This window comes from Mobula birostris, chromosome 24, assembly GCF_030028105.1.
Source record: "Mobula birostris isolate sMobBir1 chromosome 24, sMobBir1.hap1, whole genome shotgun sequence".
Taxonomy (NCBI): Eukaryota; Metazoa; Chordata; class Chondrichthyes; order Myliobatiformes; family Myliobatidae; genus Mobula; species Mobula birostris.
Genome location: NC_092393.1, coordinates 16,784,085 through 16,928,263, shown reverse-complemented (window position 1 = coordinate 16,928,263; position 144,179 = coordinate 16,784,085).

Here is a 144,179-nt window from a genome sequence, read left to right as displayed (position 1 = left end):
CAAAAAGACGCAATGAGTAGTGAGAAGAGGCTGTTGATAGGGCAACGTAAATGGTGAACCAAATTGTAAAGGGCTTATACAGGACTGAAGGGGTTATATTTGAATGAGCACAGCCTTTGGTATAAGGTAAATGAACCTGTAGTGCAGTTGCAGGTTGGCAGGTATGACACTATAGTCATCATTGAAATCGGCTGAAAGAAGTATATAGTAGGGAACGTAATGTCCAAGGATAACACACTGTATTGAAAGGACAGGCAGGAAGGCAGAGGAGGCGGCGTTGCTCTGTTGGTTAAAAAATGTTGGGTTGGAAAATGTTGTGGATAGAGCTAAGCATCTGAAAGAGTAAAAAGACCCTGATGGGGGTTGTATACAGACCCCCAAACAGTAGTAAGGATGTGGTCCACAAATTACAGCGGGGGATAGAAAATGCATGCCAAATGGCAATGCTACAATAGTCATGAGGGATTCCAATATGCAGGTACATTGGGAAAATCAGGGTGGTGCTGGATTCCTGGACAGGGAATTTCTAGAGTACCTATGAGATGGCTTTTTGGAGCAGGTCATGGTTGAGCCCACTAGGAGATGAGCTGTTTTGGATTCAGTGTTATGCAATGAACCAGAATAGATTAGAGACCTTAAGAGAAAAGAACCCTTAGGGGAAAGTGATCATAATATGATCGAGTTCACTCTGAAACTTGAGAAGGAAAAGCTAAAGTCAGATGTATCGGTATTACAGAAGAGTAAAGGGTATCACAGAGGCATGAGAGAGGAGTGAGCCAGAATTGATTGGAAAAGAATACTGGCAGGGATGATGGCAGAAAAGCAATAGTTGGAATTTCTGGAAGGAATTTGGAAGGGACAGGATGTACTTTATGCATCCCAAAGAGGAAGAGATATTCTAAAGGAAACATGACACAACCATGGCTAATGAGAGAAGTCAAAGCTAACATAAAAGCCAAAGAGTGGGCATATAATAGAGCAAAAATTAGTTGGACGTTAGAGGATTGGGAAGTTTTTAAAAACCAACAGAAGCCAACTAAAAAAAGTCAGTAAGAAGACAAAGATGGAATACTAAGGTAAGCTAGCCGATATTATTAAAGAGGATACCAAATGTTTATGCATCTGAAGGAAGTGTAAAAGAGAGGTGAGAGTGTGTATGGGACCTTCAGAAAATGTTGCTGGAGAGGTAGTAATGGGGGACAAGGAAATGGTGGATGGACTGAATAAATATTTTGCATCAGTCTTCACTGCAGAAGTCAATGGTCAGACCACATGGAGTATGGTGAGCAGTTTCTTGTCCCTTATCTAAGAGAAGATGTCTTGGCATTGGAGAAGGTCCAGAGGAGTTTCACAAGAATGATCCCATGAATAAAAGTGTTGCATATGAGTGGTGTTTGATGGTTTTGGGCCTGTAATCACTGAAGTTTAGAGGAATGGGGGTGGATCTCATTGTAACCTATAAAATACTGAAAGGTCTGGAAAAATTAGATGTGGAGAGCATGTTTCCTATAGTGGAATAATCTAGGACCAGAGGCCACAGCCTCAAAATTAAGGTATGTCCATTTAGAACACAGATATGGAAAAATTTCTTTAGCCAAAGACTGGAGAATCTGTGGAATTCATCAGCATAGATGAGGGTGCAGACCAAACCATTGGGTATATTTAAGGTGGAGGTTGGTGGGCTCTTGATTAATCAGGGTGTCAAAGATTATGGGGAGAAGGCAGGAGAATGGAGTTGAGAGGCAGGAAACCAGGCATTGTGGAATGGAAAAGCAGAACTGATGGGCTGAATGGCCTGTTTCTGCTCCTGTGCCTTATGATGTTATCTAGACTTAGCAGTGTTTCAGGTCGTAGGTGACACAGAGTGCATCTGGTACAGCTGCTGTCTCATAGCTCCAGTGACCAGGTTTAATCCTTACTTGGGCACTCTGTGTGAAGCTGATATTTTCTCCAAATGATGACTCTAGTTTCATCTAGCTGCTCTAGTTTCCTCCCACATCACAGAAGTGAGCAGGTTAGTGTATTAATCTGACACAGTAATTTAATCCTGGTTTGTAGTTCAGTGGTAGAAACTGGGAGGGTAGAATTCTGAGGAGAATAAAGCAGGTTTGGTTCGAGTGTATAAAAATGGGTACTTTGTGGTCAGGGAGAATGCACTGGGCTGAAGGGCCAGTGTCTCTGTTGTATCTGCTACAATGGCTCCCAAAGTGGGCAATTTCGCTCCCCCTGGGGGTGGTGGGAATTTCTGAGGTGGTGATAAAAATAAAAGGGGGCAGTGGAGGGGCGCTCAGCAGCAAGGGGAACAGCTGAGAGATTACAGGTTTAATTTAGGAAATGAATTACTTCCTATAAGCTTTTGATCCTCAGTGTTCCATAACTGATTACAATAATCATGTCACCACCTCATCTTTTGCTATTCTCCTAGACTTTGCTCAAAGTGCATTATAAAGTGCATTGTTGAAAAGCAATGCAACACTTCCGTACTTAGAGTAACATGAGAAATCTAGACTGGAGAAATCATATCATTTCTGGGCCCAGCCCACACATTATTGTTGTTTACTTCTATAGTACAGTGTTGGCTGCTACGAATCCCATCCTCTAATCATGCACTGATGTAATTCCTCTGAATTAGGGCATGGCGTAAAACGAGTAAAATTCAGAATCTGCCAGTTTGTAAGGTCTTGACTGCATTTTCCTAGCATACAGCCCAACTGAGATATTGTTGTTCCACTTTATGTACCTTTCGACAGAGGGACAGTTTTGGCTGCGCTATGATATCAATAGATAATTAACCATGGTTGTTAAGCCATAATGAAAATGGCAGAAACAGACCAAATAAAAAAGAATTGTAGGCAATGTAGTGTGGAACATCTGAAATATGGATTTAAAGCCAGAACCCAGCAACCAGCAGCAGCCAGTGTGTCTTCTGTGGAAAAAAAGTTTTGTTTTCAAAGGAGACAATGAAATTGCCCAGGCGCCTTCAGCATTTCAAGAGAATACACACTTTGTGAAAACCTTTAGAAATGAAAAACACTTCAAAACATGTTTGCCAGCACTTCACAACAGAACAGTGATGGTATGCATGCTTCATACATTTCAGTGCTCATTGCTAAATTTGAAAAGTGCCATACAATTGGAGAAGAACTGATTATGCCAGCAGCAAGGAAGGTTTTGAGTACGATTTTGCATAAGTTATCAGAGCAAATAACTAAAGTGATTCCACTCCACAACAACTCATTTCAAATATGGATGGGTGAAATATCTGAGAATGTGGAAGAAATATTATGGAGCATACTTCAGACAACAGAATTTGCTCTGCAGTTGGATGAGTCAGCTTTGCCAGGCAAAGAATCGTTGCTTCTTAATACCATAAGATAGAGAAGCAGAAGTAAACCATTTGACAATTTTGCAATGTTTCAAAATTGCATGTTGCAATTTTTCAAAATAACTTGAGCACTAAGCCGCTAGTAATTCTTATATATGAATTGTAGATGTTCCACACTACATTGCCTACAATTTTTTTATATATCACAAAAAGAACCAGTCAAAGGAACCACGATGAAAGCATTTCTGAATACATTGCAGAACTGTGCAAACCTTTCCCATACTGTGACTAAAAGATGGACTTTTTGATGCATCAAGAGACAGGCTTGTACCTGGCATGCATAGCCAGAACACTCAAAAGAGGCTACTGTCCAAAAGAGACCTGACCTTAGAACAGGTACCGACCGTTGCAAAACAGTAAGAGACTGCAGCAAAGGATGCAGCAGAACTAAAGAAAAATAATTTAGAATGTGAAACACACAAAATGTCCCTGAATAGTGCAAAAAGCTAAAGTGGTATCAATGTAGTAAATCCTTGTATGATGCAAATGATTGTTGGTTCAAAGAAAAAGCTTGCAGAAAGTGTCACAAACAAGGCTTCATAGAGAGAGTATGCATCAGACAAAAAGGACAACCAAAGAGAAAAATCATACCAAGTGAAAAGTTGTAATATGCTGTAAGGTTTCACTGCTAAGGCTAATGTAGTGGCTTCTATGTAATGTTCCACTGCTAAGATAATAGTTTCTCACTAGCAGCAATGTTTGGGTTATGACTAGAGATAACAGGGCATGTTAGCCAATGAGGGGATGTGGTTCCTTCTTGTGTGTCTGGGAGCTGGGATTTTTTGGATTTTTCTGTCGGGAAGCGATGGAGAGAGATGACTCGAATGGAGAGTGTTGGTAGACCACCGGACGGAGTGGACTGAGGAGAAAGGGCCAGCTACGCTCGGTGGTCGACGGGAACAAATGAATGAACAGTGATCTCCATCGTTGCACAATAGACTGTTCCATGAGAATGGGCCCTTTTCTTTTTTTTTGTTTCTTTACTAACCATATAGTGAAACGGAGAATTATAAAGCGCAATCTTTTAATCCCATATTGTGTACTGTTTGATGTTTTGTGGTGTGGGTTTGTAACTGGGCAACACATCACACAGCATCCACACAAACGGGATTTCCCAGTTTGGTGGGGCCAGAGGCTATTTTTCCCTAGATGACCTGATTTCACACACAAAACCAGACAAATGCATAAAGTAACTGAATGTGAAATTGAATCAGACAACACAGAGCCTGACAAAGGTAAGCTGTCATGCCTAGAACTGCGCAGCCTTACTGAAGCAGATCACAATAGATATGTCCGATGCAAAACTGAAAATGCAGCTAGATATAGCAAAATAATTTATTATTTGTCTATAATTTCAAAGGTTGACCATAATAGACTGTTTTCTAAGCTACCTTTAGAGAAGACCTCAGTGGTGCTAAAGACCTATACAGGCGAAAAAGTGTCTTCCAAATGCAAACTGAAAAAAGAATCTGATGTAGAGAGGTAAAATACAGCAGTTTAAGATTTATGTATTGAAAAATGAAAGGGCTGGACATTTTAGATGTGAATGGTTCAAAACTCCAACTAGACTGGCACTCAGTCAAAGCTCTCAGTGTGTCATTAACAGACAACTGCAAACCAAATAGTTGCACTAGCCAGAGATGGTCACAGTTGCTTAACGCTAATGAGAAAATGTTTGAGAAGGGTATTGGTAAACTCAAGGTATGAAGGCCAGAATTGAACTGGATGATGCAGCAACACCAGGATTCCCTAAGCGCATCCAGTGCCTTATGCACTACATCCTAAAGTGGATGCTGAACTTCAGAGCTTGGGGGTGTCTGGCATTCTCTCCGAGGCTGAGTGGAGCTATTGGGCCACGTCCATTGTCCCAGTGATCAAGAAAGGGAAGGCTGGAGCTTTCTGCATATGTAGGGATTCAAAGTGAGCATCAAATCTGTGCTGCATATCGAATAGAAGACATCTTGCATCTTTGGTAGGCAGAGAGAAGTTTTCAAAGATTGACTTGTCACAAGCCTATTTGCAAATGGAGAGTGAGGAGTCAAGCAGGAAATTCTTCACAATGAGCATTCATAAGTGATTGTTCCAGTATATTCCTCTTATTTTTGGCATCAGCTCCGGCAATTTGGCAAAGAACAATGGACCAAGTGCTCTAAGTTATCCCAAGAACACAATGTACCTGGTAAGAATGATGAAGATTACCTCCACAACCTTGGTGAAGTGCTTACCAGGCTGAGTGAGAATGGTTTGCATGCAAGGAGAGTGAAGTATAAATGTTTCAAGAATGAAATCTCATATTGTGGACATGTCATTGACAAGCATGGCTTACATAAGTCACAAGAGGAGACTGAAGCAGTGCTGCAGGCACCCAAACAGGAAAGCAGCTCAGGTCATACTTTGACCTTGTTAACTATAACCACAGATTTCTCCCAAATCTTGCTACAGTGCTGCATCCATTGGATGCACTGCTGCAGACAGGAGCAAAGTGGGAATGGTCAGAAAGATGTGAAAGAGCATTCATGGAAACAAAGATTCATTGGATCAACTGCTCACTCATTATGACCCATCTCTGCCCATCAGACTGGAGTGTGATGTGTTCCCTTATGGTATTGGTGCCCTTTTGTCACACACTAAGAAAGATAGATCTGAATGTCCAATTGCATTGGCTTCAAGGTCACTGCTGAGCACAGAATGCGATTGTGTACAGATTGACTGAAGAGACCATTAGTCTAGTATGGGGACTAAAGAAGTTTCACCACTACCTCTACAGACAAAAGTTTCCTCTTATGACAGACACCAACCCCTTGTGTCCATGGGAGTCCAAATGATACCTGCTACTTGTTTACAACATTGGGCACTTTTCCTTGGGGCCCTATTTATGACATTGAGTTCAAGAGTACCAAACAACACAGCCAGGCTGATGACTTATCACATCTTCCACTGTTGGCAACGGAAGATGAAAATTCTTCATATTGTGATCCAGCAGAAGTGTTCCACACAGCATTGGTGGACCAGTTGCCGGTAGCAAATTCTGAAATACAAAGAGAAATAAAGAATAATGCAACATTGTCAGAAGTCTATGAAATCACCATGCAGGAATGGCCAGCTCATGGTAATCTTGTGTTTCCAGAGTTCTCAGTGAGACTAGCCTAACTGTCTATATGTCAAAGAACCCTGATATGTGGATCCCGTGTTGTGGTTCCCTCTAAACTGTGCACCAGAGTGTCCAACTGCATGAAGGGTACCTGGGTATAGTCAAGATGAAAAGTATTGCCCAGAACTGTGTGTGGTGGCCGGGGATAGATAAACAGATTGAAGACTTGACCAAAAGCTGTCTGGGATGCCTCAACATTCAAAATGCACTCCTGCAGGCACCATTACACCAGTGGGAGTGGGTGTCTTCAGCATGGCAGAGAGTGCAAATTCATTTTGCTGGGCCATTCATAAACTCCATGGTTCTGATTGCTGTGGATGTTCATTCGAAACGGCCTGATGTCATACCAATAAAATCAATTACATCAGAGAAGACTGCTTCTGCTCTGAAGCCTACCTTTTCCAGAAATGGCTTACCTGAACAATTGTGAGTGACAGCGGACCACAACACATGTCAAAAGGGTTTAAACTATTCCTGAAGAAAAATTACATCAAATATTTCAAGCCAGCTTCTCTCCATCCAGCAATGAATGGGTTAGCTGAAAGGTTTATCCAAACCTTTCAGAAGGCCATTAAAGGGATGGAGAAGGAGGACATTTCTCTACAGCACAAGGTGGACAACTTCCTTTTTGTGTATCAGAACTCTGTTCAAGCAATGACAAATCAAATACCTGCAATGCCGTTCATGAGCAGGAATCTGAGGTCTCACGTGGACTTCATGAAACCAGGTCTACAGAGGGAAGTGCAGAATAAACAGTTCAGCCAGTTGCCAAATAAATCAGCAAGGAGTTTCAAAGTTGGACAGGAAGTCATAGCATCTGATTACTGAGAAAACAAGTGGACACCTGGTAGGATACCGACAGGAACTGCACCACTGATGGACACAGTGGATGTTGGAGATCAGACATGGAGACGTCATGTGGACCAGATACTGGATATTCGATAGAAGAACACACCTGAGTCAGCCACATCCAACAAAATGGACTCACTACAGCCACTGGATTGCCTCTTAGTGATGATCATGTAACTGATAGTAAAGTAACACCTGCACTAGAGAAAGATGTCTTTGACAAGACACCAGCCAAACCTGATGCCACTCCACAGGTCCAAAGATGCTATCCTGAAAGAAACAGAGCGCCACCCTAGAGACACAACAGATACTTTCAAATTCTCATAGCTTCTAGCTTGTTGAAATGATGAAATCATTTAACTTTCACACAGCCCTGAATGCTTGAAACCTCAATGAGCAAAGCAGTTCAGAATTGTCTTACTGCTTATTTCTCGCCAACTGTCAGTGACAAAAATCACTGCTTTTGGAACACAAGCACACACAACTGATGCTCTTTAAAAACTGTTCACTCTATGCACAGTGTAGCATCTAGCGGCCACACAGGTGCCCATGACTGACAGTAGTTAGAACCTGTGCAGTAACAGTCTTTTGCCCCAATTAAGCAGCACAGTATCCCAAATAAACAAAGGAAATCCGGGCAATTTTTTCCAATTAGTTTCTGTTCTTTAAAAGTCCTCCCAAATAAGTGGTTGCCCCAAGTAACTAATGGCCCAATTAACCAGAAGCCTCTATATTTGTGCAACACACACAAAATGCTGAAGGAACTCAGCAGGCCATGCAGCATCTATGGAAAAAAAGTACAGTCGATGTTTCAGCCTGAAACCCTTTGGCAGGACTTGAGGAGAAAAAGCTGAGGAGTAGATTTAAAAGGTGGGGGAGGGGAGAGAGAACCACCAGGTGATAGGTGAATCTTGGAGGGGGAGGGATAAAGTAAAGAGCTGGGAAGTTGATTGGTGAGAGAGGGGAAAAGGGGATGGGAAATGGAGAATAGGCAACAGGCAATAGACAATAGGTACAGCAGTAGGCCATTCAGCCCTTCGAGCCAGCACCGCCATTCACTGTGATCATGGCTGATCATCCACAATTAATATCCAGTTCCTGCCTTATCCCCATAAACTTTGATTCCGCTATATTTTAAGAGCTCTATCCATCTCTTTCTTGAAAGCATCCAGAGACTTGGCCTCCACAGCCTTCTGGGGCAGAGCATTCCATACATCCACCACTCTCTGGGTGAAAAAGTTTTTCCTCAACTCCGTTCTAAATGGCCTACCCCTTATTCTTAAACTGTGGCCTCTGGTTCTGGACTCATCCATCAGCGGGAACATGCTTCCTGCCTCCAGCATGTCCAATCCCTTAATAATCTTATATGTTTCAATAAGATCCCCTCTCAGCCTTCTAAATTCCAGTGTATACAAGCCCAGTCGCTTCAATCTTTTGACATATGACAGTCCCACCATTCCGGGAATTAACCTTGTGAACCTATGCTGCACTCCCTCAATAGCAAGAATGTCCTTCCTCAAACTTGGAGACCAAAACTGCACACAGTACTCCAGATGTGGTCTCACCAGGGCCCTGTACAGCTGCAGAAGGACCTCTTTGCTCTTATACTCAATTCCCCTTGTTATGAAGGCCAGCATGCCATTAGCTTTCTTCACAGCCTGCTGTACTTGCATGCTTGCTTTCAGTGACTGATGTACAAGAACACCTAGATCTCATTGTACTTTCCCTTTTCCTAACTTGACTCCATTTAGATAATAATCTGCCTTCCTGTTCTTACCACCAAAGTGGATAGCGTCACATTTATCCACATTAAACTGCATCTGCCATGCATCTGCCCACTCACCCAGCCTGTTCAAGTCACCCTGCATTCTCATAACATCCTCCTCACACTTCACACTACCACGCAGCTTTGTGTCATCGGCAAATTTTCTAATGTTACTTTTAATTCCCTTATCTAAATCATTAATATATGTTGTAAGCAACTGCGGTCCCAGCACTGAACCCTGCGGTACCCCACTGGTCACTGCCTGCCATTCCGAAAGGGACCCATTAATCGCTACTCTTTGTTTCCTGTCAGTCAGCCAATTTTCAATCCATGTCAGTACTCTGCCCCCAATACCATGTGCCCTAATTTTGCCCACTGATCTCCTATGTGGGACTTTATCAAAGACTTTCTGAAAGTTCAGGTACACTACATCCACTGGCTCTCCCGTGTCCATTTTCATAGTTACATCCTCAAAAAATTCCAGAAGATTAGTCAAGAACGATTTCCCCTTCGTAAATCCATGCTGACTCGGACCAATCCTGTTACTGCTATCCAGATGCGTCGTAATTTCATCTTTTATAATTGACTCCAGCATCTTTCCCACCACCGACGTCAGGCTAACTGGTCTATAATTCCCTGTTTTCTCTCTTCCTCCCTTCTTGAAGAGAGAGACAACATTAGCCACCCTCCAATCTACAGGAACTGATCCTGAATCTATAGAACATTGGAAAATGATTACCAATGCGTCCACGATTTCTAAAGCCACCTCCTTAAGTACCCTGGGATGCAGACCATCAGGTCCCGGGGACTTATCAGCCTTCAGACCAAACAGTCTATCCAACACCCTTTCCTGCCTAATATAAATTTCCTTCAGTTCATCCATTACCCTAGGTCCTTTGGCCACTATTATATCTGGGAGATTGTTTGTGTCTTCCCTAGTGAAGAGAAATCCAAAGTACCTGTTCAACTCGTCTGCCATTTCCTTGTTCCCCATAATAAATTCACCCGTTTCTGTCTTCAAGGGCCCAATTTTGGTCTTAACTATTTTTTTCCTTTTCACATACCTAAAGAAGCTTTTACTATCTTCCTTTATATTCTTGGCTAGTTTACCTTCGTACCTCATTTTTTCTCTGTGTATTGCCTTTTTAGTTACCTTCTGTTGCTCTTTAAAAGTTTCCCAATCCTCCAGCTTCCCACTCGTCTTTGCTATGTTATACTTCTCTTTTATTTTTATACTGTCCATTACTTCCCTTGTCAGCCACGGCCTCCCCTTACTCCCCTTAGGATCTTTCTTCCTCTTTGAACTGATCCTACACCTTCCGCATTATTCCCCAAAACACTTGCCATTGCTGTTCCACTGTCATCCCTGCTAGGGTATTGTTGCATTGAACCTTGGCCAGCTCCTCCCTCATAGCACCATAGTTCCCTTTGTTCAACTGTAATACTGACACTTCCGAGTTTCCCTTCTCCCTCTCAAATTGTAGATTAAAACTTCTCGTATTATGGTCACTACCTCCTAATGGCTCCTTTATCTCGGGGTCCCTGATCAAATCCGGTTCATTGCACAACACTAAATCTAGAATTGCATTCTCTCTGGTAGGCTCCAGTACAAGCTGTTCTAAGAATCCATCTCGGAGGGACTCCACAAACTCCCTTTCTTGGGGTCCAGCATCAACCTGATTCCTCCAGTCTACCTGCATGTTGAAGTCCCCCATAACACCTGTAGCATTACCTTTGTGACATGCCAATTTTAACTCTTGATTCAACTTACACCCTACATCCAGACTGCTGTTTGGGGGCCTGTAGGTAACTCCCATTAGGGTCTTTCTACCCTTAGAATTTCTAAGTTCTATCCATACTGACTCTACGTCTCCTGATTCTATGTCCCCCCCTCGCAAGGGATTGAATATCATTCTTCACCAACAGAGCCACCCCACCCCCTCTGCCCATCAGTCTGTCCTTTCGATAGGACGTATATCCTTGAATATTCATTTCCCAGGCCCTGTCCACTTGAAGCCATGTCTCTGTTATTCCCACAACATTATACTTACCAATTTCCAACTGTGCCTCAAGCCCATCCACTTTATTTCTTATACTCTGTGTATTCATATACAATACTTTTAATTCATTACCCCCCTCACCTCCCATATCAGTTCCTATTTCACTTGGCCAAACTGTATGATCCCCTCTTGAGCTTTCTGCTCTGTTGATTCTGCTGTCTTTCTTAACTTTTCTTATTCTCACTTACCCTTTAACTCCATCCTTATGTTTCCAGTTCGTCCCCACCCCCCCACTACTTAGTTTAAACACACCCGTGTTGCAGAGGCAAACCTGCCTGCCAGAATGCTGGTGCCCCGCTTATTAAGGTGCAACCCATTCCGTTTGTACAATTCATCATTACGCCGAAACATACCCCAATGGTCCAAGAATGTAAATTCTTGCTTCCTGCACCAGTTCCTCGGCCACACACTCAGATCCATTATCTCCCTGTTCTTACCCACTCCAGCACGAGGAACTGGAAGCAAACCGGAGATAACCACCCTGGAAGTCCTGCTTTTCAGCCTTCTTCTAAGTTCTCTGAAGTCGCGCTGTAGAATGTCTTTCCTCTTCTTCCTCACGTCATTTATGCCGACATGCACCACCAGTTCCGGATGTTCACCTTCACTCTTGAGGATTCCCTGCAATCGGTCCGTGACATCCTGGATCCCGGCACCAGGGAGGCAACACACCATCCTTAAATTTCGCCTGTTGCCACAGAAACCTCTTTCTGTACCTTTCACTATGGAGTCCCCTACTACCACGGCTCTGCCTGATGTCTGTCTCCTCGGCTTTGCTTCAGTGCCAATTGTTGACTCGTAGACCCATCCACCTCTCAGGCTGGCATCATCTTCTGTTCCGACAGCTTCCAAGAGGGTGAACCTGTTTACGAGAGGCACATCCCCCGGGGTCGCCTGTACTTCAAGCATCCTTTCCTTGCTCATCGTCACCCCACTTCTCTCTTCCGGTATTCTCGGTGTAACGACCTCACTGTAGGTCCTGTCCAGAAAACTCTCGTTTTCCCGGATGAACCAAAGGTCTTCCAGTTGCCTCTCCAGAGCTGCAACACCGTCCTTCAGAAGCTGAAACTGGACACATTTTCCACAGGTGTAGGAAAGGAGGGTGGGTGGGTTGGTAAGAGTGGGCATTACTGGAAGTTTGAGAAATCAATATTCCTGCTATCAGGCTGGAGGCAACCCAGACAAGATATAAGGTGTTGTCCCTCCAACCTAAGTGTGGCCTCATCGCGGCAGTGGAGGAGGCCATGGATGGACATATGGGGATGGGAAGTGGAATTAAAATGGGTGATCTATTTGTTCTGGCAGGTAAAGCGTAGGTGCTCGGCGAAGCGATCTCCCAATCTATGTTGGGTCTCACTGATGTACAGGAGGCCACATTGGGAGCACTGAACACGGTAAAAGACCCCACAGACTCACAGGTGAAATGTCGCCTCACCTGGAAGGACTATTCATTCCTGAATGGTAGTGAGGGAGGAGGTGTAGGGGCAGGTCAACTGTACTCTTTTCCATAGATGCTGCCTGGCCTGCTTAGTTCCTCCAGCATTTTGTGTGTGTTGCTCGGATTTCCAGCATCTGCAAATTTTCTCTTGTTTGTGCCACTATATATGTAATTGATTTGAATTTGCAGTTCCTACTTTTTTTTTCACTGTGCACCGTAAATCAAAATACCTTATAGTTTTTATGTTATGGCTAGAAAGGGAGAGGGGGGTGCTTAGGGGGGTGGTAACCCAGAAATACTTGGGAAACACTGACCTGCTGTATTTCTGAGACTTTTTCTCACCCTAAGTGGAGGCTGTGAATTTTGAGTATTGAGTTCTTGATGGTCAGTTTTGATAATCTTTAAAATTTGCACAATTTCCACTAAAATCAAAAAGGAAATAGAATTTTGTTCCCTTTGGCAATGCAACAGACTGAATGGTTCAGTAGAGAACATAGTGCTTTCTGTGAGGCTTTGAGTTAGCTTTATTGAGTGCTTGCGCTTTTGCGGTTTTAACACTCTTAAATTTATAATAACTTCTAAAGCTTTGAAATCCATCTCGATGCAAATCCTTTGGCTCTTTGCACTGCCAACCAATTCTGCATCTGGGAATAAGATGAAGTGAATATTCTCGTATATCAATCATAATTAATTAATGATTCCTAGGCTGATCATTCAGTTCTGAACCATATAATTGCAGTTTAATTTTGGCTGCAATTTTACGGAATGAGCAGGCTGCTTGATAGCATGTAATAAACTAAGTTGATGCCTGCAAAATTATTTATTAGGTTTTGCTAGAGATTTTTTCCCAGATAGCGCACACAGTGAAAGAACTGTATAGGGCCTCCAAAGCAAGCCAGGTAACTCCTGAGACCTCCGTCAGTCAGGATCGACCATGGATGTTGTGCCTTCACTGTCTAGATGTGCAAGCCAGGGCACTACAATGTGGAGAGCAAGCTGTTGCCCATGTCACAAGCTCCCCCTCTCCATGCATCTGATGAACCCAAAGGAATGATAGAGACCGATACAGTTTAGCACCAGCAGTGTCACAGGGGTTGCCAGTCAGCATTGAGTTCAATGTAGGACTGCCTTAGGGACTCCAGCTCTGGATTTTTCCCTCAGAGTTTACTCCCAAAGCCTTCCCCATGAGTGGGTATAGTCACAAGGCAGTAGAGGTTTGAGATGAGCTGCCAACCACAGCTGATGAGCCGCATCTGCCCAAAGAAACTGGCTTTAAGGTGCCAGTAGCCCGCCTTTGCCCCTTTTCCTGTCAGTAAAAATGGTTTGGCCAGAGCTAGTATCTAAGCCACACGTGAAGGCCAGGAGCTGGATTTGGTTGTAACTCCACTCAAGCCACTTCCCACTCAGCCTGAATCAAGGGGTGAATCTAATCAAGAGGATTCATTAGTTTTGACTGAAATTGACATATCTATTCCAATCTCCACAAACCCTGGAGTCACAAGAGACTGCAAATGCAGTAATCTGGTACAAACAGCAAACTGCTGGGGGTAGTCTTTACACATCTCCATCCTCTATTAGATAGGTCAAGGAACCTTCCACTTGTTCCTGGAGCAAAGATTGATAATGCTCCAAACTCGCACTATCCACTACTACTGCTTACCCAAGATCCACAAATAGGGGTATCTATAAGGCCCATTGTTTCTGCCCGGTTTTGTCCCAGTGAACTTGTTTCCTTATACCTTGTCACTATCCTGTCTGCCCTTGTCCAGTCCCATCTCACCTACAATAAAGACATCTTGCATGTCCTCCAGCATATTGACTCCCACTTCCACAGCTTCACAACAAATGGCCAATGATAACATCACTTTGTTGGGACATTATTGTGAGCACAGTGCTTTTCCTCTCCCTGCATTACCAAAGTATTTTAGTGACTGTTCAATACTTTGAAACATATTTTGCTCACGAACACCACAATATAAATGCAGAACTTTCCCTTTGGAAACTAACTGTATAAAAAAATCTGAGAAGATATTCATTAAGTGATAGTGTACAGGTATTGACAGTGGGACTCCATCATGCAGGTGTGGGCAGTGTGACCCCATCATACTGGTATGGACAGTAGGAGGTGGATTTGCATTTTATGATTTATAGATTTGTGTGTTGTCACATCTCCTCATGTGCTGTCAAGTACCACATATGAAGGTCAATTTCTGACTCCCTACTTCAGTGAAGGATAAAGCAGCAGGGACAAAACCAAAGTATTAGAGAATAACGGAGAAGAAATTTGATGATACAAGTGCCTTTGATGCAGTGAATAAGTAGTTAAGGGATGACTCCTACAAGCTCCATAAAACATAATGTGGCATGGCTGAAGCAAAGCAGAATATCGCTTTAATATAACAAAGGTCAGTCAGCTAGAGGACGCTGAAAGAGCCATATTTTTTTATAGTATGGTCGGTCATGATTAACGTACTGTAAAAGAACAGCTGATTCAAAGAAAGTTTAAAAAAAAACTGCAATACTGAAAATACAAAAAAAAACAACAGAAAATACTGAAATACTCAGCAGTCAGCCAGTGTCTGAGGAAAGAGAAATGCATCATGTTTCAGGCCAGGCATCCTTTTTTAGATGTGATGAAGAGTCTCAGTAACTGTTTCTACTGTTTCTCTTCCCACAGAAGCTCTCTGATTTGCTGAGTGTTTCTAACATTTTGTATCTTTGCTTCAGTTGTTGAAAGAAGTTGTTGAAGATGGAAAATTAGTACAGAATATATTTTTCCCTTTAATCGCTGTTGACTTTTTATCTGTTTTATTACTTCTTCCATGATAGGCATGTGCATGTGTATAACGAGGATTTGGGGGATTGGTAGTGATTGAAGAGTACATGTTAAGCCAGTTAGGCAAGATAAATCTCTGGGCTGGGGACAGCTGTGGAGCTAACAAAAAAAAAAATGGGATACCAGCAACTTCCTTCACATCAACTGGAAGGGGCACAGGATCCCAGCGATCTTTAGAAAATGAGGCAATCCCCGAACCCTGAGGCAGCCCAGAATCCTATGTCTTATAAATACCCATAGTACAGTCCTCACAGACACCTTCTCTTGGTTTATTGCTGGATTCACAACAGGATCCCAGCACAATAGAACCACAAGGAATGTCCCATTTTGTCTGGAATGATGTCTACTAGATAGAAGGACAAGGGCAGCAAACACAACATTGGAACAGCAGCACCTGAAATTTGCCCTCTAATCCACACACCATCCTGACTTATAAATATATTGCTATTGCCCCACCATCATTGGGTCAAAGTCCTGGAGTACAGTCTCTAAGAGTTTTGTGGGTATACCCAAACTTCAGTGACTGTAGTGGCTCAGGAATCTCACTGCTATCTTCTGAAGGACATTAAGAATGGGCAATTAAACACTGGTTTAGCTTCTGAAGCCCACATCCCTTGAATTAATAAAATTAGAACTGACTCCACTGGAGATCTCATTCCTGAGAATGCAACCTGTAAAGAGAGAACATTGGAGAAATTAATAAGAACAAAAGCTTATAAATTCACAGTGACTGCATCCCAGAATACTAATAAAGGTTGCCATTGAAAGAGAGGAAATATCGATTGTTATCTTCCAACATTCTGTACATCAGGAAGCTGCTTCAGATTGCAGGATGTTAACTATAAAACCACTGTTTCAAAGGAGGGAGAGCTAAAAGACCACTTAGTTTACCATCAGTAGACTAGGCTAGAGTCTACTATAGAAGATGTAATTAGAAAATAACAACAGAATTAGACAAAGTCACCACAGGCAAATAATATTTGATAAACCTAATGAAGTTTTTGAAGATGTAATAGGTAGAAAAGATAAGGGAAAGCTAGTGGATATGTTGCAATTGGTTTACCAGAAGACCACTGAGAAAATCCCATAGAAAAGGTTAATATACAAAATTAAAGTGCATGAATTGTGAACTATATACTTCTGTGGATTGAAAATGGGTTGGTAGGCAAGAAGCAGAGAGTGAAAATAAATGGGTCTGTCTTGTGCATCAACAATGACTTGTGTGTCAGTGCCTAAGCTCCAGCTTTCCATTATTCCAGGTATTTGGATGAGGGGTCAAAACATAATATTTCCAATTGTTCTGAAGACATGGATCTCGGTGGGATTGTGAGTTGTGAGAAAGACTCAACGAGGTATCAAGGCAATTTAGATAGTTTGAATGAGTGGGTAAATGTAGTATGACATGGATAAATGTGAAATTTGCCAGTTTATCAGGAAAATTAGAAGGGCACAACACTACTTAGATGGTGATCCACTGGGAAATATTGATGTGGAAAATGATTAGGATATCCTTATATGCCAATCACTGAAAATAGACAATGTGCAGCAAGCAGGTATGAGGCAAGTGGTATATTGGTCTCTGTTGCAAGAGGTTCATCACAGGATCGGGGATTTATTACTATGATTATATCGTGCCTTGAAGGTTCCACATTTTGAGAATCATGTACAGTTTTGCTTCCTTTATCCAAGCAAAAGAATAAAGTTGCAATAATTGCTCATCAACCTGATTCCTGGATAGTGGAGCAGTCTTCTATAGAGAATGCATTTTACTAAACCTCTATTCACAGAAGTTTAGAAGAATGAAAGGAAATCACATTGAATCATATCGAATTCTATTAGAACTTGGGAGATTAGATAGAGAGAATGTTTCCTCTGGGTTGAAGGTGGAGTACAGGGGCGAGGGGAGAGGGGAGGGGAGGGAGGTTTGTGGAGAACTCAAGACGCAACAATCACGGTGAAAGCTTGAACATTATAGGCAAAAACAGACAGATCTGAAATTGGGAGATTGTTTTTTTTCAATTTATGGAACTCTCTACCATAGCAAATTGTGGAGGTCCAGTTGCTCAATACCCTTAAGAAGGAGACACGGACGGGGTGGGGGGGAGGGGTTGGTAGTGGAGGGAGAGGGAGAGGGAGAACAATAACAGACCCTGTGTTCAACTCTCAGAGCCCCTCACCTCCATGTACCTATCCAAATGCCTCTTACATGTCACCATTATACCTGCCTAGACCATCTTCTCTCTCAGCTCATTTCAGCTGCTAGCTACCCTCTGTGTAAAGAATTTACCTCTCCAATCTCCTTTTACATCCCATTCCTCTTATTTTGTATCTGTGCCCTCAACTATTGGACTCCCCAACCATGGAGAAAAGACTTTGGCCATGCACCTGATCCTTAGCCTTCATGACTCTATAAACTTTGATGAGATCATCACTCATTCTCCTGCACTCGAGCAAATTAAAGATCCAGCATGAACAACCTTTCCCCTAGAACTCAGCCCTCTAATCTAGGCAGTATCCTCATGATTCTCTTCAGAATCAGAGTCATTGAAATCATTTATTTGTGAATGAGTTGGTGTGAGTTACATCTATAGTGCAGTGGGCAGAGGTAAAATAGGAATCAGAATCACATTTATTATCAAGAACATGTCATGAGCCTAGTTATTTTGTAGCAGCTGTATAGTGGAAGACATGAAAATACTATAAGTAACGATAATAAATTGTACAAAATGGAATAATAAGGTAGTTTTCATGCACCACTCATAAATCTGAAGTCAAAGTTGAAGAAACTGTTCCAAAAATGTTGAGTGTGGGTGTTCTGGCTCCTGTACCTCCTCCTCGAAGGTAGTAATGTGAACAGGGCATGTCTTAGATGGCGAGGTTCTCTAATGGTGGATGTTGACTTTTTGAGGCACTGCCTCTTGACGATGCCCTCAGTGGTAGAGAAGGCCATGCACCTGATAGATCTAGCTGGGTCTGCAATCCTCTGCTGCCTTTTGTGATCCCCTGGCTGTGAGGCAATCTGTCAGGATGCTCGCCTCTGTACATCTATAGAAGTGTGCAGATGTAACATGCATGTGCTTGGAATCATCCTGTCACAAGAAGATTTAGTCATGGAAAGATTGTTCCTAACACAAGAGCATGGTTGGATACTCTCCAACAGAATGCCACATATTTCAGTGAAAACATTGGAAGACCTTTCCTGCAAGTGCATTGTTCATCAGGGAGGTCCAGGCAGGAGTTGAAACTAGGTTCTTTGCTGATTGGAATGTGCCTCTTGTATTGTAGTCCTATCCATCATTATCCTCCAGTAAAAGAGAGCTCACAGAGGTAACTTCTGCTGGGTTTCCCAAGGTATGAAATTCATAGGAACAATAAACACCTCCCATTAGTACGACTACACTCTGTGGACTCTGGAAGCTGGTTCAGCATCTGAAAGTAAATTTATTATTGGAGTACATACATGTCACCACTCACAACCCGAAATTCTTTTTCTGCGGGTATGCTTTGCAAATCTACAGAACAGTAACAGTAAACAGGATCAATGGACGACAACCTGTGCAAATTCAAATATAAATAAATAGCGAACATGAAATAAGAAGATAAATAGTCCTTAAAGTGAGACCATCGGTAGAGAGGGAACAGCAAAAGTAGGAGAGTGTAGTTATCCCCTTTTGTTCAAGAGCCTGATGGTTGAGTAGTAGTAACTGTTCTTGAACCTGGTGGGATGAGTCCTGAGGTTCTGGTACCTTCTGCCTCATGGTAGCAGTGAGAAAAGAGCATGGCCTGAGCGGTGAGCATCCTCCAGTATGTTCACAACAGCCCAGTTAAATTACCTAATCTCAGCAGTGTCTCATTAAATACTGAGAAAAGGGACAGATTGTTCCTCATTCTTGTGAAACTGTTCCATGATGGTCATAATTTGGGGCTTTATAACAACATGAGTAGAACTGGTCATGATGCAATTACTGATATTATTAGCCGGGGGAAGGTCAGTTATGTTAACACACAATACACATAAGACACTAAGTTTAATTTTATGATTGGCACAATTTTACACATCGGCATAATCTTTTAAATACAAAGTAAAACTTTAATATATTAGCACTCTGAATTGGGCACTACATCATCCAGTTTCTGTGTTATCTGCAAATGAGAGTCGAGCATCCAAATACCATGAAAAATGCCAATAGGTCATCAAAAAGCTGCATGGATTTATAATGAGTATGTCATGCATGGTGAACCTGACTGAATTTTGAAAGATATTAATAAATCAATGGTTAGGAGAAAATAGAAATATATTATTTATAATATTTCTGAAAACCATTGATAAAATTGCTCCAAAGAAACTTTTAGCAGAATTCGAAGTCCAGAGAAATGAAGGTAAATTTTAATCATGATTAAGAAGTTGGTTGAACAGCAGAAGGCACAGTGCAGAGATAACAGATAAGGATTCTAGATGACAGATGTGACTGGGAGACTTCCGTGATGGGCTTATACTGCATTTGTTATTCATTGAGGTTATAGGGTAGAGATCCAGGGACACAAAATAGGCTGAATTATAAGCCATGTGCAAAAGCAATTTGAGGAGATTAAGAGAGTAGGCAAAACCAATACAGAGTGGGTACTATTTGCAATGGTTCTGCCATTTCGGTTCTGCAAGGGAGAAGGCAGAGAATTTGCTGAATTATTAAACATTAGAAGCATAGGAAATCTAAAGATTTTAGGTTCATGAAAATGTCAATAAAATGTCATGAACAGATGCAAATTATAATTGGAATGGATAATGGAATACAGATCTTTATATCAGAGTGGAGACTAAGGGAAGACCTGATAGAAGTTTATAAGGTTAAGAGAAGCATAGATAGACAGCTGGTATCTTTTGAGCCAGGTTTGAAATGTCCAATACCAGAGGAGAGGCTTTTAAGGTGAGAGGAGGTACGATGTGTGCAGCTAGTTTTACACAGTGTGGTAGGTACCTGGAATGACTGCCTGGTGTGCTGGTGGAAGCAGGTATAATAGAAGTATTTAAGAGGCTCTTAGATAGACTCATGAATGTGCAGAGATCAGAGGGGAAAAGACCAAGGGTAGATGGAAGAGATTAGGTTAAATAGGTGTCTTTAGTTGAAATAGTTCAGCCAACACTGTGGGCCAAAGGGCCTGTTCTTGTACTGTTCTATGTTCTATACTTTAAGTTTGTATATTTAGAAGATTACTATGGAGGGAAAACTGTAGCTACACAAAGCCATTGACATGAAGAACTACATTCTCTTTCAGGCACCACATTTGCAAAGGGCGTGGCATTATAAACATATTAGATTTATAAATTGGTGATACCTTAGGACTATTTTTACAACTGGCTGTTGATTTTTGGCCAATTGTTAATTTTTCAATAGAAGATTTATCGATTCTGTCAACTAAAATTGAACAAGGTTTATATATGGATTCTTACAGAATGCTCTATAGGGTCTATCTATTACAGTCAAAATCATTATTTGCAGAATGGGGTTGCTTGGTGCTTATATGAGAGAAGGAAGCAGTGCACAGGCAGAAGGTTTTTGAACACAGTGCTAGAAACATGTGGATCATGATTTATAAAGGCATGTCTTTCATTCTGATAGTTAAATGGTGTTTGGTCTTCAAGAGATGTATTGGCTGTTTAATTTATAGAATAAAAGTTCCATGTACAGTTGACTTTTATTGCAAATATACCCATTGGGAACTGGCACAGTCAAAACTCTGCCGGGAAACTTGCAATGGAAAGGCCAATATCATTTTAATCAAACACATGAAAAGTGGATTTTAATCCAGCCTAACATTATCTGGTAATTCATTGCTACAGGGCTCTTGACACTAAACTTCATCTTCAGAGCTTGTAGGCTCAGATTCTTTATAACTTTTTGATAGAGGAAAAACTGGAGATATATTTATGCAGCTGAATTACTCTGTGATCCATTGGCATTTGACTGTGCAGTAATGTAAGCATTTACATTGTCAAGTTTGATTTAATAAAGTCTGAATATTCTGGAATAAACAAACATCACTTTTTTTACAATACAATTTTAGCCTGCATCAATGCATCATATTTTGAAAGCAATCATAAAAAAGGCAACACTGAACAATTGGCTCTTTGTCTTAGCATTTCTTCATTCTGTGTTTCAATTTCTTATATATCCGGAGGCACTGAATCAAGCAATAAAATATGTAACATGAGAAAATATGATGCTCCATGAGTACATTCAATCTGATCTATCTATCTATCTATCTATATATATAATGGCCTACTCCGCCATTCAATAAGATCATGGCTGATTTGGCCATGGACTCATCTCCACCTACCTGCCTTTTCCCCATAACCCTTCATTCCCCTACAATGCAAAAATCTATTCACCTTTATCTTAAATGTATTTACTGAGGAAACCTCCACTGCTTTATTGGGCAAAGGATGCCACCGATTCACCACTCTCTGAGAAAAGCAGTTCCTCCTCATCTCCATCCTAAATCTACTCTCCCGAATCTTGAGGCTATGTCCCCTAGTATTAGTCTCACCTACCAGTGGAAACAACTTTCCTGCTTCTATCTATCTATCCTTTTCATAATTCTATATGTTTCTATAAGATCTCCTTTCATTCTTCTGAATTCCGACAAGTGTGGTCCCAGGTGACACAATCTCTCCTCATAGTCTAAGCCGCTCATCTCTGGAATCAACCTTCTCTGCACCGCCTCCAAAGCCTCAAGTTAGGAGACCAGAACTCTTCACCAGTACCCTGTACAATTGCAGTATAACCTCCCTGCTCTTAAATTCAATTCCTCTAGCAATGAAGGCCAACATTCCTGCTGCACCTGCAAACCAACCTTTTGTGATTCATGCACAACCCCCAATTCCCTCTGCACAGCAGCATGCTGCAATTTTTTACCATTTAAATAATAATATGCTCTTTCATTTTTCCTTCCAAAATGGGTGACCTCGCATTTACCAACATTGTACTCCATCTGTCAGACCCTAGCCCATTCACTTAACCTATTTATACCTCTCTGGAGACTCTCCATATCTTCTGCAAAATTTGCTTTTCCACTCAATTTAGTGTCATCAGCAAAGTTTAATACACTACACTCTGTCCCTTCTTCCAAATTGTTAATGTATATCGTGAACAGTTGCGGACCCACCACTAACCCCTGCGGCACACCACTCACCACTGATTGCCAGCCACATTAACACGCATTAATCCCTACTTTCTGCTTTCTATTAGTTAACCAATCCACTATCCATGCTAATACATCACCCCTAACTCTATGCATCCTTATCTTATGGATAAGTCTTTTATGTGGCACCTTATCAAACGCCTTCTGGAAATCCAAGTAAATAACGTCCACCTGTTCCCTTCTTTCCACTGTGCTCATTAAATCCTCAAAGAACTCCAATAAGTTTGTCGAACGGGACCTGCCTTTGCTGAATCCATGCTGTGTCTGCCTGATGAATCCATTTCTTTCCAGATGCCTCGCGATTTCTTCTTTAATGATAGCTTCAAGCATTTTCCCAACTACAGATGTTAAACTAACTGGCTTATAGTTACCTGCCTTTGCCTACATCCTTTTTTAAACAGTTGCATGACATTCGCCATCTTCCAATATCCCTGGACCTGCCCAGAGTCCATAAAATTTTGGTAAATCATCACCAAAGCCTCTGCTATAACTTCTGCCATTTCTTTCAGTACCCTGGGATGCATTCCATCAGGACCAGGGGACTTAATCTAGCTTCAGGCTCACAAGTTTGCTCAGCACTAACTCTTTAGTGACAGCTACTGTATCAAGGTTCTCACCTTCCATCACATCCAAGTCTCTTTGGCATGTTAGACATGTCCTCCACTGTGAAGAGCAACATAAAATAGTCATTCAAAGCCTCTACTATTTCCTCATTACTCAATATCAATTTCCCCTTCTAGTCCTCCAAGGAACCTACACTCACTTTAGCCACCGTTTTCCGCTTTATATAATTATAGATGTAGTGTATATGGATTAAGAGTAGTAGATGTAGTGTACGTGGATTAACAGCAGTAGAAGTAGTGTTTATGGATTTCAGCAAGGCACTTGATAAGGTACCCCATGCAAGGCTTATTGAGAAAGTAAGGAGGCATGTGATCCAAGGGGACATTGCTTTATGGATCCAGAACTGGCTTGCCCACAGAAGGCAAAGAGTGGTTGTAGATGGGTCATTTTCTGCATGGAGGTCGGTGACCAGTGGTGTGCCTCAGGGATCTGTTCTGGGACCCTTACTCTTCATGATTTTTCTAAATGACTTGGATGAGGGAGTGGAGGGATGGGTTAGTAAGTCTGCTGATGACACAAAGGTTGGAGGTGTTGTGGACAGTGTGGATGGCTGCCAGAGGTTACAGCGAGACATTGATAGGATGCAAAACTGGGCTGAGAAGTGGCAGATGGAGTTCAACCCAGATAAGTGTGAAGAGGTTCACTTTGGCGGGGGAAATATGATGGAAGAATATAGTATTAATAGCAAGACTCTTGGCAGTGTGGAGGATCAGGAGGATCTTGGGGTCTGAATCCATAGGACGCTCAAAGCAGCTGAGCAGGTTCACTCTGTGGTTAAGAAGGTATACGGTGTATTGGCCTTCATCAATCGTAGAAATGAATTTAGGAGCCAAGAGGTAATATTGCAGCTATATAGGACCCTGGTCAGACCCCACTTGGAGTACTGTGCTCAGTTCTGGTCGCCTCACTACAGGAAGGATGTGGAAGCCATAGAAAGGGTGCAGAGAAGATTTACAAGGATGTTGCCTGGATTGAAGAGCATGCCTTATGAAAACAGGTTGAGTGAACTTGGCCTTCTCTCCTTGGAGCGACAGAGGATGAGAGGTGACCCGATAGAGGTGTGTAAGATGATGAGAGGCATTGATCGTATGGATAGTCAGAGGCCTTTTTCCCAAGGCCGAAATGGTTGCCACAAGAGGACACAGGTTTAAGGTGCTGGGGAGTAGGTACAGAGGAGATGTCAGGGGTAAGTTTTTTACTCAGAGAGTGGTGAGTGCATGGAATGGGCTGCTGGCAATGGTGGTGGAGGTGGATACGATAGGGTCATTTAAGAAACTTTTGGATAGGTACATGGAGCTTAGAAAAATAGAGTGCTATGGGTAAGCCTAGTGATTTCTAAGGTAGGGACATGTTCGGCACAACTTCGTGAGCTGAAAGGCCTGTATTGTGCTGTAAGTTTTCTATGTTTCTATGTTAAAAACTTTTACTATCCATTTTTATATTTCGTGCTAGTTTATTTACATAATCCAGCTTCCCTTTCTTTATTGCTTGCTTAGTGGTACCTTGTTGCTTTTTATAGTTTTCCCGATCTTCCAGTTTCTCACTACTCTTGGCGACTTTATATGCATGAGCTTTTAGTTTGATGCCTTCTTTTATTTCCTTAGTTATCCAAGGCTGGCTCTCCCCACCCTTACTGTCCTTGCTTTTAACAGGAAAATACTTTTGTTGAGCACCATGAAAAATCTCTGAAAGTCTTCCACTGTTCCTCAACCATCTCACCATATAGCCTGTGTTCCCACTCTACATTAGCCAAATCCTCCCTCATCCCATTGTCGTCTCCATTGTTTAGACATAATACACTGGTTTTAGATTGAACTATTGCATCTTCCATTTGTATGAAAAATTCAGTCATACTGCGATCACCCTTTCCAAGACGATCCCTGACTACAAGATCACTAACTCTGCTTGTCTCATTGCACAGGACCGGATCTACGACATCACGTTCAGTAACATGCTGTTCAAAAAAGCCATTACGGATACATTCTATGAAGTCCTCCTCACGACTGCCTTGACCAACCTGTTTCATCCAAACTATGTGCAAGTTAAATTCCCCCATGATGACTGCTGTTCCATTCTTACACGCCTCAGATATTTCTCTGTTTATTGCCTGTGTCACTGTAATGTTATTATTCGGTGCCTGATAGACATCTCCCACAAGTGATCTTTTTCCCTTTACTATGCCTAATCTCTACCAAGATGGATTCAACATTCTGCTCCTTAGGTCCTATATCATCTCTCACTATCACCCTGATCTCAACTTTAATTAAGGGTACTTCCCCACCTCCCTTACTTTCCTGCCTATCCTTCCATATTACCTGATATCCATGGATATTTAATTCTCAATCCTCTCCATCCTGCAATCACATTTCTGTAATGGCCACTAAATCATACCTCTTTGTATTGATTTGAGCCACAAGTTCACTGACCTTATTTCGAATACTACTGGCATTCAAACAAAGTGCTCTTCCACTCATTTGCTTTTATAATCTTGTAGCCTTTTACTCTTTTGCACTTGGCATAACTTCACTCCACTCTTCTCACTTTTTTATGCTTTGTTTTTTTCTTTATCTTTGTCCACAGTTTTTTACTTCATCCATATTTCTCCAATCTGTTGAACCCAACCCCTACGATTTAGTTTAAAGCCCTATCCTCGATCCTAGTAATGCGATTCGCTCGGATCCAGGTCCCATCACGGTTCAGGTGGAGCCCGTCCCATTGGACCAGCTCCCTCCTTCCCCAGACTGGTGCTGATTTCCTATGAATTGAAACTTTTTTTATCAATCCTTTACATTACCTGTGCAACAGTTATTAGTGTAGGTTTTGTAAACAGTTCAGTCATATATTTCATGACATTGTTGATAAACAGTAGAATTTGTGGCATCTCTCCCTAAGGACCCTTCTTCCCCTGATCAACTTTCAACCATCTGTGGCCCACATCTAACCCCATAGATTGTGACTTTTACACTAACACTGGCAATGATCAAGACCTCTTTTCATCTGCCTTTCACCTCCCCTTGGATCCCCTCCTCCTTCCATTTCTCCTAGAGTCCACTCTCCTCTCCTATCAGTTTCCTTCTTCTCCAGCCCTTTACCTTTCCCACCCACTTTGCTTCACTTATCACCTTCCTTCCCCTCTCTCCACCTTTTTATTCTGGAGTCTTCCTCTTTCCATTTCAATCCTGAAGAAGGGTCTCGGCCCAAAACATCGAACGTTTATTCATTTCTATGGATGCTGCCTTCCCTACTGAATTCCTCCAGCATTTTGTGTGTGGTACTTAGATACTTGATTAGTTAGGGCATAATGTGATACAGGGAGAAGGAAGAAATTGGGACTGAGAGGGAAAACGGATCACACATAATGATATGGCGGAGCAGACTCGATGACCAAATGGCCTAATTCTGCTCCTATATCTTGTGGTCTTCATGATCTATAAAGAAAATATGTTTCAGAGAATGGATGGGTAGAACAAAAGAGATATCTGTTGTAGGATAGATAATCTGAAATGGGTATTTGGGGCAGTTAGATTACGTTTCATTGTGAATGAGTTTAACATGCTGCCAATCGCAGGTTTGTGGGACTTAAACATCAGGTTAGGCTGTGCTAATAGAGAGTGAGAGAGAAAAAAATCATTGATTGATATCTTACAACAGAAATGGCTGTGATACAGACAGAAAGAGTGAATTATATAAAGTTGGAGAACTTGTTATTGATTCAGAAGGCTGCAACGTGCCAAGATGGAAGATTACATCGATAAAAAATGCTGGTGAACACAACAGGCCAGGCAGCATCTATAGGAAGAGGTACAGTCGATGTTTCGGGCCTAGGGAGAAAGAAAGTGGGGGGGGGGACCCAGAGGATGGGCAAGGAGTTATAGTAAGAGGGACAGAGGGAGAAAAAAGACACAGAAAAAAAAGGGGGAAAGAAAAAAATATAATAAATAAATAAACAAACAAACAAACAAACAAATAAATAAATAAGGGATGGGGTACGAAGGGGAGGTGGGGCATTAACGGAAGTTAGAGAAGTCAATGATCATGCCATCAGGTTGGAGGCTACCCAGACGGAATATAAGGTGTTGTTCCTCCATCTTGACAGTAGAGGAGGCCGTGGATAGACATGTCAGAATGGGAATGGGACGTGGAATTAAAGTGTGTGGCCACTAGCTGATCCTGCTTTTTCTGGCAGACAAAGCATAGGTGTTCAGCAAAAGAGTCTCCCGGCCTGCGTTGGGTCTCGCCAATATATAAAAGGCTGCACCTGGAGCACCGGACGCAGTATATCACCCCAGCCTACTCAGAGGTGAAGTGTCGCCTCACCTGGAAGGACTGTCTGGGGCCCTGTATGGTAGTGAGGGAGGAAGTGTAAGGGCATGTGTAGCACTTGTTCCGCTTACAAGGAAAAGTGCCAGGAGGGAGATCTGTGGGAAGGGACGGGGGGAGGGGGAACGAATGGACAAGGGATCCCTGCGGAACGCAGAAAGCGGGTGGGGGGGGTGAGGGAAAGATATGCTTAGTGTTGGGATCTCATTGGAGGTGGCGGAAGTTATGGAGAATTACATGTTGGACCTCACTCCTTCCGAACGCTCTACTCTCCACTCCCTCCGCACTAATCTTAAACTTACTATAAAACCCACCGATAAGGGGAGTGCTGATGTAGTCTGGCGTACTGACCTCGACCTTGCCAAGACACAGCAACAACTTGCGGATACCTCCTCTTATTTACCCCTCGATCGTGACCCCACTAAGGAGCACCAGGCCATTGTCTCCCACACCATCACCAACTTTATCAGCTCAGGGGATCTCCCATCCACTGCTACCACCCTTATAGTTTCCACACGCTGCACTTCCCGTTTCTACCTCCTATCCAAGATCCACAAACCTGCCTGTCCACGTAGACCCATTGTCTCAGCTTGCTCCTGCCCCATCGAACTCGTTTCTGCATACCTCGACACTGTTTTATCCCCCCTTGTTCAATCCCTTCCCACCTATGTTTGTGACACTTCTCACACTCTGAATTTTTTCGATGATTTTAAGTTCCTTGGACTCCACCACTTTATTTTCACCATGAATGTCCAGTCCCTATATACCTCCATCCCCCACCAGGAAGGTCCCAAAGCTCTCCACTTCTTTTTGGATTCCAGACCTAACCAGTTCCCCTGTACTACCACTCTCCTCCATCTAGAGGAATTAGTCCTGACTCTTAATAATTTCTCCTTTAGCTTCTCCCACTTCCTCCAAACTAAAGGTGTAGCCATGGGCACCCCTATGGGTCCCAGCTATGCCTGCCTTTTTGTTGGCTTTGTGGAATAACCCATGTTCCAAGCCTATACTGGTATCTGTCCCCCACTTTCCCTTCGCTGCATTGGCGCTGCGTCCAGCACGCATGCTGAGCTCATTGACTTCATTAACTTTGCCTCCAACTTTCACCCTGCCCTCAAGTTTATCTGATCCATTTCAAACACCTCCCTCCCTTTTCTTGATCTTTCTGTCTCTATCTCTGGAGACAGATTATCTACTGATGTCTACTATAAGCCGACAGACTCTCACAGCTACCTGGACTATTCCTCTTCCCACCCTGCCTTTTGCAAAAATGCCAACCCCTTCTCACAATTCCTCCATCTCCGCCGCATCTGCTCTCAGGATGAGGCTTTTCATTCCAAGATGAAGGAGATGTCCACCTTTTTTAAAGAAAGGGGCTTCCCTTCCTCCACCATCAACTCTGTTCTCACACATATCTCTCCCATTTCACACACATCTGCTCTCACCCCATCATCCCGCCACCCCACTAGGTATAGGGTTCCCCTGGTCCTCATCTACCACCCCACCAGCCTCCAGGTCCAGCATATAATTCTCCATAACTTCCACCACCTCCAATGTGATCCCACCGCTAAGCACATCTTTCCCTCCCCCCCCAACTTCCTGCTTTCCACAGGGATTACTCCCTACGCAACTCCCTTGTGCATTCGTTCCCCCCCATCCCTCCCCACCGATCTCCCTCCCGGCACTTATCCTTGTAAGCGGAACAAGTGCTACACATGCCCTTACACTTCCTCCCTTACCACCATTCAGAGCCCCAGACAGTCCTTCCACTTCATCTGTGAGTCGGCTGGGGTGATATACTATGTAAGGTGCTCCTGATGCAGTTTTCGATATATTGGTGAGACCCGACGCAGGCTGGGAGACCTTTTCGCTGAACACCTACGCTCTGTCTGCCAGAGAAAGCAGGATCTCCTAGCGGCCACACATTTTAATTCCACGTCCCATTCCCATTCTGATATGTCTATCCACGGCCTCCCCTACTGTCAAGATGAGGCCACACTCAGGTTGGAGGAACAACACCTTATATTCCGTCTGGGTAGCCTCCAACCTGTTGGCATGAACATTGACCTCAGACTTCCGTTAATGCCCCACCTCCCCTTCGTACCCCATCCCTTATTTATTTATTTATTTATTAATTTATTTATTATTATTATTTATTTATTTCTCTCTCTCTCTCTCTCTCTCTCTCTCTCTCTCTCTCTCTCTCTCTCTCTCTCTCTCTCTCTCTCTCTTTTTCTCCCCTGTCCCTCGCACTATAACTCTTTGCCCATCCTCTGGGCTCCCTTCCCCCTTTCTTTCTCCCTAGGTCTCCCGTCCCATGATCCTCTCCGTTCTCCAGCCTCGTATCCCTTTTGCCATTCAACTTTCCAGCTCTTGGCTCCATCCCTCTCCCTCCTGTCTTCTCCTGTCATTTTGGATGTCCCCCTCCCCCTCCCACTTTCAAATCTCTTACTGTCTCTTGTTTCAGTTAGTCCTGACAAAGGTTCTCAGCCCGAAATGTTGACTGTACCTCTTCCTATAGATGCTGCCTGGCCTGTTGCGTTCACCAACAATTTTTATGTGTGTTGCTTGAGTTTCCAGCATCTGCAGATTTCCTCATGTTTGAAGATTACATTGAGCTTTGTTTTAACAGATGAACAGAATGAGAATGAGATGGAGAATTAATATGGCAGTCAGTAAGAAGTTCAGCACTGCTCCAGGTGCACTCAAAAACAATCATCCAATCTGCATTTGTTTTTTCTAACATCAAAGAAACCAGATTGTGAATGCAGAATGTAACAGACTGGGTTGGAAGAAGTGTAAGTTATTCACTGCTTCACCTAGAAAAGACTATCTGCTTCCTGATTGCTGGGAAGGAAAGAGGTGAAAGAACTGGTATCACATCTCTTGCAATTTTTCAATTTTTACAAATGATGTCTGATTGAAAAGTTAACCCTGTTTTTTTTCTTTCCACAAATGCCACATATTGTGATAAGTGTTTGCATTATTTTCAGCTCTTGCTTCTCATTGGAACATTGTATAATGACTAGTTCATTTTTTCCAGTAAGCAAATAACTTTTATGCAATTACCTGTATATTTTCAATCTTGATGAGGTAAAATGATCCCAGCTGGCAGAGCATGTGGAATAGAAAATTGATTAACTGGTCAGGTTGTTTTGCATCTCACAAACCTTTTTGCCCTAGAGTAATCAGATCTACCTGTTCTCTTTATTTCCAGATGATCCCATCCATTTAAAGAATAATGAGAATTCTTATTACCACGTAGAGACCCACAGGAAAGGTGAAAGGTCGGGGATCAAGAGCTGGCACCGTTAATCGTGGATGAAAGAAAAACGAATTGTTATGGGCTGTGTAAAAGAGAAGGGTTAGATTGTTCATGGAGTATATTCATATAGGTCGGCTCCTATATGATATGCTGAAGGGCCAGGACTGTTCTGTTCTGTTGTGTGTTCAATGAATCAATATCCCTGCTCTGTCCCAGACCCTAGTTACATTCAATGCATTAATAAGCCCTTCATCGACTGACCAAAAGGGTATTTGAAAATCAGGACCTCATACCCAGCACAAGGCTCACTGTCTTTCAGGCAGAAGTGTTCCCTGGCTTTTGTATGTCTCCAAGAGCTGGAATCACCTACTGCAGGCATCATAAGGCACTCGATACCACCAAAGCTGCTTCTGCTTTGGCCCGCAATGTCGACTGTACTCTCTTCCTGGCCTGTTGAGTTCCTCCAGCATTTTGAGTGTGTTGCTCAGATTGCCAGCATCTGCAAATTTTCTCTTTTTTCTGCCGTGCCTTCTATTGTTTCTTCTTTTACTTACTTTTAATGTTTGCATGATTTATATTTTTTCTCCTTCTCTGTGCATTGGGTGTTGTTTTTTTAAAAATTGGGTTATTTTGGGTTTCTTGCTTGGCAGCTGACTGTAAACCAGCGAATTTCAAGGTTGCATACTGTGATAATAAATGTACTTTGAAACCTTGAAACTTTCTAAATTTACTGCAAAGACGAGTGAACCAACGTCTATGCCCTGCCCTAGACTCCAGTTATACTCTGTCAGGTACATTGGTAGGCTATTCTCTCTGTGTGACCGATGTAAGTATTGTGAAAAAATAAACATTATTTTATGCTCTGTCATAAGACAGAAGATTTAGAAATGTTCCCATAACCTTCTGGAAGAAATAGGTGAGGCATCAAAGGATATAGTTCAAAGGCAGACAAATGAGATTAGTGTAAATGGGCAAAAAAAAATGTTAGCATAGATGTGGTGGGACGAAAAGCCCACCTTTCTGCTTTATGTTTAATTCTATGTAATACAAGACAGCGGGGTGACCCATTGGGGCACCCTTTGAGAGAAGGGTAGTGCAGTCTGATCTGACTGGAATGAACGTTAAATTTTCCTGAATGCTATTTGTATCATTTTGCTTTGGAAGCTGAAGTAGAAAACCTCAGTTTATTGAAGAAGAACGACATGTAGGAAAACAAATATAGCTCCTCCTCATTTAACGAAGGACACTTTTGATGGCATCATTTCTGGTTTATCTGCCACCCTCATGCCTTTCGTCATTCTGGAGACATGCAGTCCTTTCATCCCTGTCTCTTCATCTCTTCTGCTGTTTGTTGTTTGTCTCTGATCCAGGGGACGTGCATGCCTCTCCTCCTCTGTCTCTTCATCTCTCATCTTTATTTGTCCTGACTGTTTGATCCTGGAATTGTGCGGCCCTGGCCTCATCCGATTCTTGTTCTCTCCCTCTCCTTGCCGCTTCCTGACGACGTTTGGCGTCATCTCTTGACCAGAATGTCCCCCTTCCCTTTCCACACGGCACAATTAGGCTGACCATTTTTTTTACCCTAATGCTGGATAGAAGATATGAAGCAGTAACACCAAAGGATGCTGATTATTCTTGATGATGTTATTGGCGCTCTCCTAAATGGAAGTGATATAGTCACCACTGTCCTTTGACTGCAGCAAAGGGTGTCTTGAAATACGTCATTACAATAAGATTTAATTATCTCTTATTGATGGGTGGCAGTTAGATCTGTCCCAATCCTGCACATGCTGATGGTGATTAGCAGAATGTGACCCCTCAAAATAGAGCTGCCCTGCCCTTTTGCTCTGGTAGGTGTTGCTGGCTAGGCTGGCTGTGCGCATGCGTCAGCCTGTTGCGTCCCGATTTCCATGATGGCGAATCGTCTCTTGTGTGAAGTGAGCCTGTTGATTTTTGCGAATGAGCAATGTTATACGAATATATAACCCTAAACTTTGTCTTCATTCTGTAAGTTAGCACATTTTAATTCGATTTAGCCAAATAAAGTGCCTCTGTAATGCGCCGTTTCTGCTAATTGGTGGTCATAAACAGACAAACAGACAGACAGAGCATGAGGGTTGTAATAGTATATAGATTTTCTTGAAGTAATACAACATCCACAGAAAGTCCAATTCAAAAGGATCAAAGTGGAGAAGGAGTATTCAGACTGGGATCAAGAAGGCGGGGCAACATTAAGATGGCACTAAACGGTGATTCCTTTGTTTGTATCTTCAGAAACAGCTTTATCTCTTTCTATCGTTGATATCACTTTTTTCCTTTTCAGGGGGTCGGGGGGGGGGTGTTCTTTTGAAGACACTGACCTGGTGTTACACTGTGACTTCGATTCTTTGCGGGAATGGGACCTGCACTCAGGGCCTCACAACTGGTCGCTTTTTGATATCCCAAAGACATGGCCTGGAAAATGAGCGCGCATCCAGTGCTCCGGGATTTTGTGGCTCTGGGGACATGCTGATTCTAGGCTGGTGCCCCTGACTGAAGCGTCGCGGGAGAGCACAGAACATCAGGCGAAGTGGGTTAGCTGCCAGGGGTTGTGTGCCTGGACAGCTGCGACTTTTTGGTGCTGACTCTCCGTGCACAGAGCTCAAAAAAAGCGACACAACAGACTTCTAACATGGTAAATCAGTGAGTTGTCTCCCCTCTTGCCGTGAAACGGGGGCACCTCTTTTTCCCTTATTAGGGAGAGAGAGGGAGAGAGAGAGCCTGTGGCATGTCCTATAGTTTTCGGGGGACTGCAAGTCTGTTTCTTTACTCATGTTTGGCTGCACGCTTGAATACCCGGTAGGGTTGCTGATGCTTTTTTGCTGGTGGGGGTCATTGCCCTACTGCTGCTTGTGCGTGGGTGGGGGAAATAGGGTGGGCTTTGGGATACTAATGTTTTTACTGTCATTCATTCTTTGGAGCACTCCTCTATTTTCATGATTGTCTCCGAAGAAAAAGAATTTCAGGATGTATATTGTATACATTTCTCTGACATTAAATGTACCTATTGAAACCTATTGAAGAAGCTCATGCTTATGTGTCAGGGTCACATAGAACCCAGTGTTAGTACACAAGGAAAAAGGCTCTGCCTCACATTCTACCCACCCACATACGCTCCCCATCTGCCATCGGTGGGAAAACACAGACTTCTGCTGCTCTTGTGTTGGAAGTATGAATTTGTGTAAAGATGAACCTCAGTCTCACCAGTCATCTCAGTACCTATAAAGCTGCAGTGGAAGTAAGTCATCCTTGATCCTGAAAAACTATTTAAGAAGAAGAGGAAGAATAGGAAGAAGAGAGTTGGCATCTGGGTTCTTGTTCAAGGAGATGAAAACACCTCAATAGAAAGTGTGCAAGTCAGTTTGTTAAATTCTCTTTTTAAAGGGATGAGATAAAGACAGATGAGGTGTGCCTTAATGACTAGAGCCCATTGGTTCTGACATCTACCATCAAGAAATAATTTGAAAGATTGATCATAGCACATACATTAATTCCAACTTTCCAGACAATCTTAACTCACTGCAATAAACTTATCTCTGGAGCATCTGGGCAGTAAAGACACCTATGTTATCGATGGATTGATTGATTGAGTGACTGATTTTTCTATTTACTTATTTATCTATCCATCCATCTATTTGGATATTTATGCATGTATTTATTCATTTTAGCTAGCTAAATAAACAAACAAATAAATAGATAAATAAATAAATAAATACATAGATAAATGAATGAATAAATAAATAATGATACACTGTGGAGTAGGCCGCGGGGCCCCCCCACCAAGCACTCAAGCATGCAGCAAAGCATCAATAAAGACACAAACTTGCAGAGATTCCTTAAAGAACAGCACCAAAATTGAACACTAAACTCCGGAATGCCCTGAGCTGCAATAGCATCATGCTAAACACTAAGTTCCTGGGCATCCTTACACTGCATTACATAGAGTGTATTGACAACAATTCTGCCTTCAGCACTATATTTCCAAGCAAGCTCATCACCAAGTTCTACACACTGGGAGTTAATGCCTCCCTCTGCAGCTGAATCCTTGACTTACTGACTAATAGACCCCAATCAGGCAGGATAGGCAAACATCTCTGCCATGTTTAGTCTAAACATTGGTGCTCCACAGGGTTGAAGAATCAGCTCCCTCTTCAACTCTTTGTAAGCCCACTACTGCATGGCCAGATGCATTCCTCATCCCTGTTGACAATTACAATTTTTTATTGACACGTTCTGTCTAATGCATCACAGCTTACTAAGGCAGCGGCTCCTCACATAACCACAAGGAACTGCAGAGCTATTGACACCACTCAACACATCAAAGAAAGCAGTCTTCCCTTCATGGACTCTGGAAGGGAAAACAACAACTTTCATGACATAGCCCAATGATACTAAACGTGATTCTGATTCTATACTTCTCACTACCTCAGTAAGGATGCCAGTGTAACAAAGTCCCCACCTATCTTGACATTCTCTCTTCTTCTCTCTTCCATCAGGCAGAAGATTCAAAAAGTCTGAAAGCACCTAACACCAGGCCCAAGGACAGTGTCTACCCACTATTACAAGAAAATTAAAAGGATCTTTAGTACAATAAGATGGACTCTTCACCTGACAGTCCACCTCATTATTATCTTGCACCTTATTGTTTACCTGAAGGGCACTTTCTCTGTAGCTGTTACAATTTATTCTGCATTGTTATTGGTTTACCTTGTTCTACTTCAGTGCACTGTGTAATGAATTGATCTGTATGCAAAACAAGCTTTTTATTGTATCTCTGTACATGTGACATTAATAAACCAATTCCAATTTCAATTCCAGATTGCCATGGTTATGAAAGAACCTATCAAGATAGTCTGTGAGATCCATTGTTCAGAAGAAAGTGTTAACTAATGGGAATGAGACTACATATCTATCTTATTGCTCTCTCTATAAATGGGTGAATAATTTGTGATGTGAGCTTACACATATTGGCAAAATAAAGCAGCTTATTGATTTGGTGCAGGCTCATTTCATTAAGGTCTCACTAGGAAGGAGAAGAGGCGGGGGTGTAGAGGACTCATCACAGTTTGAATGAGAAATAATGATGCAAACTTAAGACAAAGAAAGAAGAAGTGAGCTAATGCAATGAGAAACAGCAGCAACAAGTGGAAAATGAATACTGCCATGCTGTCAAATTAAGAGAGGGTTGATAAATTGGTTCACAAGATTTTGGGCTTGCCACTCTGTTAAGCTGATACTGATTTCATGTGCGGAATTTAGGTCATCAAGAATTTCATGTGTCAAATTTAAACTATTCAGTAGATGTGGCAATAATAAACCAATTTGAATTTTATTCATGACCAGGATACAGTAAGTCAATTAATTGGTCAAGCTATCTAGATGTCAAGTTGAAAAGAACTCTTTTCATATTAATGTTGTCAGCTGTTCAGACTACAGTACTGAAAGCCAATGCTTTCAATTCCATATGCAACCAAATTGAAATGAAACATGGATCGGATCAAATATTACAGAACTTGAAATCATGGCAAAATATTGTGAGTGAAAGATACAAAGATTTTTTTTTGCTGCTTATGATTTTATTAGTAGTTTAGGATGGTGTAATGGATTGGTTACTTCCTCAAAACTTGTGTGCTAGCAGCAAAGGTCTGCTCTTTTAGCCCCTCAGGAAATCTAGATCTATATCTCTGTTTCTTCAGCCTAGAGGCCATTCCAAATTGTGAACCTGTTAAACATTAGAGGTCTTTAACCATAGAAGACGTTATTGGGAAATGGACCGAGAGCATAATCAATAAGCACTTATGCCAGAGTCAGTAAGTTGTGAACCTTCTCCATATTAGTCCAAAGGACAGTTGTGGAGTCTCTCTCATCAAACATCAGAGACTCAAAATTGCATCTACATCATTCTTGATCTACTTGCCTTAGATTTACACTCAGGACTGTAGTTTTTCATTAAACCATGGGATTCATTTCAATATTTCTAATTACTGTTGTTTCAGGGAAGACAGAATTTGCAGAGTATTAAGGTTACCTGCAAGGGAATGTTAAGTTATAGGGCAGGCTGATTTTTGCAAACCATAATATGCACATTAGTTTTGTGCATTGTATCAGGAGGGAAGGAAATAAGAAGCAAGAAGCAACATACCATTTATCTCTTTCCACAAAAGTTTCAATGCCCAACACTTTTGTTGGTGTCAATTAAATTTCTTTTTTTTTCAAAGTTTCAAAGTGCAATTAAAAGTAGAGTATGTATACTGAAATTTGTTTTCTTCGCAGACATCCTCAAAACAAAGAAACCACATAGAATAAAAGAAACATCAAAGGTGTTAGTTTTTAGAAGAAAACTGTTTTTGACAGGTGTTGGTATTTATGTAGAAGATTCTCTTTACAGTTTATACCTAAAACATAAGAACAGCAGAAAGCCACTTTTTCTATTAATCTTTTTCTGCTATTCAGATCATTGTTGTTCTGTAACCTAACAGTACATCTGATTTCCCATCCTATCTCCCAATACCCAAGATTAACAAGTATCTGTGGTTCTCTGACATAAAGACAATAATTTGCTTAGCATAAATTATACTTTGTGAAAGAACAGTTTGACCCTCTATTGCCATTTGCATCTTAGAATGTCCACTAATTTCACTAGTGAGAAGTCTGGCCCTGTTTTTTGAAGTCCAGTCCTTTGGTCTTTGTTTGTTCAACCAACAGAAATAGTTTCCTGCATTTGATTCTCCTCAAAAGTATAAAAACATTCCTGAAGTTCTTAACATTCTTAATATTCTAAGTTTCTAACTGTGTCCAAACTAGTTTTATACAGTTACAGGTGACCTCCTTGCTCTTTGCCGCTATGCCTTGGCTATACGCTAATTGTCCCCATAATCATCTTTCATCAGTCTTGCCAACTTCAAGGTTATGTAAACCTACACCCTAAGCTCCTGCTCCTCTTATACACTCCCTACCATTAAGTCAAAGTCATTAAAAGATACTGTAAAAGCAAGGGTCCTAGTACTATGTACCACCAAAACACTCATTCAGCTTCCAATGCACATTGCTTTGGTCTACAGAGTCAATTTAGATCTTACTTTCTACTATGCCTTGGGGTGTTTCTCAGCAATCTCTCAAGTGGGTTTTTGGTCAAATGTCAAAAGCTCCATCAATCACATCCAAGATGCTACACCTATCAGTTTTAATGCTATCTCCTCAATCAGAGCCAACCTTCCTTACACAAGGCCTTGTTGCGTATTCTTAATTCACTTGCCCCTTGCTAGACACTTGTACATCACAAACGTTGGCATGACAGTAAGGTACTTTTTTCATCACCACACACAAGATGCTGAAGGACCTTAGCTAATCAGGCAGCATCTATGGAAGGGAATAAGCAGTCAACATTTTAGGCCGAGACCCTTCTTCAGGACTGGAAGAGAAGGGGGAAAAAGCCAGAATAAGAAGGTGGGGGAAGGAGAAGGAGTACAAGCTGGCAGATGATTGGTGGAACCAGGTAAGGAGGAAAGTGGATGGGTGGGGAGAGGGAGATGAAGTAAGAAGCAGGGAGGTAATAGGTGGAAAAGGTAAAGGGCTGCTAGCGTAGGCTTGGAACATGGAATGTTCCACATACCAGTGAAAAGGTAGACACAGCTATGGCCTGTTATGTTTTGTAACTCCAAAACATAAAACGAATTGAAAGCAAAAATATGGGAGCCCAGGAGAATGTTTCTTAGTTTCATTTTTACACTTAGTGAAACACGCACGTGTGACGTGGTGGTCCGATGATGTGTGCCATTCAAGTAATTTTACATATAAGACCATAAGACAATAAGATATAGGAGCAACATTAGGCCATTTGCACCTTTGAGTCTGGTCTGCCAGTTCACCACAGATGATCCGTTTTCCCCCTCAACCCCAATTTCCTGTTTTCTCCGCTGTATCCCTTCATGCCCTAACAAATCAAGAAATTATTAAACTCTGCCTTAAAAAAAGGTAAAGTCTTGGCCTCCACAGGAACGAATTCCACAGATTCTCCACTCTCTGGCTAAAGAAATTCCTCCTCATCTGCATTCTAAAAGGACACCCCTCTAGTCTGAGGCTGTGTCATCTGGTTCTAGACTCGCTCATTGTAGGAAACAATCTCTCCAGATCCCCTCTATTGAGGGCTTTCAACATTCGATAGCTTTCAATGAGGTTACCTCTCATTCTTCTGAATGCTAGTGAATACAGGCACATACACTCTTCAAATGACAAGTCATTCAATCCAGGAATCATTTTGTGAACCTCTTTTGAATTTCTCCAGTGTCAGTACATTCTTCTAAGATAAAGGGTCCAAAACTGCTCACAATACTCTAAGTGATGGCTCACCAGTGCTTTATAAAGTCTCAATATTCCATCTTTGCTTTGATATTCCAGTCCTCCTGAAATGAATGCTAACTAACATCGCATTTGCCTTCCTTACCACCAATTGAACCTGCAAATTAACCTTTAGGGAATCCAGCACAAGCACTCCCATGTACTCACTTTTCTCTGGCTTTTTCAGTTGCTTCAAAATACTGCTCAGTTAGCTCACTATACAATATCCAGTTATCATTTGTGCAATCAAACATGTCTATCTCTCTGATGTTGTCAGCCATTTCTGCCATTTTTAAATTTATGAATATAATAACCCTGTACCTACTATTTATGGAACCGAAAATTTGTCTGTTTTCTGCTCTTTTTTAACTTGACCATCTCTCTCTCTCTCTCTTTCTCCCTCCCTCCCTCCCTCCCCCTCTCTCCCTTCCAAAGAGACACCAGTTGCATTGCTTTTTTTGCTTTTTCTTAACTCAAATAGCTTGCTGCGCTTCAGCAGGTCAGCAGGGAGGTACTCATCTTGGGTTTGTTTTAAAAATACCTCATCACTGTTATGTTTTCTAATTCCAAAACATAAAACTACAGGTAATTGATAGCAAAAAGACGGAAGCCCAGGAAAATGCGTCTTAGTTTCATTTTTACTTTTAGTAAGATGAGCATGTATGGTGTGGTGGCGTGATGACATGTGCCATTCATGTATACTTTTACATACGTAACACTTAATGAATTATTTAAACATTTGGAGCATTGTATGTAATTCTGATCAACTGATTACAGGAAGAATCTGGAGGCTTTGGAAAGGGTACAGAAGAGGTTTATCAGGATTAGCCTATATTAGCTATAAAGAGAGGTTGGACAAACTTTGATTGTTTTCTCTGGGGTGCCAAAGGTTGAAGGGAGACCCTAGTAGAAGTTTATAAATTTATGAGAGGCACAGATGGGGTAGATAGTAATAGGCTGCTGGAGGGATTGGTGGAAGCAGATATGATAATAGTATTTAAGTGGCTGTTTGGTAGACAGATGGATATGCAGGAAATGACATGATATAGATTTTATGCAAGCAGAAGAGACTGTTTAATTCAGCATTATGTTCTGCACAGATATTCTGTCTATAGGGCTCTTCCTGTGCTGTTCTGATCTATATGTTCTATATTGTTGGTCTGCATTATATGACTTATGGTTTACTTAACACTTTTTAGTTCTTAACATGTTAATACCAATTAAGTTTTAAACCGGTGGCAAAATCTTAATACTTGCCTCTCAGGAAGTTTTGGAGAAGAAACACAACCACTGAATTCCCCATTCTCATCAAATGCTCAGTTCTAAGTATCAGGTCCAGAATATTCTGTGAAACTACTTGCTCTCTTTTCAAGTGAGAGTTTTCATCAAAATTTTGTCTTTTGGTTCATTCAGCAACAATAAAAATCTACATTAATTTGACAGACAGCACTATAAAAATCAGAAAACCATCTTGCTTGGAAAAAAAAATGATTCACTTGACAACCAAATATTTGTGATTCTTCTCAACTTGGGACCAATCTCACTCACATTGCTCTGATACACAACTGCAGAACTGCAATAGATTAATCCTCCCTGCACTTCAATGGAAATTATAGCATTACAAATCCTACTTTAAAATTGATTGTCTGCAGAGACGCCTCATAAAATGCCAATCAGTAATGTTTTTTTTATCAAGATTACAGAAAACAATCTCAAGTGGATACATGCACTACAAGCTTATTATCGAAAGTTGGGGATCAAAATAATGCCATGGTTATTGCTTGCTATGTGTTAAGTTAGGCAAACTCAACCAGGAAAGTAAAGGTAAATGTTAGGCTTTTTTTTAACTTATTCACTAGCAGTCTGTGGCTATGCTGACATTTATTGTTCAATCCTGATTCCCCCTGAATTGAGGAGGCAGCTAAGTGTGGGCCAAGATAATGGTGGCAGATTTTATTCTGTGAAGGACATTCAAAACCAGCTGGGGTTTAATGACAGTCTGCTAGTTTCAGGATTATTACTGAGACTAGTTTTTTATTATATTTCCAATTTAATTAATCACTCATATTTAAATTCCCCCAGCTGCCACCTCGAGACTCAATTCCATCTCCCTTGTTCAATGCTCCAGAACACTCGTGATTGATTCAATAATAAAGCTTGCTTCCATAACATTACTCATGATGTATGTATGTGAGTGATGGACAGTGGGCAAATTGCACGAAATAATACTAGAATTTTACCAACAGTTCTTGAACCTACCATTGCTGTTGCTTACTAAGCGGAGAAATGCATCTCACCATCTGTCTCTATTTCCTAAAGGATGAAAAGCCACAAATGGAAATCATTCAGGAATTTTGCAGAAAAATTTAACATGGTTTTCAAGAGCATTGCTTGATTACAAATGTTCTATGCTATATTGCAGTGATATGGAATTGCTTATTCTCCCATGAGAGATATTAAACCATTCATAGCAACACCTCATCTAGTGCCTGTCAGTTAATTTTCTCCCCGCAAATGTATCTTCTTGAAGTGTATTCTTCAGGGGAGGTAACATAGTGTCCACCTCAGTGACATCTCATTTGTTTTTCCCTCAGCATAGAACAAAAGAACTGAATGCTGTAAAGTACAATATAGACAACAATAACATCAGTTCTTTCAAAATGATTAAACATCAAGAAGTTCTTGGTTCTGGCATCAAATATATTAAGTCCAAATATCATAAAAAAACAAAATCTCATGTGAGATACGACCATGCATTCCTTTAAAAACAAACCAGTTGTAGGTTTTGGAATCATTCCATCATTGGTGTACTTCTGCAAGCAAGATTAAGAAACTAAGGGCTGTTGGCTCACACTGTTATCCAGATGATTATTATATGTGGTACTCGAGTTTCAGTGATGTGGATTCTGTCAGAGGTGCCAGTTCTCATTATTTTCTTCCATTTATCTCAAGAGGTGATGCTGTGGTTGTAAGGAGGGAAATTATTTTGTTTTCCATGCTCAGGTCAATTTGAAATAGGACGTAGGGTGGATATATTACATTGATCAAAATTACATCCAAAGAATAGAAAGAGAAGTGTGAATGAAATCTCAGTGGGTTGTCTGGAGAGGCTTAAAATGTTGGAGTGGTGGACGAAGAAGTACTTAATAAGCATTCATGTCCTGTTAAGTCTTCATCATTCTTTGAAACCCTAAAAGGGGCCTGAGTTCAATAAGAATCAAATTCCACTGCCAACATATTTTCAGATAGATCCCAAGCTCCGTGGCCTATAGATGAACCAAGGCAGAGTGGAGAGCTGCACAAAAGCTTTTCTAACAATGCTAACCCTCCAGTTGCACCAAGACTACCTTTCAGAAGCTCCTGGACTTTCAGGGGAAGCCTATCCATGAGGTAGGAATGGTCCAAGTTGTACCAGGTCTATTTTGCACATAATCACATATCTGATGAACTGAGGAATGAAGAGAAAAATAATGCCATCAGATTCAAAGTACAGCAAATATGGAAAAAGATAGGTCTGATCCGTAGGTTGAGATTCTAAATTGGAGAAAAGCCTATTTTGATGGGATTATGCCAGAAAGGATCTGGCAAGAGTGGATTGGAGCAGGTTTTTTATGGTAAAGGTATACTTGGTAAGTGGGAGGACTTCAGAAATGAAATTTTGAAAGTATAAAGTTTGAATGTGCTTGACAGAATAAAAGGTAAAAATAACAGGTTTAGGGAACCTTGGTTTTCAAGAGATACTGAGGCACTGGTTTAAAAAAAGGAGATGCATAGCAGGTATAGGCAAGTAGGAACAAATATGCTATGGAGTATAAGAAATGCAAAAAAAAAACACTTAAGGAAGAAATCAGGAGGGCGAAAAGAAGGCATGAGATCTTAAGTGGATTCTTTGCATCTATATTTACTCAGGATACATACACAATGTCTATAAAAGTGAGGCAAAGCAGCAGAGAGAGTTTGGACCCTATACAAATTACAGAGAAGGAGGTGTTCGGTAAATTGAGGCAAATTAGGGTGGATAAATTCCCAGGGCCTAACAAGGTGTTCCCTTAGATCCTGTGGGAGGCAAGTGCATAAATTCTAGGGGTACAGTAGAGATATTTAAACCACCCTTAGCGACAGGTGAGGTACCAGAGGACTGGAGGATAGCTGATGTTGTTCTACTGTTTAAGAAAGGCTCTAAAAATAAACCAGGAAACTATAGATCTGTAAGCCTGACATCAGTATTGGGAAAGTTATTGGAAGGTATTCAAATGGACTAGATATACAAGTATTTGAATAGACATGGACTGATAATGGATAGTCATCATGGCTTTGTGCATAGTAGGTCATGTCTAACCAATCTTACAGAGTTTTTCCAGGAAGTGACTACGAAAGTTGATGAAGGCAAGGAACTGGATGTTGTCTACATGGATTTTATCAAGGTATTTGACAAGGTCCCACATGGGAGGTTCAGTCACTTGACATTCAAGATGAGGTAGTAAATTGGATTAGACATTGGCTTTATAGGAGAAGCTAGAGAGAAGTATGAGATGGTGCTCTCTGACAGAAGGCCTATGGCCACAGAGAATGATGCTGGTTCTGTTGTTGTTCATCATCTATATCAATGAACTGGATGATAATGTGGTTAAGTGGATCAGCAAGTTTGCAGATGACACTAAGATTGGCAGATGGAACTTAATGTGGACAAGTGCGACGTGTTGCACTTTGGAGAGCCAAACAGGATAGGTGTTACATGGTGAACAGCAGGGCACTGAGGAGTGCAGTAGAACAAGGAGATTTGGGAATACAGGTTCATAATTCAATAAGACTGATGGCACAGGTAGATAGGGCTTTAAAGAAAGCTCTTGGCACATTGGCCTTCATAAATGAAAGTATTAAGTACAGGAGACGGGATGTTATCTTAAAGTTGTATAAGACATTGGTGAGGTCCAAGTTGGAGTATTGTGTGCTGTTGGTCACCTACAAGAAGATGTAAATAAGAGTGCGGAGAAAATTTACAAGGATGTTGCAGGGACTGGAGGACCAAAGTTATAGGGAAAGGTTGAATAGGTTAGGACTTTATTCTTTGGAACATAAAAGATTAAGAGAAGATTTGATAGAGTAAACAAAATTATGAGGGGTATAGATAAGGTAAATGCAGGCAGACTTTTCCCCACTGAGTTTGGGTGGGACTCCAACTGGATCTCATGGGTCAAGGGCAAAAGGTGAGAAGTTTAAGGGGAACATGAGGGGAAATTTCTTCACTCAGAGGGTCATGAGAATGTGGAACAAGCTGCCAGCACAAGTGGGAGATTGATTTCAATGTTTAAGAGAAGTTTTGATAGATACATGGGTGGCCGGGGTATGGAGGGCTATGGTGCCAGTGCAGGTTGTTGGGAGTAAGCAAGTTAAAGGGTTTAGCACTGACTAGATAGACCAAAGGGACTGTTTCTGTGTTGTACTTTTCTATGACTCTATTACATTGATAAGGAATTTAAATCATCTGAAGGGTACAATGATCAAAACAGCTTCAAAAAATACATTGAATAAGTAACTTAGAATCATAGACCAATAATCGCTTGTATTTAGAAGATCTGAAGACATTGCACAGAAGCGTAATCAAACCCCGTTGAACTCTGCCATTAAGACAGTTCAGCAAAGGTTCTCTGAAGAACCAATGTGCCAGGATAATCAGAGCCAGTGTTCATCTGAAAGAGTTGCCAATGAGCTGTGCATCATCATTCATTCCCCAAAGCACTGCAATCTTTTGTTTTCAGAATTAAGCATTTTAAACACATTCCCCCTTGATTTTGGCTTGTCTTTTTTTTTAACTAAAAAGAATTGCCGCAATTTTAGAACAATAAGCCTGTATTTCCCAAGTCACCTCCATATCATTACACTATTGTGAACGAGAGGGAGCATGACTGAATAGATGTTGCAAGGGGCCACGACCTATAAGTTTTGAGTACTTGCAGAACTTAGAACATAGTTCTGGGCACTAAACTGAAGAAGTACCTTCTGGAATTACACTGAGTGTCTGAGTTAAGATGCACTGGACTTTGTCAGTTGGGTTAGTTCTCATTAAGTTTTTTCATTTATCTTTGGATGAAATTACCATTTATCAAGGCAACGCATGTTCAACTTAAGTTGCCAAGTGACACCCTAGAGTTTGAAATATTATATTTCTACACGTTTTTTGCAGAAGAGTAAGCTGTAATTCACACTCTATCCCATAAATATCAGAGCAAATCTCAGTTTCTCTAGAGAGACCATGATTCAGAATTCTTCAGTTGTGACTCATGCTGTGTTGCTTTCATCAGATATTCTCCTCAGGCGTTATTTTGTTGCCAATTTGGAGTCCATTTCAGGTACACTTTGCAGTTTGAGCCATGTAAAGACTGCATTGGGAAGGAAGTCGATCCACAACTTTGCTCCCTCCTGCCAGAAATGTGAGGAACAGGCCAACTAATGACAAGTGTTCAGTACGTAGAATCTGACAACAGGGAGAAACCTCTTCTCCTTCAGTGTGGTTTTATGTAAAAGAATTCAGCAATTTCTTGTGAAGATTACCCGCTGATTATTTCTGCATTTTACTGGTTTGAGTAAGGTGGTGTTTGAGGTTTGTAAGGAGTACAAGAAATGCTGTGTCCGGAATTTGATTTGAGGTCAAGGCATCAACAGTCGTTGAGCAATTGCTCTTAGAGGTTGACACGGCAAGGTGAATGTAAAGCAGGAAGAGAAACAAGCATTGACAGCATACCAAACTAAGCCATCTAAAGCCTTTAGTAAATCTATGAATTTACAACTGCAAAAGAAAAGAGTGAATGCAGAAGGGATACTCAACAAGCAATTAGATTCATACCCTCCAATGAAAGCTGCTTACCTTAATGACGCAGCTATCCAGCAACATAAAAATACTATTGGTAACACACATAAAATGCTGGGGATCTCAGCAGGTCAAGCAGAATCAATGGAAATGAATAAATTGTTTGACATTTCGGGCCGAGACCCTTCTTCAGGACTAAGAAGGAAGGAGGAAGATGCCGGAATAGAAAGATGGGGGGAGGGGAAGGAGGCTAGCTGGAAGCTGATAGATGAAACTCGGTGGGTGGGAAAGATCAAAGGCTGGAAATGAATTACTCTGAGAGGAGAGGAGAATGGGCTGTAGGAGAAAGGGAAGGAGGAGTGGACCTGGGGGTGGGTGATAGAGAGGAGAGGAGATAAAAGGTCAGAGATTGAGCAATAGAGGAAGAGGAGAGGGAGAAATTATTATTGCCTAGCTGTTTATGATAGTCTGTAGCTTATAAGTTGGCTTCAGTTTTTTTCAACATTTCAGTATTTCTGATCAGCTTCATTGGTTATGAAGTTGTCTTCTTGAAGGGATTGATAAAGGTGCCACACACATCCAATTTATTCGCTTCCATAGATGCCGCCTGACCTGCTGAGTTCTTCTAGTATTTTGTGTGATTTGACCAATTTCTTTCAGTCAGTGAAGGAGTAGATGTGTAAACCAACAGGAGCAACATATCAGAATCCAGGAAAACATTACAACTGATAACTTAATCAGATGATTTGTTCTTCATGAATCATTCCATGAGGCCACTAGATAATGTTTGCAATTAGGTACACATGATTTCAAATCAAAATCTTACTGAATTGGGGTAGTTTCTGTGCTGCAAGTGTATAGTAGTTTGTTATTGTGGGCATTTGAGGATTAAGGAAACAAATGAAGCAAAGCACTCTTACCTTGAGTAAGTGAAAGCACGTTCTTTTGGATGACAGTAAAAGTTATTTTTTGTGAATGAAAATTCCAGTATGATAGACAGCTTTGTAAATAGAGTTGTAGATATTTAAATAAAGAAATAATTTTTGTGCTTCTCAAGTAAAACTTCCAGTACTTGACAGGTCAATTCTATTATTTTCAGCCGTGCCTTGTCTAATACAACAGATGATAGATGATCCAGACAGGCAGATGATAGGGAAAAGTTGCAGTCAGTGGGATGGGTTGCAGTGTAAAAGGGGGACAAAATTGGAAAGGTGACAAATACAGAACTGAAGGTGTTATACTTGAATGTACACAGTATATCAAATAATGTAGATGAGCTTATAGCGTATTTAGAGATTGGCAGGTATGATTTTCTGGGTATGGCAGAAAAACAATTGTGGTTGGGAGCTTAATATCCAAGGATACACAATCTACTGAAAGGACAGGTAGGCAGGCAGAGGAGGAGAGGCTCTGCTGCTAAAAAATCAAATCAAATCTTTAGAAAGAGGTGAGATAGGATCGAAAGATGTAGAATCCTTGTGGGCAGGGTTGAGAGACAGCAAGGGTAAGAACACCCTGATGGGAGTCATTTAAAGGCCTCCAAAAAGTAGCCAGAATGTAGTCTACGAATTACAGCAGGAGAGAGAAAAAGCATGTCAATAAAGTAATGTTGTGTTAGTCATGGGGGATTTCAATATGCAGATAGATGGTGAAAATTAAATATATTGGATCCCAAGGGACAAAATATGTGGAATGTTTTTTGGAGCAGCTTGTGGTTGAGCCCACAAGGGATCAAGAATTCTGAATTGAGTGTTGTGTAGTGGTTATGGAATGGTGATGGAACCCTTAGGTAACAGTGATCATAATATGATAGAATTCACAGTTTGAGAGGGAGAAGCTAAAGTCAGATGTATCAGTATTGCAGTGGAGTAAAGGCAATTACAGAGGCATGAAAGAGAAGCTGGCAAACGTTGACTGGAAAGGGATTTCAGCATGGATAATTGGGAAGGTACAAGATAGATACATCCCAGAGAAGAGGAAGTATTCTAAGCATAGGATGATACAACCATGGCTGACAAGGGAAGTCAAAACCAACATAAAGCAAAAGAGAGAGCACATAATAGACCAAAAAATAATTGGAAGTTAGAGGAATAGGAAATTTAAAAAAACAACAGAAGGTAACTAAAAAAAACATTAAGAGGGATAAAGATGAAATATGAAGGTAAGCTAGCCAATATTTGCAAATATCTTATAAAATAAGAAAATCTTACAAAAGGTAGCGGATTTGGCGCAGTACATCATGGGTAAAACCCTCCCAACCATTGAGCAGATCTACATGAAATGTTGCTGTAGAAAAGCAGCATCCATCATCAAAGAACCTCACCACCCAGGCCGTGCTCTTTTCTTGCTGCTGCCATCAGGTAAAATGATATCTGACACCTGATGCAAAACGGGGCTGAGAAGTGGCAGATGGAGTTCAACTCAGATAAGTGTGAGGTGCAACACACATAAAAATTGCTGGTGAACACAACAGGCCAGGCAGCATCTATAGGAAGAAGTACAGTCAACATTTCGGGCCGAGAGGTGGTTCATTTTGATAGATCAAATATGAAGGTAGACTATAGCATTAATGGCAAGGCTCTTGACAGTGTGGAGGATCAGAGGGATCTTAGGGTTCGAGTTCATAGGACACACAAAGCTGCTATGCAGGTTGACTCTGTGGTTAAGAAGGCATACGGTGTATTGGCCTTCATCAATCATAGAATTGAATTTAGGAGCCAAGAGGTAAAGTTGCAGCTATATAGGACCCTGGTCAGACCCCCTTGGAGTACTGTGCTCAGTTCTGGTCGTCTCACTACAGGAAGGATGTGGAAGCCATAGAAAGGGTGCAGAGGAGATTTACAATGATGTTGCCTGGATTGGGGAGCATGCCTAATGAAAACAGGTTGAACGAATTTGGCCTTTTCTCCTTGGAGCGACGGAGGATGAGAGGTGATCTGATAGAGGTGTACAAGATAATGAGAGGCATTGATTGTGTAGACAGTCAGAAGCTTTTTCCCAGGGCTGAAATGGCTAGCACAAGACAGCATATTTTTAAGGTGCTTGGAAGTGGGTACAGAGGAGATGTCAGGAGTAAGTTTTTTTACGCAGAGAGCTGTGAGTGTGTGGAATGGACTGCCTGCAGTGGTGGTGGAGATGGAAACAATAGGGTCTTTTAAAAGACTCCTGGATGGAGCTTAGAAAAATAGAGGGCTATGAGGAAGCCTAGGTAATTCTAAGGTAAGGGCATGTTCGACTCAGCTCTGTGGGCCGAAGGGCCTGTATTGTGCTGTGGGTTTTCTGTGTTTCTATGTTTGTAGAAGGTACAAGTGCCTCAGAACTTGCACAATCAGGTTCAAGAACAATTACCACCCATCAACCATCAGGCTCTTGAACAAAAAGGGGATAACTACACTCATTTAAGAACTATTTTATCTTGTTATTTCATTTGTTATTAATTGCTATATATTTATTTCTGCATTTGCACAGTTTGTTTAGTTTACAGTTGCTGATGTTTACAGTTTACAGATCTCGTTTACAAGTATGCCAGCAGAAAAAAGATCTCAGAGTTATATGTGGTGATATGTATGTACTCTGACAATAAATTTTACTTGGAACTTTGAAATGATACCAAAGGTCTTTTCAGATATATAAAATGTAAAAGAGAGGTGAGTGTAGATATTGTGCCTCTGGAAAATAACGTGAGAGATAGCGGGGGACAAAGAAATGGTGGACAAACTGAATAAGTATTTTGCATCAGGCTTCACCGTTATTAACATGCTGGAAGCTCATAAGTGTCAAGGGGCAGAAATGAGAGCAGTAGCTATTCCTAGGGAGATGGTGCTTGAGAAGCAGAAAAGTCTGAAGGTAGATAAACCACCTGGAACTGATGGACTACATCCCACTGTTCTGAAAGAAGTAGTTGAAGAGCTTGTGGAGTCATTTGTAATGATCTTTCAAGAATCAATAGAGTCTAGCATGGCTCCAGAAGACTGGAAACATTGCAAGTGTCGCTCCACACTTCAAGAAGAGATGAAGGCAGATGAAAGGACCAGTTGCTCTAACCTCAGTGGTTGGGAAGATGTTGGAGTTGATTGTTAAGGATGTGGCTTTGGGATAATTGGAGGTACATAACAATATAGGCTAAAACTTCTCACAATACTCCAAGTTGGTTTCCTTAAGGGAAAATCTTGCCTGACAAATCTTTTTGAAGTATTTGATGAAATAGTTAACAGCATAGACAAAGGAGAATAAATGGATGTTGTGTACTTGGATTTTCAAAAGGTCTTTGACAAGGTACTGCACATGAGGCTGCTAAACTTGATAAGAGCCCAGGGTATTACAGAAGAGATACAACTATGGATGGAGCTGGTAGATTGGTTGATTGTCAGGAGTCAAAGAATGGGAATGAAGAAATCCTTTTCAAATTAGTTGTTGGTGACAAGTGGTGTTTCACAGGGGTCTGTGTAGAGTCTGCTTCTTTTTACCTTGTATGTCAATGATTTGATGAAATTGATGACTTTGAGGCCAAGTTTGTGGACAATATTAAGATAGGTGGAAGGGCAGATAGTACCGAAGAAGCAGAGTGCCTCCAGAAGGACTTAGACAGATTATGAGAATGAGCAAATATCAGGAATGAACAATGTCAGGAAGTGTATGGTATGCATTTTGGTAGAAGGAACAAAAGTATAGGCTACTTTTTTAATGGGGAGAAATTTCAAAATCCACAGTGCAAAGGGATTTGCGGGTCTCTGTGCAGGATTCACGGAAGGTTAATTTGCAGGTTGTCATGAGGAAGGCGAATGCAATGTTAGCATTCATTCCAAGAGAATTTGAATATAGGGCAAGGATGGGATGCTGAGGCTGTACAAAGGCACTGGTGAGGCCTCACTTGGATTATCGTGAGCAGTTTTTGGCCATTTATTTAATAAAGGATGTGCTGACGTTGGAGAGGTTTCAGCAGAAGATCGCAAGAATGATTCTGGGAATGCTGCAGAAGATCGTGAACGCGGCGCAGCACATCACAGAAACCAATTTTCCGTCCATAGACTCACTTTACACCGCACGCTGTCGGAGAAGTGCTGCCAGGACAATTAAGGACACGACCCACCCAGCCAACAGACTATTTACCCTCTTCCCTCCAGGAGAAGGTTCAGGAGCTTGAAGACTCGTACGGCCAGATCTGGGAACAGCTTCTTTCCAACTGTGATAAGACTGCTGAACGGATCCTGACCCAGATCTGGGCCATACCCTCCAAATATCCGGACCTGCCTCTCGGTTTTTTTGCACTACCTTACTTCCCATTTTTCTATTTTCTATTTATGATTTATAACTTAAATTTTTAATATTTACTAATTTTAACTATTTTTAATATTTAATATTTGTAATCCAGGGAGTGTGAAGCGCAGATTTAAATATCGCCATGATGATTGTACCTTCTAGTACTAATTTGTTTGGCGACAATAAAGTATAAAGTATAAAAGAATGAAAAGGTTGTCATATGAACAGTGACTGAAGGCTCTGGGCCTGTACTCACTGGAAGTTAGAGGAAAGAGGGGGTATCTTATTGAAACCTATCAAATGTTGAAAGATGTCGACAGAGTGGATGTGGAGAGGATGTTTCCTTTGGTGGGGTGTCTAGGACCAGAGGGTATAGCCTCAAAATAGAGGGACATCCATTTAGAACAGAGACGAGGAGGAATTTCTTTTGGCAGAGGGTGGTAAATCTGTGATATTCATTGCAACAGGCGGCTGTAGCGACCAGATCATTAGGTGCATATATGGTGGAGATTGATAGGTTCTTGATTAGTCAGAGTATGAAAGGTTATGGGAAGAAGGCAGGAGAATGGGGTTAAGAGGGAAATGGATCAGCCAAGATGAAATAGCTCAGCAGAGCGAATGAGCCGAATATCTTAATTCTGCTCCTTGGTATTATAGTCTAATATAACATCTGTTACATTCATCTGCCGCAAGTTGGTAGTTCGTATGCAACAAAAGAAGGGAGTGATTGAAAACCTATGAAATGAAATGCACTTGGATAATTTGTATAAAATAACAGCACAGACATAGCAATGATACTGAAAAATATTCATGGGTTCTTGAAGATTGAAAATGCTAATGAAAGTCACTCACGAGTAATTTGTTTTGCATCTTTTAAAGTAACTATTTATACGTCTTCTCATGCATTGTCTGATTGGAATTTTTCTATGAAGTTCAACTTTCTTAGCAGGTCAATAATGCTATACATTCAAATTAAATTACTACTTAATTTATTTTGCTTATTTTTATATCAGCAGTTAATGAAAGCAGAAAAGTGTACACAGTTACTGCTGCTTGGTAATCTGGTAAATTGGTTTATTATTGTCACATAAACTGAGGTATGATGAAGAAACCTTGTTCTCATGCCATCCATGCAGATCATTTCATCACATCATTAGATTGAGGTGGTAAAAAAGAAAAACAGTTAACATCTAGGAGAATAAAATGTCACAGTTGTGTTACTCTTGGCAAAATATACTTCAGTAGCAAGGCCTTCCAGGCGTGCTGCATGAGCAAGAACCATGGGAGTGGGTTTGGTGGAAATTCCCACTGTACCACAGAGCTGTGTGGCAATCTCTAGCCCAATAAAAGAGTGAACCAACACATATTTGAAAGACTGAGTTCCTAGAAAATTGTTTGTATCATGATTTTCCATAAGGTAAATCCTTTTCCCTGTTGAATCCCATGTGATAAGTGGAAATACATTTCTATAGAAAGCTTTACTCTCCATCATAATAACCACATGGATGTTGGCATTAAAGGGAAGAGAGGCATTTATCACTCAGAGTTATGGAACAGACAGCGAGCAATCAAACATGCAGAATAGTTCCACACAAGTGCAAACAGCTTTGTACATAGTGACCTTTGCAATTTCAGGGTCTTACAAGGGCCAAACAATCAATTAAATAACTTAAGAATGCCGTCACCGTGAGAGGGAACATGGCAGCCAAATTGCTTGAAAAACTCCCACAAATAAGATCGCAATAAACTCCAGAACAGTCCTTAAGTGATGATGATTGAGCAGTATTGGGCAGGACACAGGGAGAACCCATTTTCTTTTCATTGAATTGTGTCATGTTTTACAGGCACGTGAAAGATTTCAATTAGGATTAAAATTAGAGGTGAAAAAAAATTAGGAGCTCCAATATCATGATCGCAAGTGACTTGACAACTGGTCTAGAAGAAAACCCTGCTGTGGGCTATAAGGGGAACCAATCACATCAGCCTATCAATTTAGGACTGCAAAATCATTTGGTCATCCTGAGTAAGGTACAGAAGTCTCTACATGCAAGGTTAGGCAGACGATAAGCCACAACAATAACATTCAGCCACAGCCCCAGTGGAAAAGAAATAATTATAGTGGAAAACCCCAGGAGAATGATATGAGGAAAACACTTTGAAAACTTTAATGCCTCTAGCCATGATAAACAAACAAAAATATTTCAAAATTAATGATGACTAATTCAGATTGACGTAAGTATTAATACAGATGTAGATTGTTCCATTCTGGAAATAAATGCAGAAATTTAGAAGTTAAGTCATGCACTATCAGTGAGATGAACTATAAAATTAAGAAAATGCTCAGTTGACATCCAGATAACATTAGGATATATGAAATGTATAGTCTTTTATAATGGGCAGGAGGCAAGACTATTGATTAGAGTGACTGACAGTGTCAAAAGAAAAGTTCTGGGAACACTTGGGACTTAAACGTGACTTCCGAAACTAAGTGATTTTCATCTCCGCAAATGTTAAATAGCAGTTTAATGAACAGTTATTATTTTAAGTGAGTCATTCTACCAGTTGGATAACTGATTGGATAGAAGCAATTCAACACCCAGAAATTTTAAAACCCACAGTTTAATCAACCACAAGTTCCAACACTGCCGGAATCTAATCTCCGATGGAGTCAGAGTAGGAAGAATATTTGGAGAGTTTATATGGCTCTCGGAAAATTGTATTGAAAATTAGGGCTGCTGTTGGTTATGCTATTTTAGGTATGTATTTAAGGAATCAGTGAAAGGAACTTTCCAAAGTCATTGACTGCAGTGACATCAGCTTGGATCTCATCCAAGACAAGTGACTTGCAATTTGTGTAAATGTGTGCTTTTGGTGAATGTGATTGATGATCAGGGTGCTTGTAGAATGTTTGCTTTGCCTTTGATTTAAAGGCATCTATTAGCTTTTCCCAAATAGCCACTGACTGTAACTTGATCAAGCAAAAGGGCTTAGTGTTAATAAGAGTAATAGGCATTTGTCCTGACAGCTTTAACATCTGCTGATATGTGTTGGCATCACAAGCACAGTGAGGCATCTGTGGGTGGCCTGATATAATTTCTATTTAAATGATATTTAAGGCATCCATATACTGTATCTAACATTGTGTTTATTAGCAGTCACTGGGTAAGCCAGTGTTATTGGCTGGTTGTAACATGCTAACTAGTGCAGCCTACTAATGCAGTAAGCAGCTTATTATACATATATAGGAGGGAGATTGAAAATCTTGTTGAATGGTGCCACAACAACAACCTCTCACTCAATGTCAGCAAAACCAAAGAGCTGATTATTGGCTACAGAAGGAAGAAACCAGGTGTCTGTAAGCCAGTCCTCATTAGGAAATGGAGGTGGAGAGGGTTAGTAACTTTAAATTCCTTGGAGTTATCATTTCGAGGATCTATACTGGGATCAGCATGTACAGCAAATGACATTACAAAGAAGACATGGCAGTGTCTCTACTTTCTTAGATGTTTGAAAAGATTCAGCATGTCACTTAAAACTTTGACAAACTTCTATAAATGCACAGTGGAGAGTATCCAAACTGGTTTCATCGTGGCCTGGGAAGGAAACACCAATGCCCAGGAAAGGAAAAGCCTGCAAAAATAGGTGGATACAGCCCAGTCCATGACAGGCAAAGCCATCCCCACCATTGAGCTCATCGACAAGAAACCAGCATCCATCATCTAGGACCTCCACCATCCAGGATAGCTCTCTACTCATTGCTGCCATTAGGATGAAGGTACAAGAGCCTTAGGTCCCACACTACCAGCTTCAGGAGTAGTTATTACCCTTCAACACTCAGGCTCCTGAATCAGCATAGATAACTTGGCTTACCTCAACACTTGAGCAGATTCCACAGCCTATCAGCTCACTGCCAGGGTCTCTGAAACTCATGTACTCAGTATTTATTTATTTGTTTGTTTTTCATATTTGCACAGTTTGTCTTCTTTTGCACATTTAATTATTATAATTCTTTGTCACCAACTTGAAATATTTATTCTGTTCTCTTTCCACAGATGTTGCCTGACTCTGTGAGTTTTCCTAGCATTTGCTAATTTTACTCAGCAACCCCAGGCTGATTGAATTAGTTAGTATTGTGTGCTCCTTTGAATTGTTTTGTGTCCCTGAATTCCTGATACCTTTTGCTATTCAGAAGCACAAGAAACTGCAAATGATGGAAACGGGAGCAATTGACAAAATGCTGGAGGTTCGAGTAGCATCTGCAGAGAGAAATTTTAGGTCGAGACCTTTGATCTTCACCCTTTACTGCTCCACAGCATTCTTTCTCTTCCACTAAGAGAGCATTCTGATTCATCTTTCTCAGCTGTAGATTGGTAATATCTCCTGTTTTTCCTATGACTTCCATTTGCCACTGGTTTCCATACAGCTGAGCGATCCCACACATCATTTACGGTTATGAGGAATTCATTGGCCTAGAGTTACATGATTGTAATAGAGGGAGCAAGTCAGTATGGATTGTCCACTGCTTCTTGCTGCACAGGTGACAGGTAGGACTTGAACCATTTTAAAAAATTTACAGAATACGTTGCGTAATCTTCTGGAAGCCTTAAATTGTAGTTGCATGAGAAGACACTTTGAGAATAACGAAGGATTTAGTTTGAATGGAGACAGTAGTAGTCAATATAAATGACTGGCTGAGTGCACCTGGGCCACACTATACTTTTATTTAGAATCAGCATATTCATTGCTCTGCCTCACTGCATCACTGGGTAAACTATCACCTTACATATGTGATCTGATTGTAAATTCCTACTTCACTGTATTATTTTGAATAAATTACGATAATAACTATTCTTAACCTTTGACCAGGGCAGTCTTCCGTGCAGCAGATGAATATTAGCACCACGGCCACTGTATCTCCTTCATTAATGCTGCTACGGGCAGAAATAAGAAAGAAAAATGATTCTGAAAATGCTTGGGTGGATGGCTTTCACTGAATCATACACTAGGCTTTGTTTTGGTTATTCCCACTGTTTATAGCAGTACATAAATTGGATGAATTCTTGAAGAGGAAATCCTTCAAATAATCTTCAGCAGAAAAAAAAACATGGACCTGCTGTCAGTGTATTGTTAGCTATTGAATACAATTTCACAAATGAGAGATCCATCTCAGTCCGTTGACCTTTGGCATTTGGAAAGGAAGTCACAAAATAATTACCACGAGTTACCATACTATTATGAATGTTTCCAGAATCAGAAATAAGTCTTGGTTTATTTAGTTCCTCCACTGATGCTGCTTGACCTCCTGATTTTTTGCAGCATTTGTGTTTTCATAGTTTTAGACAGTGGATCTGTTGTTAAGTTGAGTCTTAACAGTGCTTAGAATTTATTATTTATTAGTAGAGACACAGCATGGTAATAGCCCTTCTGGGCCGATGAGCCTACGCTGCCCAATGACCCATGTGACCAAGTAACCTACTGACCCAAATGTCTTTGGATTGTGGGAGGAAATCATGAAATCTGTTGTGAAATTTTGGAGCATGACTTTATTTCATACAGAGGCAGGAACCGGGCTCCAGTGTGGTACATACAATGAAATTTAAATTTATTAACTTTTGGAGGAGAACATGCGTGTCATGGTCCGGTCCGTGAAGTGCATATTCCGGTTTACGATCCGGTCTATCGACCCTTGCTCCAGGTTTTCCTGTTTACCCTGTTTCTGTTCTTGTTGAGCTCTAATTGAGGCAGCTGATGCTCTTTGGGGCTGGCTGCATAAATACCTTCAGAGACCAGGACATGGCAACTGGATTGTTCTTGTCCTTTACTCCTTGTATCCCTTCCTCTGCCTTCTGTTTCTTTGCCTGAAGCCTTGCCGGTAACTCTCGCCTCGCCTGAAGTTCTCTTTTTGCCTTGCACTGCCTGAAGCCTCGCCTGGTCTTGCTGGTAACACTTGCCTCGTCTCGCCTGCAGTCTTGTCCTGGAGCCACCCCGTACTTAGCTCTCTTCCTGTCCCTAGCCTCTGTCGGCTAAGCCAGGCCATATTGCCGTTACCTACGGTTGGTTCTGTCCCTTGCCTCCGTTGGGTAAGCCAGGCAGTATTGCTGTACACTATGGTTGGTTCTGTCCCTTCCTGTCCCTTGCCTCCATCGGGTGGAGTACCGCGCCCTGCCCAGGAGAACCGCAACCTGCCCAGGAGGAGCCTCCTGCCTCCTACCAAACCTCGCCTCAAGTCTCTAGCCTCTAGCCTCAAGCCTGAAGACTCCAGCCTCGTCCTGCCTGCCAGTCAAGCCTTGTCCTTGCCTAGTTCTGGGGTCTGAGCCAGAGACAAGACCCAGGTACTGGGTCCTTGTCCAGCCTCTGGCTCGGAGTCCAAACCCTAGCTCCCTTGTCCATTCCTGTTCCGGGTTCCCGGTTTTTCGTGTTCATGTCCTTGCCCCCGCCCTGTATCCTAGTCCTGTCCCTAGTACTTCAGTGTCTGTGTCCTGCACTTGGGTCCGTTCCCAGCCACCTCCTTATGACAATGCGTTTGTCCATATTGGATACTAAGTCATTCAAGAACGAAATAGATAGATCTTCATGTTTTCCGTACAGGTATTTGATATTCCATTTCTGGTCAGGTGTTGATTTCAGGTGAAACTGTATCACAAAATATTACAAGGCCTCATGCCGTCATATCCTGCAGATGCTGTGGTTAAGGTTTAGCAAAGGTGTTACCTTATCCTTGCATGTAATCTAACTATATTTCACCTCCTGATTTCAGCTGGAACTGGTCTCATTGGGGTAAAGCTGGTCAAGGCCCATGGGGCTTAATAATTCAATATCCTTTTAGCAGTTTACTCTTTTCATAAATACTGTCGAAGCACTGATGTCCTGTTCCATTTAATACACCATTCCCTTTGACTTTTGATTCTATCTGATTCCAAATCAACTTCATCCCAGCAATCATTACAAAAGTCCATTCTATTTGGAGCCCTTGGAGAGAAGATTCATCTGTCAAGTCACTGGCAAAATATGCCAGTCTTAATGCTGTCTGGAGAAGAAAAGCTGAAGCCGTCCTTTATCACAGTTCTTGTGATTTTCAATGTTTACAAATTTATTATGCTGGACAACACATTTTTTTGAAGGTGTTGCTTCCTCAGGATTTTTCTGTTTATGATAGACAGCTGGTAGCTGAATGCAAATATTATTTCAGACTACTTGTATCTTGTTGGAATTTGAAGAAACAAGAAATTAACTTTTATTGAATATAATATGTTTAATTGCACAGTGGTGCTGATGCTTTGCTATAGTTCAGCTAAGCTAAAAATATTTTGTTGATGATTTTCATTTGTACTAAGGCTTCTTGCTTAAGTGTCCAACCATGATCAGCCAGTATTGATGGATTCCAGTTGCCTTGATGCCATTTCTCCATGACTGCAAGGTCCTGGTGAAACCTTTCATCATACTCGTCACTGACAATGGCAAGATTTGCAGGGAAGAAGTCAGAATTTGAAAATGCAGAAAGTGAACCTTTAGTGACAAGTTGCACTTCATGGCTTTGTATGCTTGAAGCATGTTGTCAACCAGCTGCGTGTAGTTTAGTGCTCTGTAGTTGCCAAGAAAACTTTCAGCATCATTGAATGCCTTACGCTCGAGTTTTTCTGGTCTCATTAGAAGTTCTTCTAATTGCCTGTCATTGATGACCTGTTTGATTCGTGGACCAACAAAAATGCCTTCTTCAATCTTTGCATTAGTTATTCTGACTTGAAAGTTGAAATGAAATAACCAACGTAGGCAACTTCAAAATAAATGGGGCATATTAGGGAAATTTCATGGCGATTTTGATCAGCGCCCCAAAATCCATAAGACACACCAAAAAGTATTCAGGAAGCAGAATTTTTGTTGCCCAGTGTTATTAATGGATGCTATTATTATATTTCTTAATTAGTGCATCTGTAATGGAGTAAAGAATTGAAAGAAAGGCTTACATTTATACAGTATATCACCTCTCACAATTTCGGATTGACCTAGTAAACTAGCTGGACAGTTGATGCAAATTGATACTTTCAATAATCCAAAGATGGAATCTTGTTGACAAAAATATTAAGGGACAACATAAGAAATTTCTCAGGTCCCTATTGACTCTTGTCAATTTTTACCAATGCACCTTTGAAAGCATTCTATCTGGATGCCTTCTGCAACTGCCTGGTATGGAAGCTGCTGTGCATGTGATTGCAAGGAACTGCAGAGCTCTGAACACAGTTCAGCATATCACAGAAACCAACTTCCTTGCCATGGACTCTGTCTATACTTCTCACTGCTGCAATAATGCAGCCAGAATAATCGTAGATCCTATCTACCCCAGGCATTCTCCCTTCTTCCACTTCCATTGGGAAGGAGATACAAAATCCACGCTTTTGTACCAGCAGGCTCAAGGATAACTTCTATCCTGCTGTTAACTGTGGACTGCCTTTGCTGAAGTATTATAACATCAACTAGACAATTGGCCAAACTCCATTTAGTGTAGCCTCCTAGCTCCCTGGTTTCATTGCAAACTCAATGACATGACATAGTGAATAAGGAGTGAAACTGAAAACAACAATACACAGTGCAATTATCACATTGTTCCATTCACACAATTAAATATACACAGGTATGTGAGAACTTTTGTTAAGTTTCTTGCATGTAAGTACAGAATTCTGTGTAGTACAGTATGTGCAAACCATTAGCATCTAGGTTAGTGTCCAATAAACTCAAAAATAACATTTTATTTCAGCAGAATCTTATTGATACCTTTAGATTAGCTTCTAAATAAAATAACTCCAACTTAGAAGCAATGCTTCTGCTGGGGAAGCAACAGGATGGCTTTGGAAAGGAACTTTGTTAGCTCCAGACATAAACATCCAGCCTTCTGTCAGTCAAAGTGCTTTCCTACTTCCTACTTCCTGACTGTACAGGAAGTGACCTAATACAGATTTGAAACAACTCATTTCAAGATAAAAGCTGAATGTGGGTAATCACATAGAAAAATAATTAATTGTATGAAGGACTGAACAATCAGACTCTTAAACAAGTCTTGTACAATCAGATGGACTCTTGACCTGAAAATCATGCATTTTATCATTTATCTGCACTGCATTTCTCTGTAACTTTCACACTTTATTCTGCACTGTTATTGTTTTACCTTGTTCTGCTTCAATCCACTGTGTAATGATCTGATCTGAATGAACAGCATGCAAGACAAGTTATTCATTCTATTGTGGCACATGTAATGATAATAAATCAATGGCAATACAATAAATGAAACTACAGACCAATGTAAGTTAATTAAATGAATGGGATGATCAGTTTTTAATTCACAAAAGCATGAAAACAGCAGCCAATTTACAATATGTTGAAAAATTGCTATTTTTTTGTAAATCCTGATTGATGACTAATGTTATTCTTCTACAATTTTTGAAACTAAAACAAAAGATGGTGGAAACAGTCAACATGTCAGCCCTATATTTAGTATAAAAAATAAGCACAAATACTGGTTCTTTCTCCACAGAGGCTGCCTAATCTGTTGGGTATTTCCAGCTTGTTCAGTTTTTTTTTGGATTTGCAGTCTCTGGAGTGTTTTGCTGAGATTAAATCCAGTTGTCATTGTTTCTGTCAACTCTTGTGCTTGGGCTAGGTATGACAGAGCTTCCCCTGTTCTTCACCTCTCCTTCAGGAAGGTTGCAATATCTGAAAGAACAGCACACCTGCCAAGATTTAATTGTCATTGGGTGAATGTTATGTCATGTTGGATTAGAGCCAGTCTAAACTAATGTGCATGCAATCCCCTAAATATATCCTTCTAATTCTCAAACCCCTGCTGGCGTGCGGTCGGATACAAGTACAAAAACTCATCAGCATGTGAGCTCTTGGCTTGTCTCTTGCAGAATAGCAAGGCGGCTCAGTGAAGCTGCCATCCCCTCATAATTATTTATGTTCTAAATATAAAAGAACTTTCAGGACTAGAAAGCGAAGTCGCAAAGAAGGACTTAAGAGCTGCTGTAATGAATTTCGCAAATCGATCAGTGAAGCTTAAAAAGGATAAAAATGTCCTCATAAATATAAAAGAAATGCCGGATATGACATTCCATTTGAAGCCTTATTAGTGGCATTTTTACATCTCTCTTGGAAACTTGATTGTGTTCCAGGAGTGATGATACAATGCTAATGAAGCCCTTGATCTTACATTGTGCACACACTGTTGTTGTCTCCATGTTTGGACCAGTGCCACGCCAGTGACTGTGGTGTGTGTTCCTTCCATTGTTGATTTATGAGTGTCTTCAATTCAGGTGACCCAGCTCCCTGATACGTGCAGGAATAAATCAGTCAAAGGTGCCATGAGAGCTGCTGATGCTAAATGTCTCATAAAACTGAAGGAGCTTTATGGTCTTTTCAGCTGAAGCCACCTGTTGTGATGATAAATGTTTTACCCAGCAAAGGCCAAGATCTACTTGTCCTCTTGTTACTACATTCCTTAACTCCACATTCAAGTTCTTTGTTAGGAACTTGGTAGGGAAAACCTGAGGAGTTAGCAGTGCAGGTCACTGATGCTGCTCCCAGAAAAAAAAATGCTATCTTCTAATGTTTGAGGCTGTGAATTTATTAGCAGTAAGTTTCCATTTATGGCCTGACACCCTTTTAAAAAGAACCTTCCCCCTTGCAATCAATATTTTTAGGATTATTTTCCCTTTTTTTTAAAACTCCCACTCTGTCTGATAGTAGACTTGGGGAGACCATGTCTAACAGGGTTACTCAATGTTACTCAAGTGAATGAGAAAGCAGTTAGCAATTCTCTAGTTGTAAGATGCTTCATTACTCACAGTTTCACATGGGTTAAATAGATGAAGATCGTGAAAAGAAATTGTGGTTTGTCAGTGTTAGTTAATGTATTCTGTAGAGAGAGTGTGTTTATTGATCAGGAATCAATGTCCTTGACAGAGTGCAATGTGATGATGATGATGAAAAATAGGGTCGTGCTCTGAAGCTATCAAGCCAGTTTCAGACCAATTACTGGTCAACCGGTGGCTTAGCAAAAGAACTATGACCTTGTATCTATTGATATTAGTTTCTATGCCTGTACTGAAAGACCTGGGCTTTGTTTTCAGTGAGGCTGCATTTATTCAGGCATGGGCTCTGGCGTTTAGTAAAGAAAGTATCTAAACACTGGATTAAAATTCAGAAATCAATACATGCTGGTGGTTTAATTGGATAGCCCCTGAGAAAGGTTGTGGAGATTATCATATGCAGTTGACTTTTGCCCATTCATTGTGCTGGCAAAATGTTTAATTTATTCTCCTTGCTCTTATCATTGCATGACCTGTGCTGGCATTGGCTGCAAACACTCTGCCAAAGCCATTGAATCCTGATCAATGAAAATAATACTCCCTACCGCTTACATTTATTAACACTATGACACAACATGGTTTCTCTTCTCATCCCCAACATGCTTGGACCATGAGAAGCACTGGAGTGCAACATAAAGAGGTTCTGCACCTCTTAAGGTGGTGTTGCATTATGGTTTAAAGAGGTGACAGTTTCTGCAAAAGTTGTCAAAAGAAGAGGTAAGACTGAGAATTGGGTACAATTTAGAACTTAGCAAGTCTTGGAACCAAGAAGCTGATTACAAAAGCAGAGGTGGAGTGGAAGATTAATCAACCCGTCTTCACTCCATTGGAGACATCACCTTCCTCCATCTCCTTTACAACTCCACAGCTTCACGTTGTCAGAGATATCACCTCTCCTATATCCCTTTTGGAATTCTACATTCCTCTTTCATTTCTTTACCAGTTCAAATGAAGAGTATTTGGAGAAATAAGCTCTCTTTCTCCTCCCACAGGTGCAGCTGAAAATTTGTTTTTTGTTGTTGCAGTGTTTGTTTTTATATTTATATAGGAGTTTAACCTAGTGAGATACCTGAAAACAGACTATTGAATTTAAAAAATTTGGGTCCCCTACATATAAGGAATTGTATTGGGGATTAAGGAGAAGACAGTGAAAACATGCAAAACATGATGTCAATTTTCATGGCAGAAGACAAAGAAAACTTCCTGGAAACAAAGAACAACAGGTCACCTTTGAGAGAGGGACAGAAGGAAATTAGCATTAATAAGAAAAAGAACCAAATAAATTAATAAGTTTGAAAGTTGATTGATTTCCATGGTCTTCAAACTGAAGACTTGACAAAGGTAATGGTACAGACAGTGGGTGGCTGGTTCCCATTGCCCAAGTTACGGTGATTCTAAAATAGATGTCACAGAACAGAAGGTTGCAAATGTAATCTCATTATTTCAGAATAAAAGAATAGAGAAAATACTTTACCAGAAACCAATAGGGAAAATACTATAATATAATAATTTAAGAAGTGTAATGGACAGTTAGAAATTAATAATAGGAATGGGCAGATTAGTATTGATTTCTGAAAGGGAAATCACGTTTGATAATGTGTTTTAATGGCTATAACATGCAGAATAGACAAATGTGAATCATTTGGGATTTGGAAGGCCTTTGATAAGGCTTCAGATAAGAAATTACCAAAGAAAATTAGAGGACATGGAATTGGGGAAAATGCTGATACTGACTAAGAATGGTTAATGAACGAAAAAAGCAGAGTATGCACAGACAGGTGATGTTCAGGTTGGGAGGCATTAAGTAGAGTGCTGCTACTGGGATCAAATACTTGAACCTTCGTTTTTTCACAATCTACAACAATGACTTGAGAGGACCCCATGTAATTCAACTATGCTGTTCAGTGATATGAAGCTACATTAATTATGAGGAGAATACAAATATGCTTCAAGAGGCATAGAGAGGCTAAGTGACTGAGCAAAAACATAGCAGACGGAATTTAATGTGAACATATGTGAGATGATCCATTTTAGTGGTAGAAGTTGAAAGTAGAGTATTTTTTTTTAAGTGATTGAAAACAGTTAGCGTTATTTGGACCTGGCCTCTAAAACATTTCTGGAAGAGTCAGCACATAACATAACATTACTGATGAGTCAACACCTTCAGAAATACCAACAATCAGTCGATGTAATCTAGCCACTAATCCAATCCCTTGAATCAGTACTATAGAGAGGGTTCCTTCATTTGGTTTAATATTGTTTTGGTCTGTGGCAGAATAAGTTTCTGAGGATTTCACAAAACTACTAGATACTCTACTAGAAATACTTCTGAACTACAATCACTGCAATCCACAGCTTGTAATTTCCCTTTAAGAATGTACTTTTGAACCATCTAAACAAGCTAGTGATTTTACGATCTCCTGAAGGATACGCCAAACTTGACTCTCGAGAATACTGTTATGGCTATAACCGGGGCAGCGACTGCTGGGGGTGGATGATGTGTCAAAGCCTGAGAGTGCAAAACAAACCCATGCTCAGTGCCATTACTCTGTGCTAATTTGAGCAATCAGTTAGTCAGTGGGTGCTATCCCGAATCCAGGGTTGGCGGCTATGCACCTCCATCTTCTTCGATCTTGTGCTCTTTTTCTGGCCTCAGCATAACTCAACCCAGTCCATTGCCTCACATTATTGCACCAAGTGGTTTGCTGCCTTCCTCTTTCCCTCTTTCCTTCTATCATCCCTGTCAATAACAATTTCTGCAGTCCACCACCTCTTAACAAGTGCCCGGCGTATTCCAGCTTCCTTTTCTGCACATTCTTCAGCAACTCCTTTTCTCTCCTCGCTCTCCAACACTTCCATATTACTGACCTTCATCATGCATCTAATTTTCTGCATTCTCCTTAAACACACATTTCAAATGCCTCCAGTCGTCATTGCGCTTCCTTGCATAAGGTCCACGATTTGACTCCATACAACAGACTGCTCCAGATGTAGCATTTCCAAATTCTACAATGCAGCCCAAAGTCCAACTTCTTGCCACACAGCACGTCACTCAGGCTCCAGAATGTTGATCTTGCAATCTCAATTCTTCGTCTAATTTCTGTATCACATTTCCCACCCTCTGTGACCATCTGTCCCAAGTACACAAATTTCTTGACTTGCTATATGCCTAAGCCATTAATTTTGATACTGATTTTGGGGACTTCTTTCTTCCGTGATACTACCATCATCTTTGTCTTTGCAGCATTTATTTTCATTCCAAATTGTTCTCCTTCAGCATTTATCTTATCTACTATTCTGAGTAACTCGTCCTCAGTCTCCGCTAACAAAACTGAATCATCTGCATACCTCAAGTTGTTTACCGTCACTCCACCAATTTGGACACCAGCTTCATCGTTCAACACCCTGAAGATTACCTCTGAATAAATGTTAAATAATAAAGGGGAGATAATGCAGCCCTGGCGAACCCCTTTTTGGATCTCAACTTCCGGTGAATCCCCACCACTAGTTCTTAATACTGCCTTCTGATGCCAGTACAGACTTGCAATCAGTCGAACATCTTTCCCATCCAGCCCCAATGAGTTCAGGCAATTGATCAACTGTTCGTGATTGACCCAGTCAAAAGCTTTTTCGTAATCCAGGAAGCACATATAAACGTCTTTTTTTTTCTAGACCAGGTTCCACAATCATTCGCAAATTGAAACCCTTCACAGGTACCCTTACCCGGTATAAATCCACTCTGGCACTCATTAATTTCATTAAGAACTGTCCTTTTTATTCTGCTTAGAAGTATTAATAACAAGATCTTGGAGGCATGACTTATAAAACTTATAGTTCTAAAGTCTGAGCATTTCGTGCTCTTACTTTTCTTTGGGATCATGGTAAGCTCTGACACCACAAAAGCTGTTGGCCACTTTCCTGTTGAGTAGATTGTATTGCAAAGCCTCGTGATCTCCTCAACCTCCGAGTCACCAAGGTATTTCAACATTTTGGCTGTAATTTAAGCAATGAGCCAGATTAAATCAGAGGCCTGAGAATGGAAAACAAATTGGTGTTTAGTGATGTCTGCCTGTGTTTGACCATCTCCCTGTTCTCTCACTATGACCATTGGGCGGGAGGCGGAGGAGTCTTAAATTCCCTGCTGCCACATTTGGGAGGCGTTGCTGCTCTGCAGCCATCAGTCTGTGGACCAGCTTCACTCGCCTCAGCGCTGAACTGACTCCACAGCTGTGGGCACAATTTTCAGGACTCAGCAGCTCACGCTCTACATGTTATTTGTTCATTTAAGTTTTTACTGCTTACTCGGTTTTCCCTCTTTCTGCACATTGGATGTTCGTCAGTCTTCGTTGAGAGTGTTTTTTTAAAAATTCAATTCTATTGTGTTTCTTTGTTTTGCAGGTGCCTGCAAGAAGATGAATCTATGTTATTCATACTGTACTTTGCCGATAAACTTGAACTTTGAACTTTGAGATGGAAGTGTAGAACATGGAGTTCAAAAGTGGTAGGTCCGTCATTGTTGGGAATTTGTGCCAGCCCTTTCATCTACATGCAGTTTGGCATAATTGTTGTCAGAAACATACTCATTCATTCTTGAACCAATTTTTGAACATTAGCAGAACACTGTATTTAATTGTGCAGGTGCTGCACAATTTAATTTCACTCCCAACAAAACTAAAGCATCAGACCATTATTTGTAACCAAGTCTACAATTAGTTATGGCAGTGTTGGATATATCGTGTATATTTATGTCATGCATCTAATTATATGTATTTTTCCAGTGATGTGCTTACTGTTATGAAGGGCTGTAATATTGTTGATAATACTCACCAAACAGCAACATAGTGATTAATAGTGATGATTTCATCCACAGTGGACTGTTCCTTGCCGTGTCAGAACCTGGGATCGATTCCAGATTCATGAGGAGATAAACACATCACTGAGTGAGTAATAGAAGGGATAAAATCTCTTTTAAATGAGTGGGATGAAGGGTAATCAAATGAGAGGAAATAATTATATATATATTTGGAAGTACATACAGAGAAGCCCACAGATTATGCAAAGGAAATGGTGGGATCATCATCTAAGTTGGCAATGATCTAGAAGCAAATCTAGTTCCACCAGAAATCTGCAATAAGTACTGTTGGTTTCAAGATGCTTTTTAATACAACTGTCTCATTCAAGTTCTCAGTCAAGTTCAATTTTCTTAGTCAGCAGCATTGGACATAATGCATAATACATTCTCAGCTGCGGTGCTCATGGAATATCTCAAAAGTGCATATTAAAAGAAAAGGGAAGTAAGTGACATAATGGAGTCAGGAGAGATTAAGCGGATGTTTTAGAGACAGCAGGTAGGGTGTTTCATCTCAGAAAGGTCCTCTGGTATGTAAACACAAACACAAGAGATTTTGCAGATGCTGGAAATCTTGAGCAACACACACAAAATGCTGGAGGAACTCAGCCAGTCAGGCAGCATCTATGGCAGTTTATATGTCCTTGATGGCATGATCCCACTGGACTGCATGTAAATTAAAATTTTGACTGTATCTCAGAACGTGTGGCGATAATAAACAAATTACCATTCACCAATCACTCATCTTCATCCCCATGCATTCCTACACATGTCCTCAAGAGTCACCTCCACAAATTGGATGGCCCTCGAGCTTTGACCTTTGCCCTTTAGTTGGAAAAGTGAAGACTGAACAATTGGGAGATAAGGATCCAGAGTAAGCACACATAACCTTATTCATCTGTCTTAGGTAAAGAGGTGCTGGAGATGAGTGGAATTTCAGCATCTTCCATCATTTGCACAGGATAGACCAACAGATCCCAGTAGCAATTTAGTTCAAAGTTGCCTCCATGACCTAGGCACTCAATTATGTTAACATTTTCAAGGAAACATGGAAACATGGTTGAATTCATGTTAATAACTTGAAGCATGTGCCTATAAAAAGTATTCACCCCCTTGGAAGTTTTCACGTTTTATTGTTCTACAATACTGAATCACTGTGGATTTAGTTTGGCTTTTTTGACACTAATCAACAGAAAAAGACTCTTTTATGTCAAAGTGAAAACAAATCTGTACAAAGTGATCTAAATTAATTACAAATATAAATGACAAAATGATTGATTGTGTCACCCTCTTTAATATGACAACACACCAAATTATCACTGGTGCAGTCAATTGGTTTTAGAAGTCACATAATTAATTAAATTGCAATCTAGTTTTGGAGACCCGTGTGCCATCAAGGTGTTTCAATTGATTGCAGTAAAAACACACCTGTATCTGGGAAGTCCGACTGCTGGTGAGTAAGTATCTGGCCAAAAACTACACCAAAAGAACACCCCAAGCAACTCCACAAAAAGGTTATTGAAAAGCACAAGTCAGGAGATGGATACAAGAATATTTTCAAGTCACTGAATGTCTCTTGGAGTACAATTAAGTCGGTTATCAGGAAATGGAAAGAATTTGGCACAGCTGTAAATCTGCCATCCTCAAAAACTGAGTGACTGTGCAAGAAGGAGACTAGTGAGGGAAACTACCAAAAGATCTATGACAACTCTGGAGGTATTACGAGTGTCAGTGGCTGATATGGGAGAGACTGCACATATAACTGTTGCCCTGAGATGGGAGAGACTGCACATACAACTGTTGCCCTGAGGTGGGAGAGACTGCACATACAACTGTTGCCCTGAGATGGGAGAGACTGCACATACAGCTGTTGCCCTGAGATGGGAGAGACTGCACATACAACTGTTGCCCTGAGATGGGAGAGACTGCACATACAACTGTTGCCCTGAGATGGGAGAGACTGCACATACAACTGTTGCCCTGAGATGGGAGAGACTGCACATACAACTGTTGCCCTGAGATGGGAGAGACTGCACATACAACTGTTGCCCTGAGATGGGAGAGACTGCACATACAACTGTTGCCCAGGTGCTTAACCAGTCTCCACTTTATAGGTGAGTGGCAAAGAGAAAGCCACTTTTGAAAAATACTCACACGGAATTTTAGCTAGAGTTTGCTAGAAGGGATGTGGGAGACTCTGAAGTCAGATGGAAGAAGATTCTATGGTCTGATGAAACCAAAATTGAGCTTTTCGGCCATCAGACTAAATGTTATGTTTGGCATAAGCCATAAACAACACTTCATCAAAAACACACCACCCCTTCTGTGAAGCATGATGGTGGCTGCATCATGCATCATGCAGGTTGACTCTGAGGTTAAGAAGCCATATGGTGCATTGGCCTTTGTCAATCGTGGGATTGAATTTAAGAGAGGTAATGTTGCAGCTATATAGGACCCTGGTCAGACCCCACTTGGAGTACTGTGCTCAATTCTGCTCGCCTCTCTACAGAAAGGACGTGGAAACCATAGAAAGGCTGCAGAGGAGACTTACAAGGATGTTGCCTGGATTGGGGAGCATGCCTTATGAGAGTAGGTTGAGTGACCTCGACCTTTTCTCCTAGGAGCGACAGAGGATGAGAGGTGACCTGATAGAGGTGTACTAGATAATGAGAAGCATTAATCGTGTGGATAGTCAGGGGCTTTTCCCCAGGGCTGAAATGGCAAGCATGAGAGGGCATAGTTTTAAGGTGCTTGAAAGTAGGTACAGAGGAGATGTCAGGGGTGTTTTTTACGCAGAGGGTGGTGAGTGCATGGAATGGGCTGCTGACAACGGTGACGGAGGAAGAAACCATATAACCATATAACAGTTACAGCACGGAAACAGGCCATCTCGGCCTTCTAGTCCATGCCGAACTCTTACTCTCACCTAATCCCACTGACCTGCACTCAGCCCATAACTCTCCATTCCTTTCCTGTCCATATAGCTGTCCAATTTAACTTTAAACGACAACATCGAACCTGCCTCAACCACTTCTGCTGGAAGCTCGTTCCACACAGCCAGCATTGTTACATGCTCAAGGAGATCTGTTTTTTTTGTGAGAATGATGTAATGGTCTTTTGGAGGTCACCTGATGTGATTTTCCCGCCGATGTGAGATCACGTAATGACATGCGACCCATGACTATATAAGGGTTGACCCAGGTGACGCAGTGGGTTTTGAGTTTGTAGACTTCCAGGTAGAACGTGCTGTATCTCCGTTTCTGTTGCGTTTGTTTTTGTGACGCAGTTTCATTTTTAAAACGCAGTGTGCGTTCTGTTGCAAGATATTATTATTGGATTGGACTGGAAATTTTTGCTAGATGTGTTGATTTACTCAATTCCAACATTAGAAGGGAGTGTGAAGAATTTATCGAAGTGCAGGATCGAGGGATCGAGAGGAGTCGGCATCGTTTGGCAGTTTAATAAAGGATCAACCTTATTGAGTCTTCGTTGGAGTAGCAACCTGCATTGAGATAACTCTTGTCAGAAAGAGCAAGGAGTTCATGCAAAAAGGTGCTCTCTCTCTCTGAAGGAATTTAAGGTCAGTTGATTTAAACTGTTTATTTACGGCATCGTGAATCCTGTGGACAGAACCAGCAGTAAAGGTGCGTCTGTGAAGAAATCCTTCTCCAGAGAAGTCTCTCCCAATTGAACGTGTAAATCTGTTGGACTTTTGAAGTTATCGCTTTGAGAACTGTTTTCGCATTTAACGCTTTAAGAACCAGAGCCGAGTGGCGAGTTGGTGAACGGCTGCATATCTGTTAACTTCCGGTTAAAGTTTTCATTTGTTTTTTTTTCCTTATCATTTATCCGTGTTTAATAAATGTTTGGTTGTTTATATGTAACCTGTCTCGATTGATATTCATTGTTGCCGTTTACGTAACACCACTCTCTCAGTAAAGAAGTTCCCCGTCATGTTACCCCTAAACTTTTGCTCTTTAACTCTCAACTCATGTTCTCTTGTTTGAATCTCCCCCACTCTCAGTGGAAAAAGCCTATTCACGTCAACTCTATCTATCGCCCTCATAATTTTAAATACCTCTATCAAGTCCCCCCTCAACCTTCTACATTCCAAAGAATAAAGACCCAACTTGTTCAACCCTTCTCTGTAACTTAGGTGATGAAACCCAGTTAACATTCTAGTAAATCTCTCTAGTAAACAATAGGGTATTTTAAGAGACTCCTGGATGGCTACATGGAGCTTAGAAAAATAGAGGGCTATGGGTAAAGCTTAGGTAGTTCTAAGATAGGGACATGTTCGGCTCAGTTTTGTGGGCCGAAGGGCCTGTATTTCACTGTATGTTTTCTATGTTTCTATGTTTCTATGCTGTGGGAATTCTTCACTGCAGCAGGCCCTGATAGGCTTGTGAAGGTGGAGGGTAAAATGAATGCAGCAAAGTACAGGGAAATCCTGGAGGATTTGTTTTCTACCAAGACAATGACCCCAAGCATAAAGCCAAAGTTACAAGGAATGGCTTAAAAACAACAAAGTTAATGTCCTGGAGTGGCCAGGCTAAAGTCCAGACCTCAATCCTATTGAGAATTTATGGCTGGACTTGAAAAGGGCTGCTCACTCATGATCCCCATGCAATCTAATAGAGCTTCAGCAATTTTGTGAAGAAAAATGGGGGAAAATTGCAGTGTCCAGATTTGCAAAGATGTTTGAGACCTATCCATACCAACTCAAGGTTGTCATTGCTGCCAAAGGTGCATACTGACTTGAAGGGGGTGAATACCAATGCAATCAATCATTTTGTGTTTGATATCTGTAATTAATTTAGATCACTTTGACACGAAGGGGTTCTTCTGTTGATCAGTGTCAAAAAAGGCCAAATTAAATCCACTGTGATTCAGTGTTGTAAAACAATAAAACATGAAAACTTCCAAGGATGGGCACTGTACATATCACCGGACTAGACCATGCCTAGGCATCATCCCTGATGAAGGTGGAAGAGTTTACCATTGAAGCATTGGTTAAAATTGACACCTGTATTCGGCAGGAAGCCTGAAAAAAGTTTATGCGTCATATATGCCGAGAAAGCTCTAGATCCTTTTTGAAGCATGTTGCTTCCTTGCCATTTCTCAATCATATTCCTAAGACTTCCTGTGGGCTCACAATCACTGGATCTTTGCACGAGCTGAGATACTTCTGAGCTCTGTTGGGGTCAGTACAGCTAAAAGTTGGGTCGTCACCTGAGTGCCAGTTAATACTAACCTTCAGTGCTGTCTACCTGGAGCCTGCACTTTCCCTTGTGACTGTGCAGACTCCACACAGATTCCTATGGGTGCTTTGTCTTCCTCCTACATCCTAATGATGACAAAGATAGTAGTAGGTTAGTCAATCCATGTAAGTGAATGGTGGGATATTGGACGGGGGGAATTGATGGGAATATATGGGGAATAAAATGGATAGGGTAGTATTAGTGTAACAATGTTTGTTTGAAGGTCATCATGGACACAGAAGGTCATAAGACCTGTTCCATGCTATATACTGATGACTCTCACTGAACATGTGCAAGACATGGTAGGTCCTGGGCCAATACTGGCTCAGACCAGCAGTTGGTGATGCTGTGAGAGCTCATTGAAAATCACTGGGATAACTAAGTCCAATAAAAGGACAAAGTAATACTAAGCTGGTAGCCAGTTCACAGGGATAGAACATCCTGGTAACAGGAGGAGAGGATAAAATTGATAGGGCTGTTCTGTCTTGTGCATTGATCTAATCTCTTCAAGATTCCGAGGTCTGTGATATACACTTATTGCATTACAGAAGTATTCATCACCAAAAACAATCATCTTCAGGATCTAAGATTTAACGTTAGTATTGCGCCATTCACTGAAACTTTAACATATTTGTCCTATTTGAACCAACTTAGCATAAAGCATTTCTAGCCCAGGAATGCTTGACTTACCCAACAATTCCTGTTTCCTTTGTTAACAATGAAAACTTGAAATAGCCTCATTAAAGCGCAACTGCTGACTATTTCTTACTTAGTTTTTGTATTCAGGCAAAAATATCGCTGGGGAAGCAAAGTTGGCCCCAAACAGCCTGTTAAAGTAACTCAGTGGTCTGGGTAATTGATGAGGAAGGGTCAGTTTGGTGTTGGCTCCCAGAATTGCTGTGAATGTCAGATTTGGTAGCAGACTTACATTGATTCACCAGGTAGGATATCCCTTGCAGTGGAATGAGATAGAACTCTCCACATGAAGGTTACTCTGATGAGGAATATAGCAGCAGAACCACATCACTTGACTTCCAATCTCTTTCTTCCTATTGGGTATGCAGAATTTAGCTGCTCATTGGCTTTTCAGCTTGGGGATCTCATGAATAGCCCATGTGGGAATGAGAATGTGTTTCTAGGGTGCTTGCTGTCACTGTTTAGGGCAGGAGGACGTTCCTCAGCCACTGTGAATTAGGGATAGCCTACTGCTGATAGTAAGTGCTCAAAATCTTTTTTTTTGCCTAATTCTGATATTCAAACTCATCCTCTTGTGCAATAAAGTATATTTTTATCAGCCATTTATCAAAAGCTATTTCTGACTGACAAAAAAATTAGTAGAAAAACTTCAAGTAGCTGCCACAGACATCATTAGTCTCCGTCCAGTAGTTCTGGCACTTGTTTCACATCAGGTAGGAGTAGATTTGGATACTGACTTACTTTCATACTCTAGGTAATTTATAACTTGGTCTGATCACTGTACAGAAGGATAACAGCTGCCACTCAAACACATGTCATGCAATGATATCAATGGCTTGATTATAAAGAAAGACTTGAATTTATATAAAGCAAAAGCAGAAATTAGTGGGAATATCAGAAACCATCTGTGCCGAGTGAAAAATGTAATATTTCTGCTGATGACTTCTTCAGAAATGCAAAGGTGAGAAATTGAGCATGTTTAAATTTCAGAGAAGTGGAGAGATGAAGAAAACAAATTGGATACCTGTGAAAAAATGGAGACCAGGGTTGTCTGGGCAACTCATTTGATTTTGGTGCCCTTTGAGAGAGGAAGATGAAGGCTTGTCAGTCATAGCTGATCTTTGATGAGAAGGTATAAATGGAGGGAGTTGGCTGAGGACATCTTGAGGAAGGGGAAGATAACAAATGTTGGAACTATGAAAGGAGGAAAATCTAAAACAAAAGAGAATTCTGGAAATGCAACAGATATTTGTGCAGACAGAAGACACTGTGTTATTGTAAAAAGTGGATGGCTTTATATTAGAACTGGTTAACATCATCATTATTATGTGTCATGCCTATGAGGTGGGCAATCATGTTTTTTTGACCATGATTATTCTTGGCAAGTTTTTGAACAGAAGTGGTTTGCCATCACCGCCTTCCCGGAAGAGTCTTTACAAGACGGTGACCCCAGCCTTTATCAATACTCTCCAGACATTGCCTGCCTGGCATCAGCTGTTGCATACCCAGGACTTGCGATATGGACCAGCTGCCCATATGACTATCCACAGCCTACTCCCATGGCTTCACGTGACCCTGCTCGGGGAGCTATACCTTGCCCAAGGGTGAACTGCAGGCAAGCAGAGGGAAGGCATGCCTTACACCCCCTTTGATAGAGACCCCACCACCTGATAGAACTGGTCAGTTTAATATACTGTAAAGGCTGAATATCTGAAATTGGATTCAGCACTGAGTACTGAATGTTGCAGCATGCTAGAACGGAAGATGGTGTGTTGTTCTTCAAGGCGACGTTGGACATTGCTGGTGCAATGTAAGAAGCAGAAGAGGTCAGAATGACCTTGGGGTTGAGAATTAAAGTAGCAAGAATGTGAAAGCCCTTGCAGATTGGACGGTGGTATCCAATAAAACAATGACCCTAAGCCTGTTGAGTTTCTTCAGTGTAGAGGTAACCATGTAGAGAAAGCCTTTCACAGCCACTGCTAATGAAGTAGTGTTGAAATATGTTAATAGAAATTCAGCAGTCAATCTCTAGACAATCAACATGATTGATGCAGAGAGATAAGTGTTAGCTAAGACAGTGAAAACTTCAGACCTTCTTTGAAAACCCTAGTGGGATCCTTTTCTTTCACCTTAGTGAACAGACTGCCCGTGATTTCAGTTCAGCTTTCACCCTTGTCCTAACAAGACATTTATTCTAGAGAAGGAATTACCTTAGGCTATCTGCAAATGTTAGTGCTGATGGAAATCACCGAATGGTTGTTAAGTTCATTCTTCCAAAATGAATCCAGACAGAGATGATATTAGATGCAAATAGAACCAAGCAGTTTAATTCACATATACACAAATACTCAGTCTTTTCTAATAACATTGTTATACTTCAATTGCAGGACGTTTCAAAATACATCTGCAATACTATGAAAAATCATGGTAACATTAGACATGGTAACATTAAACGTAATGGCCCTGCATCACAAATAATAATCTGTACATTATTTGGTTCCATGATTTACGGTTCAATTCATTGGTGCTAGTTTTGCAGCTAGGGTTGCTATTAGGGTTGCCATTTTCTCTTTAAAACAGAATAAGTTAAGGGGAAATTTACTAAAGGTGCTAAGAAGGTGGGGGAGGGTAGAGAGACTTTTTTGCTAGTGGGAGTCAATAATCAGAAGGCATTGATTTAAAGTATTTGACAAAAATCCAAGGATTAGATGTTTCGACAAGCACTCTTCTCAGCCCCCAATCAACCTGTTTCTTTCTGCTTCTCCAGCCATTCCATCAGTCCATCATCCACACACTCCTCCCACTGGGTCTTCTCCTCCCTCACCTGATTCCATGCTCTATTTTACTACCTGTCAGATTCTATCATCTTCAATCATTTGTTGCCTCTGGCTGTCACCTCTCTGAATCTAGCATGATTTTGACTCTCCCCTCCTCCATCTGCCTTTCGCCCTTCCTCACCCGGATCTACCTGTCACCTGCTGGCTCTCGCTGCACCACTTACCTTACTGTACTGGCTATCACCCCTGTACCTTGCAGAAGGGTCTCAACCTGAAATGTGGACTGTCTATTTCCTCCAGAGATGCTGTCTGATTACATTGATTTCCTCCAGCTTCTTATTTGTTGCAATATATTCCAGCATCTGCAGTCTCTTGAGTTTCCTAAGAGGTAGAGAAATGATTTTACTCAGAAAGGAGTTCTGATCTTGAATGTGCTGGTTGGAGGAGTGAAGAAAGACTTCAAGAGGGATTTCAAATATGATTTGAAGAGGAAAACACTTAGAGGATGTTGGGGAAAAAGAAGAGTGGGTCTTGTTGATGAGCAGAGAGCTTCCTATTTTGCTGCACATAATTTTATAAAATAACACTCCTCAAATGAGCCTTCTTCAAAAATCTGGAGAAAATTCTCCAGAATTTTTGTTGCTGGCATTGATTTTTCACATTTTCAAATGTTAGAGTATTTGTGTCATCATGTGACTTGACTTGAGAAATGTTTAAGACTTGATCTACAGCTTGACAGGGCTTTGCATTGCCCATCAGCGTAATTATGAGATAGATAGCTCAGAAAAGAACCAGAAAGAGTTGCTGCCTGTCTCACTATTGTATAATCACCAAAACATTTGCAAGGTTGAGGATTAATTGGAAGAACTGTTTTGTGCCTCAACCCATCATTGCAATATCTTGAAATATCCCAAGCAGTAGAGAGTGGTTTGAAATGTAATCATTGTTCATTGGGCAAAGGTGGCAGGATTTCTGTACCTGCACTTTGCTGTAGAATGCTTAACGGATAAGCCACCTGCTGAACCAGCTTTAATTAGTTTGCTTGATGAAAAAATGTCAGCCAGAAGACTGGGTAAACTCCCTTTTCCCATCATCCTTCATGATGCAAAGCGACCTGAAAATCTGCCATATTGTGGAAAGTTTCATACAAAGTCAAACCTTTTGTTCATCTCTTGGATTGGCATGGCTTAGGTTCATGGCTAACATTCATCTTAGAAAGAAGTGAGACCAGGGCTATGATGAGATCTTGAACCAAATGTTCCTAGTGAAAACCAACCTGGGCGTCGGGGAGCAGGTTGCTGGAAAGCAGCCTCTACTGTATAATTGCCAATATCTTCCATCACTTATTAATGATTGCAGGTAGACCGATGGGGTGATAATTATCTAGATTAGATTCATCTTGCGCTTTCTGCACCTGGGCAATTTTCCATGTTGTTGGGCAGATGCCAGTGTTGTAACTGTAATAGCACAGCTTGGCTAGAGGTGCAGATTGTTTTCAAGTGCAGGTCTTCAGTTTTGGAGTCAGAATCATATCGACTTTGCCGTAAGAAGTATTCTTTGCTATCTATTAAATATCCTGTAGATTGAACTGAATTGGCTGAAGTCTGGATTCTGTGATGGAGCAGAAGCTTAGCTGGAAGTTGTCATGGCTCAATCACGCAACACTTTTCTAGGTGAACATGCTTTGGAATACTATAGTTTTGACTTTAGCGTTCTGAAACTGGGCTCTGCCATTGTGCTGCTCTCTCATCCAATTAGTAGATCAATTATTCAATTTCAATGCCACTTGATAGCTTTGATAACTTGATAACAATGATAATTTTTTATCTGGTCTGTTAGATGTGGGATTACTTGCTCTGACCACCGTATGCTCTTTTTGCTGCACGGCCCGCATGTGTCTTGTATTGCAGCTTGTTCTCATGTTTAAGTCCCCTGATGGTGCTCCTGGTATACCTTTCTAATGATGCAGTATTAGTAACAATCTCTCCATTGTACTGAGACCATCTGTTGCAGCCTCTTGGATGCATAAAAGTACTGCATAAGGGTTTGTACAGGAGGTTCTTCTTTGTATGTTAAATTTAAAACGGCTTCTTTGTTATGTTAATCTTTTCAACTGCTGCGTATGTGGATTAAAATGGCTTCTATGTTATGTTAAATGCTGAGGAAGTCTCCAGCTAGACATTTGCTTGGGTTAATACAGATAGCGGGGTGCTATTAGCCAATGGGTGTTCATGTTATTAATTCTTGGGTTGATAATGCTGTCTCATATGACTGGGAACGAAGGTTTTTGGCGGAGAGTCGGACGAGAGACGGGGAGGATGACGGACGTGCGAAAGGCTCCGGTCGATCACTCCGGGTGATCCCGAGCCATGAGTCGACCGGGTCCCGGTGGTCCCGAAGAACTTCCTGAGCTCCAACTTGTGCACGAAGAACTTGAACTTTGATAAGTCTGGCGCCTTTTTTTCTCCATTCCTTCTTTTTCTGTATCGAGCTTATATTAATGTCATAGACTTAGTAATATCTATATAGTGTGTTTGGTAAAACATACTGGGTGTGCTGGCTGATGATTGATGTTTAGGATTGATTCGGGCCGCAGTGGTACAGCGACCGACCCAGATGGAGGCGTCCAGGCGGGCGCCGGGCGGGATTTTCCCCAGATATATATGAGCCAATATAGTGGAGCTTTACATTGTGGGGGCTACCGTCCAGGTTTTTGGATTTTCGGTAAAGCTGTAATAGTCACCGTGTTAAGTAGAGCGAAGATGGATCGAGATAAGATTGTAAGTTGGTGTGAATTAGAGGATGTACCAGTGAATCATGCGTGCGTGCCAAGTGGGGTGGATTTCCGCATTTCGGGAGACGTACTAGTGCAAGGGTTGAGTTTGATCAAAGGTATAGGGCAGGTAGAACTGGTAGCTAGAAGGTGTGGGAAAGAAGTGGAATCTAGTTGGGTGTTGGTTCGTACGAGTGCTGACGTCATGACTTTGGAACTGCCAGCTACAGTCAACATCCGGGGGAGGCGGAGCTGTGGGGCCTCCACACCCTCCTGGAGGACGAAAGTGAGGAGACACCAGAGGAGGAGCTAGATGAGACCCCAGGGGAGGTGCCAGTAGCCAGTGGTGGGGGGTCAGAGTGAGAAGGCTTGGCTAGGCTCCATCCCCCAGCCAGGGGTGAGACCTCCGAGTTAGCGACTGCCATTACTCCCCTGGTGAGAAGGGTCGAGGGGCCCCACCCGAAGCTGAGAATTTTCTCAGGAGCCACGCCCACTCTGGAAGGGGAGGACGAATATAAGTATGGATTGAGAATACGTCCCAGTTGTTAGAGGCGTGTTCAGGTTTGGATGAGGAAAAGAGACAGCGATTGGTGGAAAGTTAGAGGGGCGGGGCAGCAGGTGTAGTCCGCGAGCTGAGGGCGGAACGACCCTCGGCTTCCCTGTCGGTGTGTTTGGACGTTTTGGAGGGAGCACTTGGACTGTCAGGAGATCCCTGGCAACATTTAGCGGAGTTTCAAAACATGGGGCAGGGAAGAGGGGAAAAGCTCTCAGAATACATTTTCCAGCTGGAAAGAAGGCTTACTGGGTTGTGGCGCCGAGGGGTAGTGAAGGTGGACGAAGTGGCGAGGTTGAGGATGAGTCAGATATTTAATGGTTCCCTGGAGGAGGACAGGGTGGCTTGGAGTATTCGGCAGTCATATAAGAGGAGACCCCCTCCATCATTCGGGCAGCTGATTAGAGAGGTGCGGGAAGAGGACAGTGCTTTGGGCCGGAAAAGGGGCTCGGACCACCGCGGACGGTCCTCAGCGGTTTAGGAGGTTGTGGCTGGTTTGAGAACAGTGAAATCCAAGGGGTCCTGTGGGAGGAGGGACCCCCCCGCTTGAGGGGATGGACAGGGGGAGTGCCCCCTTCGAGGTCGGCCCGCACTGTGGGTTGGGAGTGGGGGTTGTCCCGGAACAAGAGGGGCGGCGGGTAGCGTGTACTATAACTGTTGGAGAGAGGGGCATTTCCGGCGGGAATGTGAGTGGCCAGGGGTGTGCTACAGCTGTGGGGAAGCGGGTCACTTTCGGAGGAATTGTGAGAGACAAGATGCCCTGCAGAGGAAAAGCCCTCGGGCAACCAAGAAGTGAGAGGTATCGGGAAACTTAGGAGAGGTTCACTGAGGGAACGGACTGGAGTCTCAGGAGGAACTTTTTCCCAGAAATCAGCCATGGAACCCCCGAAGGCACTAGCCCTTATTCCGGATGGACTGGTGGGACCCTGTTCCAGCGTGTCCCTACGGATAGAGGGAATCTTTGCAAGAGCCATCCTTGACCAGGATCGCAGGTTACCTTACTGTGCCGGTCGTTCTACAACAAATATCTGAAGCTTTGCCAGTAACCCCGTTTAATGCACTGGAGATTTGGGGTATAAGTGATGGTGATTACCCGTACGATGGGTAATTGGCAGTGAGATTGGAATTCTCGGAGGGTGATGTGGGAATGTCAGAAACCCTTGAGACGTTGGTGTTGCTTTGTCTGGACCCGGTGGAAACCGGTGGCGCTGCCCTGCTGGTGGGGACTAACTCCCCTCTGGAGCGACGGCTCCTGAGATCCTGCAAGGAGAAGGTGGGGGCAAACTTTCTGGAGACTCTTTCGGTACACCCAGTGTTTCGAGCGGTGTTCGAGGAAGTGGGTGACCCCCAGGGGCTGGATCCTGAGTGCAAATGAGTGACGGTGTGGCATACATAGGCAAGGCCTAAGGTGATACGGCCAGGGGAGGCGGCATTAGTGATGGGGACCCCCAGATTCCCCGGAGTACCAGCGGGCGAGGCCCTACTAGTAGACACCCCAGAAGACCTTGAAGGGGAGTCCTGGTTCCCGGCTTGGGCACTGTTGAGACCTGAATTGCAGAGGTCCTCGGCTGAACAGGCACGCCGGATGGGGGTGATTGTAAGGAACACAACGGAGAGGGAGATCACCTTTAAGCGCAGGATGCCTCTCGCGCACTTGTTCCCGGTTAGGGTGATGTCTAGCGCCCCCGTGAGGCCCACTGGAGGAAAACGATGGGAAACAGGGGACGGCTGACCGAGGAGGCCTTTAATTTTAAAGACTCCCCTGGAGTATAAGAGCAGGCTGGTGGAGAAGATGTTGAAGTTACGTGATGTCTTTTCTCAGGACGAGTTTGATGTAGGATGTTCCAAGAGCACTCGGGCCAACATTCGGGTGACAAATGACACCACGTTTAGAGAGAGGTCGCGGCGGTTGGCCCCAGCAGATGTGGAGGATGTGCGGCAGCACTTGCGGCAGTTGAAAGACGCAGGGATTATTGCGGAGTCCCAAAACCCCTATGCGTCCCCCGTAGTGGTGGCAAGGAAGAAAAATGGGAAGGTACGCATGTGCGTGGACTATAGGACCCCGAACCGCCGCACTGTTCCCGACCAATATGTGGTCCCGAGGGTGGAAGATGCCTTGGCCTGTCTGAGTGGTGCGCAGTGGTTCAGCGTATTGGATTTGTGGAGCAGGTATTACCAGATTCCGATGAGTGAGACCGATAAAGAGAAGACGGCCTTTATCTGCCCCCGTGGGATTTTTCTGTTTGAACGAATGCCCCAAGGCATCTCGGGGGCCCCAGCCACCTTTCAGCGGCTCATGGAGCGGACAGTGGGGGACATGAACCTGCTGGAGGTATTGGTGTACCTGGACGACCTGATAGTGTTTGGATCTACGTTGGAGGAACATGAGGTGCGGCTGCTGAAGGTGTTGAGTCGGCTGAAGGAGGAAGGGTTAAAACTTTCCCTGGACAAATGTCAGTTCTGTAAGTTGTCGGTCAGCTATGTCGGGCACATAATCTCGTGAAATGGAATGGCCACTGATCCGGCTAAGATAGCTGCAGTGACCACCTGGCCGAGACCCCAGAAGGTGAGTGCCCTGCGCTCACTTTTGGGGTTCTGTGGGTATTACCGGCGATGCGTGAAAGGATATGCGAAAAAGAGTCACCCATTGAACCAGCTGTTGTGTGGTTATCCACCTGTGGGGAAGAAAATGAAGGGAGACCGAAGGCCGGAGGTAGGAGGATACTTGAACCTGGCGGAGCCTTTTGGATCGAGGCGGGATGCTCAATGTGAGGAGGTATTCCAATCTCTGAAAAGGGCGCTGACACAGGCCCCGGTGTTGGCTTTTGTTGATCCCCAGAAGCCGTATGTGCTACACACTGATGCCGGTCGTGAGGGTCTGGGGGCTGTCCTGTACCAGGAACAGGGCAACGGATTGAGGCCCGTGGCGTTTGTCAGCCGAAGCTTGTCACCATCTGAGAGAAACTATCCCACGCACAAGTTGGAGTTCTTGGCGTTGAAATGGGCAGTGGACAAGTTGAGCGACTATCTATACGGGGCCAAGATTGAGGTGAGAACTGACAACAACCCTCTCACTTATATCCTGACCTCGGCAAAGATGGGCGCTACTGGGCATCAGTGGTTCGCGGCCTTGTCTGTCTATGAATTCAGCCTGAAGTACCGGCGCCGGAAGAAGAGGTTCCTGGCCCTTCCCCCACTGAGTTGGGGAGAGGAGGGAGGGTGTTGTGGAGCCACCTGTAATACAGCCAGAATTGGGGGAAAAGAGGGTGGAACCAGAACCCGAGGCAGAGGGCTCGCAGGTGCAGAGGGGTCCCTGTGAGGGTGAGGGTGAGGGTCTGACAGGTAGGCCCGGGGTGTCACCTGGGATGTCTGAACCGGAAGAGTCAGCAGAGGAAGTACAGAAGAGTAGGCACCACCCCCCCTCCCCCCGGAGGGGTTGGCTTATACAGCACCAGGAGAACAGGGTGTGAGGGTGTGATCTCTACTGCCCTGGGAAGTTATGTCACTGCTTTATGCACCTGGGTTGGGTTTTGTGTTTTGCAAGGAGCACTGGTGAACCCTGTTAATGTCATGAGGGCATGACTTTTATTTGGTGGGGGGAGAGTGTACGGGGTCTCTTCTTTGTATGTTAAATTTAAAATGGCTTCTTTGTTACGTTAATCTTTTAAACTGCTGCGTATGTGGATTAAAATGGCTTCTATTTTATGTTAAATGCTGAGAAAGTCTCCAGCTAGACATTTGCTTGGGTTAATACAGATAGCGGGGTGCTATTAGCCAATGGGTGTTCATGTTATTAATTCTTGGGTTGATAATACTGTCTCACATGACTGGGAACGAAGGTTTTTGGCGGAGAGTCGGAGGAGAGACGGGGAGGACGACGGACGTGCGAAAGGCTCCGGTCGATCACTCCGGGTGATCCCGAGCCATGAGTCGACCGGGTCCCGGTGGTCCCGAAGAACTTCCTGAGCTCCAACTTGTGCACGAAGAACTTGAACTTTGATAAGTCTGGCGCCTTTTTTTCCCATTACTTCCTTTTCTGTATTGAGCTTATATTAATGTCATAGACTTAGTAATATCTATAAAGTGTGTTTGGTAAAACATACTGGGTGTGCTGGCTGATGATTGATGTTTGGGATTGATTCGGGCCGCAGTGGTACAGCGACCGACCCAGCGGGAGGCATCCAGACGGGCGCCGGGTGGGATTTCCCCTAGATATATATGAGCCAATATAGCTGAGCTTTGCAGGTTCTTGGACAATGAAGGTAAAATTATGGTCACAATCGTGGAACTTCATTTCAAGTCGAGTTTACTGTCAAGTGTACAAGTAGGTGAGGTACAATATAATGAAAAACTTGGTTACAGTGACATCACAGGCACATACACACAGACTATAAACTATACACAAATTATGCATAATATTATACTTCACAGTAGAAAAAAAGACTATGCAAAAGCAAGACCATGGTGTAAAAAATTCAAAGTCAAGTACATCGTAGTGCAAGAGGTGATCTACTGAGTTCTAGTGCTGAGTTAGGGTTAGGACTGTGCAGATAGGTTCAAGAATCTGATGGTTTTAGGAAGACAACATTAATGCTCTATGTGAAGTGTCACAAGACAGTATATTGGCTTTGCTGAATAAGAAAAGTGAAACCTGTTTGAGGCCCTGTCATAGTGCATAAAATTGAGGTGGATAAAACTATCCAAAAGTATGATTCTAGAACATCAGAAGATCCTAACAAACAATGTCCTTTACTTTGGAAACTACTCCCCCTCTAGAAATGTGAAGGTTTTAGGGAGAAACCGCTAGGGTAATGAAAGACCTTCCTCAAAGAGCACCATATGTCTCTGCTGCTGTCCTTCAACCCGCCACCGGGCGAGGGACTGAAAGGCTGTCATCCCGTGGTCTGAATGCGACAGTGACAAACACATTGCAGCTCTTCATGTTGGCCCACCTCCCAGGTCTGTGAAGAACAACACAAGTACCTCCTTACAGCATGGCAGGGAGGGAGATGAATCCCTTTCCTCTCTAGATGCCACCCCTTCCAGTACTGAGGTCTGGGGGAAAAAAGTCCGCCAGTAAGTCATGTTCAAAGATCTGCCTTGTCAATATTTGCCCTGAAGGCCACTATGAGAAGAGGATGAAATATTTGTTGTCTTGGATGATCAGAGCAACATCTATAGTTAAATAATTTTTTTTTAACATCTTCAACATAACTGATGACACCTCACCTTTCACACTGAAGACATGAGCAGTTCTGTCATAGACAAGTGAAGAGCAAAAGGCTTCATTGTCGAATCTGTAGGTGAAAAGACTCTCATTTAGCTCTCCCCACACTCCGGACAACTGGGAGGAAATCCACACACCAGAAGCAGTGACTCACCACCTTCAACTCAAGTCCTTAGTAGCAGGATACTGTTGATCGACCTTGACCTCGCAACAAGGAGGTTTAACAAGCATCGCAGTGAGCATTGGTGAATCTGTCTTTGTCCATTCAAAGGATTCTATGCTGAGGGTAGCCAGAACAAACCAAACCTGAACTCTGGCCTTCTAGCACAATGGGGAATTGAGAGGGTTCTGATACGGACGGACTAGAAGGGCTGAGATAGCCTATTTCGGTGTTGTAATTGTCATACCCTGCCCAGGAAAATGTTGTATTCAGTTTCCTCCATCCTGTGTCTCTTGAAAGTGGCTCCTGAGAGTTCTTCCAATAATGGACTTACATGAATTGAGCATAGTTCCAGGTTAGAGTACAAGCTCTGCCACTCTGCCAAATGTACTGAGGCAACCCACTGTGTTTCTGCAGAGTTAACTCTGCTAGATGATCAGAAAGTCATAATCATGGAGAAATTGACATGTTGGAATATTCAAAGGAATGAGCAGGTTACTGAGCTCAACAACAGTGATGATGAGAGGAGCATCCAGATCAAGTCACCAACATCCCGAGAGAAAATCTCTATTCAAGCTGTTATGGAATGATACAGGGGTTACCAAAAAGCAGAAGAATATAAGTCAAGGCAAGAGGGCGAAGACAAGGAGAGTAAAGCAGGAACTTCTAAACCAACAGCCCAACAATGGAGTTATGGAGGAGTAGAGAAGGTGACCTCCAGCACTCAGCAGCCAGAGCCAAGGAGGGAGACATGCCAACTTGGCAGTGGACAGATCTAACCCAACAAGGCCTGATGAAGAACCTGAGAGACAAGTTTCAAAGTTTGACTTCTGCCAGCTAAGCTTAATCTGGCTTCCCTCTCAGATGCTGCTTGCCAGTTACGAATCAAACCACTGTACTGAGGAAAAAATGGATGGCCTTACTTTCTTGAGGATGATAGATAACGGGTTCCATTTTCTTTCTAAGTAATTTCATGACAGTTCTTGAGTATGTGTGTAAGTGAAGGAGCAGCTGGGTGGCATAGCTCCCTTCTGTAGTCTCTGTCAGCTACTCCCAGATAAACAAACAATTGTGGGCAAGCAGTGGCTTTCCTTAACTTACACGCATACTCAAGAAATGTCATGAAATGACTTAGGAAGAAAATGTACAACCTAAACGGAAAAATTGGCTGTCGGAAAATGATTGAGACGTGAACTCTAGTTACAAATCTGTAAAAATGAAGACAATATTTTAAATCTGTACAGATTCTAGATTTGTTTTGGGTTCTCTGTTGTATATTTGATATGATTAAATATGCTTAGTTCGAAGTTTGGATTAGTGATCCCTCTTGAAGGACAGAATTTTGCTCCTGTATTTTGAATACAGTTGATGGTCTTATTATTTTTTAGCATTTGACTGTGCTATTCAATTGATCAGGAGCAGTGACTCTAACATGTTTTATGTTTTGTTTGTGAAAGTCATGGTTCAATTGAAGACGTCTTTTACAGATACCAGGTGGGGAGTGTTATGTCTCTCCTGATTTGGATTATTATTTTACTTCTAGCTAGTAGATCTCATTGCTTAATTGCAAGTTCACAGCTGTTCATTATCGCGTTGTTAAGCAATTAGCTTTCATCATCAAGTCAGCCATTATATAATTGTTTGAATATTCATTCATTCATTAGAAGCACTTGTTAGAAGTTGAAGGAATTTCAATAAATATTTGAATTTGCCTTTTGTTATAATTCTGAGATTTTTTTTACACCAGATCCTTGTGTACTGTAACGTGTTGGTGAATAATAAAACTGCCTTCAACTACTGCTATGTCAGGACTGGAGTTATCTATCTGTCTATCTTAAAAAAAAATGGGGAAAACTCTTGAGCGGGAGCAGAATAGTTATAATAAGATAAGGAATGTCTACCGTTCCATGCCCAGATCGCATTTCGGGAGATCAGATCACGTGTCTGTCTTTCTCCTACCAACGTATAGCCAAAGGGTAAAGAGCAAAACTCCAGAGATTAGGACAACAAACAGGTGGTCATGGGAGGCAGAGGAGCAACTACAGGATTGATTTGAGTCAGTGGACTGGGCTATGTTCAAGGTCTCATTTGCTGATCTGAATGAATACACCGTGGTTGTCACGGACTTTATAAAAACAGTTGTAGAAAAGTGTGCCCCACAAAATCATTCAGAGTCTTCGCCAACCAGAAACCGTGGATGAACTGTGAGATCCACAATCTGCTGAGGGCCTGATCAGAGGCATTCAAGTCTGGTGATCAAGAAGGTTACAAAAGGTCCAGGGACAATCTCCTGAAAGACACCACATGGGTGAAGTGGCAATTCCAGACTAAACATGAATCAATGAAGAATACTCGACAGTTGTGGTAGGGCTTCAATTCTATCACCCTTGTAAAGTAAAATCAGGTGGCATAGGTGACAAAAGGACTCAGTTTCCAGATTACTTCAATGCCTTTTGTGCTCACTTTGACCTCCAAGACATGGAGGACCCATCATAAACTCCCATAACCCCTGACGAAAGGATTCAGCCCAGAAGTTATACCCGGCTGAATACTAAAGACATGCACTGATCAACTGATAAAAAAACACCAATGTTCTCGAATGGAAAGCCTACAAAAAGTAATGGATGCAGTTCAGTCCATCTTGGGTAAAGCCCTCTCTATGGTTGACGATATCTACAAGGAGCCATTATCAAGGACCCCCACCACTCAGGTCATGCTCCCTCCTCGCTGCTGCCATCAGGAAGGAGGTACAAGAGCATCAAAACACATTAACCACCAGTTATTACCCCTTAACCATCGGGCTCTTGAACCAAAGGGGATAATTTCACTCAACCGCCCTCTCCCCAACACGGAATTGTTCCTATTTTCTATGGATATACTTTCAAGAACTTTTTATTTTATGTTCTCAATATTTTTGCTTATTTATGTATCATTATTATTTTGTTTGTAATTTTTATCTTTGTATTTGCACAGTTGTCTTTGCACATTGGTTGTTCGTCCATCTTATGTGCGGTTTTTCATCGGTTCTCGGGTGTTTCTTTTTATTAACTGTGAACGCCCACTAGGTACAGGATCTCAGGGTAGCGTATATGTAAATTGATTATAAATTTACTTTGAACTTTGAACTAAGGTCTGGATAGTATGGTACTCCACAATAGTAATGTCTTTGAACATCAAGGGTAGATGATTCTCTCTTGTTGGAGATGGCCATTGCCTGAAACTTTGTGGCATGGATGCATTTTGCTGCATATGCCTGACTGATGGTTAAGTTGTGTTGCACCTGGTCAAGGGGTGCTTCATTTACTGAGGAGTTGTGAAGTTAGTTCAATCATGTGGTTATACTTTTGTTTTTGTGTCATCATCCAACCACTGAATAGATTTCAATTTCTTAAATTCATTTCCAGGTTACTACAATGAGAAATATATTTATGAAAAATGATATAAACACAAATAAAATGTGTCTCATGTAACACTATACACTTTGTCATTTGTTGCACTTGAATGGCTCTAAACAGGTTCCTGAAATAGACACTCTTTCCTCAGCTCTGCAAAGGGAAGAAATTAAGAAACGGATTATAAAAAGGTTGACGATATGCTCAAAGTTCCTTTTGAATAATTGTGACATAAGACCATAAGGCACAGGAGAATTATCAGGCCATTTTGCCATCAAGTCTCTTCAGCCATTCAATCATAGCTGATGGTCTGTCCCTTGGCCACTGAAAAGTAACATTAGGGATGGTGTTGCGAACCCACAAGGCCATATGTTGGAAGCACACACATGCCCTGCCTCAATGGTGAACAGACTGTGCCACATTACAATCTACCTACTCACCCACACTGCCAACCCCATTCTGCTCAATCTATGGAAGAGCCTGTAGTTCCGCCATTGGCCTCATCATCAGCTCAGAACCAATAGAATTCGAATGGAAACAAGTCCACCTCCATCCCAAAGAACTGCTGAAGAAGTTGAAGAACAAAAGTGAAGAATTTGAATGTGGCCATGAAATCATGCAAAGGGCTATGAGAAATTAGTTTACATAAAGCTTTTTTTAAAAGAGCTGTGACGGAAATTATATGTGACATCATTTTTTTATCAGATCCTGGGTTCTACAATATTATTTGTGTCCTAGCAATGATCTATACCAGGGGTCAGCAACCTATGGCCCGTGGGCCAAATCTGGCTCGCGAAGGTATTTTGACTGTCCTGCGAGCAAATATTGGGATACTGTGCTTATCCGGCCCGCGAGCAATTTTTCCTTATTCTGAGTGTTTCACGCGACCACACTAATGGACATGCATGGCATCTTATTACACTGGCCCCAGGTTCCGTTTTGTTCCAAACCAAACACTGGTATATACGAATGACAGGAAGGCAGACTACCTTATTAATATGTATTAGATGCTCTCTGTGCACGCTCAGGTTTTCAGATGGGATCGTTCAAATTTGTAAACAGAAACAGCGTCACTGTGTTTTAACAAGAAATCCATGCTAAATATCCAGATATTTACATGTGCTACGATACTTGTTGAATAACTCGTATTTCGAAATAAAGTCAAAGAAAAAAATTCCAATGGCAATGAATGCAAAACGCAGGAAGGTAGATGCTGAGTGCTGAAATTTCCAAGACACTTGGACACTAGATTACTTCTTCATCAAGCAAGCTGGGAAACCAGTTTGTCTCATTTGCCTAGAAAATGAGACAAAGATCCAAGAATTGAGAAAAGAGTTTTCATCTCATTTTACTGATTTTCGCTTGCATGCAAATGAATTCGCGCTGTTTGCTACTCCATTTGATGTGGAAGTGGACACTGCATCAGAAATTTTTCAAATGGAATTGATTGAGATGCAGTGTGACGACATATTGAGATCGAAATTTCATTCTGAAGATGTGTCAATGCTTGACTTCTATAGAAAATATATTCAACCTAACTTAGTATCCTAAATGTATCCTAACTTAGTGGACCATGCATAAGAGATGGCATCATTGTTTGGCAGCACTTATCTGTGTGAGCAACTATTTTCAAAATTGAAGCACACCATGAACCATTTGAAAACAAGATTGACTGATGCCCATCTGGATAATGTCTTGCTCTTGGCATCAACAAGTCTGACACCCAATATTGAGAAGCTTTCAAGCAGCAAACAGCATCAAGTTTCACATCGACTTATCAACTGTTTGCATTAAAATGTTCTTTTTTATTATACTTACTTTACCACCTTTCAATGCATCATGTTCATACGCTTTATGTTTAAAGATTCTTTGTGTCCTTTTAATAGATTGAAAAGATGTCTTGATTGAAATAAATTGCAACTAAACTGAGTTCTTTGATTACTAATTGGCATCCTTCGTTAAGCACGAATGATTTTCTAGCATGTGTTATTCATTAATTTGAGGCAAAACATAACTAGATATATTTAAATGGATAATTCCCATATTTCAAGTTTTTTATGGCATTTATCTGGCCCGCCGTCCGCTCATTAATATGCGATCCAGCCCACAGAGGCAAAAAGGTTGCCGACCCTTGATCTATACTCATAATTAAACTGAAAATTGATTGGAATTATTTAAAGCATGCTTTGATCACTGCATATTTTTATTTATTGAGACACAGCATGGAATAGGCCCTTCCGTCCCTTTGAGATGGCCACCCAGCAACCCCCGATTTAGCCTTAGCCTAATCAGAGACATTTTACAATGATCAATCAATCTACTAACCAGAATGTCTTTGGACTGTGGGAGAACGCAGAGCACCTGGATAACAACCATGCATTCCATGGGAGAATGTACAAGCTCCTTACAGATAACGTCAGAATTGAACTCTGAACTACAACACCCCGAGCTGTGATATGCCGTGCTAACTGTGACGTGACCGTGGCTCCTTTCACCTATAATATGAGTGTCCTGGTGTGTGTTGGCAATATCAGAACCTATGTGCGGTGGAAAGGCAGACTCTGGTGAAGAGATGTTTGTTCATAAAAATTCCAACAGAACATTGGTGTCTCAGCTGAGCGACACCACGAGAAGTAATATTCTCAAAACTAGGACCCCAAGATTAGTGCTAATCGGTCATCTGCTTCAATAATAAAAGTAACATGGAATCCCTGAGCCTATCAAAATAAACTTAACAAGCTTAAACAGAAAGCATTATAAAGAATGGTTTGCTTGAGCAATACACAAGGATATCTAAATGAGTAATGACTCTCATTAAACATCAATTAACCAATCCAAGTGTTCTAAAAACTTCAGAGCCCAATCATCTCCAACGCCCACACAGATACGAAGAGCTCAGTACAATGGGTTTGTCTTTCAGTATGGTATTTTGTTAGTTAGTTTTTCATAATTGATCTGATTAGAAGTTTGAAGTTTCCCTTACACTGCCCTCTTGATTTAACATTTTGAGACTAGATTTTTCCTGCACGTTTTGTTTGGCAAAGAAAACTCGTAAAAGCCATTTTATTTTCCCCTGGTTTTTACTGTGCCTGAAAGGATGCAGAGAAGATTTACAGGTGATTGATGAGGGTTACAAGGAATGTGATAACAACAGACTGACTAGACTGAGATAGCTTTTGTTTCAGAATAAAGGAGACTGAGAGAAAATTTATTTGAAATGTACAAAAATATGACACATCTAGATTGGATGAACAGGAACAGGATGGACCTATTTTCATTGTCAGGGGAACCAATAACAAAGGGGCAGAGGACTTAAATTAATCGGCAGAAAGATTGAAAGTGAGCCAGGGAACCAAAATTTGCACAGAGTTCTGGTGAAGAAGGAAAAGTATAACACAAGTATACTCAGACAAATATACATGTGCACTTATGCAAACACATTTACAAACACAAATGCACACACATTTGTTCTTCTACCCATATGCTTTGTAAGCCTCTAAACTTCCTCCTATTCCTCGAACTGCTATTAACATTCTACCAATCCCATTTTATATACTGAGTTCAAATCTGCAAATATGAGTTAATGATGTGACAAAAGACCAAGTTATCAGAAGATTGATGCCGATGAGAGAGATAAGAGAGACACTGGGGGAAACATTCAGAAATGTTAATGGGAGATGAGAGAGATTAACGAAAAGAGACACAGTTCCGAGTATCGTCAGACCGGTTGCTTTGAACCTGAACTGTTTGAAGTTTGACGGACAGGCGATACCCCAGCAGGGGGATAAAAGGAAAAGGTTCGCTAAGGCAAGGGACACACCACGATATCATGAGGTATCGAGACCCTGGAAGTGCGGTGTGCCCCCTCACAAGTTGGTGGGAGTTTTGGAGGTCTGATCGTGGGACCGACCATAGACGCACAGGGTGAGAAGGTACGATTGGCGGGAACCTGGTGTGTGTGTCTGCCTTTGCCTGGGTGCCGGGTTCACCGCGGAACCTGGTGTGTGTGTCCGCCCTTGACTAGGTGCCGGGTTCACCGCAGAAGAACGATTGTATCAGGAACGGAGGGGTCACAGTCGGTGACCTCAGAAGACATTACGAAGAGCTCGCCCGAAAGCTAACTGCGAGGAATATCAAAGGTCTGTTTGAATCCGATTTGAATATCATCATTCGCTCTCTTTCTCTCTCTCCAACGGCACAACAGCGATTACTGCGAACTCTATTCAGCTGAACTGAACTCTGCATCACTTGAGACTGATCATTTACCCCTAGACTGCAATAGAGCTTGATTGATTCCTATTATCCTAGTTCTGTGTACATGCGTGTTTTATCATTGCTAACCTGTTGCATTTATACCCTTACTATTAGAATATGTGTTACTTATTTCTTTAATAAAAACTTTCTTAGTTCCAGTAATCCAGACTCCAACTAAGTGGTCCATTTCTGCTGGTTTGGCAACCCAGTTACGGGGTACGTAACATAAGTGGGGTTCTCGTCCGCGATTTTGAACGCTAAATTTGGGATGGGGTAAATTGATTGGGTTAAAATTCCTGAAAGAAAGAAAAGACAAACAGCAGAAATGGAGATTGAGCAATTTCTAAAGGCGCCGACCTTGGAGGCATTAGAGGATGCCAGGAAAGCAGAATTAGCAGCTGTGACCAAACGGTTGAATCTTTTTAAGGGGAAGTCGACAATGAGGAGCGGAGATGCACAGAGCTATCATAGAGCATTATGTGTCTAAAGGTGTGTTTCCCCAAGGGGAGCTGGAGGTGATAACTATTGGAAAACCTGGTGGAGACGCAGTACAGGTGCAGATTGAAAAATTGAGACTCGAGCATGAGTTCCAGGTAAGGCAGCTAGAACAAGAAGAGAAGCAGATGGAGTGAGAAGAGAGGCAGTTGGAGAAACAGAGGGAAAGGGAATTTGAGCTGGAGAAGTTAAAGATGACGGCAGCGCAGGGGCCCATGCCGAACCAAGGTGGAGGGTTCAGGGCGACCCAGGAGGTTAGGCTGGTTCCCCCATTTGAGGAGGCTGATGTTGATCGGTACTTTCTTCATTTTGAAAAAGTCGCTGCAAGTCAGGACTGGCCGAGGGATAAGTGGGCTGTTTTGCTTCAGAGTGTACTTAAAAGAAAAGCCCAACAAGCTTACTCGGTCTTGTCAGCAGAAGATGCCAAGAGGTATGAGGTGGTGAAAGAGGCTATCCTCAGGATTTATGAGTTGGTCCCGGAGGCATACCGGCAGAGGTTCCGGAATGCGAGGAAGCAGTGGGACCGCACGTACTTAGAGTTTGCCCGTGAGATGCAGACATATTGTGAGTGTTGGTGCGCCTCGAAAGGGGTCAATGTGGATTATGACAGACCACTACAGCTAATCCTGATTGAGCAGTTTAAAGGTTGTGTCCCTGAAGGTATGAGACCCTACCTAGATGAGAAAGAGGCAGACACTTTAGCCGCAACTGCTACGTTAGCGGATGAGTACGCGTTGACACATAAAACGAAGTTTACCCCGAGTAAAGGCTACCAGAAGGGTAGTCAGGACGGTGGGAAGAGTCCGCCAGAAAAGTCAGAAAGTAAGCTGGGAACTAGTGAGAGGGATAAGGTAGACCTGGAGCAGTTTGATAGGAAGTCTCCTGGGGTCGTATGCTATAATTGTGGGAAAGCCGGACACTTTGTGTCCAGGTGCTTTGCCCCAAAGAAGGAGACGGGGAAAGGAAAAACGGCGGTTCCGACTGGCTGTATTGAGCTGGTAAACAAACCGCTGGGGGAGAAGAGGTCTGATAAAGTTCAGGAAAGGCGCGAGAGGTTTATCTCGGCCGGATTGGTGTCTGTGAAGGAGGGGTTAAATCCAGTTCCAGTACGGATCTAGAGAGACACGGGAGCTTGTCAGTCACTGATCTTAAGGAGTGTTTTAGACTTTAGTTCAGAGACCGAGACTGGGGAGGTCAGGGTCATAAAAGGCATTGGGAAAGGGACTGAAGCAGTACCTTTGCACCAGATACACCTAAAAAGCGACTTGGTCTCTCGACCGGTCGTGATCAGATTGAGACCTGAACTACCGATGAAAGACGTGGAGGTCTTACTCGGTAATGACCTCGCTGGCGGAGCGGTGTACCCAGCAGTAAGATTGATAAGCCAGTGTGCCAGGATTGAGGCCCCGCCCATGGACTCAAGAGGTTTATCCCATTTGCGCAGTGACTCGGCGCATGTCTAGAAAGGCTGCCGAAGTAAATATAGATTTGGCTGAGACGTTTTTACCAGCCTTGTATCAGAAGGGGTTAGAAAGTGAGGAACAGCGTAGTGAAACGGAAATTAAGGTAGATTTATCATTAGCAAGGAAGGAATTTGTACAGGCACAGGAGCGAGACGAGGAGATGATGGTTTTGACGGAGACAGCTCTTTCTGACGCAGAATTAAAAAGGGAGCCAGTGGGCTATTGTGTGGAGGAGGGAGTGCTAAGGAAGAAATGGAGACCAAGTACCCTGCCCGCAGATGAGGAATGGGGGGTGGTGCCAAAAATTTGTGGGGATGAGATTCTTAACCTGGCCCACAAGATACCCCTTGGTGGACATTTTGGGGGGAGGAAAACAGTCGGTGGAATCATGAAAGCGTTTTACTGGCAGCACAGGAGGAAGGATGCTATTGACTATTGTAGACGGGAGCCGACACAGCCCATTGATATGCTAACAGCTTGCCACGATAGGCGAACAGACCTAGTCGGTGTTATCACGAAAATTAATGAGGCTAGTGTGCCACCTGATAAGGGGAAAACCCATTTTGAAAAGATAAACATGGTGCTGACCAGATGGGAGAAGTCTATTATTTTGGCCAGCTTTGCTGATAAGGTCTCTCCCTTAATCCCCAAACAAAGTGACCCACTAAGAGAGTTAAATAAACGGCACGCACACGTATGTCCGGATATCCCGAGGCGATGCAAAGAGCCGGGACATGTTGTTGTTGTCACATCAGGTCAGCCTAGTGAGCAACACACTTATAGGATGATTAATTCAGTGACAAAAGGGCTAAAGAATGCAGAAGTGTATATTGGCGATGTAGTGGTCTGGAGTGACACGTGGGAGGAGCACAGTGGGGCACTGTTTAAATGGCTGTTTGAAGCCAGCCTGAGGGTGAACCTCGCAAAAAGTGAGTTCGGCCACGCGAAGGTCACCTATCTGGGATTTGTGGTAGGACAGGGGCAGCTGGCTCTGATGCAGGCTAAGGTGTGGGCTATCTCTGAAGTCCCCACCCCGACAGACCAGAGAGCCCTGAGAAGGTTCTTGGAGATGGTGGGGTACTATCGGAAGTTTTGCAAAAAAAAAACTTTGCAGATATTACCCACCCTCTTACTAAGCCCTTGCCAAAGAATGCTAAGTTGGTGTGGGACGACCCTTGTTATCTGTGTCTGGGACGAAAACCACTAAGAAGTTACACTGATCACAACTCATTAGTGTTTTTGGCCACTATGAAGTTTGCTAAATTGGAGCCTGGTCTTAGAGGATTATTAAAATAACACATATAAAAGGAACGGAAAATGTGATTGCTGACTGTCTGTCAGGTGTTGACAACTTAAAGTTCTCTGTATTAACCGCATAGCTGATGACCCTGTATATTTGTGTGTATCTAATGGTGTATTCATGCCTATAATTTTTACCCCGGTAAAAATCCTTTGAAGGATAGGGGTATGACAAAAGACCAAGTTATCAGAAGATTGATGCGGATGAGAGAGATAAGAGAGACAATGCAGAAATGTTAATGAGAGAAGAGAGAGATTAATGAAAAGAGACACAGTTCCGAGTATTCTCAGACCGGTTGCTTTGAACCTGAACTGTTTGAAGTTTGACGGACAGGCGATACCCCAGTAGGGGGATAAAAGGAACAGGTTTGCTAAGGCAAGCGACACACCACGAGATCACGAGGTAACGAGACCCTGGAAGTGCGGTGTGCCCCCCCACAAGTTGCTGGGAGTTTTGGAGGTCTGTTCGTGGGACCGACCATAGACACACAGGGTGAGAAGGTACGATCGGCGGGAACCTGGTGTGTGCGTCCACCCTTGCCTGGGTACCGGGTTCACCGCAGAAGAACGATGGTATCAGGAACGGAGGGGTCACAGTCGGTGACCTCAGAAGACATTACAAAGGGCTCGCCCGAAAGCTAACTGCGAGGAATATCAAAGGTCTGTTTGAATCCGATTTGAATATCATCATTCACTCTCTTTCTCTCTCTCCAACGGCACAACAGCGATTACTGCGAACTGTACTAAGCTGAACTGAACTCTGCGTCAATTGAGACTGATCATTTACCCCTAGACTGCGATAGAGCTTGATTGATCCTATTATCCTAGTTCTGTGTACATGCGTGTTTTATCATTGCTAACCTGTTGCATTTATACCCTCACTATTAGAATACTGTGTTACTTATTTCTTTAATAAAAACTTTCTTAGTTCCAGTAATTCAGACTCCAACTAAATGGTCCATTTCTGCTGGTTTGGCAACCAGTTACGGGGTACATAACAATGAAAAGGCTACTTCTTCTCCTCCATTTTGACTGAGATAGCAAGCGAAAGGTCATCCAGATGGTAAGTGTGTCCCCATTTACCAGTCTGGATTCCCAATATCATCTCTCTAGACTCCAGCAGGGAATCCAGCAAGCTGGACCAGTGTGTCTTCCGGCCGCTGCGGTGCGGGGAGGCGCGATGCCACCTCTTGGTGAGGCCGAGGCCGGGGCCCGGTCCTGGGCTGCCCGCCGCCACCGCACCGTCGGCGGCCTGCAGCCAGTGCGAGGCGGCGGCAGGCGGAGGGGGCGAGGCCCGAGGCCTGGAGCTGGTCTGTCGCTCGTTACGACCGCTGCCGCCCACCCCCGCCGCTTGGTATGGCCAGCGTGGTGGTGAGCTGCGAACCCAATTCCAGAGGCCAGTAACCAAGATGTTCATCCCAATGGCGGAGCAGGCGGAAGAGGAGGCATCTCCCAACGGCTGCAAAGGCGGATGAGGATGCCCAACAATGGGTAGGGAGGCTTGCGAGCATGCCACAAGAACTACCGTAGACCCGCAACACTCAGGGCTTGTCTACCTAGCGTGTGAAGCCTGGATTCAGTGGACTGCGCGGAAGAAACCATCACTGGTTCAACGGGCAGAAAGGCGATTCTCAGCAATGCGTCGTGGAGCGCTAAGAGGGCACAGTGAGACACACAGAACACTGCTGGCCATCCACTGCATCCTGACCTATCTCCAGCCGTCTCGACTATGTCTTGCCACTGGGTCCAGATGGGCCGGGACGAGAGAGTGAGGCTGACGACCTGCGCAACTCTCCCTCACTTTAATCCAAGTCAAGCGCAAGTCATGACTTCAAGCCCAACGCGCAACCTAAAGTCCTGTGGCGATGGGGGAGCGGCGAAGCAGCAGGTACGGATACACTGGAAGCTGTAGTCACAAACCTGCACACAGGCGGCCCAGGGCATAGGGTCGCTCTCTACTGGACTGAAGCAGCAGTTGAGTTCGGCAGCCCCCTGAGTGTCTGAGCAGCCCTCTTTAGGATCGCTCTGCTCACCTCCATGGAGGAAGGGGCTGGAAAAGGTGCCTCAAACATGGTCTGCTTCACTTCACCCTGGCCAGCTTACCGCGGCTGGTGGGGATCCCTCATAGAGGTCGACCTACAACAGTGAGGAAGAAAGTGATGGTGCTCAACCTTGGCACATGGAACGTGAGAACTCTGCTAGATAACATCAAGGCAGACAGACCAGAGAGAAGAACTGCGCTGGTTGCAAAAGAGCTAGCTCGCTACAACGTGGACATAGCAGCTCTCAGCGAAACGTGCCTAGCAGACAAGGGCCAGCTGAAAGAACGTAGTGGTGGATACACGTTCTTCTGGAGCGGTCACAGCAGCGCTGAATGACGAGAAGCAGGCGTGGGATTTGCCATCAATTCTAACCTCGCCCGTAAACTCACCAAGCACCTAGAGAGCATCAACGACTGCCTGATGACACTTCAGCTCCCACTTGCAAACAAGAAGAGTGCTACGCTGATTAGTGCCTACGCTCCCACCATGACCAACCCAGATGACATTAAAGACAAGTTGTATGAAGAACTCGACGCCCTCATCTCAGCAATCCCACAGTCAGAGAAGCTCATCGTTCTCGGGGACTTCAATGCCAGAGTAGAGACAGACTACCAAACCTGGGAAGGGATCATTGGAAGACACGGCACTGGCAAGTGTAACAACAACGGCCTTCTGCTCCTCAAGACATGGGCCACACATGACCTTGTCATCACCAACACCCTGTTCCGCTTACCCACCCGTAAGAAGACGTCATGGATGCACCCACGCTCAAAGCACTGGCATCTGATTGACTACATCATCAACAGGAAGAGGGACAGGATGGATGTCAGAGTGACGAGAGCCATGTGTGGTGCCGATTGCTGGAATGACCACCACCTCATTGTGTCCAAGTTCAGACTCCGCATTCTGCCCATGAGAAGATCCCAAGGGCAGAAGACTGCAAAGAGGCTGAATGTCTCCAAGCTGAAAAGCAGCAGGGTTGCAGAAGAATTCGTCGATGACCTTGAAGGCAGACTGCCAGACACACCACAGGATGATGGGACCAGCGTTGAGGAACAGTGGACGGCCTTCAGAGACGCTGTCTACACTACCGCCCTTGAACATCTCGGACCAGCAACCCGAAGAAACCAAGACTGGTTCGATGAGAATGATGAAGAAATACAGGCACTACTAACGGAGAAACATCAACATTACAGAGCGCATCAGAACGACCCCACGTCGCTAGCCAAGAAAGATGCCTTTACCAACACAAGAAGAAAGGTGCAGAAAAAACTTCGCGAGATGCAGGACAGCTGGTTCAGCAAGAAGGCCGATGAAATCCAGGGCTATGCAGACAGCCACAACATAAAGCGCTTCTATGATGTGCTTAAGGCTGTATACGGACCCCAGTTCTCCGGCTCCTCACCCCTCCTCAACGCAGATGAGACGCAGCTGCTGACAGGGAAGAAGCAGATTCTGGATCGGTGGGCTGAGCACTTTAACAGCGTCCTTAACCGCCCTGCCGACATCAACGACGAGGCCATTGCCCGCCTGCCCCAGGTAGAGATTAACAAGAACCTCGACACCCTCCCCACAGTAGATGAAGTCAGGAAGGCAGTGAAGCAACTCTCCTGTGGCAAAGCGCCAGGACCCGATGCAATCCCTGCTGAGGTATACAAAGCAGGAGGCCCTGTCATGATGCAAAAGCTGACTGTACTCTTCCAGTCCATGTGGAAAAAGGGACAGGTCCCGCAACAGCTGAAAGATGCCAGCATAGTCCACATCTACAAGAGGAAAGGCAACCGCCAGTCTTGCGACAACCACCGAGGCATCTCCCTCTTGTCCATTGCGGGGAAGATTCTGGCCCGCATCCTGCTCAACTGCCTTCTCCAACATCTTGAGCAAGGTCTGCTCCCAGAAAGCCAGTGTGGCTTCCGTGCTGAACGTGGGACCGCTGACATGATTTTTGCTGTGCGTCAACTTCAGGAAAAATGCCAGGAGCAATACAACGACCTCTTCATGACTTTTGTCGATCTAACCAAGGCTTTCGATACGGTCAGCAGAGAAGGCTTGTGGAAGATCATGGAGAAGTTTGGCTGCTCCAGAAAGTTCATCACAATTGTCCGGCAGTTCCACGACGGTATGATGGTGAAAGTTCTGGATGACGGCGACGAGTCGGAGGCCTTCCCAGTGACAAATGGCGTCAAACAAGGCTGCGTTCTTGCCCCGACTCTGTTCAGTATGGTATGCTCTGCCATGCTGACAGATGCCTTCCGTAACTACGAAGAAGGAATCCACGTCAGGTACAGGACTGACGGCAGGTTGTTCAACCTTAGGCGCCTGCAGGCAGTTACAAAGGTGCGAGAGACTGTCAACAGAGACTTCTTGTTTGCTGATGACTGTGCACTCAACGCCAGCACAGAGCAGGAGATGCAGTGTGAAATGAACTGCTTCTCACAAGCCTGCGACAACTTCGTTCTCACTATCAGCACCAAAAAGACCGAAATTATGTACCAGCCTGCCTCAGGAAAGCCATACCAGGAGCCGCGCATCACGATGAAGGGCCAGAACCTCCAGGCAGTCGACAACTTCACCTACCTGGGCAGCATACTCTCTCGCGCAATGAACATAGACGCTGAGGTCAACAACAGGATTGCCAAAGCCAGCGCCGCCTTTAGGAGACTCCATGAGAACAAACGTCTGGGAGCGGAGAGGACTCAGCCTTACCACCAAGCTGAAGGTCTACTGTGCAGTGGTCCTTACCACCCTCCTTTACGCCAGTGAGACCTGGACTGCAAACAGCAGACACGCCAAACAGTTCAACCACTTTCACCTGAGCTGTCTCCGCAGACTCCTTCACATCAGGTGGCAGGACAAAGTCCCCGACACGGAAATCCTGGAACGAGCTGGGCTCTGCAGCGTCTACACCCTCCTGCTGAAAGCCCAAGCCAGGTGGGCTGGACATGTGGTCAGAATGCCAGACAGCCGATTGCCTAAGCAGCTGCTGTACGGAGAACTGTGTCAGGGCAAGCGCTCAGTCGGGGGGCAGAAGAAACGTTACAAAGACTGCCTCAAAGCGTCCCTCAAAGGCCTGGGTGTCAACATCAACACGTGGGAGACGCTTGCCCTCGACTGTCCAGCTTGGCGCAGCAAGATCACCACAGGAGCCCGTGCAGCTAAAGTCAGGCGCATCATCGAGGCGCAATGAAAGCGCGCTGTGCGCAAGGCCCGAGCAGCATCCACTGCCACGACAGCACACACCCACTTGTGTCCCACATGTGGGCGAGCCTTCAGGGCCCAGATTGGCCTCATCAGTCACCTCCGGACCCATAGCCACCAATCTCCCATTTGACTTTGAAGCCATGGTCATCTTCGACTACGAAGGACAAACGACAACAACAACAACAACCAGTCTGGAGGAAAGCACTTGCTTTCTCATAGCCAAAGGAGCACCAGCATGCAAACCATTCTCCAGCAGAAGCACCATGAAATCAGTCGTGTTTGCCAATGGATAATGTTTCAGTATGATTTTAAAATCCCTTTGAGCTGCCCCATGGTTTATATCTTCATTACTATGCATGAGACTGAATAGATATTAAGACATTTTGGTCACAGCTTCTAAGTGAAGCTGTTTACTGTTTTTATCTTTACAGAATATAAGCAGAGGTTCACTGATTCCCTCTTTCCAGAACAACATAAACCAGAGCAGGAGGATCGTTAGTGCAGAGAGAGAAGGAGGAGGAGGAGAGGGGCTGCAGTAATGTGGATTGTGTGGTGAGCTGCACAGTGCATTGCTGTGTTAGCATCCCACAGCACCATCTCAGAGGCCGGCACTATTAGCAAAGAAATAAATAGATCAGAAGGACACATATTAAAGGGAAATACACCAGCCACTAACCTGCCACATTCTGGAGCAATGAATAAGGAATGTGATGTGATATAGTAGAGTTTTCTTTCACTATTAAACATACTTTAGATGGTGTATCGATGCAAGAGCTCGATAATTTCTCTGACGATTATGAAAATAAGGAGGACGACCTTACCGCCTTTTAAATATGTATGCTACAACTTTCCACATTGTCTGGGACTCTTCCATGTCCTTAAATCTGCACAAGATGCCAAGCTACTGGATCCTGTTGCGTCTGAAGTCCAAAGGTTCTGCAGATGTTAAGAATTAGGCATAAAACTTGTTGCTTGTGATAATTTATTAAGTATTACAAGAACAAAGAAGATGAAGGGAGCACGGTGAGAAAGAATGAAGAAAGAGAAAGGGAGGAGAACAGGGGAAATAAAGGTGGTATGATCTTATATAAAACTACTGATACCTGTAAATTCCATTAAAATACCACTGATAACATTAACTAATAAAATAGCTAGATTCAAGTAATGTAACATCTACCACTGAAACCAAAAATCTTCCAATAAAAATACAAAACAACTGTAACTACTGAAAAACTCAATGAACAATTACATTTTTATAGGCAATTATATAAAAACACCAACAAGCATAAGAAAGTTAAATGACAAGAAAAATAACAAACCTACAGTCCAGTCCATTCCACAGTGGAGGAACAATCGGAGGACACACATAATCCTGCTTTTGTACAGTCTTACACTGTTCCAGCTGGGACTCGGCTCAGTGCCACCTAGGAGCAGCCTGAAGCTCTTCAGAAAGAAGGACATGCCCCACAGGGCAGTTTTGATGACCTCTCTGAGCAGAGGGTTGCCACTCTAGAACAGATTGCTGCCGCTACTGAAGACAAAATTGCAACTCACGAGTAGCTGATGGTTTTGCAGGAGTCAGGGGTACTGTTGAAGGGTTGATAGCTGTTCTCCATGAGCAGAGATTTGCCAGGCATGAGTGAAATACTTTCCTACTCAGCTAGGGATATGGCAGGGATGAACTCTTTTCCTGATAAGACAATTGCATATTTCTTCTTCTCATGTAGACAACAGTGATGAAGAAGAAGTGAAAAGATATCACAGACAATATATCTGTCACCTGGTACCTGCCAGTCAGCTTAACTCTGGGTCTGAAAGTTGACATCATGATTGTGATGTCATCGGATTATTGATCCATTGTCCACGCAGTCCCCTGGGATGTGCCTGATGGGCAACTCAGTCATTAGATCTTCCCATTTTCCCACTTACGAGACCATGCGTATATCTCTCATGATGACCTGCTAGGTAACAACACTATCCACTACTTGCAACACCAGCCAACTTATACTTCTCCTACAACTGGCTCCGAACAGCATTTGCACAGACTCAGATTGAATAGTACGATTATCACTTTCCTTGTAGTTTAACTTTGTTATGCTTGTTGGTATTCTTAAATAATTACCTATATACATGGATTTGTTCAGTATGGTTTTAGTGGTTATATTTGCCTTTGTAGTTTCAATGTAGGTATCCAATTACTGAATGAGTCTATATTAATGGTTCATTTAAGTAACGAAACTTGAATGGAATGTGTGCTATCAAGTAATCTGGTATAACAGTACCAAACCACACTGATTTATTCTCTTCTTTTGTTCCTTTGCCTGCCACTAGGCTTTTTTGACTTTTGCTCTCTGCTATCTTCAAGTCCTCTTGTTATGTTTAGTAAGCTGCACGTTTTATGCTCCATTCTTGACTTCTGAAGAATCTTGGGTCAGAAAACATTAATATCCAACAGATGGGAGGAACATTCCAGACTGCTATCACACAGGGAATCTATCTATAAGTTTGTTAAAAGCAAACAGCAGTGGGTGTTTAACATGGTAGGCAAATATCATGCGTTTAAGTTCACAAATTTATTGATTTCACTTGTTATAAATTATTTCCCAGACACTAGCAAAATATTAATGTATTTTCATTTAGAGTGCACTTTTCAGCAGAGGCAAGAGGGACCTCGACGAATATGAGGAGACTGTAAAACAGGCTGATGTGCTGGAACATGTCGACATTAAGAAAGGAGATGGAATACATTATGATAAGTAAGTCCCTGGAGCTGGATGGATATTCCAGAGGTTACAATGATCTTTGCATCCTCACTGGCCACAGGAGTAGTACTGGATGATTGAAGGATGGCAACTTTTAAAAGTACTAAGGATAATCCTGGGAATTATAGACCAGTGAGTCTTACATCAGTAATTGGCAAACTATTGTACAGGATTTTTAGAGAAAGGATTATGAGCTTTTGAAGAAACATAGTCTGATTAGGGATAGTCAGTATGACTTTGTGAGGGGCAGGTTGTGCCTCACAAGTCTAATTGAATTCTTTGACACAGTAACAAAACAGGCTGATGAAGGTAGATCAGTGGGTTTCATGTATATAGATTTTAGTAAGGTGTTTGACAAGATTCTTCATGGTAGGCTCATTCAGAAGGACAGGAAGCATGGAATCCAGGGAAAGTTGGCTGTATTGATTCAGAATTGTCTTGCAAAAATGGAAGGCAGAGGGTGGTAGTAGATGGGATGTATTCTGTCTGGGGGTCGGTGACGAGTGGTGTTCAATAGGGATCTGTTCTGTGACTCCATTTTTGTAAGTGGCTTGCATGAGGAAGTGGAAGGGTGAGTTAGTAAGTTTGAAAATGACATGAAGGTTGGTGGTCTTTGAATAATGTAAAAGGTAATCATAGGTTGTAACAGGACATTGATAGGATGTAGAGCTGGGCTGAGAGGTGGCAGATGGAGTTCAATCCGGAAAACAGTGAGGTGATATACCTGGTAAAGTCAAGATTGAAGGCCGAGTAATTAAAGGATGGTTAATGGCAAAATTCATAGCAGTGACCCAGGAACAGGGTGATCATGGAGCCAATGCCCATAGTTTCCTCAAGTTCATTTATTGTCATTCAATCACATACATATGCGCAGTTGAACAAAACATTGTCCTTCTGGGGCCAAGATGTAGAGCACAGTACATACAGTCACAGAGAGTCACAAACAAAATATCAGCACAGGACTCTGAGTGACATGGTCTGAAGGTTGACAGGTTGACATAAAGTGCAAGATGCATGGTTATGCAAGACAGTCTAACATTACTAGCACCATTACAGTAAAACAAGCAGCCGTACGAATATGTGAGAGAGCAGCAGTAAAAGATGAAAAGTGATCCGTGCAGGATGAGGGCGTGTCTTTGAGTTAGGGAGTTGGTGGGTTGCTGCAGAGCATACATGTGTACTGGGTTGTGGCAGGCTGTTAAGAGGTCTACTAGCCTGGGGGAAGAATATGTTATCTAGTCTGACATTTCTGGTTCTTATGCTGTGGTGCTTTCTGCCTGACGGCAGGAGATCAGAGAGATTGTGGGAAGGATGAAAGGGTTCTTTAACAATAATGGAAGCTTCTGATCTATGTTTCCTGAATTGGTTGGAGAGATGAACCCTGATGATGTTTTCAGCAGTCCTCACTATCCGTTGCAGGGTCTAGTGAACTGCTGCAATGTAATTCCCACACCAGACGGTGATGCAGCTGGTCCAGACTCTCTTGATATTGCTCTGGTAGAATGTGGTGAGAATTGGGGGTGAGGTGGTGGCGGAGTCTCACTTGCCTCAGACTCCTCAAGAGGTGGAGGTGTTGCTGTGCCCTCTTGGCTAAAGAGATTGGTTTGAGGGAACAGGTAAGATCACCAGTAATGTTTATGCCAAGAAACTTGGTGTTCCAGAACTTCTCCATGGAGAAGTCATTGATACGCACTAGGCAGTAGTTAGTCTGCACCTTCCTGAAGTCCACAACCATCTCTTTCATTTTGCCACATTGAGACTCAGGTTGTTGTGTTTACACCAGACCACAAGCTGCACTGTACATTGTTTCATCACTGTTGCCAATGAGACCAGCACCACTGTTGTGTCATCAGCAAACTTGATGATGTGGTTGCAATTTGTTTTGGCAATACAGTCATGCATGAGCAGTGTGAACATCAGCGGGCTGAGCACGCAGCCCTGGGGAGGGGTGGTGCCTGACAGGAGGTTACTGGTGGCTCAAAAGCAGGGAGAGAGACACAGACCCAAAAAAAACAGTTCACTGAGTTTTAATAAGAACCATACAGACCATGTAGTGCCTCCTCGCTGGCAGCATATAGAAACTGAACTGCTTTCGGACTTAGGCTGAACGAAAGAGGATGGGAAAGAGGTCTGGCCCCTGCACACGTTACATACAGGCCCACCACGTGTGGGCGCCACTCTGGAGCTCGTGAACTAGATGCCCAGCTATGGCCAGATAGCCCCACTGCCTTGTGGGCAGCCTCGGGAGAGACGAAGGCTACGGGAGTAAACCCAGACAGCAAATCCAGAGTGGAGCCCCTAAGGCGGCTGGACATCATTGAACATCCTTCCAGCAGCTCCTGCATCCAAGCTGGTGCCAAATATATAGCTTTCCTTTGGACTACACTGGTGAGGCCGAGAGAGGTTCTTCACCACTGGGAAACTCAGGATCTCCATACTTTCTGCTCAGGCTTGTGATGAAGATCATCATCACCCATTGTCCTTCAAGGCAGACGGATGCCAACTATATAGAACAAAAGGAAAATAAAAGTTAGGTCAACAGGACCACTAAATAAAACTCTCAAACTAACTAAAAACTAAGACCATCACTGAGTGATGGAATAAGTGCTTTCTCACGTGTGGGATTGCAGTCTTCTTTCAGCTGTCTTCTTGCCAGACAGTCCCGACCACAGCGGTACCACAGTTGTGACAAGGCCCACCTGCCTAGGTGTAGCTCCTGAGGCACCAGAGGCCTGTGCCTGCTGGAGGTACTGGGTGAGAGACACCCTAAATGTGTCAATCCGGAACACACGAGCATTCCTCTGGGCCATGTCCCTCCCAGTCAATGAGGTACTGGACTCTGCCCCACACCGAACGAGATGGCAGGAGACACCGCACAGAATAGACAAGGAACCCATCCACCAAGCAGGGAGGAGGTGACTGGAGCAGGGAAGGAGGAAGTCGCTGGCCTGAGCAGAGAAACATGGAACACTGGGTGAATTGTCATGGATGATGGTAGGCGCAGAATATAGGAGGCTCTGTTGATAAATGTACTAACGGTCCCACATAGTGTAGGGCCGATTTGTGGTTCTCTACTCTCAACGGAAGATCTTTAGATACCAGCCAAACTTTAGTCCCAGGCTTGACAGACCTCTTCTGTCGGTGGAGCAGCCTGCCGGGCCTATTGTTTCTGGGTACACAGCAGAGAAGCCCTGATTAGTCTAGTGATGAAAGAAAAGCACAACGGTGCAGCTGATTATCTACTGCAGAGCGCTGGGAGAAACCTGATATTGGATGCATCAACCTCGACGATGAATGTGGTGAACTGTCGCTTTAGCTCTGAGAATTCTTGGACAGCTTCAATTGTCCATTGGAATCCTGCAGAGGTCTTCTTGGTGAGTGCATTTTTCGGAGCCATAGTGGAACTGAAGCTTCTGATGAAGCGGCAGTAGAAGTTTACACCTCACTTGTTGACCGTAGATGGTTTGGGCCACGCTGTAGCCATCTGAAATATACATGAGTTCATTTGAACACTGAAAGGGGTGAGGATGTAGCTCAAGTATGGAACTCTTAGTGGAACTCACACTTCTGTGGCCTGGCATGAAGTTTGTTCTCATGGAGCCGACTAAGAGCCTTCTGGACATGCTGGGCTTGTTCCTGGCTAAAGTGGGAATAGACAAGGATGCCATCCAAATACACAAAAACAAACTGATTCAACAGGTCCCAGAGCACATTGTTGACTAGGACCTGAAAAACAGCCGGGACATTGGCCAGACCAAAAGGCATCACGAGGTATCCATGGTGGCCAGCGGAGGTGTTGAAAGCTGCCTTCCAAGGTGAAAGTAAATTTTATTATCAGAATACATACATGTCATCACGTACAACCCTGAGATTTATTTTTCTGTGGGCATACTCAGAAAATCTAGAAAACAGTAATTAACCAGGATCAATGGACAACAAACTATGCAAGCACAGAAACAAATAAATAACAAGATAAAAGAGTCCTTAAATGAGTGTAGTTTTGTTCAAGAGCCTGATGGTTGAGAGGTAGTAACTGTTCTTGAACCTGGTGGCCCAAGTCCTGAGGCACCTGTACCTTCTACCTGATGGGAGCAGTGAGAAAGGAGCGCACCCTGGGTGGTGAGGATCTTTGATGGTGGATGCTGCTTTTCTGTGGCAATGTTTCATGTAGAAGGGCTCAATGGTTGGGAGATTCTTAACCCATGATGTACTGGGCCTTTTGTTGGACTTTCTGCTCAAATGAATTGGTGTTAGCATACCAGGCTGTAATGCAGCCAGTCAGCACACTTTCCACCACACATATGTAGAAATTTGCCAAGGTTTTTAATGACACGTCGAATCGCCACAGACTCTTGAGGATGTAGAGGTGCTGTCGTGCTTTCTTCTCAATTATATTTATATGATGGGTCCAGGACAGGTCCTTTGAGATACTGATACCCAGAAATTTAAAGTTACTGACCGTCTCCAGCGCAGACCCTCCGATGATTATTGGCTCATGGACCGCTGGTTTACTGCTCCTGAAGTCTACAATCAATTCTTTGGTCTTATTGACAATGAGAGAGAGGTTGTTGTTATTATACCACTCAGCCAAATTTTCAATCTCCCTCCCAACTACTGATTCATCACCACCTTTGATACAGCCCCCTTGTCCCCTTCACGAATGCTAATCAGGTTGTAAGCATTCTGCAGATCAATGTTAGACAACATGGTTGGGTTGCTCTTTAGAGATGTTCAGGTGCAGAGACAAGCAGGGGAAGAGGGTAGTGGTTTTTCACGTGATGTTGAAGGGTTGATAGTCAATGCAGGGGTGAGTTTGCTATCTTTCTTACTCAGAGAAAAAGAAGCCCGCCCCTGCTGATGAGGTAGATGGCTGTATAAATCGCAAGACCAGTACCTTGTTGATGGATTTCATCACTGGTCTGATGTAGTGTTGAGGATGTAGGGAATCTGCAGAAGGGCTTGCACTGATTGGGAGAATGAGTAAAGAAGTGGCAGAGGGAAGATAGTGCAGGGAAATCCACAGTCATGGACGTTGGTAGAAGGAATAAAGGCATAGACTATTTTCTAAACAAGGAGAAAATTCAAAAATCAGAGTTGCAAGGAGACTTGGCAGTCCTTTTTTGGGATTCCCTAAAGGTTAGCTTGCAGATTGAGTCAGTGGTGAGGAAGGCAAATGCAATATTAACATTCATTTCAAGAGGACTAGAATATAAGAGCAATGATGTAATGCTGAGGGTTTATAAAGCATTAGTTAGACCACACTTAGAGTATCCTGAGCAGTTTTGGACCCCTTATCTAAGAAACGATGTGCTGGCATTCGAAAGGGCCCAGAGTAGATTCATGATAATGACTCCGGGAATAGTAAATCAGAGTGTCAAGGGTAATGATAAAAAGCAGAATTGGGTTGAGAGGAATAATAAATCAGAGAAGATAGAACATCAGAGCAGACTCAGTGGACAAAAAGGCCTAATTCTGCTCCTTTGTCTTATGCTCTGTGGTCTTATGGGCTTCCATGACCACCATTTCAGGACAAGAGAGGGAAAAGAGGCAGCCCAGGGGAGGACAAGAACCAGGTAAGAGGTCAGTAGTGCATTTGTATGGCTGATGTGGAGGAGGGAGTTTGCCTTCTTCTTTCTGAAGACTTAAAGAATTTCAACATGTTCAGCTGTAACACTAGGTTGGTCAAGAGGGTCTATGCTGACAAGGGCTTGAAATGGACCGAGACAGGTAGAAAGGTATGCCAGTCCCTACTCTTGGAGTGCCTTCAGGGACCAATCGATCTGTGGGTTGTGTCGAGAAAGCCAGGGTAAGCCAAGAACCCCAGTGGCACTTCAGGTGAATCAACAAGATAGAAGGAGAGCTGTGGTTTCTCCCTAACACAAGTTGGAGGGGTTCTGTGCAAAGGTGAATCTTACTAGTGCCCAGAGGCCAACCATCCAGAACCTTGATATCAATATTCTTTCTCAATTGTTGAGTGGGAACTTTCCATGTTTGAAGCTGAGAGATATCCATGAGATTTCCAGCTATCCCAGAGTCAATAAATGCCAGAAGTACTTGGGTCTGGGACCCCCAAGACAAGGAGGCTTGGAACATTCCTTGATTAGGATGATGCTCAGCAACTCCTTGCTGGTGGCCAATGAACTAAGAAAACAGCTAAGTACTTTGTTAACCACACTTTTTCTGTCAACCAAACTTTGAAAACTATAGCCTGTCCCTTCCCTTTGGACTTGGAGGCGATTCGATGCGGCAGAACTGAGATGAGGGGAGGTTCACTTAAATTAAGTGCCGGGCCGAATTGAAAAGGTCAGGTACAGCTGAATGGAGGTCCAAGCCCCAGAGTGTATCAAAGTGATTGAGCCCAATGTTTAGACCATGATTTAAACAATATGCCAGTTTGAAAAAGTCAGGGTGCTGGGGTCCAAGGAAAGAAATGGACCGGTTCAGTTTGCTGCTCCACGATGTTTACTTGGTTCTGCGCTGAACTGAGCATCCTTGTCTTCATGTTTGTCGATGGAGTTTCTTTTGTGGATTTCAGTACTGAACACTATTTGCTTGCTTTTATTATTTGCATGATCATGTTTTTACCCAGCACGTTGGAGGCTTGACAGTCTTTTTTTTAATGGGCTCTTTTGGGTTTCTTTGTTTTGTGGCTGTCTGTAAGGAGACAAATCTCAAGATTGTATAATGTATATATACTTTGGTAATAAATGAACTTTGAAATTGGATCTTTGATTCTTGCTTGGGACATGATACACAGAAGTATCCTGGAGAGCCACTGTTGTGGCAGCAACCTGTTCTTCTGCACCGATCTCATTCCTCCTGAAATAGGTGCTGGTCCCCCACCTGCGTGGACTTCGTTATGAACTACATACAGGGTGATGAGAGAGAGGGTGAAGACAAGCAGAATTTTGATGAGTAGGAGGCTCGGGACATTCTCTCTCTCTGTGTCACTCAACTGCCCCCCCCCCGTCTTTTCAAATGGCCAGATTTATCAGATTGTCCAGCCTGTTTGGTTCAGCATACACTGCAGTCTCATGCCGGACCTTAGTGCTCAGCTCAACTAGAGAACAGTATAAGAGATCTCTCAGTCCACTCCATCTCAACTGCAAAAGTGCCGAGCTTTACTGCATAGTCTCTCAGTGACCCTCTCCCTTGGTGCGTGCCCAGGAGTCAGTGGGTGTCTCCTGACTCTGTACTAGAAGGTCAGACACTCTCTTAAAAACAAATACAAATTGCTGGAAAGACTGGGCTGCAGGAGAACCTCGTTCTTGTAGGGTGTTGAACAGGCTGAGTAGGGATCTGACTAAGAGATTCACCATGTAAGCCAGTTTATGTTCATCATCACTGAGCTGACCTGATTGGCTTGGAAAGTCAGCTCACATCTGCCCTGCCGAAGGGTTTTGGCCCGAAACATCGACCGTGTTCATCATCACAGATGCTGCCTGGCCTGCAGAGTTCCACCACCAGTATTTTGTGTGTGTTGTTTGGATTTTCGGCATCTGCAGATTTTCTCTTGCCTAGGTAATACAGTTCCTGCAGCCAGTGGGGTCATGGGTGTACTTGCTTGGTGGAGGAATGCTTGGTTCGGTTCCAGAAGCAGCCAAAGGAATGAGAACATTCGTGGCCAAGGTTAGTGAGACTGCATTTGTGGAGTATGGGGGAGGTTCCGATGCTGGAAGAGGGGCTGTCCTGGCAGAGAGCTGTTGTAAAGCAGCAGTGAGAGTACTAGATTTTGTTCCTGATTTTGGCTATCTATTGTGAGTGCAGAACTGTCGTCACGAGTGCTGACACCTGTCTTCCAACTTGGACAGGGCTTGCCACCCTGAGAGTAGTTGTCGCACTATGGGAGCCATTTCTGCCAACCAAGCCTCCGTTGACTTAAACTTCTCCCCCTCCTGACCAATAAAATTCAGGGCTGATTTCAGCTGTTCTCTGTCCACTGTGTCCATTTTGATGTCATGTCATGTTGACAGAAGTTCAGTGATAGCCTAAGGGCAGAGGGAGTGGTACAGACCTGGAATAAGCCACTGAGTTTTAATAAGAACCATACAGAAAAAAAAAATAATAAATGCTAAGCCAACAGAGCCACTAACTCTCAAACTAATTAAAAACCAATGCCCTCACTGCGGCTCAAATGCAGTAACTTGGATTGAAATTAATTCTGCTCTTTTCGCAGCATCTATCTGAATCATAACTCTTCCTTCCCAGAATGTTGACCAAGGTAAGCAGGGAGCATTGTCGTCATGGTGTTTTGAGCAAGACTTGACAAGACTGAAACAAAAGGAAGAGAGTTAAATACAATTACAAGGAAACCCAAGTTGTCTGGAATGTGGGCATTCTCATGTGCATGATTGCCGCCTTCCTTCAGCTGCCTGCGGGCAAGACACACCAACTCTGCAGCAGTGTCCGTGGTTTTGACAGCACCGTTGCTCAGCATGGTGGAGCCAGAGAGGTTGCTGCTGACGTGGACTGTCTGCTCTCTTTGTTAGGAAGTCCAAGATCCAGTTACAGATGGTGTAGAGATCCACCATGGACAGTTTTCCCACCAGCTTTTGAGGAATAATTAAACTGTAAACAGAACTGAAGTTAATGAAAGAAAAGCACTCTGACAAAGGAGACACCATTGTCCAGGTGGGACAGAACTGTGTAAAGTGCGAAGGCTATGGCATTGTCTGTTTGGGCAATATGCAAACTGGTAGGAGAACAATGTGGTAGGAAGATTAGATTTGATGCAGTTTATGACCGGCCGCTCAAAGTACTTCATTGTTACTGAGGTCAATGCCATATAATGGTCATCATTTAGGCAGTATATAGTCAGCTTCTTTGCCACTGAGCTGATGGTGGTGGCCTTGAAGTCTACAGGGGGATGTTGAAGATGTCAGTGAGAACATCTGCTAGCTCAGCTACACAGTCTCTGAGCACACAACCAGGTATGGTGTCAGACTGGGCAGCTTTGTGTGGGTTAACGCTGGCTGGGGTTTTCCTCCCTCACATCTGCTGTGGTCAGACAGAGTGCCTGTTCCTTGAGAGGAAGTGGCAGGAGGACTTTTCTCATCGGCACATCATTTCGTTACCATGCAAACTGACAGATAGTGTGGTTAAGAAGTCTGTTAGCCTTCATAGTCAGGGCAATGAGTTCAAGAGCCATGAGGTAATGTTTCATCCCCAGAAAACTCTGGTTAGACAACATTTGGAGTATTGTTTTCATGAGTATTCTGCTCATCTCATTAGAACATGAAAGATTTAGAGAGAGTGAAGAGATTTCAGGTTACTGTTGGGATTACAGAGCATGTTTTATAAGGATAAGTTTAGTGAAGGAAGGTGATAAGATAGACATGTATAAGATAAGTTGCTTAGAAAGAGTGGATAGTCAGTGCCTTTAACACAAGATGGAAATGGCTAATATGAGAAGGCATAATTTTAAGGTGACTGGAGGAAATTAAAGGAGGATAACCGGACCTTTTCAGGATGGCAGACAGTGACTAGTGGGGTACCGCAAGGCTCAGTGCTGGGACCCCAGTTGTTTACAATATATATTAATGACTTAGATGAGGGAATTAAATGCAGCATCTCCAAGTTTGCGGATGACACGAAGCTGGGCGGCAGTGTTAGCTGTGAGGAGGATGCTAAAAGGATGCAGGGTGACTTGGGTAGGTTGGGTGAGTGGGCAAATTCATAGCAGATGCAATTTAATGTGGATAAATGTGAGGTTATCCACTTTGGTGGCAAAAACAGGAAAACAGATTATTATTTGAATGGTGGCCGATTAGGAAAAGGGGAGGTGCACCGACACCTGGGTGTCATTGTACACCAGTCATTGAAAGTGGGCATGCAGGTACAGCAGGCGGTGAAAAAGGCGAATGATATGCTGGCATTCATACCAAGAGGGTTCGAGTACAGGAGCAGGGAGGCACTACTGCAGTTGTACAAGGCCTTGGTGAGACCACACCTGGAGTATTGTGTGCAGCTTTGGTCCCCTAATCTGAGGAAAGACATCCTTACCATAGAGGGAGTACAGAGAAGGTTCACCAGATTGATTCCTGGGATGGCAGGACTTTCATGTGATGAAAAACTGGATCAACTAGGCTTATACTCATTGGAATTTAGAAGATTAAGGGGGGATCTTACTGAAACGTATAAAATCCTAAAGGGATTGGACAGGCTAGATGCAGGAAGATTGTTCCCGATGTTGGGGAAGTCCAGAACGAGGGGTCACAGTTTGAGGATAAAGGGGAAGCCTTTTAGGGCCGAGATGAAGAAAAACTTCTTCACACAGAGAGTGGTGAATCTGTGGAATTCTCTGCCACATGAAACAGTTGAGGCCAGTTCATAGGCTATATTTAAGAGGGAGTTAGATATGGCCCTTGTGGCTAAAGGGATCGGGGGTATGGAGGGAAGGCTGGTACAGGGTTCTGAGTTGGATGATCAGCCATGATCATATTGAATGGCGGTGCAGGCTCGAAGGGCCAAATGGCCTACTCCTGCACCTATTTTCTATGTTTCTATGTTTCTATATAGAGAGTGGTAGTATGTAGAATGCACTGCCAGGTGTGGCGGAGGAGAAGATTCATCAGGGAGACTTAACAGATTCCTAGATAGAGATGTGAATGAAAGAAAAACAGAGGGCTACGGTAAAATTGGTTTTAGAGTTGGTTAAAAAGTTGGCACAACATAGTGGGCCGAAGGGTCTATAATGTGTTGTACCGTTCTATGTGCTATGCTCTATGCATGTAAGCTGCCATGGCAATGCTATATACTTAGCATTGTGTCATCTCTTCAGGTTGCTAGCAGGAAGGTTTGTTAATGCTGCATGGAGGGACTTAAGCCAAAGTTGCAGGGAGATGGGAACCAGAGTGCCAGAACAGTTAGCGGAGAGATTGTGGAGGCAGATGTTGGTAAGACCCCAGACAAAGTCGGGAGTCAAAAGGTTGAGCATGGTGTGACTAGTATCCTGAGCTGTGTATACTTCCATGCAGGAAGTATCATAGGGAAGGCAGATGAACTCAGGGCATAGATCAACACCTGGAAATATGATGTTGTAACTATTAGTGAGACTTGGTTGCAGGAGGTGCAAGACTGGCAGTTCAATATTCTGGGGTTCTGTGTTTTTAGACGTGACGGAGAGGGAGGGATGAAAGGAGGAGGGGTGGTGTTACTAGTTAGGGAAAATGTCACAGCAGTGCTCTGTCAGGACAGCATGGAGAACTCAACTAGAGAGGCATTATGGGTGGGACTGAGACATAAGAAAGGTATGACCAGGTTAATGGGGCTATATTACAGACCAACCAACTGTCCTAGGGATTTAGAGGATCAAAAGTGGAAGGAGACTGTTGCAAGAAACATAAAGTTGTTATAGTAGGTGATTTTAACTTTCCACATACTGACTGAGAATCCCATACTATAAAAGCACTAGATGGGATAGAGTTTGCTAAATGTGTTCAGGAAAGTTTCTACATTCATCATTATGTTGAGGTCCCAATGAGAGAGCATGTGATACTGGATCAGGGAATGAGGCAGGGCAAGTGACAAAAGCTTGTGTAGGGGAATACTTTGCATCCAGTAACCACATGTCATTAGTTTCAAAGTAAATATGCAGAAAGATAGATCTGGTCCGTGGGTTGAGATTCTAAACTGGAGAAAGGCCAATTTTGATGGTATCAGAAATGATCTGGTGAGTGTGGATTGGGACAGGCTGTTTCCTGGCAACGGTGTACTTGGTAAATGGGAGGCCATCAAAAATGACATTATGAGAGTACACAGCTTGTATTTGCCTGTCAGAATAAAAGATAAACATAACAATTGAAGGGATGCAAACACGAGGAAATCTGCAGATGCTGTAATTTCAAGCAACACACATAAAAGTTGCTGGTGAACGCAGCAGGCCAGGCAGCCTCTTCCTAGAGAGGCTGCCTGGCCTGCTGTGTTCACCAGCAACTTTTATGACAATTGAAGGGAACTTGGTTTTCAAGAGATATTGAGGCCCTAGTTAAGACAAAAAAGAAGCTGCATAGCAGCTATAGACAAGTAGGAACAAATACGGTCCTTATGGAGTATAAGAAATGAAGAGAATATTTAAGAAAAAAAAATCAGGAAGGTTAAAAGAAGGAATGAAGTTGCTCTAGCAACAAAGGTGTAGGAGAATCCTAAGGGATTCCATAGATATCTTCAGAGCAAGAAGCTTGCAAGGGACAACAATGGTCCTCTGGAAGACCAGAATGGTAATCCACGTGTGGAGCCAAAACAGGTGGGGGAGATCTTAAATGAATTCTTTGCATCTATATTTACTTAGGAAATGGACACAGAGTCTATAAAGTGAGGCGAACTGGCATCAACCTCATGGACCCTGTAGAGTTCACAGAGGAGGAGGTGCTTGTTACCCTGAGGCCATTCGGGTTGGATAAATCTCCACGGCCTGACAAGGTATTCCCTCAGACCCTATGGGAGGCAAGTGCAGAAATTACCAGGACCCTAGCAGAGAATTTATATCATCCTTAGCAACAGGGGAGGATTGGAAGATGGCCAATGTTCTTCCACTGTTTAAAAAAGGCTCTAAACATAAACCAGTAAATTATAGGCCAGTGAGTCTGACATCAGTTGTGGAAATGTTATTGGAAGGTATTCTAAGGAACAGATATATAAGTATTTGGATAAACATGGAGTGATTAGGGATAATCAGTTTGACTTCATGGGTGGTAGGTCATGCCTAACCAATCCTATAGAGTTTTTTGCGGATGTTACCAGGAACTTTGATGAAGACAAGGCACTAGTTGTTGTTTACGTGGACTTTACCAAGGAATTTGACAAGGTCATACATGGGAGGTTTGTTGAGAGGATAAGTCACTTGGCATTTACGCTGAGGTAGTAAATTAGATTAGGTATTAGATTTGTGGGAGAAGCCAGAACGCGGTAGTAGAGGATTGCCTCTATGACTGGACACCTATGACTATGGTGTGCCTCAGGGACTGGTGCTCTGTTCTTTGTTGTTCGTCATCTATAGCAAGTATCTGGCTAACTGGATCAGCAATTCTGCGAATGACACCGAGATTGGGGGTGCAGTGGACAGTGAAGAAGTCTACCATGGCTTGCAGAGGGATCAGCATCGGCTGGAAAAATGGACTGGAAAATGACAGACAAGTGCGAGGTTTTGCGGGACATGCATAGGACCAACCAGAGTAGGTCTTACACAATGAATGGCAGGGCACTGAGAAGTGTGGTAGAACAAAGGGATCTGGGAATACAGGTCTATAGTTCATTGAAAGTTGGGCCACAGGTGAATAAAGTCATAAAGAAAGCTTTTGGCACATTGACCTTCATAAATCACTGCCTTGAGTACAGGATATGGGATATTAGGCTGAAGTTGTATAAGATGTTGGTGAGGCTTAATATGGAGTATTGAGTGCAATTTTGGTCACCCACCAGCAGGAAAGATGCAAACAAGTTTGAACGCGTACAGAACAAATTCACAAACATACTGTCAGGTCTTGCGTTATAAGGAAAGATTAAATAGGCTAGGGCTATATTCTTTAGTATGTTGAAGATTGAGAGGAGATTTGATAGATATATACTAAATTATGAGAGGCCTAGATAGGCTTTTTCCACTGAGTTTGGGTGGGACTACATGAGTCATGTGTTAAGGGTGGAAGGTGAGAAGATTAAGGGGAACATGACGGGAGACTTCTGAGAGTGTGGAATGAGCTGCCAGCCGAAGTGGAGTGTTTTTGTTCAATTTCAACATTTAAGAGAAGTTTGCCTAAGTCAATGGACAGTAGAGATATTGAGGGTTATGGCCCTGGTGCAGGTCAATGGGAGTAGGCAGTTTAAAAGTTTTCAGCATGGACTAGATTGGCCAAAGGGCTTGTTTCTGTGCTGCACCAGCAGGCACAGGAAGAACTTCTTCCCTGAGGCTGTGACCCTGCTAAGCAGTATTGCACCCATATTGTACTGTCTCAGCACTTTTATATTTGTGTGCTGTAGCACTTACTTTTTATTCGCAGTTACTTTGTAAATAACACTATTCTTTGCATTTCTGGTTAGATGCTAACTGCATTTCATTGGCTTTGTATCTGTACTTGGCACAATGACAATAAAGTTGAGTCTAATCTAATCTAAGACTCTATAATTCTATAATGTTAGGCTTTTCACATTAGTCAATTGATTTCCAAATAAGTTAGATTGTCGCTGGGCAATGTCTGATGCTATTCAAATAAAAATGATTTCCTCACTGCAGCAGAACGCATATTCTCAAGCAATTTAACAAATAGAACAGCTGCCATGTTATTCGGGAAATGTATAAGAATGTTATTTAATGTGAAGATAATTGCTATTTGGGATACAACTCTCTTCTTTTTCTTTGTTTGTTAAAATAGTTTTAGGAGGAACCCTTAGGAGGAGCTAAGAAATGTGTGCAATGTCATTGGTAAGAAGAAAATATGTCCACTGTTGCACATTCTCTAGGAGTTTCTATTTATGTGCAAAACTGAAAGCAATAGAACCATTTGAGGTTATGTTAGTCAGAAGTGATTATTCAGGCAATACAGTAACTACATCCATTCCATCCCCCACCAGGCACAAACCTGCCTGTCCAGGTAGACCCATTGTCTCAGCTTGCTCTTGCCCCACCAATCTCATTTCTGCATACCTCAACACTGTTTTATCCCCCCTTGTTCAATCCCTTCCTATCTATGTTCGTGACACTTCTCACGCTCTGAAACTTTTCGATGATTTTAAATTCCCTGGCCCCCACCGCTTTATTTTCACCATGGATGTCCAGTCCCTATATACTTCCATCCCCCATCAGGAAGGTCTCAAACTCTCTGCTTCTTTTCGGATTCCAGACCTAACCAGTTCCCCTCTACCACCACTCTGCTCTGTCTAGCGGAATTAGTCTTTACTCTTAATAATTTCTCCTTTGGCTCCTCCCACTTCCTCCAAACTAAAGGTGTAGCCATGGGCACCCGTATGAGTCCCAGCTATGCCTGCCTTTTTGTTGGCTTTGTGGAACAATCTATGTTCCAAACTTATTCTGGTATCTGTCCCCAACTATTCCTTCGCTACATCGACGACTGCATTGGCGCTGCTTCCTGCATGTATGCTGAGCTCGTTGACTTCATTAACTTTGCCTCCAACTTTCACCCTGCCCTCAAGTTTACCTGGTCCATTTCCGACACCTCCCTCCCCTTTCTAGATCTTTCTGTCTCTCTCTCTGGAGACATCTTATCTACTTATGTTTACTATAAGCCTACTGACTCTCACAGCTATCTGGACTATTCCTCTTCTCACCCTGTCTCTTAGAAAAATGCCATCTCCTTCTCGCAATTCCTCCGTCTCTGCCGCGTCTGCTCTCAGGATGAGGCTTTTCATTCCAGGACGAAGGAGATGTCCTCCTTTTTTAAAGAAAGGGGCTTCCCTTCCTCCACCATCAATTCTGCTCTCAAATGCATCTTGCATCGAACTTGCAGCTCCTCCTGTGGAGGGTCAGACACTCCAAGCCAATAGACTGGTCCTGGACTTATTTTCCGTCTGGCATAGTTTGCATTTTGTTGTTTGATTGTGGTTTTTGTATTGCTATATTTATGCTCTATTCTTGGTTGGTGCGGCTGTAACAAAACCCAATTTCCCTCGGAATCAATAAAGTATACCTATCTATCTATCTATCTATCTATCTCCCCCATTTCACACACATCTGCTCTCACTCCATCCTCCTGCCACCCCACTAGGAATAGGGTCCCTTGTCCTCACCTACCACCCCACCAGCCTCCAACATATAATTCTCCTTAACTTCTGCCACCTCCAACGGGATCCCACCACTAAGCACATCTTTCCCTCTCTTCTCTCTCTGCTTTCCGCAGGGATCGCTCCCTACGCGACTCCCTTGTCCATTCGTCCCCCCCATCCCTCCCCACTGATCTCCCTCCTGGCACTTATCCTTGTAAGCAGAACAAATGCTACACATGCCCTTACACTTCCTCCCTCACTACCATTCAGGGCCCCAGACAGTCCGTCCAGGTGAGGCGACACTTCACCTGTGAGTCGGCTGGGGTGATATACTGCGTCTAGTGCTCCCGATGTGGCCTTCTTTATATTGGCAAGACCGGACGCAGACTGGGAGATCGTTTCGCTGAACACCTATGCTCTGTCTGCCAGAGAAAGCAGGATCTCCCAGTGGCCACACATTTTAATACCCATTCTCATTCTGATATGTCTATCTATGGTCTCCTCTACTGTAAAGAAGAAGCCACACTCAGGTTGGAGGAACAACACCTTATATTCTGTCTGGGTGGCCTCCAACCTGATGGATGAATATTGACTTCTCAAACTTCCGCTAATGCCCGACCTCCCCCTCGTACCTCATCCGTTATTTATTTATTTATATACACACACTTTCTTTTTCTCTCTCTCCTTTTTCTTCCTCTGTCCCTCTCACTATATCCCTTGCCCATCCTCTGGGCTTCCCCTCCCCTTTTCTTTCTCCCTAGGTCTCCTGTCCCATGATCCTCTCGTATCCCTTTTGCCAATCAACTTTCCAGCTCTTGGCTCCATCCCTCCCCCTCCTGTCTTCTCCTATCATTTCGGATCACCCCTCCCCCTCCCACTTTCAAATCTCTTACTAGCTCTTTCAGCTAGTGCTGACGAAGGGTCTCGGCCCGAAACATCAACTGTACCTCTTCCTTGAGATGCTACCTGGCCTGTTGCGTTCACCAGCAATTTTTATGTGTGTTACTACATCCATTTGTTGGCTACGGAGTGAAAGTCGATGCTCCTGGAACCGAGAGAGTCAGTTCTGCTCCAATGTATGTTGTGAAGTGAACATTTGATGCATTGGCTTAAACTCACTGTCTTTGAAATTACATGAGGGATTCCTCATTACTGGTGTAATCTCCTTTGCTTTTAAACAATTGCCCAACGCACCTCCCTGGAGGAACAAGTTAAGAGCCTATGGTATTAGCATGGATAGAGCTTTGGGTGATTGGCAGGAGGCAAAGAATGGGAACAAAGGAATCCTTTTCTGACTGGCTTCCGCCGACTAGAGGTGTTCCACAAGGACCTGTGTTGGGACCACTTCTTTTAATTTTACATGTCAATGGCTTGGATGACAGAACTGATTGGTTTGTGGTCAAATTTGTGGATGATACAAATTAGGTGGAGGGGCAAATAGTATTGAAGAGTACAGAAGCTGCAGAAGGACTTGGGCAGATTAGGTGAATGGGCAAAGAAGTGGGAGATGGAATACAGCATCAGGATGTGTATAGTCATACATTTTGGTAGAAGGAATAAAAGCATAAACTATTTTCTAAATGGGGAGCAAATTCAAAAATCCAAGATGCAAAGTGATTTGGGAGTCCTTGTGCGGGATTCCTTAAAGGTTAATTTACAGGTTGAATTGCAGGCAAATGCAATGTTAGCATTCATTGCAAGAGAACTAGAATATAAAAGCAAGGATGTAATTCTGAGGCTGTATAAGGCACCAGTGAGGCTTCACTTGTTCTATGCTTTGATTTAAAACCCCATCCTATTACGGCAATCTTTGGATTGCCAATGGTAGAACATTGATCTTTGTCTTCTTCAGCCTCTTGAATGATAGATTTGTTACTTTAATGGCGAGAAGATCTATTTTGTTGAACTAGAAGGAAACTAATCCTCCAACTACATTCCAATGGTTTTCTCAAACCATATTAAGTTTAAATTTAGAAAAAATTAGAAGTGATATTTTTGACCCTTCAGTTAAATTTGAAGATACTTGGAAACCTTTTATGCAACATTTTCATATGATGTAATCTGACCTGTCTGAAACTTTTTTCTAAAATTATATGATGAGAAGAGCGGAGTTAACGACATTATTGAACGTGTCTGATACAAACTGTTGGTCTAGCCCTGATTTGCTTTTTTGGGTTTTTTTTTTCTCTTTTTCTTTTGGGTTTTTTTTGTTTATATATATTTTTTTCTTTTTATTTCTTTTTTAATGTTTAATCTCATTATGAGTTTGGAAGTCTTTTATAACTATGTTACTTAAAATTCATTTTATATATGCTGATGAACATTTTTCCAATCTCTTTGTACCAACTTTGTTATTGAGTTTATAATTTTGAAAAATTAATAAAAAGATTTAAAAAGAAAGAGGCTTCACTTGGAGTATTGTGGTCAGTTTTGGGCCCCTTATCTAAGAAAGAATGTGATGACATTGTAGAGGGTCCAAAGGACGTTCACAAAAATGATTCTGCCATTGAAAGGCTTGGCAGATGAAGATGATTTGATGGCTCTGGGCCTCTACCCACCGGAATACAGAAAAATGAGGGGTGACCTCATTGAAACTCTTTGAATGCTGAAAGGCCCCAAAAGTGTGGATGTAGAGATGATGTTTCCTGTAGTGTGGAAGTCAAAGACCCAGAGGGCATAGCCTCAGAATAGAGGGACATCCTTTTAGGACAGAGATGAGGGAGGATTCCTTAGCCAGAGAAGAGTGAATCTGTGGATTTCATGGCCACAGACAGCTGTGGAGGCCAAGTCATTGGGTATATTTAAGGGAGGGGATAGGTTCTTGGTTAGTCAGGGCATGAAGTGATATGGACAGAAGGCAGGAGATTGGGGCTGAGAGGAAAAATACGTCCAATATATTGTGAAATGCATTACTCCCACCTGCATTGACTGCAATGATGAAAGTTGTCCAAACTGGACAGCACTGTACCTTATGCTTCATAGGTACAGAGACTTCATTGTGGTGTCTTGCATCCTTCAAAATGTTATGCAGTAAGGAGACCCAAAACCTGAGAGGTATGGAAAAAAGCCGTAGGCCCACCAGGTTTGGATGACAATGAAGAGAGTGTCAAACAGTGAGCAGGGAGAAGTGGAAGATAGATAGATAGATAGATATACTTTAATAATCCTGAGGGAAATTTTGTTAATGAAGGATGTTGCTAATGAAGTGGAGGTGGCTCCATTCATCTCCCACTTTGTAGAAGATGGAGGCATAGTTTAGAACTGATTATTATAACAAATTAATACAATAAGATGCTTCAATTTCAGGGATTTGGCTTTTGGTTAAAGCATTCAATAACTCACCCATGGTTTACATCTGCTGAATGGAGCTCCTCTGAGGAAAGAACATTTTGTAAGGAGGGCAGTGTTCTTTCAGCAAGATGTCAACCTGGGACTGAAATAAGCCACAGAACCTCATCTTGAGAACACCAGTGGCATTCTTCAGATCATCCTGGTACAAGATCTTCTTATCTCGTCGCCCAGCTATTATGATCAAAGAGCAACCTGGCCTGAAGAGCCTCAAAATAGAAGGAACCCTTTGTTACTTCAGGAGCCATCCCTCAAGGCAGCGTTGACAGCCAGAATTATCTGACAGTGCAGACTCCTTCAAGTTAAAGAAGTGGGAGCTGCTAGGAAACACAGCCACATTATAAAATCCTTTTTCGTGATTTACAATGAACTGGAGCCTTCAAGACAGGGAGGAAACCTGAAAGGAAATATAAAATCTATTGAGCTATTTCTCGCATATCACTCACCTGATAGATGTGAAGTTCTCAATCAAAGTCAAATCCAGGATTCATTTGCAGCTATCAATTAAGCATATCTTCAATGAATCCCAAGAAGATAATAAAATACTTTTTGTATCATCAGAACCAGCAACATATTTTGAATTTTCAGCAAGGCAAGAGATTCGACACCCAGCTTCTTGGTAGCTCTTAAATAAGATCAGTTACTACACGCCTGATAGCAATTGATTATAAGTTATTACTCCTTAATAGCTTTCTGTTTTGTTACATCTTTTCTAATTCCTCTTAAAATATACCTCTTCAGTTGTGTATTAATTCCTCTCTCCTGAACTCCCTTAGGATTGTCTAGGATTTGGCATTGATTGAGAAACTTCACATCTACTAGGTAGGTGACATGCAAGAGAGAATTCAATGAATTTTAAGTCTCCTTTCAGATTTCTTCCCAATGCCCTGGAGTATTGCTGACACCCAAGGGATGAAGGATTACAGGTTATCAGTATTTGACAGCCTGGAACAGCTTTGATTTTTCATCACTAACCACAGTGATCAAGTAGAATACATAACACCAAAATGGCTAGGATACATCAGAATGAGTACCAAGTAATGAGCCATACTCAATAATCTAATCGTGAAAGAACATTTATATAATAGTCATCAAAATATGATCTAATTCAATATTAAGCTCAAAGCAGAGAAACTTAACACAATTACTGAGACTCTGTGTTTGGCAAGGCTGACTGCAATTGTTCTAAGTTAGAAACATAGAAACATAGAAAACCTACAGCACAATGCAGGCCCTTCGGCCCACAAAGTTGTGCTGAACATGTCCCTACCTTAAAAATGATTAGACTTCCCCATAGCCCTCTATTTTCTAAGCTCCTTGTATCTTTCTAAAAGTCTCTTAAAAGACCTTATCGTATCCGCCTCCACCACCGTTGCCAGCAGCCCATTCCATGCACTCACCACTCTCTGAGTAAAAAAACTTACCTCTGACATCGCCTCTGTACCTGCTCCCCAGCACCTTAAACCTGTGTCCTCTTGTGGCAACAATTTCAGCGCTGGGAATAAGACTCTGACACAATCAATGCCTCTCATCATCTTATACACCTCTAATCCTCTGTCGCTCCAAGGAGAAAAAGCCGAGTTCACTCAACCTGTTTTCACAAGGCTTGCCCCCCAATCCAGGCAACTTCTTTGTAAATCTCCTCTTCACCCTTTCTATGGCTTCCACATCCTTCCTGTAGTGAGGCAAACAGAATTGAGCACAGTACCCCAAGTGGGGTCGGACCAGGGTCCTATATAGCTGCAACATTACCTCTCGGCTCCTAAATTCAATTCTACGATTAATGAAGGTCAATACACTGTATGCCTTCCTAACCACGGAGTCAACCTGCGCAGCTGTTTTGAGCTGCTATGGACTCGGACCCCAAGATCCCTCGGATCTTCCACACTGCCAAGAGTCTTACCATTAATTCTATTTTCTGCCATCATATTTGACCTACCAAAATGAACCACTTCACATATATCTGGGTTGAACTCCATCTGCCACTTCTCAGCCCAGCTCTGCATCCTATCAATGTCCCGTTGTAACCTCTGACAGCCCTCCACACTATCCAGAACACCTCCAATCTTTGAGTCATCAGCAAACTTACTAACCCATCCCTCCAAATTCCTTATCCAGGTCATATATAAAAATCTCGAAGAGTAAGGGTCCCAGAACAGATCCCTGAGGCATACTGCTGGTCACCGACCTCCATGCAGAATATGACCCATCTACAACCGTTCTTTACCTTCAGTGGGCAAGCCAATTCTGGATCCACAAAGCAATGTCCCCTTGGATCTCATGCCTCCTTACTTTCTCAATAAGCCTTGCATGGGATACCTTGTCAAATGCCTTACTGAAATCCATATACCCTACATCTACTGCTCTTCCTTCATCAATGTGTTTAGTCACATCCTCAAAAAATTCAATCAGGCTCGTAAGGCATGACCTGCCCTTGACAAAGCAACGCTGACTATTTCTAATCTCATTATGCCTCTCTAAATGTTCATAAATCCTGCTTCTCAGGATCTTCTCTATCAACTTACCAACCACTGAAGTAAAACTCACTGGTCTATAATTCCTTTAGAAAAATGATAGTTTGTTCAAAGAATAATTTGTTTAAAGTAGAACAATAAAACCACCAAGGAAACAGAGCTCACTTAATAAACAAAACAAGCATAGTTGACAAAAAGGGAAGTTTATCTATCTTGAACCAAAGGCGGATAGATCCAAATATTATTTAATGTAGGAAAAACAGAGACTGTGGAGATTTGGAGACGCTGCAATCTGGAACACTAAACATTGAAGTGTGACAAAGAAAAATAACTCAAGAATATTGAGGAAGAGCAATATATATGTAAATACCCTTTTAGAGCACATGTGTACTAGTACTGTTAAGAACAAAAGAAATAAGAACAAGAATAGGATGTCTACCCCTTTAAGCCTATCTTGCCATTCAGAAAGAGATCACATTTAATGTTGTGTGTGCATCCCATGCACCAAAAAGCAGTGCCACCAGTTCACCAGCATGTTATTTTCTCCAGAACGAAATTGTGCCACCAAATCAGTTGCTCGCTTTGAAGGAAGTCACAGTTGAGTTTATTTCCATATGCACAAGTACATGTCTGTACAGGTACAGGTTTCCCCCGCCATCTGAAGGTAGAGCCTTCCTATGAAACGGTTCGTAAGCCGAAATGTCGTAAAGCGAAGAAACAATTACCATTTATTTATATGGGAAAATTTTGTGAGCGTTCGCAGACACAAAAATAACCTACCAAATCATGCCAAATAACACATAAAACCTAAAATAACAGTAACATATAGTAAAGGCAGGAATGATACGATAAATACACAGCCTATATAAAGTAGAAATACTTTTCCCCAATCATTACTGAACTGTTCTCCGTAGCGAAAATCTCACGCAAGCGCCGTTGGCAAGAACACTCTGTCCATCTATGAAGCTGCCAAATCATACCAAACAACACGTAAAAATACACAGCCTATATAAAGTAGAAATAATGTATGTACAGTGTAGTATCACTTACGGGAATTGGGAAGATAGCTTGTCGAGCACACTGATGATGGTGTGTTAGACTGAGTTGTCGCAGGTTGGGATGGTGCAGTGGCCCCCACCCTCCAGGCCGCCGAGTGATACATTGCTGCGAAGCATGCAGGAATGCAGAGGTAGCCGGGAGGCACACAGCACATCTTTAAGAAAAAAGCCGAAATAAACAAGTTAATTAATTAGGTGCCGCCCAACACATAATTGTCGGTCCAGATCAGTGCCGATTTCCCATTGCGTCGTCTCTGATCTGGGCCGACAATTACGTGTGGGCGGCACCTAATTAATTAGCATGTTTATTTCGGCTTTTTTCTTAAAGATGTGCTGTGTGCCTCCCGGCCACTGTTGCATTTTCCGCGAATTGGTATCTGTCCGTGGTCTGGGGGTTGGGGTGGTGGGACACTGGGGTGTCATCTCGTCGTCTGTTTCCATTAGAGCAGGCAGCTCATCTTCTTCTATATCTGCCTGCCTCGACGTCGAAGGTCAAGGTTTGTCGTCTGCTGTGGCTGATGTGGAAGGCTTGCTTGACTGCTGAGCCTCGCGTATTTTTCTATCACACAGTTCTTTAATAAGGACTCAAACCATCCTGGAAATATCTCCTAAACCGACGTACCCTTTCAAAATTAAAGTCGTACTTTATCATTACTCATTCGATTTCGATTGTTATCCTTTTTTCTTTCTATTGCATCAGCTCTTCATCTGTCAGTTCTTGGTGATGGGATGCTAAAACCTCTTCAACATCATCTTCGTCAACTTCCACAAGCCAAACTCACGTTGTCCTTACTTCGTTCACCACAATAGAAACGCTTAATTATGTCTAGTTTTACGCTAGGTGTAACACTCTTATGAGCTCTTTCAGGCTTTCCCGATACCATAGAACTCATCTTGCAAATGGCTGCTCACAGGCACTTGTTAAAGCAAAGCAGTTCCGAATCCAGGGCAGAGCGACTGCTCGGGGCGCGCGCTTCCTTTTATCGCGCAATACACATCAAAGTTGCTGGTGAACGCAGCAGGCCAGGCAGCATCTCTAGGAAGAGGTACAGTCGACGTTTCAGGCTGAGAGCCTTCGTCAGGACCAACTGAAGGAAGAGTTAGTAAGAGATTTGAAAGCGGGAGGGGGAGTGGGAGATCCGAAATGATAGGAGAAGACAGGAAGGGGAGGGATGGAGCCAAGAGCTGGACAGGTGATTGGCAAAAGGGATATGAGAGGACCTGTCCAGCTCTTGGATCCATCCCTCCCCCTCCTGTCTTCTCCTATCATTTTGGATCTCCCCCTCCCCCTCCCACTTTCAAATCTCTTACTAGCTCTTCCTTCCATTAGTCCTGACGAAGGGTCTCAGACTGAAATGTCGACTGTACCTCTTCCTAGAATGCTGCCTGGCTTACAGCGTTCACCAGCAACTTTGATGTGTGTTGCTTGAATTTCCAGCATCTGCAGAATTCCTGTTGTTTGCCTTTTATCGCGCGCTGATTTTTTATCGCGAGCTGACTTTTTCGTAACAGTGAAAGCACCTTCTGAAAGTGAAAACAGGGAACTAATGTAGGTCTTTCGTAACAGTGAGGTTTCATAAAGTGAACGTTTGAAAAGCGGGGGACACTTGTACAACGAAAAATTAACTTGCAGCAGCATCACAGACCCATAGCATCATATAAGCAGAATTCACAAGAAAACAATAAATTAAACATAAATTATACACAATGCTTACAAGAGAAAAACACAATTAGAACAAATAAAGGCCACTTTAGTGCAAAGTGATCAAACTGTTGCTAAGTTGTAGTGGTGAAAGCTGGTTCAAGAACCAATTGCTCAAAGGGGAATAGCTGTTCTGGAACCTGGTGGTGTAGCACCTCCCGCCCAATGGTAGCTGCAAAATGATGGCATAGCTTGAATGGACCTGATAGTATGCATGGTACGTGCTGGTGCTTTTGGTCATGGAGATGCTGGAATTCTACCGCAATCCAAAAAATGACTGCTCAATCATTCACAAAGGCATAATCGGAAGTGTGGAAATTATTCCCAGAATAGAGTTAATTAATATTAACTTAAATGAAAAATTTAAAGATTTTTTTCTTTTTGCACAATATGGATACATATGGAATCAAGACAGAAAGACAGATGGTTGAATTATAGAGTTCACAGTTTAGTTAATATTATCTCTCCTTGTAATCTGGCTCTCAGATGACTTGTTATATTCTGAAGCATCTTCACTATCCTTCTTCCAAAGAATATCCAAAGTATATCCTCTCTGCAGAGTAGCACACAGAAACACACACACACAGTACTCTTGTGCCATCGTTCTTCAGCATTTATATTTTGTTGTGATCTGTTTTTCACACATATCACATCAGCCTTTGTTCTTATATCTTAAACCTACTCCTCTGAACAGACAAGGCATCTATCTGTTTGAAATCAGATTTTACCTGGTGAGAACAGGTTTCCAATGTTGCCATTGAGGCTCTGATTGCTATCTTATTTAGTGGCTTACACAGGGAATACACAACATCACAATGTAAAGCACAGCCTTAATAACCTAATGCAAACTCACACTTGTCTAATGTATGCACATACTCAACTAACATACAACATTCTTAGTCCAGCATACAGCTTCATCAACCCAATGCACATTTTCACTCAACCAATTTTATATCTTGACTTGTCCAATGCATATTTTCGCTAGTCCAAGACACACCTTTGATAATGTAATGCATACCTTCAGTAGTCCAGTATGAGCTGCCACAAACCCAAGGAGCACCTTCACTAATTTAGTACACACTTTCACCAATACAATGCACAACTTCACTAGATCAATGTTCATTTTCATTAGTCCAATGCATACTTTTGCTTGCGTGACATACACTTTCACTAACCCAAAGCACGTCCCTCACGACATCAAAACACACTTGCATTGTACGGTGACATCCCAATGCAAACTGTTAGCAACCCAATACAAATACTAAATAGTCCAATGCAAAGCCTTGCTAATCCAATAATATTCATTATTACTGCAATACACACATTCAGCAAACTCTTATTAGAGGTTTGCTAGCCCAGTGTAATGATATTATTGATTCCATGCTCCAAAACACATTGTGACCAGTCAAGCAACACATGCACTAGTTACACACACAAAAATTTCTGATGAATGCAGCAGGCCAGGCAGCATCTATAGGAAGAGGTACAGTCGATATTTCAGGCCAAGACCCTTCATCAGAACTAAAAGAAGAGATAGTAAGAGATTTGAAAGGGGAAGGGGGAGATCTGAAATGATAGGAGAAGACGGGGGGGGGGGGGGGGGTGGGGGAGGGATGGAGCTAAGAGCTGGAAAGTTGACTGGCAAAAGGGATACCAGACTGGAGAAGGGAGAAGATCATGGGACGGTAGGCCGAGGGAGAAAGAAAGGGGGGGAAACCCAGACGATTGGCAAGGAGTTATAGTGAGAGGGACAGAGGGAGCTCCCGATGCTGCCTTCTTTATATTAGCGAGACGTGATGCAGGCTGGGAGACCATTTCGCTGAACACCTACGTTCTGTCCGCCAGAGAAAGCAGGATCTCCCAGTGGCCACACATTTTAATTCCACATCCCATTCCCATTCTCATATGTCTATCCACGGCCTCCTCTACTGTAAAGATGAAGCCACACTCAGGTTGGAGGAACAACACCTTATATTCCTTCTGGGTAGCAACAACCTGATGGCATGAACATTGACTTCTCTAACTTCTGTTAATGCCCCATCTCCCCTTCGTACCCCATCTGTTATTTATTTATTTATTTAGTTTTCCCCCTTTTTTTCTCTCTTTTTTCTCCCTCTGTCCCTCTCACTATAACTCCTTACCCATCCTCTGGGCTCCCTCCCCCTGCTTTCTTTCTCCCTAGGCGTCCCATCCCGTGATCCTCTCACTTTTCCAACCTGGTATCCCTTTTGCCAATCAACTTTCCAGCTCTTAGCTCCATCGCTCCCCCTCCTGTCTTCTCCCATCATTTCGGATGTCCCCCTCCCCCTCTCAAATCTCTTACTATCTCTTCTTTCAGTTAGTCCTGACGAAGGGTCTCGGCCCGAAACGTCGACTGTAAAACTTCCTATAGATGCTGCCTGGCCTGCTGTGTTCACCAGCATTTTTTGTGTGTGTTGATTGAATTTCCAGCATCTGCAGGTTTCCTCGTACATGCGCTAGGCCCTCATTTTTCCACAGGTTCTATAAGTTTCCTCTAGTTGTAAATACACACACATGAGGATAATAAACATTGTGGCTAGACTTACACACACTATCCCAAATCCATTAAATGTCATAATTAATCAAATGAACACTCCAGATATTTCAGTACAAAGTTCTGATGAAGGGTCTCAGTCTGAAGCATCTACTGTGTATTCCTCTCCATAGATGCTACGTCACCTGCTTCTGCAACATTTTGTGTATGTTGTTCAGTACACATCTTGAAGAGTTGAATTCACACTCTCTATAGTCCAGCCCACTTCTTACAGGTCCAAACCACACCTTGTTTTTTTCTTGTTTGACCACAATCTTGTCAAGCTGTAGGGGAGAATTTAAATTTAAAGTGTTCTATATTAAAAAATTGTAGCCGCAGTCTGCCTTTTATTAAGTTCAGTTTACATTTTTTCTCATGCCCGCTGGTTTAGTGAACAGAGCAGCGGACATCCCGGCTGAAATCTGGAGGAAAACACACAGAGGGGGATCAAAAAGGCGAAGGAAGAGGACCGGGTCGAGACAACAGAGGCTTATGGAGAAGAGAAGTTATAAGCTGTGTCTCCCCTCTCTCATCATGGGAAATGTGAGACCGCTGGGGAATAAAATGGACGAACTGACGGCGCTTGTCAGGAGTCAGAGAACATTTTGGGAGAGCAGTATCATGTGCTTCACTGAGACATGGCTGCACGAGGACATACCCAATCAAAGCGTTTCCATAGAGGACTTCCAGACCGTTCGAGCTGACCGGAATTGCACTGAGAGCAGTAAACGTAAAGGAGGGGGGCTGGCGGTTCTGGTAAACAACAGATGGTGCAATCCTGGGCATATTACGATCAAGGAACGTGTCTGTAGCCCGGATATTGAACTTTTTGCTGTTTGACTCCGGCCATATTATTTGCCAAGGGAAATCTCGCAGGCAATTGTGGTTGTTGTGTACGTCCCTCCCTCTGCCAACCCAACGTCGGTGTGTAACATCATTTACACCGTCATAGCCAGATTACAAACCCAGCACCCGAGTGCCCTCCTTACCATCTCGGGTGACTTTAACCAGGTTACCATGGCTAGAACACTGCCCAACTTCACGCAGTATGTGAGCTGTACAACCAGAGGGGAGAGGACTCTGGATTTGATGTACGCTAACGTTAAGGATGCATACAGCTCCTCTCCCCTCTCCGCACTGGGAAGGTCAGATCACAACCTGGTGCATCGAAAACCCTGCTACGTGCCTCTGGTGAAGAGTAAACCTGCAACCTCGAGGACAGTGAGGAAATGGTCAGAGGAGGCTTATGAAATGCTCCAGGGTTGCTTTGAGGTGACAGACTGGCAGGCACTCTGTGAGCCACATGGAGAGGATATTGATGGCTTACAGAGTGCATCACTGATTACATCAACTTCTGTGTGGACTGCAATGTTCCGACAAGAACTGTCCATTGTTATTCAAATAACAAGCCATGGGTGACAATGGACATTAAGGACATCCTGAACGCTAAAAAGAGGACGTTTAAAGATGGAAATAGGGAGGAGCTGAGGGCAATACAGAGTGACCTGAAAGCCAGGATCAGGGAGGCTAAAGACAGGTACAGGAGGAAGCTTGAGTGGAAACCCCAGCAGAACAACACGAGAGAGATCTGGAGTGGGATGAGGACCATCACTGGGTTCCGGCAAACAAGAAACAGAGGAGCTGAAGGCAGTGTGGACAGGGCCAATGAACTTAACCTGTTCTTTAACAGATTTGACATTGTGGCCTCTGCCGATCCCCGACATGAGCCATCTGTTGTCAGCCCCCAACCAACACATATTCCACTCTCCCCTCCTACCCCTCCTCACAGTCCCCCACCCTGCTCTCATGACTATACCCCTTCCCCACACAAAACCGCCATGGTGGGCTTCACAGCTGAACAGGTGAGAAGACAGCTGAAACGTCTCAACCCAAGCAAGGCTGCAGGACCGGATGGTGTCAGTACCAGGGTGCTCAAAGCCTGTGCCCCTCAGCTATGTGGAGTACTTCACCATGTATTCAACATGAGCCTGAGGTTCTGGAGGGTTCCTGTATTGTGGAAGATGTCCTGCCTCGTCCCTGTGCCGAAGATGCCGCGCCCCAGCGGCCTTAATGACTACAGGCCAGTGGCATTGACCTCCCACATCATGAAGACCCTGGAGAGACTTGTTCTGGAGCTGCTCCGGCCTATGGTCAGGCCACACTTAGATCCCCCCCAGTTCGCCTACCAGCCCCGACTAGGAGTTGAGGATGCCATCGTCTACCTGCTGAACCGTGTCTAAGCCCACCTGGACAAGCCAGTGAGCACTGTGAGGGTCATGTTTTTTGACTTCTCCAGTGCGTTCAACACCATCCGCCCTGCTCTGCTGGGGGAGAAGCTGACAGCGATGCAGGTGGATGCTTCCCTGGTGTCATGGATTCTTGATTACCTGACTGGCGACCACAGTACGTGTGCTTGCAACACTGTGTGTCCGACAGTGATCAGCAGCACTGGGGCTCCACAGGGGACTGTCTTGTCTCCCTTTCTCTTCACCATTTACACCTTGGACTTCAACTACTGCACAGAGTCTTGTCATCTTCAGAAGTTTTTTGATGACTCTGCCGTAGTTGGATGCATCAGCAAGGGAGATGAGGCTGAGTACAGGGCTACTGTAGGAAACTTTGTCACATGGTGTGAGCAGAATTATCTGCAGCTTAATGTGAAAAAGCCTAAGGAGCTGGTGGTAGACCTGAGGAGAGCTAAGGTACCGGTGACCCCTGTTTCCATCCAGGGGGTCAGTGTGGACATGGTGGAGGATTACAAATACCTGGGGATACGAATTGTCAATAAACTGGACTGGTCAAAGAACACTGAGGCTGTCTCCAAGAAGGGTCAGAGCCGTCTCTATTTCCTGAGGAGACTGAGGTCCTTTAACATCTGCCGGACAATGCTGAGGATGTTCTGCGAGTCTGTGATGGCCAGTGTGATCATGTTTGCTGTTGTGTGCTGGGGCAGCAGGCTGAGGGTAGCAGACACCAACAGAATCAACAAACTCACTTGTAAGGCCAGGGATGTTGTGGGGATGGAACTGGACTCTCTGACGGTGGAGTCTGAAAAGAGAATGCTGTCTAAGTTGCATGCCATCTTGGACAATGTCTCCCATCCACTACATAATGTACTGGTTGGGCACAGGAGTACATTCAGCCAGAGACTCATTCCACCGAGATGCAACACAGAGCGTCATAGGAAGTCATTCCTGCCTGTGGCCATCAAATTTTACAACTCCTCCCTTGGAGGGTCAGACACCCTGAGCCAATAGGCTGGTCCTGGACTTATTTCATAATTTACTGGCATAATTTACATATTACTATTTAACTATTTATTGTTCTATTACTATTTATTATTTATGGTGCAACTGTAATGAAAACCAATTTCCCCCGGGATCAATAAAGTATGACTATGACTATGACTATGACTATGTATTTTTGGTTATGGCATAACCCCATCTAAAAAATAACTGTTCATTATTAAGGCAACAGCAAAGGAATCTCATGTGAGCACATTAAAGATTCACCCCTTTCTGGAGTTGAAGCTAATTGCTAACATATATTGACCCTGTCAGAAGGATTTATTTACTTGCACAAAATATTCAAGAAAATGTGAGCCAAGACACGTACTCTATACTCAGTAAAATGTAAAAAAAATACTTTATATGAGAAATCACCACTATAAAGATTTGTCTCAGGTGGAAACTCTGTACCAGATTATAAATCCTAAACATTTACATTCCAACTGCAGGTATTATTGCAATTTTAATAATTTCCCCATACTTATGCTGCCTCTTTCTCTACCACCACTAAATCCTAAATCAAATTTGTGGAATGTAGATATAATCATTACATTGATCATATCGTTGTGATTCAATGGCATACTCCATTCATAAAGCAAGCACAGAACATCAATAGTTAGCCAAGTATGAGAAAGGTGCAACAAGTTATCAGAGTGAGTATTTATTGGGGTTATAGGTCTGAAAGTGAATACTGAAACTTTGAATCTTTCATAGACTAGAGGTAAGACTGGCTAAAGTAGTCTATTGCTCTAATGGGATTAATCTGGAAGGAGATACACTTCCTCACTGTTATTTTCTCTTTCTCTTTGCACTGTTTAATTAATTTTTAATTTAATTATATATTAAAACTGCACTCCTCCTGCAAAGCAACAAATATCACAACATATGCGAGTAATATTAAGCTTGATTCTGATTCAGAATCTGACATAACAAAGACTCCTTAGATACACTATCCTAAAGTGGATTTATGAAGAGGAAATGATTCTTTAAGTTTCACCCCCCGTGCTACCACATGCAAGACTGTTAGCAGAAGCTGCTCTTCTACTATTGGCAGAATAGTGTTTTATGGCATTTAATGTTGGCACACATCCTCAATGCATTGATTAGGCAAGAGTCAAAAGTGTTTTTCAATTCAAATGCCCAATTAGTGTCCAGCAGCTGGCACAAACTTACGCACCATTTGGATTCTGAAGAACATGCTTAAGGGAATACATTAATTTACCCTGGTCGCCTTGATAATTAAGGAATCAAGCTGTTGGGCCCCAAAGAGAAGGAAGATCTTTGTCCATTTATAAGACTGCATGCAGATAGCTAATCCCAATCAGAAATTCACCTTAGTGAAGCAAACTAAGTAAAGAATATTCCTTTCATTATTCAAAGAGAATTATAATTTTTGACCTACATTAAATAATTACGAATAGAAGTGTATGTACAGAAAGAGGGTAAGAGAAAGAGTATTGGCTCCCATTGTTGAATAGACTGCCATGGTTTTAGAATACTCTCAGCAGGAAAGAAACCAAAGAAAATCAGTGTGACATGTACACAGTTACCTTTACTCAAAGACCTCTCGGGCACATTACACTTTCTTTTGAAATTTAAATATGTTGTCAATCCTTTAGAGGTATAATTACAGGAAAGACTATGGCCTCTCCTTAACAATCAAGTTTCAATCTGGGTTATTTTGTGCTGATTTTGAGAAAGGATAGATTTGTCTTGGATGGTTTGAAACTTGTTAAATCCTGGTCAGCACTTTAAAATGCACTATTTGTATCTCAGTTGTTGTATGTAAAGTTCCAGCCAATTTTTATCAAGAGAAAGTGATGTTTGTGCTTGACAAAACAGCCTTTCACTTCCTTAGAAAGAGATATACATAATTGAATCTGCTCCATTTTTTTTCATCTCATTGTGTCTTTATAATCCAATTTATGGCTCAGTATTGAAATAGTCAGCTTTCTAAAAGATACCAACAGTCCAAACTCAGACATTCATTTTTCAAAACGTTCATCATATGTAGAGATGTGTAGTTATTGTTTTGCTGATTAGCTTGGTATCTACTGTGTAGAATAGCTTCACAGTGCTCAGCAGTTTACAAACTGTGACAACTACTTGTACTTTCATTGCATCTTTAATGGTGTGGAGCATGTCCATAGCATATCTAAAAAACTTTATCACTGAGCCAAACAAGTCATTGGCAGATGACCAAAGCTGTGGTCAAAGAGAAATCAGAAATGGGGTTATCATCCCTATTTTTTCTACTTCCGATGAAGGATCTTGATCAGAATCATTGACTGTCGATTTCCTTCCATAGATGCTGCCCAAGTTTCGACAGCATTTTGAGTGTTGCTCCCAAATTCCAGCTTCTTCAGTCTTTCGTGTCCGAAGTGTGGCTCTCTGTCGATGAATGCACGATGTTTAAGTACATTTGTAGCTTCTCAGAAAATGAAATTGCCATTCCTGCATGCAGCAAGAACAATGCAACCTTTAGACACTGTCTGCTAACTGGCAAGTAACATTTATAGCGTGGAAGTGCCAGTCCATGACCATCTCTGACAAGAGGGTATACAACCACCTTTCCCTCGAAAATACATTGCAGTGGAGCAAAAAGTCATAAACAGAAGAGAATCTGCAGATGCTGGAAATCCTGAGCAACATACACAAACTGCTGCGGTAGCTATCTACCAGACTACCATTCTGATTGACACTGTAAAGGAGCGGTAGTTAGTTCATGTTATGTTACTGCTTCCAGACCACCGAGCCGGTGTTGGCTTTCAGTCTGAGGGTTTTAGTTAAAGGCCCTGTCAGGCGAATATTTATTGTTTTTTCCTTTCATTCTGCACAGTGCATATTGGAGTCAGGGAACCTTTCATCTGCTTCAGAGTCTCTCCCTCTGCACTTGGGCCATAACAGTACACTTCAGCTCACTACTGACGGTCAGAAACAGGTTGCAGCCAACCGTTCCCACAACTCCAATTCAGCAGCAGCATTCTCGGTCACCATCAATCTAATCTAATCTAACCTCCTCAACCCCAGCCAGTAATGCCCCAATTCCCTGAGCGGTTTCCAGATCAGAGTTGAGCATTCCTCCACTGGGCAGGTACTACATTGACCCCGATGGCTGTAGGAACTTTATTACCAAGTGTGGGCTGACTGTCCAAGCCCAGCCAGGTGAGTTCGGTGATTCTGCGTGTAAATTGCCTTGCAAGGTGAATCGCTTAGATGGGCCCCCACTCAAGCTGTTCAAAACTCTACGAGAATAAATTTCAACCGCAGCCCAGTTCTTCCAGTGATTTGTGGTTGAGTTCAAGAGAGTGCTTGATCTTCCAATACATCGTCAGGAGGCAGCCCACTGACTCCCGAACTTGTGCCAAGGAAAAGGGGACAGTGAGGGACCATGCAGTAAAATTCCACACGCTTGCGGTTGAGATGGGGTGGAACAAGAGATCCTTCATCACTGCTTTCCAGGATGGGCAGAGCACAAGGTCCAGCATGGGGTTAAAGTGTGTGACAAACCGGACAGCCTGGATGACCTCCAAACCTGACCATTCAATTTGACAACTGGGCAACTGAGTAGCACAGAGAAAGACTCCCCTGAGCTTCCTATTCCTTAGATCACCATTTGTCTCCCCCCTCTCCCTCATCACCAAGTACCTAGTCCACAGAGGAGCTTAAGCAGATTGACCTTTTGCACCTATTTCAGGAGAAATGAGAGTGGTTCAGGAGAGCAAGTTCCAGTCTCCTGTGTTGTGATCCAGTACATATCTGGGAATCATCCCATGCACCCAGTAAAGGAGGATACCCATCAGCAGGGAGGAGGATTCTCGTTGCAAGCATCCTCCCTTAATCATGTCATGCTCCCAGCTTCCTGGTCATGGTGGGATGGTCCCAGTCCCATGAGCTTCATGCAGTTTTTTAACTCTGGGGCAGCTGGGAACCTCATGGACTTCTCTTTGGCTCAACAATGGAGAGCTCCAACACAACAGTTGAGAAAGAATATCCATGTTGGTCAATGGGCATCGGTAAGATGTACCTTTCCACTGAACCTCTCCAACTATGCATGAAAGCAACCATAGGAAACAATTGTTCTATGTTGGTGATTAACATGAACTGCCACTGCTGCTTGGCCTTCCCTGGCTATCTTGACACAACCCGCAGATCGATAGGTCCCTGAAGGCACTCAAGAGTGGGGACCTGCATGTCTAGGTCCAGCTCAAGCCTTTATCAGCATCTCCCCTCCTGTGTCAACTGCTAGCGCGGACTTCTCTAGTGTTCCGGCTGAATATGCTGACCTTCTTAAGATCTTCGGTAAGAAAAAAATCACAACCCTCCCTCCACACCAGCTATACGACTGTACCATTGTCCCTTTGCTGGTATGAGTCCTCCCTGGGACTGTCTCTTTTTTCTCTATTGTACTGAATCGATGGACATTGAATAATACATTGACCTTAGGATTTATCCCTCTGTCAACCTTGCCAGCGGGGGCCAGCTTGTGGGCAAGAAGGATGGCAAGCTCCATCACTGCGTTGATTATTGGCCCCTCAACAACTTCACAGTGAAGAATTGCTACCCTCTTCCCCTGCTTGCTGCTGTGTTTGAACATCTCCAAGGAGCAGCTATATTCTCCAAGATAGATATTCACAATCTCAAACCTGGTTCATATTCAAGAAGGGAACAAGTAGAAAACAGCAGTCAAGCCCTCCACTGGCAACTATGTGTACCTGTTAATGTTGTTTGGTCTGGACAATGTCTCTGCTGTTTTTTAGGCCCTGGTCAATGAGGTGCTCCAGGACATATTGAATCAGTTTCTTTTTGTGCATTTGGTCGACCTTTTTACCTATTGCCGCTCTTGCCTGGAACACATTCTGCATGTCAAGAGGATTCTCAGGCAGCTCGACAAGAACAACCTATATGCCAAGCCAGGAAAGTGTGAGTTACCCAAAGATGCAGGTGTCGTACTTGGTCTATATCCTTACCCCTTCCAATGTTCAAATGGACCTATATACATTTCAGGCAATCACAGAGTGGCCCAAACAGGTGAAGGGCTTCATGGGATTTGCAAACTGTTATTGCTGCTTCATCAGAAATTTTGGTTCCATCGCGACACCTATTAATGCAGACACCAAGAAGACATCTTCAAGATCCCTATGGACAAATAAAGTAGACCAATCTTTCTCAGAACTTATCAAAGCGGTACTGGTGCTGCAACATTCAGGCCCATGCTGTCCATTCATTGTTCAGGTCAATGGATCAGAGGTCGGTAATGGAGCTGTACTCCCTCAGCGCTTTTTTTGTGGATAATCTGCTGCACCCCTGTGCATTTCTTCTCCATCGCCTAACTCTTGTAATTACAATGTTGGGAACTGAGAAATTCTGGCATCAGGGAGGCCATGGAAGCATGGTGACACTGGCTGGAGTGGGCTGAGTGCCCGTGTCTGATATGGACAGACCACAAGAGACTCTCCTACATTCAGAATATCAGGAAATTCAAATCCCACCAAGTCTATTGGGCTGTCTTCTTCAGCCGGTTTAATTTCACCCTCAACTACCTTCCTGGCAGCAAGAACATGAAGGGAGATGCTCTGTCCCATCATTTTGACATCTCTGATGCCAATGCCAATCCAGAGCCCATTCTCCTTTGCTTGTGCATTGCTGCTGTAGTGACTTGGGGAATAAAGACAGAGCTTAGGGCTGCCCAACAGTTGGAGCCAGGCCGAGGTGGAGGAACTCCCAACCGGCTGTTTGCTCCTGCAACTGTGTGCCCCAGTGGCCACACTTCCCAACTGGTTTGCCATCAGGGAGCTGATTTTGATGGCCTTCTATGCCCCAGGAAGTCCATAGCACTGAGTCTGGCTCTGTGGCTTAGAAGGGAAGAGGGGAGAAGAGGCAAATGATAGAGGATTCACAATATGATTGAGTTTAACTTGAAGTTTGATAGGGAGAAAGTGAAGTTTGATGTAGCAGTATTTCTGTGGAGTAAGGGAAATTACAGTGATATGAGAGAGGAGTTGGCCAAAGTAAATTGTAAGGAGCTGATGTCAGCAGAGCAGCAATGGCGTGTGTTTCTGGGAAAACTGAGGAAGGTGCAGGACATGTGTATTCTAAAAATGAAGAATTACTCAAATGACAAAATAGTACAACCGTGGCTACAGGGAAGTCAAATCTAATGTAAAAACAAAAGAGAGGGCACACAACACAGCAAAATTTAGTGCAAAGATAGAGGATTGGGAAGTTATTAAAAACCTACAGAGAGCAACTAAAAGAATCATTAGAAGGGAAAAGATGAAATATGAAAGCAAGCTAGCAAATAATATCAAAGTGGATAGTAGAAGCTTTTTCAAATATGTAAAAACTAAAAGAGAGATGACAGTGGATATAGGACCGCTAGAAAAATGAGGCTGGAGAAATAATAATGGGGGAGAAGGAGATGTCAGATGAACTAAATTAGTATTTTGCATCAGTCTTCATTGTGGAAGACGCAAGCAGTATGCCAGATGTTGTAGTGTGTGAAGGAAGAGAAGTAAGTGCAGTTGCCGTTACAAGGGAGAAGGTGCTCAGAAAGCTGCATGACCAGATGAACTGCACCCTAGGGTTCTGAAGGAGGTAGCGTTAGAGATTGTGGTGGCATTAGAAATGATCTTTCAAAAATCATTGGACTCTGGCATGGTGCCGAGGACTGGAAAATTGCAAATGTCACTCCAGTCTTTAAGAAAGAAGGAAGGCAACAGAAAGGAAATTATAGACCAGTTAGCCTGACCGCAGTGGTTGGTAAGATGTTAGAGTCAATTGCTAAGGATGAGGTGATGGAGCACTTGGTGACACAGGATGAGATAGTACAAAGTCAACATGGTTTGCTTAATGGAAAATCCTGCCTGATGAACCTGTTGGACTCTTTGAGGAGATTACAAGTAGGATAGACAGAGAGGATGCAGTGGATGTTGTATATTTGAACTTTCAGAAAGCCTTTTACAAGGTGCCACACATAAGGCTGCTTACCAAATTAAAGCCCATGGTATTACAAGAAAGTTACTAACAGGGTTAGAGCATTGGCTGATCAGTAGGAGGCAGCGAGTGGGAATAGAAGGATCCTCGTCTGGTTGGCTGCCAGTGACTAGTGGTGTTCCGCAGGGATCAGCGTCGGGACCAGTTCTTTTTATGCTGCATATATATGATTTTGATGATAAAATAGATGGCTTTGTTGCCAAGTTTGCAGATGATACGAAGATTGGTGGAGGGGCAGGTAGTGCTGGGGAAACAAGTAGAATGCAAAAGGACTTCGATAGATTAGGAAAATGGGCAAGAAAGTGGCAAACGAAATATAATGTTGGAGAATGCATGATCATGAACTTCGGTAGTAGAAAGAAATGTATGGACTATTTTCTAAACAGGGAGAAAATCCAAAGATCTGAGGTGCAAAGGGACTTGGGAGTAAAGATTAACTCACAGGTTGAGTCGATAGTGAGGAAGACAAATGCAATTTGAGCATTCATTTCAAGAGGTCTGGAATACAAGAGCAGGGATGTGATGCTGAGGCTTTATAAGGCACTGGTGAGGCCTTACCTCGAGTATTGTGAACAATTTTGGGCTCTTCATCTTGGAAAAGATGTTGTGGCATTGAAGAAGGTCAAGATGAAGTTCACAAGGATGATTCCAGCAATGAAAGAGTTAACATATGAGGAACATTTGATGGCTTTGGGTCTGTACTCATTGGAATTTAGAAGGATGAGGGGGGGATCTCATTGTAACATTTTGAATGTTGAAAGACCAAGACACAGTAGATGTGAAAAGATTTTTCCCGTGGTGGGTAAGTCTAGGACAAGAGGGCACGCCTCAGGATAGAGGGGTGTCCATCCAAAACAGAGGTGTAGAGAAATTTCTTTAGCTAGAGGTGGTGAAATTATGGAATTTGTTGCAGCATGCTACTGTGGAGGCCAGGTCACTGGGAATATTTAAGGCAGAGATTGATAGGTTCTTGATTGGACACGGCATCAAAGGTTATGGGGAGGAGGCCGGGAAATGGGGTTGAGGAGGAGAAATAAAAAGGATCAGACATGATTGAATGGCGGAGCACACTCAATGGGCCAAATGGCCTAATTGTGCTCCTATGTCTTGTGGGGTTCATTAGTTAGTGGAATAGAAAGGTGTTTCTGTGGATGAGAATGAGGTTCTCAGATGCTATGTTTCCTCTTGGTGCCATGGTCCGGGACATCTTGGTTCTAGTCCTCAGCATCCCTTAATGGGAAGCTGAGTAGCCAGTGGTCGTGGCCTAAGAAGTTACATAGATATGAAGAGCGATGAGGTTCTGCAAAGTGAGTTTAGGGAGTTGGGTGCTAAGTTAAAGGATAGGACTTCCAGGATTGTGATCTCAGGATTGCTACCTGTCCCATGTGCTAGTGAGGCCAGAAATAGAAAGATCATACAGTTTAACATACGGCTAAGGAGTTAGTGCAGGAGGGAAGAATTAAGATCTTTGGATCATTAAGCTCTCCTCCAGGGAAGATGGGACCTATGCAGAAGAGACGCTTTGCACCTAAATTGGAGGGGACTAATAACCTAGCAGGAAAGTTTGCTAGTACTACACAAGGGTGTTTAAACTAGGGTTGCAAGTGGATGGGAAGCTAAGTGCCAGAACAGATAGTGGAGTGGTTGTGGAGACAGTCGTTGTTAAGACCTCAGACAAGGTTAGGAATCAAAAGGTTGAGCATGGTTGGTCTAATGTTCTGAACTGCAGATATTTCAATGCAAGGAATATTGCAGAAAAAGCAGATGAGCTTAGGGCATGGATCAACACATGATATTGTAGACTTGGTTACAGGAGGGGCAGGATTAGCAGCTCAGTATTCCAGGTTTCCATTGTTTTAGGCATGATAGAGCGGGAGGGATTAAAGATGGGGTGGAGACATTACTAGTAAGGGAAAATGTCACAGCAGTGCTCAGTAAGGTCAAACTGGAGAACTCATCAAGTGAGGCTTTATGGGTGAAACTGAGGAATAAGAAGTGTACGACCACATTAATGGGGCTATATTATAGATCACCCAAAAGTCCAAGGGATTTGGAGGAACAAATTTGTAGAGAGATCACAGACTGTTGCAAGAAATATAACGCTATGATAATAGGTGATTTTAACTTTCCAAATATTGACTGTGTCTCCCATATTGTAAAAGAACTAAATAGGATAGAGGTTGTCAAATGTGTCCAGGGAAATTTCCATAGTCCGTTCATAGAAGTCCCAATGAGAGAGTGTATTACTAGATGCCCTAGTAAGGACTGAGACAGGGCAGGTAACAGAAGTTTGTGTAGGGGAACACTTTGCATTTGGTGATCATAATGCCATTAGTTTCAAGGTAACCTTGGTAAAGGATAGGACTGGTCCTCGGATTGAGATTCCAAATTGGAGAAAGTCAAATCTTGATGGCATTAGAAAAGAACTGGCAAGTGTGGATTGGGACAGGCTGTTTTCTGGCAAAGATGTACTTGCTAAGTGGGAGGTCTTTAAAAGTGAAATTTTGAAAGTACAAAGCTTCTATGTGCCTGTCAGAATAAAAGGGAAGGATAACAGATTTAGGGAACCTTGGTTTTTGAAAGATATTGAAGCAGCTGTTCAGATAAAAAATGAGGTACATATCAGGCATAAGTAAATGAGGTGCTTAAGGAGTATAAGAAATGCAAGAGAACACTTAAGAAAGAAATTAGAAGGGCTAAAACAAGGCATGAGATTGCTCTGGCAGACCATAAGAGAGTGAATCCGAAGGGCTTCCACATATTTGTTAAAAGCAAAATGATTGCAAGGGACAAAATTGGTCCTCTGGAAGATCAGAATGGTAATTTATGCATGGAACCAAAGGAGATGAGGAGAACTTAAATGGATTTTTTGCATCTGTATTTATTCAGGAGACGGCCTCAGAGTCTATAGAGGTAAGGTACAGCAGCAGTGAGATTATGAACCCAATACAGATTTCAGAGGAGGATGTTTTTGCTGCCTTTCAAATTAGGGTGTAGAAATCTCGAGGGTCTGAAAAGGTGTTCTATCGGAGCCTGTGGGAGGCAAGTGCAGAAATTGAAGGGTCCCCAGCAGAGATATTTAAATCATCCTCAGTGACAGGTGAGGTACCGAAGGATTGTTCCATTGTTTAAGAAAGGCTCTAGAATAAACCAGGAAAGTATAGGCTGCTAAGCCTGACATCAGTAGTCGTAAAGTTATTGGGTGGTATTCTAAGGGACTGGATATATGTGTATTTGGATAGACGTGGGCTGGTCAGCATGGCTTTGTGTGCGGTAGGTCATGTCTAACCAATCTTACAGATTTTCAAGGAAGTTACCAGGAAAATAGATGAAGGCAAGGGAGTAAATGTTGTCTACGTGGACTTCAGCAAGGCGTTTGACAAGGTTCTTCATGGGAGTCTGGTCAAGAAGGTTCAGTCACTTGGCATTCAAGATGACATAGTGGATTGGATTGGACATTGGCTTTGCAGGTGATAAATGGTTGCCTCTCTGAGTGGAGGTCTGTGACTAGTGGAGTGAGCAGAGATTGGTACTGACTCCTTTGCTTGTCATCTACATCAATGATCTGGATGTTAATGCAGTTAACTTATTCAGCAAGTTTGCGGTTGACAGCAAGATTGGAGGAGAAGTGGACAGCGAGGAAGACTAGC